This window comes from Punica granatum, chromosome 5 (genome assembly GCF_007655135.1).
Source record: "Punica granatum isolate Tunisia-2019 chromosome 5, ASM765513v2, whole genome shotgun sequence".
NCBI classification, from domain to species: domain Eukaryota; kingdom Viridiplantae; phylum Streptophyta; class Magnoliopsida; order Myrtales; family Lythraceae; genus Punica; species Punica granatum.
The window spans coordinates 22,196,443-22,321,788 of NC_045131.1; the positions used below are offsets into that span (position 1 = coordinate 22,196,443).

Here is a 125,346-nt window from a genome sequence, read left to right on the forward strand (position 1 = left end):
TCGTGCAGTAAAGTTACCTAAAATTAGCGCAGAGAGAAATTAATGTTCATTATGAACATAGACAAATACATTCAAGCACCCATCAATCATATAAATTATGGAACACAATCTTATCAGGACCATGAGTTGTCTTCTGAGAACTCTCTAGTTGTTGTGACTCCTTTGCAATTTAGGTATTATTGATCATCAAAAGACCAGAAAACTTCACCATAATTGTATGTTTTGTGTATGGGATATAAGCTTAGATATATATATATATCTAATCTGTAACTGTTACTGTGATTCGGGTATTTCAGAAGAATTAGGCATAAGAAGCAATTATGCACTTTACATCACCTGCATACCTCAATTCCCTTCCGAGACAGAGCAAATGCAATGGCATAAGAGACCTTTGTCAAGTTTCCTCTGAGGAGAATCTGCTTGGTATCTTTCGGGATGGTGTTTAGCACTACTGCGACTGCTAAACTGCTCCCGTCAACCACCTTCACTTTGAGGTTTGGATGCCTTTGCACGTTAAGTTCACCGTATCTGTTAAGCTCCTCCTCCTACAGTAATTCATATTGTGAGTTTTAGAAAGAAGATATGCTATATTAAGTTTTTGCTTTAGAGAAAGAGCACTGATTGGATCTATTGAATGGAAATGTTAAATGTTTGTCGAAGTAAAACCCATGCTTACTTACCTGATTCAGGAGACCGAGACATAGTACTTTGGTGCCCTTTCGCTCTGCTTCCAATACGGCTTCCTTGATAAGTTCATTGATGGACTCCTTTTGCCATTGAAGGCCATACTAAACGGGAAAAGGAATTATCCATAAGTAAATTAAGCGTATGCCGTACGGCATACTTACTCAAAAAACTTCAAGGATGAATTACTAGGCAAAGTGATTGTTTACGGCACAAATGAAACACTGATCTACTAAATTTGTTTAAGAAGCTGAATGCAGAGTCTTACTTGTATGCTGTATTTCGGAATGGCCCAAGTTTGAAGCTTAAATTTATTGAAGCAATTCCTCTCGACCACAAATGTTTGACCGAAAATCCAAGTGAGCACCATGGACCATAGAGTCACAGGCCACAGACACCATATGTACCATGTTGGCTGATATGGTTTAGAGGCAACAGATGCGAATCCAAGCTGAAGATGGTAGATCGACTCAGGGGTCGTGAGATGTGTCAGAAACACCACATCAGGCGACTCTTCCTCTCTTCTGAGTGAGGTTTCATACAGTTGATCTGAGGTCTTGTCCATCGTTCCATAGACGTAATCATATATCGGCATGAAGAGGGAGTAGTTGGTCCTGAATTGTGTATGATGCAAAGAGTGAAACCTGTACAAATATGTTCAGGCAAATGTGAGAAAAATTATGAATGCTTCATCAATATATAAGATATTCCACAAATATTTTATTGAAAATATCGAGTACATCGAGGGTGAGAGTACTTACGAGGGGGTGTACATGAGGTACTTGAGACCCGGAAAGCATGAGAAGAACCACTTAGGAACAAGTTCGAAATTGCAGTGACCCAAGTTGTTCATAAGGTCGATGTATGTAATGTAGCCGAAGGAGGATGTAATCGAAGCCATTCTGGTGAAAAGTGTCGTCAGCAAGGGGATCCCGAACAGCACGAAATATGCTATGTGCTCTGCAAATGGATGGACCACGGCTGCCACATCGTGTTTGCACCAACATTAAAACATATTTCATCTTTCTCTTTCTATAAAAAGTGGTTTGACGTTACACAAAAAATACGCGTAGAACATGGAATAACCATGTAATACCTCTTAATGCGTTCGACAAATATATATATATGGTTTGCCGAATTTGTGTTTCGTTTCACAAATAATGTGTTAAGCCAATTAAGCCTATTTGGAAAATGAAAGTTGTTCAACTCTGTTCAACTCTATTTACTATCCGACAACTGAAGGGGGGAATTTTCCCTTTCTGTGGGATCCAGCTGCAGCACATGGGCACGGTCAAATCTGGTTGAAGCTTATTTCAGCAGACACACCCATGCGAGACTAGTAACAACTAGTCAAACACACCCATGCGGGACCCACTGCTCTTTAAATGTTGCGGTCAATTTTGTCTTATAGCAAGTTGAACAGAGCAGAGTTGAACATTTTTCATTTTCCAAACACACCCTTAAGTCTTTATCATAACAGACATGTCAGCGCTTTCATCACTAGGAATCTAAGCGTATCTGGTCTAAAAGGCAGGGGAGGAAAGACAAAATTGAATTGATACTACGTCACATATACTATTTTCAAGTTCACCTCTTGATTGGACCGACCGACACTCTACAAACACGTGATTTTTGTATGTATTAATCTACGAATCAATCTTATATTTTGCACAATGAAAGGAAACTAGCTTGAAAGCAAGTCGTATTAAGTAGGCCTTACAGGTAATGGGCTCGGTGACGATGGAGGAATGGTGATGGGAGTGGTAACGGGAGTAGAGGAAGTGGTGGTGCAGCGCCCGGTGGAGCCAGTAGTAGAGGAACTCCACTGGTCCTGCATGCAGGAGTAACGTCATGATCACCCCGTCGGTCCTCCATAAAGGCAACTTCGTCGATCCGGGCAGGATCATAATCCCAAGATAGAACAACATCCCATTGAATATTATCTGATCGTCCCTGCAATACATTTTCGTAACAATTAAATGTTGTCATTCTCATCCACATTCATTGTAGTAGCTCTGGGCACTTGCCAACTACATATGTACGTGTGTTCAGTAAAACATGTACTAGTCCATATCTATCGAGAAGCAAGTTTTACCAGGTTCCTTCACGGTCGACTTGCTCGAATTCAATGCCCTTATCGAGAATCCGATTATTGCCCTTGGCAGTCCGATAGCGGGACAAACTTATCCATATCTGGTTGTGAAGCATCCTCCACAGCAGGAACGGTAATATCAGAAATGTAGAGAAGTCTCTGTCATTCCCTTCACTGAACATGAACTTGTAGGTGTTGTAGATGGCCCATGGAGCCAAGACAACGTACTGTAGCCACGCCATAACATTTCAAAGAAAAGTAGTTAAAATTTCACGAAAAATCGACAAGAGCATTTACGATGATCAGATGGAAAAGAACATTGGTGATGAGACCAGAGCCCATGTATTACACCGATAATTAGGAGAGGAAAAGAATTATAGTCCAATTTTCATCAAATTACAAATTTTAAGTTTCAAGTTGGATAGAAGACCATTGAAATGTGTGGAATATGGAGCATGGTTTCTAGATCGATCGTAAATGAAATCAGCCATTTGGTTTAAGTCCACCTGAAGGAATTCAAAACGTCCATATGAGAATTGAATGAAATATGGGCCATTGAAATATATGGGATCCATTACACTTCAGGTGCAGAATTTAACGAAAAAAGGGTTGAAAGGTGTCGGGTTCCCAACGTGGAGGTGGTTCAAGGTTGAATTTTCTTTCAGAGAATGGGGTCGTTCAGGTTATTGCCATAACCTGGTCATCATCAGATCGTGCACCCATACTACATGCGATATTTGAGTATGGATTCACACTTGTGCAATGCACAAATCAGCATATCATATTCATTATTCGTTTAATAATCATGTATCTAGAATTCTCCTACCGGTACATTAACGTGCAACACCAGGTGATTTTTTTTTCCTTTTTCAAATTCTCTAGAATTTGATTAATTAAGGGGAAATGGATATTGAAGAATCTGGAAGAGAGAAAAAAAAAAACACTTACAAAAAAAAAATAGAGAGGAAAAAAGGGGAAATCGAAAAGTTAGAGAACTATGGTCCCTTTCCCAGGGTGGCAGGTAAGAGCAGAGAGAGAGCACAACTTAAGGATGAAGGAAGAATAAAATATTTGGACAACTTTATCCTTGTGATTGCAGGCTTTTATTTAATTATTTAATTATTTTTCATGAAAAAATATTTTATTACTTGTAGAGTAAAATTAGGGATATTTTGGAAATTTTAAAGGTTTTGTCATTGTATTGAACAAGAAGTTGGTCCTTGATATATAATAGCATAAATTAATAAGAAATAATAAATTTAAAGAAAGGTTATTATCTCTTGCTTATATAATTTCTATGTCTTCATTAAGAAATATTTACATACTGTGGCGAGGCATGAGTTTTTTCTTTTTCTTTTTTGTTGGTGAAGGATGCATAAGTTTTTCGGTCGGGAAGGATGCATAAGTTATTCATAAGTCATACATATTAGAAATAAATATTTATTTATAAATAAATTAAAGAAAACGATTAGTTCATGTGGAAAACAATGGTTTCATTAGGAAATATTTTCCCAGCAAAAAAACGAAATATTTATCTACTGCTGTGATGGCGTGCAAGTTATGTGTGTGTGTATAAATATATATATATATATATATATATTTCTTTATTTTTGCCCACGTGAAAGCTATGTATTTACAAAAATAAATTAGGATATAATGTATTTTTTTCCCGTGGATAGAATATAACGTATGATGTATTTGATAGATACGAATATGAATGAATAAAATAAATATAAAGAAAGGGAGTAGTTGTTGTCTAAAATCAGTCTCTTCACGAAGAAAAACTTGCCTGCTATCAATTTCTTTGAAGCATTTTATTTTACTAAAACTTACATGATCATCAGTCTCTCTTAAGCTTGCCTTTCCATCTTTGAAATATGTAAAAGACGATTTTCTATTTTAAAATTGACACAATTTTGGATTTGAAATGATTAAATAATATTATATATCTTTAATTATTTACAAAATATATAAGGTGATCTCTTCTTATATAGAAGGAACTTAAGACATTCTACGCTCTCCTTAAGAATTATGACAATGAAAATATAGTATCCATATGTACAAATAAATTATATAAATATATATATAGTACAAATATTTATATCATGATATTTTACCTAAAACAATGTTTTCATAAAAAAGGAAAAACGTGCAAACTTGACCTATTCTATCTAATTTTCTTCAGGCTAGAGTGTCTATATGTATGGCAGTATTGATATATAGCATGGTATATTTATGTAAAATTACTCATTCGATTTATTCTTTTAGCAAATAAGAAGGTGAAGATGAGATGCCCATCACTAACACAAGAACAATTTCTTTTGGACTAAGCACACGAGAAACGGAAAAACATAAAAATACGGGAAACGATTAGTATTGAAGAGGAGGAGACCGTCTTTGGGCTTGAGGGAGCCAAAGAGGCTCTCAGCCACCTCCCTTGGGATGTGGTCGAGAGGCCTCCATGGCTTCCTCAAATAAATCCACTAATTGACTCTTAGGATCCAAATTGAAGGTCAATTTGACCTTGAGCAGGTTAGAATCATCTTTATAGATTTTTTGGGATTAATTGGTTAATTTGTGTTAATATGACATTGTTAATAAATCGAGAAAAATCGAAAAATCGTGAATAAAAATTTGTAGATATAGGAAATTAACTTAGAAATTTTCTAGATTAGGAGCCCTATGCCCATTTTTCCCTCTTCGGGTCTTAGGCCCACTTTTAGGTTTAGTTAGCCTACATGTGAATGATTGGCCTCAATGTATGGCCCATATCTGTATGATAATAACCTTAATGTATGGTCCATTTATCTTTTTGGCCCGAATGTGTGGTCCATTTATTTAGAGTCGGACTATATAGTCCTATACAAGTACGTGGATCGTGCGAAGTTAGTAATTTATTCTTTATTCTTTTTGTACATCCACGAATGAAGAACTCGGCCATATGATTAAATAACTCGACTTTAATAATAAAAGATGTTAGAACTATTAGAATCCCATGAGAGTATCGAAATGGCAAGTTATTGACTTGCGGATCTCTAATCTCGTAACAAAGCTACTGGACTCATTTCTCTAGTTAGAAGATCGAGTCAAACTTAAATTTTTAGGCAGTTAGTATCTTGACGCCGTATGTGACTTAGGTGGCTCACCGGCCAAATAAAACAGTGTAGTGGCGTCTTCAATCCTGATTAGGCCTTAAGCCACATGTACTAACTGAACCTGAAGTTGGCGGTGGAGGCCTAAAAATCACGTCGCGCGACAACCATGGCAATTGCGACAATTGTCAATGCAATTTTGCTGCATCCGCCTCTGTTCAAATTGCCATAACAATTTGAGTAGTTCACCGTGGCAATTTTTCCCGATTGCTCATTCGTTTTTTTTGGTCAATTTTTCGTTCTCGTTTTCGGGTCTTCGGGTCTTTGAGTCTTTCGGGCTTGATGCAAGACACCTCTAACAATTTTGTTATAATAGTTTTCTCTCTCTCAACATGGTACATAACTTTTCAATATTTACAAATTTGCTCTACTTTTCCAATTTATAATATTTGTGGGCCAAATTCAAATTATTGAAGTTTGAAAGTTCCCCAACACATTCAAAGCAAGATATTTTCCCCACATAGAGCTAAGAAGTTGCACCAGACTTTAAAATTGATACCAAAGTATAATACTCTTGCAAATTATATATATAATTTTATTCTTAGATGAGTTTAAAGATGAAAGTTTGCGCATAGGTATTTCCCTTAACACAACAACAACTCATTTATATTTTATAGGTTGTGGCTTTAAGTGGCTCCCACGTACACATCAATGGCCCAATATTCTACCAACTGGTCCGCTTTCATCAATCATATATTTAGGGGAAAGCTACTTGAGCGTTCGGAATCATAAGAGGACGGAACCCATGTTGAAGAGCCGCTTCCCACGCCTTCTCTACATCGAAGATGGTCCCCCCACATTCATGTCCTTCCCATCCTTCTAGCGCATGAACGATCCCCGCTATGCGCCAAGCGCTCATCACTCTTCTTGCTAACCAGTTCTGCAATTATAACAAAAAGGTGTATTTCCAGCATTGGATTGAAGAGATATTGAAATTATGATTGGTATAAAATAAAGTCTTCAAGCTTGTAAACACGAAACTACTAACCTCGCAAGAATGCATGTTTTTGAAGGTTGAAGGAATGGTCATTGCAGGAGTGCTATGGTAGAAGCAATCTTTGCGGATTTTTGTTGGTGGTAACTGTGAAAACGGTATGAATATTGTCCCTGGCAATGCCTTTGATTGTTCTTCTTCGGTCAATCCATCTCCGACTATCCAAAGCTGCATATTTTCACGATAACACATCAAACCCATATCTTCTTCTCTGTTGGGTATTTCTATACTTTTCATAAGAAATCAAAGACTGCGAGGTGCAAAGTAAAGCAGATCAGTACAACACTCCGTAGCCGTAAACGGCCAACTTTAAGTACCTTAGGAGAATAAGAGGTTGAGTGGACCAAGTTGCGTCCAAATTTACTATCAACACTCTCCTTAAGCTTCTCAAGGTCATTCTCGTTAGCTGCACATACCTGTAACTAATACCCCAATTTCATTAGACGCCGTGCATCATCATTGTTTCATGATAATTTTTTTCCAGTACCAGGCAGGTAATGTCAATCATCGGATATACCTGAACTCCACTTTGGCATAGAGCTTTGGCTAAGGCAGAGGCGACCTTGTTTAATTTTCCGCAGAGGAGCACTTGGCTCGTTCCTTTGGGGATGCTTTTAAGCACAATCGCTACGGCCAAACTACTCCCATCCACTAACTTAATCCTCAATTTTCTGTGCTTTTTGATGTACAACTCCCCATTTCCATTTAGCTCCTCCCCCTGGAAAAATTAGGATTTTGGATGAGATTGTACCTAACTGGTAAGTCATAAGAGGTAATTAAGAACAGGGTAGAAGAAGATAGAAATTCATCCTCGATGCCATTTCTATTTATAGCTAGTTTGCACAATCAAGAATCTTAACTAAAACATATTGCTCTCCCTGGTCCATGACAACCATCATATGACTTTTCGACAAGTAATGGCACTCCTAATAACGTGATCAGAATTTCTAACACCAAATAGACCATGAAGATGAAGGGAAGAACAGAACCTCCAACTGAAGAGGAACGAAATACTTGCCTGGTTAAGAAGCCCTAAGCTAAGAACCCGAACTCCTTTCTTGTCTGCGTCAAGTATGGCCTCTTCTATTAGCCCATTTATAGCTTCCTTTCTCCACTTTAATAGATACTGTCATAAATCAAACAGAGCATTTGAATTGACCAATCAAATCAACTGATACATGCAAAATATTATTACTTACACTACCAAGCACTGACCCATTACCTCAACAGTATACAGAAAATATAAGAAGCGCATGTGTTTGAAATCCTTACTTGTACATTGAATCTCGGCACTACCCAAGACTGCAAGTTGAGTTGCTTAAAGGAATTCCTCTCTAGGACAAAGGAGTGGCCGCAAACCCGAGTGAAGATGACAGATGCAACTGTGAAGGGCCACATCAACCACAGGTACCAGTTGGACTTCGAGGTCTGGGGCTGGGAAGCCAGGGAGGCGAACCCCAGTCGCGTATGGTATATAGACTCGGGGTTAGTGAGGTGGGTTAAATGCACAACATCTGGCGACTCTTCCATTTTCTGGACCGAGGTTTCGTACGTAGCATCAGTGGACTTGTCCATTGTACCGTAGACACAGTCATAGATTGGCATGAAGAGGCTGTAATTCGTCCTGAACTGAGTGTGGTGTAGCGAGTGAAACCTATCCATCAAGGAACAACAAAATGACCATGGGATTAATAATTTAATAATACACAAATGCTAGTGATATTACGATCAGAGAAACGCTGTCGGGAAGATCGAAGGACAAGGAGACATACGAGGGGGTGTACATTAAGTACTTGATTGGAGGGAATATGGTGAAGAGCCACTTCGGGATGATCTCGAAGTTGCAGTGCCCCATGTTGTTCATGAAATCAATGTAAGCTATGTATCCCGAAAAGGACACTATGGACGCCGTCCTCAGTACCAGCGTCGTGTATAGCGGTATCGCAAACAGTAGGAAGTAGGCTATATGCTCAGCAAACGGATGGATCACGGCTGCAGGTCAGGCCACCAACTATCTTAATTAGAATTAAACAAGCCAAAATACATCGAAATCGATGGATCAAATCAGAAAGAACGTACAAGTGATGGGCTCAGTGACAATGGAAGAGTGGTGATGAGAATGGTAGCGGGAGTAAAGGAAGTGGTGGTGCAATGCTCGGTGAAGCCAGTAGTAGAGGAACTCCACGGGACCAGCATGGAGTAGAGCTGTGATAATCACACCGTCTGCCCTCCAAAAGGGTAGGTGGGCTCCACCTGGGATCGTCTTCAATCCTACGTAAAATAGGATCCCATTCAACAAGATCTGGTCATCCCTGTTGATTTGAGGAAGCAAAACCAAACAAAGAATTACAATCACAATAGAATGAACAGACACAGTGACAGATTTTGCACGAGCCTGGTCCTGGATTTTTCTATGAATCAGGCCGCCTATGAGAAACGTCTGGTCCTTGCCAATTTGGAACCTAGAGATCTTCTCGCTGATGAGATTTCATGCCTCTCCTTATTTCATTTTGTTTAATCTTAAATTATGCTCATGGACCACTTTTATTAAAATAAATAAATAACACACTTCTTTATGAGGGGTATTATTACACTACTGATTTAGGATGGAATTACATTTAATCTCGTGCGTGAGGTGACATGGAAAGTAGATATAAGTATTGCATAATAACTCCCTAAGGAGGTTTTGAGTCTTAAAATAGACCCCTACTGTTTATTTACTTCTTCATTTTTCTCCTTCAGCTTCTATTTCCATTAAAAATACATTTCTTAGATTATTAAAAATGACAGAAAAACAAAATGAAATTTCAATAACTCTAATTCTTTATAAAAAGAGAAATAAAAAACAACAAGACAAGGGGGACGGACCATGGGGCTTCCGGCCACCCCAGACCATTGCTGACATTGGCGCGCCCCCAAACCACCACCACAAAAGAATGTGTGTGACTTCCAATTACTTAGCCTAGCAGAAGAAGTGGACGGGAGGAAGCCACCTATCATAATTCGGTCGACATATTACGCCAAAACAATCCGAAGATTAGGTCGATACATTACGCCCTTTTAGTGTTTTCAAATCCGATCTCAATAAGGTTTCATGTGATTTGGTCAATGAGTTATGCCAAATGATCTGATTGTTAGGTTGACGCATTACGTCTTTTTAGTGATTACATATCTGACAATGCATTGTGGGGGTGAGTAGGGTAGCTTTTCCTAACTTACTCCTCCTTTATCTTAATTTTGAAAAATTATGTTTTAAATTTTAAATTTTTATTTATTACCTATATAATATAGACTTTTCTCTTTTTTAAGTGTGCACACATGGTATCCGGAGTTCAACAAGTCCAATTAACCTAAGTTCGAGTAAGATTGGCGCACTAAGGGGTCCAACACTCTCAATTATGGATTTTCTCCATTCACAGGACTCGAACCTGACACCTACTTAAGAAAAATAAATGTTGAATCATCGAAATTAACCCACGTTAGTAAAATACCTATTTCAATGAATAACCAATTTAAGTTGTTTCTTTACATCGTTGATGTTGGAGATATCCAAATTGTTTTAGTTAAATGCAAAGTCATGCCAGTCTATTAGCCAAAAGTAATATTCACTTTAGAAATAATTTGGTTGTGATCGAGAGATATTTTTAATGAATTTTTCGAACCCCTATGTCGTAAATAAACTTCATCCACTTAAAATTAGCGGCAACTTAAGACTTATTATATTGCGATTATGGTTTTCAAAATTAGAAATATTAAAAATTTAAATTACGAGTAAGATTTAGCTTTTATATCATATAAAGTATTACTTAGTACAACTTTATATAGACAAACTAGATCATTTACTATCAATCAGTTCTTTATAATATTTACAGATAAGTAATTTTATAATTTTATAATTAGTTTAAATTATATTGTATATGGGTTATTATACAAACAACTGTGGTAAATCAAGAAATTGACAAGAATATTTTTCCCGACCAGCGGGATCGCACTGGTTGGATTCTACTGAATCATTATAGACCAAGTTCTATCACATAAAATGGATCTAATGATTGGAGAAGAATGTTACAAGAAACCAATATGTCGAAAAAATGAAGATAATTACAATGAAAGAAAGTTCAAAAATCTCTGTTTTCGGAGAGCAATTGTAAGATTAGATATTTCAATATATTCAGATTTTAATTACTTAGTTTTTTCTTTTTAATATTAATATGAAATTGTAAATGATCTAGATATTATTTTATAAAATCAAAATAAATCGTATTTCGCACCCACTAACCCTTGAGTCCTACATCCGCCGCCTAAATATTATGTAACGTCTTTGTCAGTTAATTAGTCTTTCAATCTAACTATCAGGAGTTCTATCATTACACGTTTACTTAGTGGATTCGCTATAACATTTCCATTTTTACATACATTATTAAAGACCCTACAAGTCAGAATCGAAAATACGCATACTAATGAGAGAGAGATTAGGGGGGACGAGAGAGTTACCAGTTGCTTTCACGATCGACCTGCTCGAATTCAATGCCCTTGTCGAGAATCAGCTTCCTCCCCTTGGCGGTTCGGTAACGTGAGAGGGAGATCCATATTTGATTGTGAAGCATCCTAAATAGAAGGTAGGGAAATATGAGGAAGTAGCCGACGTCTCTCTCCCCTGGCCCTTTCGTTAAAAACTGGTACGTGGCGTGGACCGCCCATGGCCCCAGTATGAGGTACTACAGTTTCCATTGCCATTTATGGAAAACAACAAATGAAACTGTCAGTACAAGCATATACGACAAATTATCTAGGTGATATTAATTAATTAATTAATTAATGACTACATTTTCGGGCCACACCAAAAAAAGAAAAAGAAATATATATATATATATATATATATATTAAGTTTCTACGACCATTAATATAGCGACGTCATCATGCTCCAACAACATATCCTCACTAATAGAAATATTAGGTAAGACGAACACAAATATTATATTATGCAATTTTTTAATAAGTATCAAATTCATTATGTTGTAAATTCTACACAATCTTTCTTTTACATTTTCCTTGAGACTTGATTAGAATTTATATATATCAATTTATGTGTTAGTCTCGTCTAAATTATTTTCCGATCGATACTATATAATATTAGAGATACATCCCTCATCATTATTAAAAAATATCGTACTCTTCGAGCAAAAAAAATATTGTGCTCAGTTAGTCCTGCATCGAATTGATGTCCAACCAACCAAACCGTTCATGATTTGATTTTTCAAAAATTACTTTTGCACTATATTGTAAAGTTTTATAGTAAAATCTATAATTGCTATACGAGATTAGATTTTGGAATTTATAGTTATTATCCTCAGCCTCGACCTTTTTTTATTCCATATATTTTGTCATTATGATTCCCATTTACGTACAGTCCTTGCATAAAATTTAATTTTTCACGTCAAAAACAGCTTAATTAAGCCTATAATACTTAACTTATTATGACATAACCAACCACTTAAATTTTCGTTATGACATAATTGTAAATTAATCTTCCATTCAGGATAATTTTTTGTTTTCAACTTTTTGCAATCGGATTACTATTAATCTTTTCCCTATAATTAGGAATTTTATCTTTACATTTTTCTAATCTTATCAATGTCCTCATTTAAATGGAATATCAATAAATGCCTCTTTTATAAGCATTTTTAAATGTACATTTCCTTTAGGGAGGACATTCTCGCAAACATAAGATTAGAGTTAGAAAGTTCATAAATAAACGAAGATTAATGGAAAAAAAATGACACGGGCATCAGATTATGTATATATATATTTATAGATACACGCTAAAATGCATACACACTATGTCTGGATCAAATTAACCGAAGTATTTTTGTGATAAACTAATTAACTGAAGTAATTTCACCATAGTAGATTAAAATAATGAACAAATGCAACATATAATCATTTTGCACATGCATAGTAATATTCAATTTGAACACTTTCATTTATCTAACACAAACTAAATATTCATGTACTGTCGTTAAATTCACAATGCAATTTTTCATTATGTGCTTGAGAGAGAAATAGAAAGAGAGACTCGAAAGGGAGAGAAATTTGGGGGATAGGCAGAAAACATGAAAAAACATAAAAAGAGGGAAATTAGCCAGGGTGCCTAACCATTCGAGAATCAGAGCTATTCATGGTAACTTATTAAAATTTAAAAAGGGTAGTAAAATAATTTATGAAATTTCAAGAAAATAAAAATACCCGTCTTTGTAATGCAAATAGATGTGTTACTCTTCAACTTGAATAACAATGACTTTTTTTCGGTTACAAGGGAGTCTCAAAGAACAAGTATATTGAAATAGAAACCCTAATAATTAATAAAGGAGTACGGTTAATCCAATTGAGTATTGAACCTGAAACTACTTGGTTACTTGGCGAGTACTACGCCACTGTGCTACACTCTCATTGATGATGAATAAAAATGACTTTATTGTGAGGATTGCAGCAAGTGGAAACTAAGGCACATGATAGAGAGAATACATATCTATACACTAATCTATATATATTTATATAACTTTTGTTTGCTTAATTAGTATATAACATGAACCTCATTGCTTCCATTGCATTATGTATTATTTTTATATCGGTTAAACTATTTATATACGTACATATAAACATAATGAACATTTCATATTTTTCATGCACTTGCAACATAGGGGGGTGGGGGAGTCAAAACCGCGCACGTTACTGTCTAAAGGTATAACTAAATTATAATAGATCCCCAAAAAATTTAAACGAGAGGATAATATATAAGATATTCCGACCGTCTCGTGATGCCAGATCAGTTTGGGATCTGATGCTTGTGCTCTATCGAAGGAATATAGAAATCTATATCTCGAGAACGAAAATGTGCGCAATGTAATGTACCTTGAAGCTCCCAAGAGGTGCCCATGGCCATTCAGTGAGGATTCCTGGCCGGGAAGCCATTGTTTGGCCCCTTCAGAGCAACCTTTTCTTGCTTTCTATATGGGCAATGTAACAGTGAAATTAAACCTTTGTTGTTTTCCGTATGCAACTGACAACATGATTCTTCGGAGTGGTCACATATATATACCCATAACAGCAATCCTTAGCCTCTGCACTGGCATTAATTGACTTAAGATGTTCTGCTCTCTCTTCCCCAACTTTTGCAACTGCAAAAGTTGGCTTGTCCCCCTGCTATTGGACGGTAATAAATGAGACCTTGAAAGTCGGTTGGCTCGGGCTGAAGTGTCAAAACGCTCTCGTATCGCTGCCCGACCTCCTCCCAAAGTATACCAGACGGCCGGCCTGAGAGAGGCTTCTGCTGGTTCCTCGCGCGGTTTGTAGTTTCAGTAAAAACCCAATCTCAATGTTATCTGTTACCAAATGGAAAAGCACCTTCAATCTTATCACATAGACCGTGTGACGATCCATGGTAGGTTCAACAACAAACACGGGGTTTGCGACTTTCTTTGAATTTATCTTTTGCAATTCGTGTTAAATTTCCACTATACTGGTCAGATACTGGGGCGTTAAATTCATACATGTCCATTCCAAAAGTTTTAGTTTGTTGGGGGTTTATACTGATCTGTTTTATACAATTATAAACTTACGATCCTCTTATATTTTAATGATGCGAGATCATTGGATCCTTAAAAACCGCTCTCACACGCGGTGTAGATGCAAAACTGGATAAGATGTGAAGTCAGCATGCTAGCATAGGCGTGGAGGAAGGCACGTAGAGAGATGCATAAGCATGAGCGCGCAAACATTGTTGGGGATTTATACCTTAGGGCAGATGGTTCGACGATGAAGACGGAACCAAATTCGGATTTGGAGAAGACGAACTCCGGAGACGGTCGAAGAAGACGATGTCGATCCCGAACTCGGAGTCCAAGAAGATGACAAACACGATCTTTAATGTTGAACAATTACTTCAAGGCACGTATAACGCTTTTCGAAAAGAGTTATTTGCCCTTGCACAAAGTTGTTAAAGGGTTTCAACGAGTCTTTTTGAGGATATAACGAAGCTTTCATATGCTCTATGATTAGCAAACTTGTAGACTACCCTAATTCTCTCGTCCAATATTCTGGAATTGTGTCGAATAATATCAATTATGATTTGGCACAAGAGCCAATCTTTTATATATATCAAATAAATGGGCACGAGAACAGTGCTTTTAATTTGAGACATATCTCACGAAGAAACTTTTTTGTTTTCTATGTACATTTTCTGCTAAATAACTATCTGCACAGACAACCAAGCGGGCATTGATTGCACAAACTTTTTTTTAAACTAAAATTTTATTTTCGTCCACTTAGTACGAAAATTACATTAAGTAATTTACTGAAAATACAAACCCATTGAATTTGCAATCTACTATATTCGTCAATCACCCGTTACATTGCATATTTCAGAAATTAGAAGATTATCACCATTTTATGGTATCGTTAGATTAAACCTTCTCTTAATCTAACTCTCAAGGCACCAACAAAGTAATTGGTGACTAGAAGATTAAACCATTGCTCTTAAAGTTGATGACAAAAAAGTCACACAAATAACAGTTTAATAATTTGAGTAAGAATTTCTTTACTTTAGTACCGTTATGGTCATGTGCTCATCCCATATTCATGAACATGTACGAGAGAAAAAATCTTGAGAGAAAACTCTCGTTTAAAGTGATATCACTTCATGTCCATATAGGTGGACTACTCGGTAACTAATACAGAGTACCGATCCATTAAAAGTTACAACTCATCCTCTTGAGTTCAGGCGCTAAATCCTTATTCTTAGTGCATGTTTATCATTCAATAACTTGTTATTACCCCTTAAACCTCGAAACAAGCTTTTGGCTAGAATAGAGTGGGATTCCCATTATCAATGACGCGATTAATGGTTTTATTCTACTTTAGCAATGGTACCTATACCAAATCCCTCAACTAGCCTTTCGTTGACGAGTTCGCTAAATTTTTTACAATGTCAATTTTTGCAAACTCTCGTATTAAGTTAATATGTCTAAACTCTCAAAGTACACTAGGTAATATTGAGACATGGTCAACATCCTTGTTACAATATACGTAAACGGCAACCTACGTTGTGGCCACAACTTTAATAAGAGATCTCAACGCCATTCCACTATCTTAACCTCATTATCACGAAGATGCTATTAGTTTGATCACTAAAAGATAATCTGTTTGAACTCTCACTGTCTCACCTTTAGAGTTTTCCTTGCATCCACAACCATTTATTCACAAAGACACCTTTTAATTTGATCACTTGTGATTAAGTTTTGGGACTCATGTTCCAAATCTATTAAATCATTATTAGTCTGATCACTACCAATCAATGTTCAGATTTATACTCTGAAGCGATTGATCATCAAAAACACTTATTTTCAATGAAACACATTTATTTTCAATTATCATTTTTGACACTAAGACAAAAAATTCAATAATCTTAAAATTTCAGACATATCTAACGAGTACACCCATGATAGCTCTCAATCCCAACTTGGGTCACCGTTGACCAAGAACACCATATGAGGCCAAACACCCTCACACTTTGAAATATCTCAAAATCAATTTTCCACCTTTCAATAACCCATACGAAAAGTATCTTGATAATCCTCAACTGTATCCAATTATTTGCACGTGGCATACAATCAACAATACCTAACTCTAGAGATCATATGAAACTTTGGCGTTCCTGGTTCATCAACATCGAATTAACTAATATCCACCAAGGTACACATTTTTTACAATTGAATACACATATCACCATTATCCAAAATATCATTGTCACTTAGAGATGACAATGTCGATCCCGAACTAGGAGTCGAAAAAGATGACAAACACGATCTTTAATGTTGAACAATTGCTTCAAGGCACATAGAATGCTTTCCAAAAAGAGTTATTTGCCCTTTCGTCAGAAGATTCCATCGAGTTTTTAACAGATAGAAGGGGCAATATGATGTACATTTAATAGGTCAAGGTCAAATTGATGTAAATTTTTTCTTGAAATCAGATTTGATGTAACATCGAACTCTTGAGGGACAAGTTGTTAGTTTACTCTAGGTTTGATACATTGAATGGATGCAATAAAGAGTTATTCAGATTAAAAAAAAAAGAGTGAATTGACAAATTAGCCCTCCAAAGATGCATGTTACATCAAATCTCATATAAAATATTTTTTTATATCAAATTGAATCTTGAGAGATTAAGTGTACATCAAATCCGATTTCAAGAAATTTTTTACATTAAATTGAACCTTGAGAGATTAAGGCCCCGTTTGAAATTTAGGTTTGATTTTAGAATGTGATTTTGATTTTAACTCTACCCATAACAAAACAAATTACACTCATCAAAGTCAAAATAATGGGCCCCACCCATAAATATTTACACCACTCCATTTTAATACAACTCCATAATTACAATATTCTCAACACCATCCATTTATTTACATGTTAAGATGTTTCCCCTCTTTCAGCATACCATATTTGACTTGCAATACAGTCCCGTACTGCATCCATCGCCCTACTCCTCATGTCCACATCATTTCGGATTCCATTTTGGTGAGGAGGGTTGCAGAATTCATCGTAATATTGCCATGCATCACCATACTCCGCAAATAATCTATCATGATAATTATTGATCCGAATAAAATTATGCAACATAAAGCAGACCTGCGCAATTAGAACTTGCCGAATCGGTCTGAAGTTCGACATTCTTCACAGTATTGCAAATATATTCTTCAGAACACCAAAGCACCGTTCTATTACATTACGAACGGATGCGTGTCGCTGATTAAACAGCTCTTCCTTCATCATTGGAGGATTGTCATTATTAAAGTCACTGCGGTGATACCGTTGGCCTTTGTAAGGGGCTAAATAACCGGGAATATTTGGGAAGCCTGCATCAACTACATAATATTGTTCTGCATGCACATATGTACAAACAATATATATGTAGTTGCAACCCTTTTTATCGAAATGCAACAGAGCTTGACAAAACAACGTGGTATCTGAGGTAGAACAACTTACCACCTCGTGGTGCGGGAAATTCAGGTAACGTTGCGGCATCTAAAAGTATTCTGGAGTCATGTGCTGAACCCTCCCATCCGGTCATGACATAGGTGAAGATCATTTGATGCGAATAGATAGCAAGAACATTTTGCGTAATTTCACCGTTTCGATCGCGATACGCGCCTCTCACCGAAGCTGGCATGATAGCAGGAACATGTGTTCCATCCATTGCCCCGATGCAGTGCTACAGTAATAATAAAAGTCAATATGAATTGTAGTACACGTAATAACATAATAGACATGACTTTCGTATGATGTATGATAATTACCCTAAAGAATGGGTACCACTGTCGGCACCTCCGAATTTCGGGTTGCTCCTCAACGTTCTTACGTACGTTGCCACCAAGGAATGCATTCCTTCAAGAAAATAGTAATAGAAAATCCCCGCCTACCGTTCTGAAACCTTGCCAAGAATGTCTGGCTATTCTAGAGGTAGCTAACACGTAATGGACCCCCTCTCTATTGACGACCGAATGCAACGCAGAAGTAAACATTGCAGACATGTACGAAGATTTCGGCACAATTCATACTTTCGGAACCCTAATTCAGGTAACGTTTCCAGCCCAATCGCAATTCCAAATCCTAACAAAGACCAGAGAATTAGAGAAATTACCTTGTTGTGTTGCTATGCGGTATTTCGGAGCGCAATGGCCGCTTAAGAAGACGATCGATAGGTAGGGGCCCGAAGCTGTCGTTGAGGTTGCTGTGCTCGCTTTGACAGGGGAGGAGATGCAGGAGTCGAGGGGAAGAAAGGGCCGGCTTCACTCTCCAACTGACGGGTGGGCTTTCTCGATTGACGGTGGAATCATGAGGAGCAGCTGTCGTTGACGAAGAAGGAAGAACAACGAGAGGCCAGGGCGACGAGATCTGCGGCGCTCAGGAAGAATAAGGAGGGGGTGGGGGCCATTTGCAGTGCAGCGATGAGGAGGGGATGGGGTTTCAGAAATATTCAACGGTCAAATGAATGTGGGCCCGCAAGTTTGACCAAATACTCCATAAAATCACAATCAAAGTCAAGTTAAAATCAAACCTAAATTTCAAACGCCATCTAAATGTACATCAAATTGAACCTTGAGAGATTAAGTGTACATCAAATCCGATCTCAAGAAATTATTTAAAATAAATTGAACATTGAGAGATTAAGTGTACATCAAATTCGACCTTCGGTCAGAATGCCATAAAAAAATGGATGGAAAAATCCGATCTGGCATTCAACAGCTGATGTGGTATTGTTTGATTGTTTTCTTCCATCATATTGCCCATTCCAATTGCTTTATGACATTATATATTTATTTTATTTCAATTTTAGTCATTCCCTCTCTTATTACACATCTTACCCTTTCGCAATCATATTTTCCAACAAAAGTAAATTAAAGGTTAAAAGCAGTGCGAACCAAAAGAACAGTTTGACTGAGCTTTCTAAACCCAGTTAGCAAATGTATTTACAAACCAACTAGTAAGCATAAAGATTTGCAAACGCCAAACTAAATAGGAAAATATTTGCTATTTTCTCTTTAAAATAAAAGCTGGACACCAAAGAAAAAAAATCATAGCAGCAATTGAGGCAAGACTCGATTAAAACATTTGCATTTAAAGGAATAGAAAAATCATCTCTCGCTTGCATCTCTCGGGAAAACAATAGTGCTGTTAATGAATTACCATGGAATTCCTTATCACTAGAACAATAGAAAAAGTTACTAGATAAACTGATATCATTGTTTCAAATTAAGACAAAGCCCCAAATATTGATACCTACCTACCAGAAAAGAATACCCAGACATCAAAAGAGAAGGAGAAAGGAAAAAAGAAAAAAAATAGTTGGCAGAGCACATGCATATTTTTGTACATAAAAGAAGTATGTCTTGATCGTCATGTTGACTGCAGGCAGAGCATCATGAAGATGCCTATGGAGCCACATATTCAATTTGATATAAAAAAAATTTCTTCAGGTCGAATTTAATGTACACTTAATCTTTTAAAATTCAATTTGATTTACATTTAATCTCTTAATGTTTAATTCGATGTAAAAAATTTGTTGAGGTCGGTTTTGATGTACACTTAATCTCTCAAGGTTTAATTTGATATAAAAAATTTCTTGAATTCAGATTTGATATAACATGCATTTCTGGAGAACCAATTTGTCTATTTACACTTCGAAAAATGCAAATAATTGAATGAAAAAAAAAATGCACTAAAGAGTTATCCACATTGCGTGGTCTGTATGGCCGCCGACGACTTAGAGAAAGACTTTAGCGAAACATAAAAAGAGGACGACTTTCATCAGATATTCACCGAGATTCTCATCAGATCAGGCTGCGAATCTTTGGACTTGAGATCTCACTCTACCGCAATGGATTCCCTTGCCGCACCCGCAGCCACTGGGCATGCTCTGCCTGTAACCATCTTCCTCGCAGTGGCCTCCATTTTCTTCTCTGTTGCAGTGCTTTCCTCGTTGCTGAAGAAACGACGCGTCCGATCCAGCAGCAGCAGCAGCAGCAGCAGCAGGAGGAGGATACCCTCACCGTCCCACGGTCGTGGTTACGAAGTCTTCCTGAGCTTCCGCGGACCTGATACCCGTACAGGGTTCACTGATTCCCTCCACCTCAGCCTGAAAGATGCTGGGGTCGATGTTTTCATGGACAGTGAAGAGCTCCACGTTGGAGAAGATATCGGTCCCGAGCTTCTCGACCGGATCGAGCGGTCCAAGATCTCTATCCCCATCTTCTCCGAGAATTATGCCTCCAGTAAATGGTGCCTCCGGGAGAGTGCTTGTATGATGGAATGCCGGAAGAGGGGAAAGCAAACGGTGCTTCCCATTTTCTACAAAGTCACACCGGATGAAGTTCAGCACCAGAAGGGGAGTTACGCCAAAGCCTTTTCTAAACATGTGAAGGATTCAAGGCGCAACCCGATGATTGATGTTCAAAAGTGGAAGAAAGCTCTTAAGGAGGTTGGAACAGTAAAGGGTTGGGATTTACAGAATGATACTAAGGGGTAAGGGTAACCCATTTGTGCACTCTAATGCTCTCTCAATTCCTATCTATTTTACCACATTATTTTGCTATTTTAATGAATCGTGTTGGGTTTAGTACTATCCAATATGACTTGAATGTTTCAACCAAATATATATATATATATATATATATATATGATGATGATGATGTTTTTTTTGCAGATATGAAGGACAATTGATAAAGCTAGTTGTCCAAAAGGTACTGAGTGATTTGAAGAAAGGGCATGTTATTGTGACCAAAAGCTTAGTCTCAATTGACGATAACAAAAGAGTGGTCTTGAGATTGCTTGAGGTTAGGAAAAGAGATGTAAGAATTATTGGGTTCTTTGGCATGGGTGGCATCGGTAAGACGACTCTTGCCAAGGTCATCTACAATGAAATTATGGATGACTTTGACAGTTGCAGCTTCCTCAAAGACATCCGTGAAACGTCATCGCATCTTGACGGCCTAAAGCGCCTGCAGAGTCAGCTAGCCAAGGATCTCTCAAGACGGGAATACCGAGAATTCGCTACGACTGATGAAGGAACCAATGAGCTCCAACACAGGTTTCGGGAGAAGAAGGTCCTTGTTGTTCTCGATGATGTTGATGACAATAACCAACTCGAGGCCTTGGTCTCAGTTGCTTGGTTTGGTCCAGGAAGCAGAGTCATCGTTACAACAAGATATAAGAATGTCTTAAGTTTGAATCCAGAAGTTCTGCAATATGAAGTTGAGGGATTGAGGTTATACCAGTCGATGGAACTCTTCTGCAGGCATGCTTTCAGGATGGACTCTCCAAAAGCTGAATTAAGTGATCTGTCTCTGGCTATTGTGGAGACAACGGGAGGGCTTCCTTTAGCGCTCGAGGTTATAGGCTCTTACCTTTGTGGAAAAAGGAAAGGCATATGGGAAGAGACGTTAAAGAAGTTAGAAGGAAAACCTCATACGAAAGTCCAAGAAAATTTGAGGATTAGCTATGACTCGTTAGATTCCGAACATAAGGAAATCTTTTTAGATATTGCATGCCTTTTTATTGGAGAGGATCCAGGGATGTTGATTTACATGTGGGACGATTGCAAGTTCTATCCCCGAACTGGGCTTGATGAGCTCATTCTACGGTCCCTTGTTAAGATTGGGGAGGACGGCAGATTGTGGATGCATGATCAACTGAGAGACCTCGGCAGGGAAATCGTTCGACAAAAGGATGTTAAAGAACCAGGGAATCGAAGTAGGTTGTGGAGCAACGAAGAAGCAATAACTGTACTGAAGGAATATAAGGTACGCATACAAGTACGCAGGTGTTAATTCCCCTTTTAACATAACACTAGCTTGCTTGCCCGTGCTATACATGTATTATTGGTTAGAGTGATTATTTTTAAATGGATTTTTAAAAATTTTGACATCACAATTAAAATGTTCATTTATGTATATTATTAAATTGAGACCATTCAAATATTAGTGCATACAATGACAAATTAAAATTGAAAATAAATTATAATACCAAATATAGATGAAGAAATTGATATTACTTTGAACAAATATTACATTTTTCTAAATATCAAATTTAAAAAAATTGCAATTGATGATTTCCGTGTATTTTGTAAACAAGGAAATGCATATCATCTATTGTCATAAATTCTTCTTGCAAAATCTTATTTTTAAAAATTTTTAAATAGATTTATCTTTCACTTTCACAAAAATGTTCAATATTCGAACATGTTTATTGCATATCTGTGGATTTTTCTTTTAACTACTACTTATGTCGGAAAGTCTTTTATAGATATGTTATTTTTTTATTTTTTCAAAATAAATTTTGAGATTACTTTTTCTTATTAAGAATATGCTTGTATAATAAAATTATTAAATATTTAGAGTGTGTTTGTTTTTTAAAATTTTTTTAACTCAACTCAACTCAATTCCACTTATCTTCAATTCAACATCACAATCATTACTTTTTTTCATTTTTTAAATTTTTTTAACCATTAAATTCAATTTTTAATATTAAATTCTCTCAATTATTCATTACGTTTTCACAATTCAACAACACAATCATTACTTAATCATTACTTTCTCTCAATTATTTATTACTTTTTCACACTTTTTCTCATAATTCAACAATACAATCATTACAAACCAATTAAAACAAAAACTCAACTCAACTCTACTCTAAATCCAAACGCACTCTTAATGATTTATATTCATTTATTAATGTAATCCTAATAGTATTTACATTTACAATTATTTATTTAAATATTTACCTTTACGACCTTATACTAAATATAAAAATACATTTTTAACGCTATTTATTATGGGGATACAACTTTATATATATATATATATATATATATTTGTTGCTTGTTTTAGAGATCTATTTTGAAAACAACGACAATTGTTGCCATTAATTTTTTCATAATTTTTTTCCTATTTGTACTTTAGTATTTCGAAGTTTAATGCACCCCATTACCGATTACAACGAAGTCAACCTGGAAGGAGATAAATAATAAGGTGAAAAATATAAGATCAGGGAGAATCCCATTGATGAAAATCAAATTAGAATCTCTTTATCCTAGGTTGAGGACGATGCCGACACGAATCCCTTTTCTCACATGGCAAGTTTTCATGCTAAAAGTACTATAATGTATCGAATTTTTAGACCTTATTATTTAACTTCCTTGGGTAGTAATTAATTTAAATGCCCTTGCATGTCTAGGTCTAGAGCCATCAAATTAATGCCATCAAGATGTCCTCTAGCTTTGCCTTTTTTTTTCAAAACATACAAAAGAGAAACATGAGGCTAATAGAAAAGGCGGAAAATAAAAATGAAATGGTATAGGAAATCCTATCCGTGAGAAACAATCAGGAAGGCTCTTAGATCATCTAATTTTGCTTTTTAATGACTGATGGGCAATTGGTTCTACACATGTCATTTTACCTTTTCTTTTTTCCCTTCAACTACAAAGAGGTACAAAAAAAAAATAGAAGTTAAGGGACATAGATAATTTCATTTGTGAAAATCGAATTTAAAACCTCTTAATTTTTAAGTAAAGTTGTATTACGCAATCCCTAGTCAGGGCTCGGGCCAGTGAGAGAAATAATTCTTTTTTCTAGCCTGAGCCCTAGGCTAAGGGCTCGGAGCCTCTGGGCAATCAACACAAGTCTCATCCTTGGTCGTTCTTGGTGGACCCATGGGTTGCTAGAGTTGTGTCAACTCCAGTGAGCCCTTCGTTGCAGTTGAAATTGTTTTTTTTTTATTTTATATAATTTCAAAAATTGATATTACTTTTGTTTAAATTTAGGGACATAAATATCATCATCAATCAGGCAAAGAAAATTTTAAGAAAAGTTTCCAAGTTTGATTTTGGTCGTTGGAACTCTTCGTATTTCTTTATTTACCTTTCCTTTTACTACGCCTCCCTTACAATGGGAAGAAGAAAGAACTTCAGTCTTAAACCCCTCCATGCTCAATCATATTCCCCTTTAATTCCCATCCAATGAACGAAATGCCTCGTTAGGATTTATTTATTTATTATAAGTGATCATCTTATTAAAGACAAAATATCTCAAAATATACTTATCCAAAGGATTTAACACTTTACATTTTCTGGTAACACTAATTTGGTCGATAACATCTGGTACTTTTTCAGTTTAAGTTCGCAATGTTTCTTTTATACTAAATAAGGTAAATACGTTGCAAAAAATGTTCAAGCAAGGCCTTCTATATTTTACTACAAAAAGAAGCCTGCATGATGCCGCAAAGTAATTTTACAAAAAATATTTATATTTTGAATTAACATTCTATTTATATAATTTTAAATTTTCTAAATTTTCAAGTATATGTCTTTTATTTATAGTATATAATATTCACTAATATTTCTCAATATCTTTCAACAACTATGAGAACTATCTCATATTTTGAAAGTAAAATCATGTTGAATTAATCATATATTTTTTCTTCTAAAAATAAGTAAATATTATAACAAAAGAGCAAAAGCAAGAAACTTTAGAAAATATAGGCTCATGGAACATTGCGACCGTGCTCGGATAAAATTGAGAATTTGTTTGACATATTTTATAGTCTTTTTGTCCTCTCAAATTTTAACATCTATTCAAACAACTTGAATTTACTTTATAAAAGAAAAATCATTTTCATATTAGAGAACTGGTTTAGAAAATTCACGATTTCATGAAACGGCAAGCATGGCACTTGTCATGTTATGATTTGTGGGAACTCTAAAGGTCATTTAACTACGGACTACCTACATCCTACGTGTCATCGGTCGATGAGTTGATTGGCTTTTATAATTTATATAGATTCCTACCTTCAAATATTTTTATTTTTTATTTTTTTCATTTTTTTTAAAAAAGAAGAGAAATATTTTTTTAAGCAGTACTTGTTTAAGGAAAACATGGCTAACGCTGAGTTTCCCTTTAAAATGCTCATTTAGATTACTATATAGTTTTAGAACATAGATCTACAACATATATTTTTGATATTTCTTAATTAAAAATCGTTTCAAAAATTAAATTTAAAAAAAAAATGAAAAAAAGAGAGAGAGAGAGAGAGAGAGAGAGAGAGAAAGTATCGTGAAATTGTGCCGGGGGTTGGGGTTGCAGCCAGTAGCGGGTTGATATCTCTCTCATCAGCAGAGGTCCCCATTTCTCCGCCTGGTTAATTACCGTGAAAATCAATTTCGATCTTTTTATTCTCTACCACATAAAAGTACAGACTTTCAGCGTATCACTCTCCACTAGAAGGGAACATGTTTGTATATATGTAGCTGACGTAATTGTGGAATTAGATTTGGGAAATGATTTTCAATTGGATGATAATTAAAAGATTGTAGGGGCGTTACTAGTTAGGGCTCAACTCTCAGGGATTAGAATGAGAGGGTTATGGGGACAAGGCTTGAATTTAGGATTGCCGCGGGGCGGGGGGGGGGGGGGGGGGGGGGGGGGGCGACTGTTAATTAATTTTGTTAGGTCTACATATATTTCAGAACTTTAACTAATATCACCATCTGTCCAAGCTATTCGTCTAGATGTCCATCCATTAGAGCTTGAATACGTCCATCAATTTACGTACCAAAACTTTAGAAACATGTCCGGTTTGAGGTTCCTTCAAATAGATTATGCTGATCTTGATGGGAATTTCCAGAACCTGCTTACAGAGTTGAGATACCTTAGATGGCAACCATCCAGGTTAGTGTGTAAGCCAGCCAACTTAGGTCTGACAAATCTGGTTGTTCTTGATCTATCAGACAGCGGGGTCACAGATGATTGGGAAGGCTGGAGGTCAATGCAGGTAATAAAAAATGAAAGCAAAATTTGAACATCCCATTGCATTTTCAATTAGAAGTACATGAAGGATAAGATATAGCTATAATTTTAAATTTGTTTTTGCAGATTGGGTCGAAGCTTAAAGTTCTTATTCTACGTCATTGTCTAGATTTAGCAAGAACTCCAGACTTTTCATCATTTCCAAACTTAGAGGTCTTGATCCTTGCAAAATCTTGGGGATTGCGAGTGATTGACCCATCAATAGGGTGTCTAACATCCCTACTTTACCTAAAGATGGATTTCTGTGACATTGAGGAGCTGCCACCTCAGTTATGTTTTCTAAAATCGTTGAAAGTATTTTTCGCAAGGAACTGCTGCCGCCTACAAAAACTTGAAGGAATCGAGAAACTAGAAGCACTAGAGGAGTTGAATCTTCAAGGGTGTTGGAAAATTGAAAAGCTGCCTAATTTATCGTACTTAAGAGTGCTGAGGGAATTGGATGTGTCTAGTTGTTGCAAGCTTGAAGGGCTTGAAGGGCTTGAACAGCTAGTAGCAGTGGAAGAGTTGTTTGCTCAAGGATGTTCGCATATTGAAAAGCTTCCTAATTTATCGAACTTAAAAGCGTTGAGGAAATTGAATGTGTCTTGTTGTTGGAAGCTTGAAGGGCTTGAAGGGCTTGAAGGGCTAGTAGCACTGGAAGAGTTGTTTGTTCAAGGATGTTCGCATATTGAAAAGCTGCCTAATTTATCGAACTTAAAAGCGTTGAGGAAATTGGATGTGTCTGGTTGTCGCAAGCTTGAAGGGCTTGAAGGGCTTGAAGGGTTAGTAGCACTGGAAGAGTTGTTTGTTCAAGGATGTTCGCATATTGAAAAGCTGCCTAATTTATCGAACTTAAAAGCGTTGAGGAAATTGGATGTGTCTAATTGTTGCATGCTTGAAGGGCTTGAAGGGCTTGAAGGGCTAGTAGCACTAGAAGAGTTGTTTGTCGAGGATGTTCGCATATTGAAAAGCTGCCTAATTTATCGAACTTAAAAGCGTTGAGGAAATTGGATTTGTCTAATTGTTGCATGCTTGAAGGGCTTGAAGGGCTTGAAGGGCTAGTAGCACTGGAAGAGTTGTTTGCTCAAGAATGTTCGCATATTGAAAAGCTGCCTAATTTATCGAACTTGAAAGCTTTAAGACAAATGCATGTGGAAGAATTTGGAAAGTTACGAGAACTTGAAGGACTTCATGGGTTGGTGGCACTGGAGAAATTGCATGTTCTGGGATGTGGAGAGCTACGAGAACTTGCAGGACTTGATGAGCTTGTAGCATTGACAATGTTGTCCCCTGAAGAATGTACAGAAATTGAAAAACTGCCTAATCTGTCAAAATTAAAAGCTTTGAGAGAGATGCATGTAGATGGCTGTAAAAAGCTACGAGAATTTGAAGGACTTGATGAGTTGGTAGCACTGCAAGTGTTGTCTATTAGAAGATGTACAGGAATCGAAAGGCTTCCTAATCTGTTAAAGTTAAAAGAATTGAGAAAGGTGCGTGTCAATTACTGCATAAACCTGCAAGGATTAGAAGGGCTCAATGGGTTAGTAGCATTGGATGTATTGTCTATTGATGGATGTAAGGAAATTGGAAAACTGGATCTATCAAACTTGAAATTGTTGAGAGAGTTCTCCGCCAGGGGCTGCAAGAAACTACGAGAGCTCAGAGGACTCGAAGAATTGAAAGCACTTACGCGGCTAGTGATTACGGAAAGCGTAGGAATCGAAGAACTCCCTAATCTGTCAAGACTAAAGCACTTAAGATTTCTGATAGTCACCTTTTGTCCTAATCTAGTGGAAATTCATGCACTTAATGGGTTGGAAAGCTTGAACGAGTTGGAGTTCTCAGGATGTGAAGCTATCCAGAAGTTACCAAATCTACAGAGCTTAAAAAGCTTGGAGTGCTTGGTGCTTGGTGGCTGCAATAAGTTACAAGAACTTGAAGGAGTTGATGAGCTAAAAAATTTGGTGGTACTAAGCCTGGAAGAATGCAGAGAAATTAAAAAGCTGCCGACTCTATCAAGACTAGACAAATTGAAGGAGCTATATTGTAAGGGTTGTGAAAATTTGCCAAAGGCTTGGAGGGTGGAGGCAGTGGAACGTATGAAAAGAGTACGTATTGCTGGATTATTTGTCGTCTCTTTTAAGTCGGTATGAGGTAAACTTACTTCTAGTTGTTTGTTGCTTCAGAATGGCCGCAAATCATTCTCGGAGGAAGTTCTTCTGAACAGCTTTCGACGATTCCTTCCTAGGTCCAAAGGGAGAATGTTTTAAAATAGAAATTATTAAAAGGTAATGATTTGGTACTTTAATCTTGTTGAGATCCTTCTTTATTTTCTAAAAAGTTTCCATATTGAAATTATTTTGTTCCCTCACTCTTCGTGGGCAGATTGAAAGTCTCACTTGTAGGAAGTCTAATTCGTGTGCCGGTGAATAAGGTCCTCTATATTACTTTTGTCATCCTGTAAGTTTGTATATTTTGACATTTTACTTGCAAGTACAGTAGCTTTTAAGGCTGTTCACTAGTAACCTGATTTAATAATTTTTGTTCCTAATGATCTTCTGAAGTAAACTGGAAGAGCAAAGTCAAGTTTTATAGTTCTAACCTCGAACAGCCACAAATCAGTAAAAAATGAGAGTATTTGCAATTAGTGATGATGGTATGCACGTTCTTTTGACTATCGGTGAAATATCAAAGCATCTTTTTAGGCTGAGATTTGAGATGTTAGCGTATTCGTCGCTGGATGTGCTGTTCGATTAGTTATGGCATATATGCATTCCTGTTCCCATGGTCAAGTTCTTAATTTGTTGTGTTTATGCTTCCTGGTACAAAACTCACTTGGTGTTGCTGCTTATTTCATTTGGAGAATTGCACGAAGCAATGTCAGAATGCATCAAAACCCTTCTATTTAAATGTGAGACCCAGCATGTTTTTTCAAACATGCATACATACACATATACTTACATATGCTTATATATGATGCACTTTTATGTTGATGAAATTAAAAGAAAAAAAAGAAAAAAAAGAAGAAAGAGAAGGTGGCATGGGCTCCACGTGGTCTTGAGATCACCATTTCAACCGCCACAGATTTCATTAATTTGTTTCTTTCCTTTTTGTTTTTTCCCCTCCTTTGCTCTGTTTCTGGGCTGGGGAAGACGAAGAACAGAGGGGGAGAGAGAGAGAGAGCTAGAGGGAGTGAGCAAGGCTAAGAGCTCGGGGAAGCTCACGGTAGAGGAAGCAGACTAAATTTGGAGTTCTTGATTAGTAAGTTGATTGTCCATCGTATAAAGATTCGTATTCCCTAAGTTAGACATGCTAGGGCTCCCTTCTCAGTTATCTTAGCTCAGGTTAAGTTTCGAAGAGTTAGGTTTGCTGCAATTCAGTTCTCACTGTGGCTGATGCATATAAAGGATTGATTTGGGCAATGCTGAGTTTTCTTATTATGATACATGTGTTATTGGAAATGAAATTATTATGATAGAACTTTGGATGGTCTTTGTTTGAACTCGACTTGCTGTAATTGAATTGGACGTTCCATAAGTGAAGCTGATTTGGGTGATTTTTATGTGTTATGGTGATATTACAGGGTTGTTAGAGGATTGAGGGGCTGAGTTCCCTAGGATCGTATATGGATTCATTCTAGGAGGAATTGATTGGTAATGATGGGGCTTATGCTTCTCTTATAGTTGATGAAGGCGTCATGGTTTATTTGTTTGTCATGGTAGCTGGTGAGAATTTGCTCATGTGAAAGAAGTATGTTTGATCTGACTATATGGTTGAATTGGATTTGCTTATGCATATCATACTTCATTTTAATTGCTGGTTAGTTGGAATATCACTTCTCTGTTAGTGGTTCATTTGATAAGAGGATTGGCTTGGTAATTGATAAGTACATGTTATATAAGCATTACGCAAGTTATTATGATTTCAGTTATCCACGTGCATATCATTCGCATTTGTGCCCCATTTGGAGAGCTAGTTGGAACCGTAAAAGCACTTGTTAATTGTGAAAGTCTAATATTATATCTATATAATGAAGGAACAAGGGAGCTGAACTGATGTATATTTATGCTCTTCTTTAGTATATAATCTAACATTTATGCTTGAATTTAGTAAGGGCCAAGGAGACCGAGATTATACACTCGGAAGGCTTCACTTGTTGAGTTATCGGGTCTTTGTAAGTACCTCATATCATTGTGAAATGATATATGTATATATGTTATATGAATACAAAATTATACGGAGTATTATTAAAAGAAATATTGTCATAATTTTGGGAATAAGAATTTGGTATGGATATATGAGGTGAGATTGCATGGTTACAATTGATTATGCCTGTGTTGTTATTTGATTATAGCCATGGGATCGCTGGACTCGGTGGATCACAAAAGGGGCCTGGTCCGCCGCTGGACCTGGCGAAATAGAAAAGGGGGCTTTATCGGCCATTGGACCTGACAGAATAGAAAAAGGGGCCCGATCGGTTCTAAACTCGACGAAATATAAATTAAGGTAAACTTTTACCTCTAGAGGTTAATAGGTAGTCCCTGCTTATTAGATATGTTTATGAGGATATGTGGATTAATTATTTGAGATGTGTGGAGTCACGGTACCGTCACAACTTTGTTGCGAGGAACGCGATCCTATAATTATATTGTTGTTACTTGGGATTGTTTGTCGAATTAGTTGTGTGAAAGGAATATGTTGGGTATTAGACTTGATATATATATATAGTATATTAGTTCATTTAACTTTGGAAAATAGTATTTGCTAATGCAGCTCACCGCCCCTGCATTTATTTTTTTCAAATGAGCAAGGAGTTAGATTAGCGGCACAGGATAATTTTTTGGACAATCGGGGATCAACGTGAATGACTTCTAGCTAGACTAGTGTATATTGTAGGTATTAAGTTATATGTTTATGGATATGTTGCGACTTGAAACTTTTGATTTAGTCATTTTATAGATTACTATGGGAATTATGCAAAATGTTAGGTTATGAGTCTATGACCTTGAGACCTCTTTTTCTCTCTATATATATATATCAGTATGTTGGTGGGATTATTTTTATATATATATTTATATTTATGCGCTGATGGGAAAATATATGGTAGGTTTGTGAAATAAATAGATATGTCGAATTTTTAGAGGAATTTCTGTCGAATTTTGAGGTTGGGATCAAAACTAAGGTCCTCAGGATCTGCACTGGTGGAGCGACATTGCAGGTTCTGAAGGCGGTTTAGGATATTAAGACTCTGTTTGATGCTAAAATTTAGGACATGTTTGGTTCATAGGAAATGATAGGGAATAGAATGCCTATTCCGTACGGAATATTCATTCTGACATTTGATTCATGGGAATATGGAATAGATATTCTACATCGGAATCCGGATTGCATCAGGAATACGGGTGCCTCCCTCGAACGTCCGGAATGGCTAATGTCTATCCGGAAAGGACATGAAAAATCAAAAAAGTCCTAAACTTCCTTGAGTTATTACAATCTGATGCCATCGAGCTTCATCTCCGAGAGGGACAGAGGCTTCGACGAACCCTAGTAGATCAATCGCGATCGACAGAGGCTTCTTCGATTCCTCCCTCATCCGATTTCGCTTCCTCCCTCGACAGAAATTAGCAACCGGAAAGCCTAAGCCTCCCTCGACAGAAATCAGCTCCACTGCCGGAGCAATCAGGGACCGGAAAGAGATAGCTCGCAGACCAAAACAGAATCGGTGCAGGTAGGGTTGAGCACTCCTTCGATTCCAACCATTCTTGGTCCATTGATTGATTGATTGATTGATCGTTGTAATTCCACCCATTCCGAGTGACTGGCGAGGTTTCTTTTTGCAGAAGAAGTAAATCGTCCACAGGAACGCCGAAAAATTCAAATTTAGGGCTTTGTTGATTGCTTCCTCTATTCGAATCGAGGTGGTCTTCCGGTGAGTGCCTCTCATCCCTTTCATTTGATTAATTCCTTTGCCTGCTTTGCCATGGAGTTTTGGGGTGAGAACTCTACCCCCTCTGAGCACGTCTTTTTCGCCTCCGTGAAAGCTATGCTAGATTATGCTTGGATGATAGGTGTCAGGCTATCAAGTGTCCGATGTTGTTTCATTTGTTGCTCTTTGAGCTGGAGAGATGGAACAGCAGGAATTAGGTTGTCCTGAAGGCATATTCTCTGGTTTTGACCATCCACTAGTTTTTCTTGTTGTTTTCTTATCAATCTGTTTTAGGGCTTCCATTACTCTAAAGCAGGATCAATCAGAAAGAATTCTAAGGACATATATCCAGACAAGAATACACATCAATATTACTTGCAAAGGTATAAAATTAATCAAAGATAGTGCAAATAAAGCACACAGAATCAAAATCATGATAAATAATATCCTTCAGTTCCTGTCCAAACAAATTCAGGCTTGCATATTTCACAGATATGCCCATGGGCGAATCCTTTTTCTTTTCTATCTTTAACATATCTATGAATAAAGATTTTTTCTTTATCACTAAAATTCTTCAAATGAATTACTGGACTCAAAATTACATCTAATAGTTCTACTCTTCTACTTGGCTCTATAGATCTGACTATTTTGGCATATGCTTTCCATTGAATATCTTCAAACTTTTTATCCATTTTTGTTTCTATTCTGGCTCTTTTTCTACTAGAAGATCCTTCAGAATTCATTGAACTTTAGTCCCTTTACTCAATCTCGCACTCCTGTATTCAAAGATTCCTTTGGTACAAGGAATACAAATCAGGCTACACGTTTAGTATGAGTAAAGCACTTGAATGTTACTTCAAGCTAGTCCTTAGGCTGAATTCCTTCAGAGTCTCCTTGATAGATCTTTAGTCAGAATATTTAATTCTTTTACTTGTTCCTTAATTTCTTGAAGTTCTTCCTTATGGGGCAGAATGATAACACTAGGTGCTTTTTCTAGTTCTTCCATACTAGTGGATGGTCTTCCTAGATTACTAGCGATTCTTTCTACAGTGATTGGTGGTGTTATTCTTTCTGAGGCTTTAATCAAGCTGGGATGAGATGACTCCTCTAGCCTTGGTAAAGGTAGTCTTTCTATTTTCTCCATTCTGGTACTGGTTCTAGCGAATAATTCTTCTATCACAATTTTATCTTTGTTAATAAACTCTATGCTATGGTGAGAATTGCTTAATGCATACGAAGTTGCATAAGTAATACTAAAGGGAATATCTGCATCTTCCATAATATCCTTCCTTTCTAGTTCAAACAATAATCCTAAGGAATTATCAAACTTACTGGATGCTAGAGGGATTGCAAAGTTACAGGTTACATTAAACTTTACTACTGAGTATCCTAGGTCTCCAGTGATGATTCCTAAAACCTTTTCAGAATTCTTGGTCATTCTATTATCTATTACGACTATTCTAATTGGGCAGTGGATTCCTCTTTTAAAGGTTGATTTAATCAATATCTGAATAGTACTGATATGAATCCATCCTATCTTAGCTCTATCTGATTCCTTCATCTTCTTTATCCTTTCGTTAACCTGATCAGAATTGACTAATGTAAGGCATCTATCTCCTTTAGCTTCTCTTAGCTTAATCGGAAATTCTTCAACAGTTTTTCCTAAGTATAAAATATTCTTCCTAGATCTGGGAATGAAGTTGAATAAACCTCCCCCTGCTTTTTGTTTGATACCGAATCCTTCTTTCAAAGTAATTACTCCATGTCTTTCTACTTCAGATATCTTGGCATCTTCAATCAAAACATCAGTAGAATATCGCCTCTATCGTCTCTAAGGGATATAACAGAATATAAATCATCCATGATTACTAACCTTGATGTTGTTCTTTGAGAAAGAACTTGTTCTTCAGTCTTTGCTTGAATGCTTGAATTCAACACAGAAAGAGAATGATAAGTTTCCTGAAATACCTCAAATATTATTGATGATTAATAAACAAAATATACATAAGCTGAGAATGAATCTCAGAGATAGAATAAAAACTAGAATACTAGTGGAGAAGATCTCCTCAACATACTACGCCTCCAGGGGATACCGGTCCCTGCCTACGCCTTACCTCGGCTGGCGGCTTTGGACGATCAACCCAAGCGATAGATATGTGATTTGATACTTACTCCCCTAAGACCGACGGGGATATGACCCTTATATAGGCGGGCCTGACGCATCTCAACCCTTCGTAAGGAACGGCTGAGATTCAGATCTAAAACAAAAAGTTAATGGCCGACAAAAGCATCGTCCACTAACGAAAATAATGGATGACAGCCCACATGGTGTCAGAGCCATAAAGCAAAAGGACACGACGCGTCTGGCCAAGTGGCCGACACAAACAGCTGTACCACAGCTGTAGATTCCTTCAGGACGTCATTGCTGACGTCTTCTTCCTTGGAGGCTTGCTTAGTGACGTCATTTGGTGCGTCACTCTTCAATAATTCCAACTGAGCCTGCTTCGGACTGGGCTTCAGATTGGGCCTCCTTCTCACTTCCTTCGCTGACTGCATCGGGAATAATACACAGGTCACACCTGTGGTTTCCAATCCAGTCGCCTGTTGATCCATTGAGTGCTTGACATAGGGCCTCCTTCATCCTGGGCTTGCGTTTGACCAAGTCTAAAATTGGCCTCTCAAAATCAATTAATGCTTTCTCATGCTCTGGACTCATCTTATGGTTGCTTGGAGTAGAAATGATCAAAGTATACTCGGACTTGTAGTTGATCCGAGTTTCCTGCTTTAATGACTGCAACTTCTTGCATATACCCAAATAATTGTTCAAATAGAACATGTCTCTATGGGCATCTTCCAAGGCATATTCCGGAGCGGGATCAATCGGTGGAAAGTTCTCGTTACTTCTTCCAATAGTGACTAATGAAAATGAATTCATCACCTCCCCCCGGTCTAAAAATGAGGGGTATGTACTAAAGGTTTTGAAGTAAAGAGGACTATTTTTCAGGACTCTAGAGGAAAAATATCTAATGGTCTCAAGAATCCTTGGAGGAAACAACGAAAATTGTTCCTGAATGCTTTCTGGCTTGCAGTAGATTGTGTCAACTAATCCACTTGCAAAAAATTCATAGGTAGTTTGTCCAGATGCTTCAGGGACTATTATTACCTTTGGTCCATAGTTATTCCTCCATACAGGGTAGAATCCCTGCAGCTTGTATTCCTCCTTGTAGATGACTAAAGAGGAGAATCTATCTCTGAATTTCTCCAGAGTAATCTTCCTTGCGGTTTCCACAGCAGCTTTCGTAGGAATGCTTGAAATGGTCGAGCTGGATGAGGATCCAGGGATTCGACCGAGACTTCTTAGCCTGTTGATTGACTCCTTTGGGGCTGGAATCAAAAGTTTCGAAGCGAATGATGGCTCCGAATTCTTCAAGGCTTCCTTAGCTTCTTCCAAAGTACTGAAGCTCTGGTGATTTATTCCAGGGACTCCAGTGACATGGGCTGCTACTTTACTCCACTCGTCATATACTCCTCTCATTGGTCCATTTAGAATGGCATAAAACTTCTTGCGCTTCTGGACAGCGCCTCTAACCATCTTGTTAATAGCTGAAATCTCGGATTCAGCTGTAGACTGCTTCTTGGCTTCTTCAGCCAATTTCTTGGCTTCTTCCTCTTCTTCTTCTACGGCTTTAGCCCAATTGAGCTTAGGCTTTTCTTCCATTGGTTTCTTCCTTTCTGCTTCTAGAGCACGGAGTGTCTCCTTGTCGGTTTCCTTGTCGAGAACATCTTCGATCTTGACTAGACCGAAGGTCTTCATCAATGTTTCCTTTGCCTCTTTTAGTCCTTCAATCTTTTTCATGATGGCTTCAATGTCCTTCATGGAGGCTTCTATGGCGTTATCAATCTGTTTCACGGCTTCCATTCTCTTGTCAGAGTATCTGGCAAGAAATTGTTGCTTCCTTTGATGTGTTCTTCCTTGAAGCTGTAAGGTTCTAATTCCAACTGCCAACGGACGAGTCTTCCTTGGCTGTATCCTTGCTTGAAGTTCTTTAGGTGCCTGAATCGAGTGACATAACTGGAGTCAGTTCTTAAAACAAACCTTCTTGGGAGTAGTTCCACACGCCATTTCTTCAATGTTTTAATGACTGCTAAAAGCTCGCGTTCATGAGTAGTGTAATTTTGTTCTGCTTTAGTAAACGATCCACAAACATATTTGCATAAACGTTCCTGCAAAGAAAAAGCTTGTAAAGAATAATCAGGGGCCGAAGCCGCAGGAATGCTTTGATTTATCCCAAAGGAAAGGCTTCTTTTGGGGCCTAGGTTCTTCCCGAAGGAAAGGCCGGAGCCCTCTACCGAAGTAGGAATAGATTGCTTTAACCCGAAGGTAGAATGCTTTGAGTGCGCAAGGCGACACCCTAGAATACAATCGTCGCGTTTGACACGCGGAGCTTCTTTCTCCAGAAGCGATTTCTCCTCAAAAGAGGGCGATTGACTGAAACAGTCGGAATCTATAATAGAGTGCTTTTCATCCCTCGAAAGGGGACCTGATCTCATAAGAGATAGGAATTCTTTTCCATCAATTTCGCTTGCTTTACCTATGACCGCAGTCATAGTACCGCTCCAAGTGTCTCCACTGGCATCGGTAGAAATGATAATCAAATAGGAGGAATATTCGTCAGGAAACTCGGATCAACTACAAGTCCGAGTATACTTTGATCACTTCTACTCCAAGCAACCATAAGATGAGTCCAGAGCATGAGAACGCATTAATTGATTTTGAGAGGCCAATTTTAGACTTGGTCAAATGCAAGCCCAGGATGAAGGAGGCCCTATGTCAAGCACTCAATGGATCAACAGGCGACTGGATTGGAAACCACAGGTGTGACCTGTGTATTATTCCCGATGCAGTCAGCGAAAGAAGCGAGAAGGAGGCCCAATCTGAAGCCCAGTCCGAAGCAGGCTCAGTTGGAATTATTGAGGAGTGACGCACCAAATGACGTCACTAAGCAAGCCTCCAAGGAAGAAGACGTCAGCAATGACGTCCTGAAGGAATCTACAGCTGTTTGTGTCGGCCACTTGGCCAGACGCGTCGTGTCCTTTTGCTTTATGGCTCTGACACCATGTGGGCTGTCATCCATTATTTTCGTTAGTGGACGATGCTTTTGTCGGCCATTAACTTTTTGTTTTAGATCTGAATCTCAGCCGTTCCTTACGAAGGGTTGAGATGCGTCAGGCCCGCCTATATAAGGGTCATATCCCCGTCGGTCTTAGGGGAGTAAGTATCAAATCACATATCTATCGCTTGGGTTGATCGTCCAAAGCCGCCAGCCGAGGTAAGGCGTAGGCAGGGACCGGTATCCCCTGGAGGCGTAGTATGTTGAGGAGATCTTCTCCACTAGTATTCTAGTTTTTATTCTATCTCTGAGATTCATTCTCAGCTTATGTATATTTTGTTTATTAATCATCAATAATATTTGAGGTATTTCAGGAAACTTATCATTCTCTTTCTGTGTTGAATTCAAGCATTCAAGCAAAGACTGAAGAACAAGTTCTTTCTCAAAGAACAACATCAAGGTTAGTAATCATGGATGATTTATATTCTGTTATATCCCTTAGAGACGATAGAGGCGAGTATTCTACTGATGTTTTGATTGAAGATGCTAAGATATCTGAAGTAGAAAGACATGGAGTAATTACTTTGAAAGAAGGATTCGGTATCAAACAAAAAGCAGGGGGAGGTTTATTCAACTTCATTCCCAGATCTAGGAAGAATATTTTATACTTAGGAAAAACTGTTGAAGAATTTCCGATTAAGCTAAGAGAAGCTAAAGGAGATAGATGCCTTACATTAGTCAATTCTGATCAGGTTAACGAAAGGATAAAGAAGATGAAGGAATCAGATAGAGCTAAGATAGGATGGATTCATATCAGTACTATTCAGATATTGATTAAATCAACCTTTAAAAGAGGAATCCACTGCCCAATTAGAATAGTCGTAATAGATAATAGAATGACCAAGAATTCTGAAAAGGTTTTAGGAATCATCACTGCAGACCTAGGATACTCAGTAGTAAAGTTTAATGTAACCTGTAACTTTGCAATCCCTCTAGCATCCAGTAAGTTTGATAATTCCTTAGGATTATTGTTTGAACTAGAAAGGAAGGATATTATGGAAGATGCAGATATTCCCTTTAGTATTACTTATGCAACTTCGTATGCATTAAGCAATTCTCACCATAGCATAGAGTTTATTAACAAAGATAAAATTGTGATAGAAGAATTATTCGCTAGAACCAGTACCAGAATGGAGAAAATAGAAAGACTACCTTTACCAAGCCTAGAGGAGTCATCTCATCCCAGATTGATTAAAGCCTCAGAAAGAATAACACCACCAATCACTGTAGAAAGAATCGCTAGTAATCTAGGAAGACCATCCACTAGTATGGAAGAACCAGAAAAAGCACCTAGTGTTATCATTCTGCCCCATAAGGAAGAACTTCAAGAAATTAAGGAACAAGTAAAAGAATTAAATATTCTGACTAAAGATCTATCAAGGAGACTCTGAAGGAATTCAGCCTAAGGACTAGCTTGAAGTAACATTCAAGTGCTTTACTCATACTAAACGTGTAGCCTGATTTGTATTCCTTGTACCAAAGGAATCTTTGAATACAGGAGTGCGAGATTGAGTAAAGGGACTAAGGTTCAATGAATTCTGAAGGATCTTCTAGTAGAAAAAGAGCCAGAATAGAAACAAAAATGGATAAAAATTTTGAAGATATTCAATGGAAAGCCTATACCAAAATAGTCAGATCTATAGAGCCAAGTAGAAGAGTAGAACTATTAGATATAATTTTGAGTCCAGTAATTCATTTGAAGAATTTTAGTGATAAAGAAAAAATCTTTATTCATAGATCTGTTAAAGATAGAAAGGAAAAAGGATTCGCCCATGGGCATATCTGTGAAATATGCAAGCCTGAATTTGTTTGGACAGGAACTGAAGGATATTATTTATCATGATTTTGATTCTGTGTGCTTTATTTGCACTATCTTTGATTAATTTTATACCTTTGCAAGTAATATTGATGTGTATTCTTGTCTGGATATATGTCCTTAGAATTCTTTCTGATTGATCCTGCTTTAGAGTAATCCGCGTGTAAAAATTGGTATCAGAGACTTGTTTAAGAAAGAATTAGTATAATCATGTTAGGAGCAGGTAACATGGAGAAAATACTAAGAGAAGTAAGCTATCAAAAGAGTCTAAGTGATGTGTTTAGATCAAACTCCTTTTATGATGAAAATAGCATATTCGGGTTAGCCATACCCACAGAAACCTATTCTGATGGAATAGATATTAATGATTGTCATCATGGAAGTAGATACCCTCATATACCTCATACTATGCACCCTCAATTGAATGTCATAGTAGATCTTTTGATAAGCCTTTATAAGAAAATTAGTAATGAAAAAAATAGAGAATTAAATGAGTTAAAAGAAGAACTCAAAGAAGTAATTAGTCGTGTTAAGGAATTAGGTAGGAATGAAGCTTTAGAAAAATCCATAGATGAAACTGCTAAAGTTCTGGATGAAGTCATTGGAATAAAGAATACAGTCTTAGAAAAAGGAAAAGAAACAGCCATCTCTAGTGAGTCTATTAATGAAGAAAGATTTAGATTAATTATTCAGGAAGAATTGATTAGATTACCTTTACCAAGCCTAGAGGAGTCATCTCATCCCAGATTGATTAAAGCCTCAGAAAGAATAACACCACCAATCACTGTAGAAAGAATCGCTAGTAATCCAGGAAGACCATCCACTAGTATGGAAGAACCAGAAAAAGCACCTAGTGTTATCATTCTGCCCCATAAGGAAGAACTTCAAGAAATTAAGGAACAAGTAAAAGAATTAAATATTCTGACTAAAGATCTATCAAGGAGACTCTGAAGGAATTCAGCCTAAGGACTATTATTCGCTATGAAGAAACCGTAAGGACTATTATTCGCTATGAAGAACCACCTTTTACTACCTTTACTAGAGTAGAAGTGATCAAATGTCTAATATTGTTTGAATCTTCTTCGTTCCAAATCCAAGGTTTCTTTTCAGAAAGTTTTTCCTGTAAACTTCTTCTTGCTTTTGAAAGGTCCTTCAACCATCCTTGATCAGAAATATAATTCAAACTTCCTAGAAAACGCTGCAACTGTTTTCTATCTTCCATTTTATCAGGGAATAAATTTAATTTTTCCAAAATATGAGGCTGAAGACTATAGTCTCCGTTTTGCTTGATATTTAAACCAAGAAAATCTATTTCTTTTTTGCAAAGGATTGCTTTCTTCTTTGAAATGATGATTCCTTTCTCAAAACATCTTTTTAAAACTATCTTCAAATGCTTCTTATGCGTTTCTAAAGATCCTTTTGAAAATATGATAATATCATCAATATATGCTAAACAAAAAGAATCCAAACCAGAAAGATTTTCATCCATAAATCGTTGATAAATCGAAGGTGCTTGCTTAAGGCCAAATGGCAAAACATTGAATTCATACTGCTTCTGCGGAGGACACGTAAAAGCAGTTAACTCCTTAGTAGACTCCTCTAATCTAATCTGCCAATATCCAGATTTAGCATCTAAAGTACTAAACCATTGACATCCTTTAAGCTTAGCTAAAATGTAATCCTTTCTGGGTAAATTATAAGCATCTCCAAAAGTTGCTTCATTCATTTTCTTATAATTAATAACCATTCTTCTTTTTCCTCGCTTCAACTCATTGTGGTTTTCTACATAAAATGCTGGGGCAGAGTGTCTGTTTTTACTGGCTCTAATAACGCCTAGCTCTAGAAGGGTCTTGCATTCTTCTTTGAATTCTTCTACATCCTTGAGGGTGTAAGGAATATTATTAGGGACTTTAACTTCTTTTAAAGGATCCTTAAGCTTGATTTCTACGAGCATCTTATTCCTATTTTTGGCTTGATCTAGAGGGTTATCACTAGTGATAAGATCTAAGTATTTTTCTATTTCAGCTGAATCTAGGTCATTTTCTAATTCCTGCATAGTTTTAGAAATGAATGCTAAGATCTTAAGCTGCTTAACTCTATTACTATGTTCTATAGGGATTTCTATGACGCGCTTTCTTTGCTTCTCTAATTCAGGGCAAGTGAGTTCTATAAAACGCTTTCTTTGGACAAAGGGTTCATAGAGTCTAAGGAAATTGTTTCCTATTATTAAATCCATTCCTGAATCATGCTTATAAATACTAGGTATAGGGAACCTAACTCCTTTTATGACTAAAGTCATGAATTCTGCTCTTTGGTTGATTCTAATAACAGTTTTATCAGCTATTGCTATTTCTAAAGGTTTCTCCATAGTTCTCCAAAACTTGCTAGGTAAAAGGCTAGGTTTTCCAAAACATACACTAGCACCTGTATCTATATAAGCCATTATTTCTTTATTAAAAATGGTGACTCTAATAAAAGTTGCATTAGGATTTTCTCTAGTCATCGCTTGAATATTCTGAATCCTCTGAAACTAATTCATAATAAGACTCATCACTAGAATAGTCAGAATCCTCTATTGGTTCGTAGCTTTTAGACATTAATCCTAAAAACATCTGAGCTCTATTATTGCTTTTATCCTTTCTCTTACTACATTCGTTTGCATAATGGCCTTCTTCCTGATAGATCCAACATCTACATGTTTTCTTTCCTTCTGGGCAATATTTCTTTTTATCTTTATTCCATTGGGGTTTCCTATTGTCTCTATATCTTCCCCCCCTGCGAAAAAATTTTCGCTGCTTCCAAGGTCTATATTTAGACTGATTTTTCCATGGTGATCTTTTTCCTTCATATCGCTTCAAACGATACTTCTTTTTACTAAAAGTTTTTCTTCTTGGTTGATTACAGCCATATTGGCGCGGAATATCTAGACCCATTTCTGGACCACAACATATTCTAGATTTCTTCATGAGTTTTTCTTGTTGTTTTCTTATACAGACTTCTTCCATATGTTTCTTAACAACTGAGGCTATTCCTCCTATTGTATTAAAAACTTGTCCACTTTGGACTCCTTTAGCGAATTCTTCCCTAATCACAGATGACACTGGATAAGGTAATTTATCAATAAACAGATTCTTATAAGTAACTAAATCATTCTCATCAATCAATTTATAATAATATTCTTTATAGTTGCAGTAAAAAGCAGAGAAATAACACATATCACAGATTTCTAATTTAGACAGTTTATGCTTTAACTCTTGCTGCTTTTCTAAGGCTCCTATTCCTGTTGGGACTGTACCAACAAATTCTCTTTCAATATTACTAGTAAAATGATTCCATAATTCTTCTCTAGTAAAGGTAGTAAAAGGTGGTTCTTCATAGCGAATTCTAGTTGAAAGTAAACTCATATACTCATGGACTTGTCCACGAGTTTTATGTAACAGCAAATTCCAAAGTTCCTTATTAGTCAATCTACTATATTCATCTCCTATTTGTATTTCTATTTTAGTTTTCATCATCCAATCTTTTAATACTTTTTCTTCATCTTCTACACAATCTATATCAAGAATAGTTCCAAAAGAATTCTCAGTATTCCTTATAAATCTATATTTCTGAGGAACTTCCTTTTTCCATTTATTATCAGCTTTAAAGAATCCTTGTGAATAATAGTCTTTTTCAAAGTTCTTTTGAAAATCTGCACTAGTTCCTTGAAAAATATCATCAAAATATTCCTCTTCCTTTTTACCAAGTCTATCTCTTCTTTTACTGGATTCTGGTTTCTTTCCTCTATCAGGTTTTCTTTCTTCACCCATATCAAATCTATTATCTAACTCTTCTTCTTCAGAATCAGAGAATGCAAACATAACATCATTATCGACTAAATTAAAAGCAAAGTCCTTTTCACTAGGTTGCTTAGGAGAAGCGAAGTCTTTTTCGCTTGACTTCTTACTAGAATGTTTAGGAGTGGACCTCCTACTTGAATGCTTAACCGATTCTTCTTCAAAATCTTTATAACTTGCTAAAGACTCTGTATCAATAACCTGTTCTTCCTCATAGACAGTTTCATCATCTGAACTAGACTCCTTCTTTTCTCTATACTGACTGAATTTCTTTTCTTCAAAAGATTTTAGTGCTTCTTCTTCAGCTTGGACTCTATAACTAGTTTCAAAATCTACTCCAAGGGGCTTACTAGGTGGCTTACTAGTTCCTCCTGGGATAGGTCTTTCTAAAATCTTTCTATATCTTTCCTCTCTTGCTTTTCTTCCTTTCTCAGCTGTCTCAAAAGCTTCTCTTTCTTCTTCTCTATCTAGAAATTCGTCAGTATCTTTAGTCATCTGTTCAGAGGCTTTCTTACTAGTTTCTAACCTTACGGTTTCTTCTTCTAAAACCTTAAGTTGGGCAATTTGACTCCTCATTTCTGCTAACTTAGCTCTAATTTCTTCGAAATTCATTTTTTCTTAATTACTATCGTCCTTTACTAATTTATATCCTTTAGGGGCTCTAGGTTGTTCCATTGGAAACCACATTTCCTCTAATTTCATTTTCTCTAAAGGGTGAGTTCCAGGTGAAGTAATAGGATGGCGTCTAGGTGGTCTATGAAATCTAATCAGTTCTTCCTGAATTATTAATCTAAATCTTTCTTCATTAATAAACTCACTAGAGGTTGCTGCCTCTTTTCCTTTTTCTAAAACTGAGTTCTTTATTCCAATGACTTCATCTAAAACTTTGGCAGTTTCATCTATAGACTTTTCTAAGGCTTCATTCTTACCTAAATCCTTGACACGACTAATTACTTCTTTGAGTTCTTCTTTTAACTCATTTAATTCCTTATCTTTTTCATTACTAATTTTCTTATTGAGGCTTATCAAAAGGTCTACTATGACATTCAACTGAGGGTGCATAGTATGGGGTATATGAGGGTACCTGCTTCCATGATGACAATCATTAATATCTATTCCATCAGAATAGGTTTCTGTGGGTATGGCTAACCCGAATATGCTATTTTCATCATAAAAGGGGTTTGATCTAAACACATCACTTAGACTCTTTTGATAGCTTACTTCTCTTAGTATTTTCTCCATGTTACCTGCTCCTAACATGATTATACTAATTCTTTCTTAAACAAGGCTCTGATACCAATTTTTACACGCGGATTACTCTAAAGCAGGATCAATCAGAAAGAATTCTAAGGACATATATCCAGACAAGAATACACATCAATATTACTTGCAAAGGTATAAAATTAATCAAAGATAGTGCAAATAAAGCACACAGAATCAAAATCATGATAAATAATATCCTTCAGTTCCTGTCCAAACAAATTCAGGCTTGCATATTTCACAGATATGCCCATGGGCGAATCCTTTTTCTTTTCTATCTTTAACAGATCTATGAATAAAGATTTTTTCTTTATCACTAAAATTCTTCAAATGAATTACTGGACTCAAAATTACATCTAATAGTTCTACTCTTCTACTTGGCTCTATAGATCTGACTATTTTGGCATATGCTTTCCATTGAATATCTTCAAAATTTTTGGCCATTTTTGTTTCTATTCTGGCTCTTTTTCTACTAGAAGATCCTTCAGAATTCATTGAACCTTAGTCCCTTTACTCAATCTCGCACTCCTGTATTCAAAGATTCCTTTGGTACAAGGAATACAAATCAGGCTACACGTTTAGTATGAGTAAAGCACTTGAATGTTACTTCAAGCTAGTCCTTAGGCTGAATTCCTTCAGAGTCTCCTTGATAGATCTTTAGTCAGAATATTTAATTCTTTTACTTGTTCCTTAATTTCTTGAAGTTCTTCCTTATGGGGCAGAATGATAACACTAGGTGCTTTTTCTGGTTCTTCCATACTAGTGGATGGTCTTCCTAGATTACTAGCGATTCTTTCTACAGTGATTGGTGGTGTTATTCTTTCTGAGGCTTTAATCAATCTGGGATGAGATGACTCCTCTAGGCTTGGTAAAGGTAGTCTTTCTATTTTCTCCATTCTGGTACTGGTTCTAGCGAATAATTCTTCTATCACAATTTTATCTTTGTTAATAAACTCTATGCTATGGTGAGAATTGCTTAATGCATACGAAGTTGCATAAGTAATACTAAAGGGAATATCTGCATCTTCCATAATATCCTTCCTTTCTAGTTCAAACAATAATCCTAAGGAATTATCAAACTTACTGGATGCTAGAGGGATTGCAAAGTTACAGGTTACATTAAACTTTACTACTGAGTATCCTAGGTCTCCAGTGATGATTCCTAAAACCTTTTCAGAATTCTTAGTCATTCTATTATCTATTACGACTATTCTAATTGGGCAGTGGATTCCTCTTTTAAAGGTTGATTTAATCAATATCTGAATAGTACTGATATGAATCCATCCTATCTTAGCTCTATCTGATTCCTTCATCTTCTTTATCCTTTCGTTAACCTGATCAGAATTGACTAATGTAAGGCATCTATCTCCTTTAGCTTCTCTTAGCTTAATCGGAAATTCTTCAACAGTTTTTCCTAAGTATAAAATATTCTTCCTAGATCTGGGAATGAAGTTGAATAAACCTCCCCCTGCTTTTTGTTTGATACCGAATCCTTCTTTCAAAGTAATTACTCCATGTCTTTCTTCTTCAGATATCTTAGCATCTTCAATCAAAACATCAGTAGAATACTCGCCTCTATCGTCTCTAAGGGATATAACAGAATATAAATCATCCATGATTACTAACCTTGATGTTGTTCTTCGAGAAAGAACTTGTTGTTCAGTCTTTGCTTGAATGCTTGAATTCAACACAGAATGAAAGAGAATGATAAGTTTCCTGAAATACCTCAAATATTATTGATGATTAATAAACAAAATATACATAAGCTGAGAATGAATCTCAGAGATAGAATAAAAACTAGAATACTAGTGGAGAAGATCTCCTCAACATACTACGCCTCCAGGGGATACCGGTCCCTGCCTACGCCTTACCTCGGCTGGCGGCTTTGGACGATCAACCCAAGCGATAGATATGTGATTTGATACTTACTCCCCTAAGACCGACGGGGATATGACCCTTATATAGGCGGGCCTGACGCATCTCAACCCTTCGTAAGGAACGGCTGAGATTCAGATCTAAAACAAAAAGTTAATGGCCGACAAAAGCATCGTCCACTAACGAAAATAATGGATGACAGCCCACATGGTGTCAGAGCCATAAAGCAAAAGGACACGACGCGTCTGGCCAAGTGGCCTTGAAGGTGTAGTGATATGTGTTGGCTAATTGATATGTGTGTTTGTTCCTACTGCCTCAGTGTTGAAAGTGTTGTTTCTTACTACCTTAATGCTGAAAGTGTTGTTTCCTATTGCCTGAGTGCTAGAAATGGTGTTTGCTGATTGATATTTGTGTTTTCTGCTGTAAAAAGTGTTGTTTGTTCCTACTGTCTCTGCTGATGTGTGTTTTCTGCTGTACAAGTTAGTCTGGTTTCACCCACGAGTGCCAAGGCATTCCTTTATAGTTTGGCTTGCTATTCATAAAAAGCTCGCAACTAAGGACAAAATGGCTTAATGATTCCATTGCATTGATGAATCTTGTGTTTTCTGCAAGGTCGAGAAGGAGACAAGGGATCACATGTTTTTTACCCGTCCTTTCACTAAGAGATTGTGGGAGAGGGTGTTGAATGCAGCTGGACAACATGGAGAATTGCCTTGTAGGACTAGAGATTTGAAGTTGAATGGGTTATTGTTAAATTCAAGAGGAAGAGTACTCTTGTAGTTATCCTTAGAATTGCCTTGTAGGACTATGTGTATTGCATCTAGAATGTTAGGAATGATTTCATTCACTTGGAGGTTGTGCCTACAATAGAAGGAATTTGGAATGTTATTAGACTGACAGTACAAGGCAAATTGATGAGGGCTCTGCAAGTGATACTGCAGGTACAGACAGAACACCAGAAGAGGCAACTGGAAGCTTGAGAGTTTGATTTTTATCTTATTCTGGAACAAAGGTTGTATTGGTAGTTGGTTTAATTTGGGTTTAAGGTCTTCATGTTTTGATGAGCCTTGAACCCATGAGGTTTTTTCTTTGTTAAACTCTTTTAAAGCAGATGCTTCAAGTTCATTAAGATTAATAAAGTGCAAAGCTAATTATGAGCTAAAAAAAGTAATTTTTAATATTGTTTATAATAATTATTTAAAAGGCCTAATAATACGTGATTTGACCGTACAGGATATTTTTCTTATTGATCATTTTGGTGTAACATATGTGTTTGTGGAGGTTGTTCTAAGCGGTGTTAATTTTCATTTTGGTGTAACATTTTTTTTTTTCTTGGAGGTTGTGGATAAGATGGTTATTTTTCATTATGGTATAAAGTATGTTTTATGTGGAGGTTTTTTAAGTAGAGTTATTTATCATTATGGCATAAAATAAATTTTATGTAAGGTTATTTTAAGTAGGGTTAATTTTAGTTTCGTTGCAGGTTTTTTCGTAAGATTTTAAAAAATAATTTTCATAATTTTATTTAATAATTGAAATATTGTTATTAAATGGCTATTCTTTGTTAATTATTTAATTAGTAATTAAATTGTAATGTACGGTAATTCTTTATTGTGAGAGAATATGTTTTTATTAAGAAATTTTTTTATTAATTCTTTAGATAATTATGCTTATTAAATTATTAAAATAATTAATTTTATTAATAAGTACAATTTTCATTAATATAATTAAAATAATTAATTTTTAAAAATTATTCACTTTTAAATTATTTAAAATGTTTATTTTTATTAATTATAAAAATTATCATTAAAGTTATCTATTTATCCTATAAAATTCTATTAGATTTAGCATAAATGGCATTTTTGTCTTTTTATTCTATTTCTATTCTTTTCATTCCTTATTCAAGCCAATCAAACATCAGAATTATAATTTTCAGTTTGTTATTCCTTCAAACCAAATCAAAAAAATCATCAGAATTTCTATTTTATTCTTTATCTATTCAATTTCAGCGAATCAAACGTAGCCTTAAAGATATCTCTAATCTATTGGGAAACAAAAACAGCCGGGAAATAAAATAAGCTCGACAATGTATTTCACTATTCATACTAGAGTTCGGGAATCTATTATCTGCAACAATCAGATTCTTGTCTTCTTCAGCCATCTAATCCTTTTTTCACGTGCTCTTAGAAAATATGATAACCCAACCGCTATCTGTTATTTCTAATTTCAGCAGAGCAAAGTTTCTTTGTTGTTTTTTTTTTTTTTGGGTAAGATAATTGGCTGGGCATTGGTACCGTCATTGAATTCTGCGAGGAGTAGTTGTCTCCCATCCATTTATCCCGAGGAGAGGTGTAAGCTGTGCAATCGGATATGGTACATGGTGTCCGTTGGGAACTTCAAATCTGCTGGCCATTTGGTCTTACTGTGAAAGCTTCCTAAGGCCGTTCTCGGAATTGGAATAGGTTTGTTACCTCAAATTGTGACATAAAATGATTTGGTTGGCGTATTCTTCGGTGATCTTAAGTTGATTATCTTCTATGGTCAGGGCTCAACTGTTTAAATGGTGGATTTTAAATAATTTTTACTTACGAGAGTATTTTCTGTCAAAGTGAAGAGAATCAAGCTCCTGTTTTTCATGTTTTATTACTAAATCGATATGGAAAGCTGGTAAAGCTAATTCTTTGAGTCGATCAGTATCGGAACTCATTCATTAATCACAAAAAACGGAACATAGATGGACATTAATTTACATCCCCAAGTACATGAATGAGTAACGTGCTACAGCTTCCCCTTGCGAACATTATCAATTCTGCGCCTTTTGCATTCATACTGATGGGCTCTGAGCCCAGTGACCCAAATCAAGGCCCAGAAGCTGAGCCCGCAAGCCCTAAGCCCGCGATTTCTCCAGGTACTCTTCACGGGCAAGTTTGCTCAAATTATGGATGTTATTTACTTCCCTATTTAGTCGAGGGAAATCTGATGAATATCTCTAAAATATATTAAATTCTTAATATCTCTTAATATCCTCGGAAAATACCTCTTAATATCCTCCCCTCCCTAGACTGAATCTGACTTAAGTATCGGAAGGGACGCTCTACGTCCGTCCCTTCCTACAGGCTTGGCGTGGAGCATTGTTCGTGTTATTGAGATCTTGAAGACCAACAAGACATGGAGCTCAAATCCAGACTCCATCACATACATTTGTGTCAAATCTGTAGCAAAAAATCCTAGTTAGTTAATGATGACTGTTACACTCCCCGAACCCATCCCAGAACCACGTTTAAGAGGATAACGACTGAGACCAATAATGATGACCGAAGTTTTTCCTCCAATTGAGCTGTAGTTTTCGGTGTTGGCAGTTTCACGCTGCGAGAAGGCCAGGAATATTTCGTCTACTAGAGACTTGAATTTCTCGATGAATTCCATAATCCTTTCCTTCACAATGTCCAGAGTCCACCACAAATTGTCTGAACCTAAGTCTGGTTCTGCTGATACGTCCTTGGAGATCCTGGGCCTTGCGTTTTCTGTTGTACAAGCTAAAGGAGGCAATGACAGCTAATGAAAAGGAATACAAACTTAATAATTGCGTTTGTTAGCATTCTTTCTCGGTTTAGATCTAACTTCATAATAGTCCCAGTGTTGAGAATATTTTTAATCAAACTGTTCGCAGACAATGGCAACGCTTCTTCCCTGATCTGCAACTATTCTTCGCTCATCATGTACTTTGTAAGCAGGTTTTGAATTCACGGAGCTGCAGAGAGCGACTCCTGGAACTTTTGGACCAACTCATTATTCCAAATAGCTTTCCAAGGAGCTCCACTTAAAGAGATTACCAATCTCTACACCGGGAGTAAAAGAGGCTTTGTAAGGAATGCCTATAAGGAGTGGTAAATGCGAATCCTACGAGCGACTTCTGGAGCTTTCAGAACCGACCCATTGTTCGGAATGCCTGTAAGGAATGGTAAATGCCAAATCTATTCACAATTATGGCAGAGGCCAGACATTCGAAAAGAGGCCCGAGTATATATAGAAACAGAAGCCTAGCCTCCAATTGCAAGTTTGGGTACCACTTCTTACCTTAATGGATGGGTCTGTTTGCAGCAAATGAAATGCATGAGTCACCCTCCCGAGTCCTGTGGAAAGGAGTATTTTCTGGTCACAAAATCCAAGCAATTGCACCCAATTCATCCGTGACCCGCATCAATAAATCCCCTGTAGAAAATTGCGCGTTCATAAAGGAACTATAGTCAGCGAAATCGTGTCTAAACTCAAGCTTCATCCTCTTTTGTATTAGTTGATAGCATATGATTTCAATTACTTCTACGTACTCTTTTGGTGTCTTTGGCAAGACAATAGTGCTCCTCCCCCCATATCTCTTCTCTTTGGTTCCTCTCAGTGTCTTCTGAGAACTGATGACATTACAGAGATGAAATTGTCCAGTCTTCTTGTATAGCTTTTCAACTCCGCATCCTTCCATATGTAGATATCCCATCCCTTAACAAGTCGAGCATAACTGCAGTGCACATACTACCTTCAGCCACTCAAAAGCGTTGGTTTAATTCCTCTCAACGCCAGCTCCCCGCACATATATCTCTCCCGAGAGATCCCCTCAATGCAGGCTCACCCTTCTCCACAGCCTTTAAGAACCACGACAATGCCTAGGCATGATCACGTCTCAATCCTAACTTGACAGTTACAGAATAACCCAACCTCGTAGAATTTTAAGGCATTTCCTTTCTGCACCCGGTACTCTAATACGTACCTGAACTACCTCGTCCTTCTTGCCCTAGTTACTGGTATTTCCTCAAGGCCTCCTCCTTGTGCTTAGGTCTGTTCTGATACGTAACCAGTGCGATCATGGGCCAGTCCTTCAAGATGAAGAAGCAATTTACCAATGTTGCAGCTAACTCTGCATAGAGCTCTGATTCATCAGCTTCATTGCTTATCAGTAGCCTTTCAAATTGAAGTAAACTGCATAAAAGTTGATAGCCAATCTCTAATATAGCATTACTAAACTCTACTTTGTTTTATAGTTCGGCGAGCAATTTCCTTTAATACCGATCGCATTGACCTTCACGTAAATGTTCTCAACAATAATAAAGATCAATGAGTGCTCAGAAACATAGATCACATTGACCAACACAGGTGGTCGATCTATGGGGAGTACAGTGCACTGCTTAACTGTGAGTAATTTTGGCTGTGGAGCTTGCTTCGAGCTATGAAGGATCGATCCCATTGCTAGTTTCCTTCTTGGGAGCCCAACAATCGTTCTCACTGCCAATAATTTCTAGTGCACCCTTGAGGCGACCCTCCAACTCCAATCAATAGCAAAAAAAAGGGGGCCGAGTACAACAACCAGTGCCCAACTTCCTCATTTGCACTGAGGTGATAGTACTTCTACTGTTGGCCCCGTCAGAGCTTGCCCATGGCTCCCTGACATGCAAAGCCCCTAACGGATAGCAAAGTCCATCACTCTTCGCTATTCGTTAGCCAGTTCTTGAGGCTTCACTGAGCTGTTCGTCTCGATTTCTCTAAACCCCCTTTCCCAGCCTCAGCTCCTCCACTCATTCAACCACCAGCCCTGTCGTTCAGAAATCCTTGAGGCGGTCCTACCTGACTCAATAAGTCGATGAGGCACCGTTTGTTTCGGGAAAGTATTTACAGGAAAGTGCTCATGAATTCCTCATTTTCCTATGTCTGGTAACACAAAATTCTTTGGTCAACAAGAAAATGTTTTTGGTCAACTTACAAAGGCCTCATAGAAAAAAGTGGTTATGCGTAATTTACAAACTTGGTACTTTCTTTTTCCCCCATCTGAAATACAATGAGATTATAAATTCATTCTTGGCACAATCATAAAAAAGAAATGCTGAGGTTAGACTTCAGACTGTGGTCTAACACACTCAACCATTTAACTTTCATGCTCCAAAAGATATCCACGATTCATCCCAAACAGGCATCACTAGTCGCTAGGCAGGGTTAGAGTTTTATCTTGCAGTGAAAACAGGCTCTGCATCAGGGCTCGGCTGAACTCTTCTGGTGTATTTGAGCAGCAAACCTTCCAAAGATAGACCCGGAATGCTCAGATCCCTGAAAAATGAAAATTTTAAAATTATATCTAGCAGTAAAACTTCAAAACAAACCATAAAGATCAAAAATTTCCAAATGACTCCTGTCAACTGTTTGAGTGGTTGAAGGACACAGGCTTGGTGACATGTTCTGGACTCAACACCTATGCCCTTGTTCAATGCAATATTGCTCCCCATATGGGCTTGGTGTAGGATCTCCTATTCTAAGCTCGCCAATTTCTAAGGAGTCGCCATCCATTTCTGCTTAATTCTGCTCCCAGTGAATCAACAGTTTCTTTTTCAGAGGACGAATTGTCACATTTACACTGTGTCATGCACAGCGGCATGTACATCCATATTAAAATCTTGGTTCAAAACCTTAGTTGCTGTATGAAGGAGGGCATGTGGAAATTTCTCTTTTGAGCTATGCCATTATGACTAGAGCCCCTCATTAACCACGCATACAATATATCCAGCCAAAGCGGAATTTAACCGACACCTGATGTAGGGCTGTAAATCTTTCCAATCCCATCTAGGCCGCTCTCTGAAGAGAATGGAGAATCGCTCAGATGGAGTAGATGGGAGAGAAGAAACGCTGAATCCTCGAACCCATGTATCAATGCCAAGTTTCTCTGTCAGAACTTCCCCGTCCAACATTTGGAGACTGGCCTCCATCCCAGGAGGAATCCTCCGACTCCACTCCTCTATGAATTTCTCCATCTTCATCTTCCCCTCCCTCAGGATATTCCTTGCGAAATGCACACAAACCCGTTTCTCATCCAGTTTCCAGATACACTTGCTCCCATCTTCCTCTGACTTGTCACCATACATGGACAAACAATGGTGAGCAACCTTGCGAGGAAAACCATCTGATTCAAGAACACCCAATACTTCATCTTGGTCAAGAGCATTAAGTGGCCAGTCCATCAATACGGAGTTGTGCAAAAGCATCCTCAGGATCATATCCATGTAAGAATCGTCTATTATCCTCCAATACCCATCAATCTCAACTGCTGAAAGAGCCTGCAGTCCAGATCTCAGTTCTCCATCACTTGCTTGAACCTCATTGACAAGATCATCCCACTTATACAAACCTGTTTTGTCTCTTTCCATCCCTTCCACCTCCATCTCCGATGCCTCCTCAATCCCATAAGGAGCCTGTGAAAGAAGGGACTTGAGCTTGTCAAGCCTCGGGGCAACTTCAACAATTTCCATACTACCAGATGCGAGTTTGATGACTGTTGCCGCTTCATGGTCACAACCATTTCCCGCACGATCTTGCAACTCTTTGCCCATCTCTGATTGATTGGATGGAGGCACAAGGCACACAGAATTAGAAGTACCAACAAACTTGATTGCATAAGTCTTGGATTGAGTACAAAGAACTGCATCTTCATCAGGCTGCCCTCTTAAGAAAACTCTATGAGAGACAGAGAGACAGATCAAAAGAGAAGATCATGAGAATTGATACCGGAATGCACACTGGGAAGCTGATGCCAGCATAGAGGGATTGTTACCTTACCTTTGGTTTGTGACATCAGGGAGGAGCTTCTCATCAAGCTCAAGAAGAAGTATATCATCATGTGGACCATACTTTGTGTGATATGCAATAGATAGTGCAGAGCCTGGATTAAGGTTGAGTACAGATCCTGCTCCTCCTTTAGGGCACATGAGCTGCTGTTCCATTTCCTTTAGTTCCTCTCTGTCCAGCCAGTCTAACAACCAAGTCAAGTTCTATCTCGTTATAATCTGCTTACAGTCATGACAGCAAGACAACATGGGTTTAGGCCACCGCACAATGTTGAGGATTATAACTCCATTTTTCAAAGTTAAGAAAATGTTAAAAAAGAAAAACTGACAGACAAAATTACATTAGAGATATAATAACACATATTAGAAGTACGAAAATAGTATGTCTTATTAACGGAAACCACAAAAAATAGTAAACAAGAAATCAGAAAACAACGGAGCTCAACTGCAATGTATTATAATCTCAATCATAGAGTTGGTAGCATAAGCGACGCTCAGATTAAGAAATGCATAAGCAGTATATCTTTCTTGGTTTAGGTGACATGACTATGGAAGCCTTGAACCGATGTTCTCGACAAGCTTTTGAACACCTGTCTCAAAAAAAACTCACGGATTCAACTGATTGCAGTAATCAAAAGGGTACTCCCACAGAAAATTCCTCATGGCCAACATCTACTGTGGGAAATGACAACTCCACAGCATAATCGACTGCTCACACTTGAGTTTCCACACAAAGTTTGTGGAGGCCCGATAGACTAAACATGTAACTCCGACTCATAATGCGACACTGAACACGGGAATTATCGACAGAACATACTCGAGTCAATAATAGATTCTTAAAAGCAAGCTTGTCCACAGATCTTAAGGAGCTATGATATCGCTCTCTCTCTATTAGAATCCACAACTGTAGCAAGCTCTTGTCAAATTAGACAAGAGATATGACCAAAGGCATTATCGCTAACCTTGCATTTCAACAAGCCAGAAGCATTGGGGGGCTCTAATGATTGATGAGCATAAACCAGTAAAATCATAGACAGTTTAAGCAACCATAGAAAGTGATGTATCAGAGCAATCAATTGAAAAGACAGGACTACCCAACGGCAGCAGAGACGCAACAAATGTCGTGGTTCTTACCCACGAGTCTGACGAGAGAGGGGAGGGCTATCTCGGCTCCTCCGGCGAGGTGGGTCTACGCCCAGGGAGGCGACCGAAGCGGAAAGAACTCGGAGAAGGCGAGGTGGTGGAGATGGTGAGGAGGAGAAGAGAAGCAGCTAGTACCCCCGTGCCCTGCGTTGGAGCAGAAGTGGAGCAGAGACAGAGACAGAGGGGTTTCTTCTCTTTTCCAACAAGATTAGTCTTATGGGCGCGCGCGCACCCTAAAATTTTTTGGCGCCCAAAATGATTTTGCAATTTACCAATTGCCCCACACACACAAAATAAAATTTGACCCTTGTATTCAACTTTTGATCTCAGTTGGGGGGACCTCGTGCCCCCACACGGTGGAAACAACATCCGCAAAATCGAAATGTAAAATTAAATCACATCATAAACTCTCTATAGAGTTAAAACTAAGGCTCCGTAAATTAAAACATAATCTCATTTTTGAAAATGTTTAGTTATTGAATATTCTTTCAGATTCAAGCTCTCTTGTCTTAATATAATAGCAAGATTCAGTTGTTTTTACTTCGATTGGATTACAAATGACAATATATTACTTCAATTTTTTACTTAAAAAAAGCGAAATTCTTATATCGTCACTAAGTAGAATCACATTTCTATGCGAATTTATCAATATTAAAGTCTTTATAACAAGTTGACTCCATAGAGAGAGTAAAAATATTATTGTGTTTGGTAACGAAGTAGAGTTTGATTTAGTTTGATTTCACGGGATAAAAATAAAAGTAAATGAAAAAATTTATTATTAAAATTGAAGAAAAAAATTTAAAAAAAAGTAATGATTGTGTTGTTGAATGGAAGGAAGAGTAATAAATAGTTTGGAGAATTTAATATTAAAAAATTAATTGTAATAATATATAAGAAAATTATATAAGAGAATTTTTTATTAAATTGAAAAAAAGATAAAAAAAAGTAATGATTATATTATTGAATTGAGAGGAAAATAAATTGAAGTTAAATTAAATTTAATTCTATTCCAAACGGAGCAACCGTAACATTCTAAGTGTTAGAATAGAGATTTTGATAACAATGATCAGGTAACCTCACAGAGGCGGTGTTGCCTGAGACGAGGCCAAACGCTTAATTAAAAATAAAGGCCATAGTTTTGCTAAAATTAAGGTTGAATTTGACGAATCGGTGCTGAAATTAAATTTTTCGCATTTAATTGAGTTTAGCTTTTTGGTAAACACAAAAAATTGTTTTGACTTGATAGACTAAAGTTAAAAAAAAAGCACTTAATGATTAAGTAAGTTGGGATCTACTTAATCACTAGTATTCTATCCCGTGCATACCATGAGTCCATTATCATATACCTATAATATTTCCTTCTCTCAATAATACATATTGTAAAAAGTTAGTTCTATTTCCACCCCTTGTATTACTAATTCACTCCATTTGTTATTCATCTTATAAAAATGCCCCCAATACCATATTAATTACTCTTAAATCACTCACTCTTCTATCTTTATTTATTGATCCATGCTCACAATTTATTCCATGTGAATATTTTTCTTCTCTTTAATCTAAATATCCACTACTAAAAAAATATTTTAATAACAGTATTTACTCCTTTAATCCTTTAAAAATCTTGAAGTCAAAAGAAAAAGAACCAAAACTCCGTATTCAAATAAAATTATTTTCATGAGAAATAAAATTAATATCACCTAAATTAATAAAAAATATATTAAAGACTTTCAAAGTTTATATGAATTGTGAATTTTTTATTTTATTGACGATTATGTTTCTTTTTTAAGTGCATACAAGTAACTGGCTTCTATTTTTTCAAATAAAAGATCTACGCAGTTGTATACATATAATCATAACTTTCAATTTTTTTCATTTATTTAGATCATAATCTTTTAAGTTATAATATATAAATCTAATAATATTCATGAAGTTTGTAATTATAAAAATCAGTGCACTTTAAATTAGATATACTATAGGTAAAATTAATATTGCATATGCCACCCCCTTTGGAAAGCAAGTAATATAATGGACAAAATGACGCAACGAGTTCGGATCGATTTGCCCGCCTAAAACACGTTTAGGCTTGAAAGGAATTAAACGAGCTAAATCGCTCGAGAAAGAAGTCTGAAATGACTTGAGATTATCTCTTCTTCATTGCTTGAATTCGGATCCTCAACCATTATATAGAAGAGCTTACAACTTACAAAATAAGACAATTTTCAACTCAAAATCCCCTATAAATGCTACCAACTAGCCCCAACTAACATTATGATTGCAAAAATACTATACATGATAACTACTAAATATTATTGACTAAACCACTTTTTCCTTCTTCTCCCAATACAGCTAGTTATCCACCCACCATCTTTTATTCTTTCAGACCAAACGAGCCTCAGGTCGGGGGGGCTTCACGGGCTTGGGCTTCCATTCAGATAGAACTCGGGCCATGTTCTTTGATTTAATTTGCATGGGTTTGGGCCTTGATCAACCTTCACCAATAAATTAATTGAGATAAGCTTCGCGTCATTCTCCTTCACTTGAGAGAAAGCTCGACCTCGAGCTTGTAATCTCTAGATAGAACAACTCCTTCTATGAAGCTTTCCACATTCGAACTGGTCATCGTGTCCAGGATGTTGTGGTCTTGCAAGAAGAGTTAATTTAGGGACAATCGACATGGAGCATTGACTATCTTCGCATATTCCCAAATATCTACGTTCGACGATCAATAAAATAGACTTAACCCCTTGAAGATTGGGCACGGTACCCCAGATGACAATCTTTACTCGAAAATCCATTTCATTCCTGGCATAATCCCATTGCGCAGAACCTTTGGCCATGTCATACCCGCAACCATCTATTTTGTTGATGGAGTTTAATAATTCCTCCAGTGAATTCTGAATAGCAATTTCTTCATGTTTCAACTAGGGTAAGGTAAAATCTTGTTCCTTCGATGCATTCTCTTCAAACGATACATCATTCGTAATCAACGCATGATTATCTCGTGAATCCTGTGTCGTTTCTGTCATGGACTTAATTTCCTCTTCCTCTTGATTTCATCTTCCTTCATGGAAATTCCTTCTTCGAACTGCACATTTTCTTCTTCTAACACAACATCAATCAAGATGTCCCCAAGATCTGTCTTTCCATTTTCAAGGTGGCTAGATTCCGCAAAACGATTTGGAGATTCAAATAGAGGCTCTTCCTCATATTCCAAAGGAAGGAATTTGACCTGTAGCAATCTCTCTGCACTATTTCCCGCCAAATAGAAGCTTTGCTCCTTAAGCGATAAACGACTCTATCAACTCGGATTCCATCATCGGGGATGTCGTAGTAGTTGAAGAAATTGTCCACAACAGCAATCCACTCCAATAAATCCTCAACATTCATGCTTCCGTTGAAAATCGGAATCTTTTTTGGGCAGTACTCTTTTGGCTCCCATAGATGTACTCTGCTTCCACAAAAGCAACTTTCGCCTCGCTCCGGTTTCCACGCAAGTTGAGGGCCTCGAGTCGAAGTACAATCTCATCAAGAAACTGTTCCATTTGCTTAACTCTTTGGTCCATAACTTGCCCTGTGATTTCCTCCCGCTTTTCGGCGTTTGGAAGATGGTGACCCACCTTGTCCACCATTGGTCAGTCTCGGGAGAGTCCATCGCTTTGATACCACCTGAAGCAACACGTTAGGATCGATTTGCCCGCCTAAAACACGTTTAGACTTGAAAGGAATTAAATGAGCTAAATCACTCGAGAAAGAAGTTTGAACACCCCGTTTGATTTCGCAATCTAATTTTAAGATTTTAACTCTAACTTTAACTTTACTCATTACACAACAAAAATCAATTATCAAAAGTCAAAAGAGTGGGCCCCATATATAAATCTACATGCAATTTCATTATAATTAACTCTTTACACCATTCTTTCAACTCTCAAAAATCCAAAGAGTGGGTCCCATATTTATTTTGTCGGTTTTCAAAATTAAAATTCAAGTTAAAACATGACTGTGAAAACAAACGAGTCAGAAATGACTTGAGATTATTTCTTCTTCATTGCTTGAATTCAGATCATTCTCAGCCCTTATATAGAAGAGCTTATAACTTGCAAAACAAGACAATTTCCAACTCAAGATCCCCCATAAATGCTACCAACTAGCCCCAGCTACTTACCAACTAGCCCCAAATACTAAACATGACAATTAGTAAATATTATTGACTCAACCAATTATTCATTCTTCTCCCATTGCAGCTAGCTGTCCACCCACCATCTTTAATGCTTCTGGATAAAACGCACCTCGGGTTAAGTGGCTTCACGGGCTCAGGCTTCCATTCATATAGAACTTGGGCCATGTTCTTTGATTTAATTTGCTTAGGCTTTGGCCGATATAGCTTGGGCTTCTCTTGACCAACCTTCACCAATAAATTAATCAAGATAAGCTACGCGTCACAAAAAAGATAGTATCAAATCCATCGTCTTTCGCCAACTATCCATTTGAAAAATTGTCTTCATTGGAATAATTAGTTAAGGAGCTAGAACATTGCCTCATAAAGGGCATCCATGTTATAAATACTTATTTTTTGTGTTTTACAAATTATGAAATTAATTATTGTATACATATATATATGGTTGTGTTTTATTTTTTTCTGCATCAAGATTTTTCACAAAGTAATAAAGATACTATAAAAAAATATTTTTAGGACTTTATGGATTAAATTGTTTTCTTCTCATCCATCGCACCAAGTTGTGAAATTTCTTTTGATAAATATTAGAGGTTTTTACCTAAAATGACCCACGGTTTACCTGTTTTGTCAAATCTATCATATGCTTTTTTTTGTCAAATCTATCACATGGTTTACTTTTTGCATCAAATCTATTCCGACGTTATCTTTTCCGTCAACATCTAACGGTCGTGCTGACATGGCACGTGGAGGGATAGTGGGCCATACTTGCCACGTGGGCGCCACATTAGTACGACCGTTAAATGTCGATGGAAAAGATAACGTCGGGATAGATTTGATGTAAAAAGTAAACCATGAGATAGATTTGACAAAAAAAAACATAGGATAGATTTGACAAAACGAGTAAACCATGGGCCATTTTAGGTAAATTCCCTTAATTATTATGTAGTAAGTAGATATGTAGAGTATTGTTGTGGAAGATGTTGAATTCGAGGAATTTATACATCGAGATATACGTGGTAAAACCCTTAAGGCAAGGAAAATATCCACGGACAAAGCGCGGAGATTCCATTAGATCAATAAATTGGAGATTACACACTCAAAGTCACACCCGTGTTTCCCAGCCCCCGTTACAAGACCCAACCCGAGAATAGTCTCGCAATTCTCTCAATTCTCACCACTCTCTCACTCTATGAACTCTAGAGACTTCAAGAGAGATAAGTCGAGAATTCTCAAGAAAATTACCCGTGATTCTCAAACAACGTGTTGTCTTGATACAAGACCCTCTCCCCTTTAAACATATACAATACATTCCCAATATATCAATAATATCCTAATATAATTCTGGGATATTTCTCTCTTTGAACTATTCTAAAGATATTCTAGAATTATCTCTAACATTCCCAAGAGATAATTTTCTTATTTAAAAATCTAAAAAATACAATGAAATCCCTATAATATAGAAAACACAATCTCAGGAGAATCTAAAATCTCGCCCCTTCATTTTTCGTCTGATCTTGTTACCGCTTTCGATCTTCGGGTTCTCTGCTAAATACGAGACACATTTAAACAAATCTCCACCTTAACTTGTATTCCGCCAAGTTCATGTTGATTTAGACTCAATCTGTTTTATCACAGCCCTCCAGGGGCTCCATTTCATCCTATGAGATCGCTCAAGTTCAAGTCACCCTTGGACTCTTCCAAGGTGCCTAGCTTCCTTAGCTTCCCTATGACGCACCTTCTGAAGCTAACTTTTCGACAAGTCGTATTCCCCGACTTCAGCATTACATGAGACCACCAACTCCGCAAGCCCATTGCATTCTCGTGGTCTCAACTACTCACTCTACTTGTCTCTCGCTTGCAAGCTAGCTATTATGTCATAGAGATTTTGGCCTCCATTCAAATCTACCCGGAATAATCTCCATGCCAGGCTGAGCGAGCGGAGCTTTCGGCCCAAAATTCCACCTTCCTCCCAAGCCTCTCCACCTGTCCTCGACATGTGCCATCGATCTGCTTGACCAAAATAGGAACATCAAAAGTGACATTATTGATAAGGAATTTCGAGGCCTCGCCACACGTGTGCAAACTGTGCTTTTCCACCTTATCATTCTCGACCAAGTCACCGCCATCTCTGAATGACTCCAAGTAGTTTACTTTAAGAGTTGGACACTCAAATGCTATCGTTGAAGCCATTCCTTGCAGAACATACAGGCGCTTCTGCAATAGTTCCTTCATCACCACGAGAGCGCCCTTCGAGATTCTTACGACTCCACCTTAGCACTTGTAATTATAGCCATGCTTGTCAAGTGTACCTAACGAGATCATATATTTCTTTAATCCTGGGACATGCTTAGCATCACCCAATAACATCTCACTACTAGTATGTAGCTTGATTTGCACTTCTCCCACCTCGACAACATCGCATGTGTCACTGTTGGCCATAAAGATTTTCCAACCTTCTATGGACCGATAAGTAGAAAATAATCATCTATCATAGCAAACATGGAAAGTGCATCCCGAATCAAGAATTCACAATATACCTGACGTGCCTGATGTAGTAAGAATCTTAGCACATGCATTCCCATCACTTGCTGTTGTAAGAATATTTCCTCATTCGTAACTTTCATCGGCTACTACCTCATCCCCCAAGAGCTCGACTCACTTACCTCTTCGCCTTGGACAGTCCCTCTTGAGATGGCCTTCCTTGTTGCAATTCTAACAAATCGGCTTTCTGCGCTTTGACATGCTCCCACCATGAGTCCTTTTCTCGCTTGATTTGCCCCTACCTACTAGGCCTTCACTGTTGCCTCCATGGTGCTCCATCACCTTCTTTTGCAACTTTTTCGAGTTCAACGATGCATTACCTTCCAAGGTGATGCTTGTCCTACCATATAGCACGGTATCCACGAAACTCTCGTATGCCTCCAGGACAAAACACAACAACAATAAAGCCTGATCCTCGTCTACAATCTTGACCTCCACGATTGCGAGATCCATCATAATCTGATTAAAGAGGTCCACGTGATCACTTATGGAGGTCCCCGAACTCATCTTCAACTGGTATAACCGCTGCTTCAAGTACAACCTGCTCGTTAGGGACTTCTACTGATATAGCGGTTCTAGCTTCGCCCACAATTTCTGTGATGAGTCCTAATCACATACCTCCCATAGTACTTTATTCGATAGGCTCATCTAGATAGCGTTTAAAGCCTTCGACATCACTGCCTTCCTTTCCTCCGATGATAGGGTCACAAAAAGCTTCTTCTCTCATTCTAGTGCTCTATCAAGATCGTGTTGCACCAGCAAAACCTTCATCTTGATCTTTCATACCCCAAAGTCATTCGATCCGTCGAACTTCTCTAACTCGAACTTTGCTCTCGACATCTTCGCCCACTCCAAGACATCGCTCTGATAACAGTTTATTGTGGAAAATGCCAAATTCGTAGAAGAAATAACACTTAGAGATACGCAGTAAAACCCTCAAAACGAGAAAAACATCTTCTGACAAAGCACGAAGATTCCACTAGATCATTAAACCTAAGATTACGCACTCGAAATCATACTATTGTTTCCCATTCCCCATTACAAGACTCAACCCGAGAAAAACCCTTACAAACCTCTCAATTCTCACATCTCTCTCACTTTATAAACCCTAGAGACTTCAAGAAAGTAAACAACAGAATTCCAAGAAAATTACTCGAAATTCTCACACAACGTGGTTTTTTAATACAAGACACTCTCTCTCTTTTAAATAGATACAAGATCTTCCAAATATCTCAAAGATATCATAATATAATTTTAGGATATTCCCCCTTTGAAATATTATAAAGATATTCTAAAACTCTCTCTAACTTCCCTAAGAGATAATTTTCCTATTTAAAAATCTGAAAGATATAACAAAATCCTTACAAAATAGGAAATATAATCCTAGGAGAATCTGAGATCTCGCCCATTTCTTTTTCGTCCAATCTCGTTACTGTTTCCTGATTTTAGGTTTTCAGGTTCTCTGCTAAATATGAGACACATTTCAACAGGTATAGTGAAAATTTCCAAATGAGAAAGTTATACATTGACTAAGAAAAGAAGGAATAAGAAATTAGATAGGGATTTAACAGCTTTATTCACATTTAGTTAGAGCAATTAATGTGTTATTGAGGGCATTTTAGTACTATGTGCAATAAATGGAATGGATTAGTTAAAACTAGGCCAGAGCGAGTGCAAGTATCCTGCATTTTTTACGGTACTCGGACTCTATCATGTAGAACACCGGTTCTGAAATTTAAGAATCGGAACCTACCCTTTTAAAATGTGGAACCGAATCCTACTTGGAATCTGTGATATATCACATGTTCCGAGTACCCTGTAATCTACATAGGGCTGGACAAGAGCTTCGACCTCTGCCGTGCCATGCCATGCTATGCCTGCATTCAACCTTCACCTTGGCAGTTGGCACCTGTGGGACAGGCAAACAACCCAAAGCAATCATTTAGGAGTTCTACCACCATTGCATGGTAACAACAAATCAAAAACCAAATCGAATCATATATCTGTAATTCTTGATTACGACATTTTCATTAGCAAATCGAATCCGCCAATGAAAATTTCGACCTAAACAAAACCATTCACTACCACAAGCAACAACAAGGGAGGTCTAACAAATCCTAAGATCTAGCGACCGGATCGACACCTATTTTGAAGCAGGTCTACAGTTTGCAAGTCCACCGGGAAGTGAACAATCACCACTCTCACTACTTCGCGAGAGAAATTGAGCAGGAAATGGAAGATTTGGTCAAATAGAGAAAAAGAGAGCGCATGTTGTACCTGCAATGTAAGTACAAACTGCATATTCTTCACACTATCATGCATACGTATTATAAATTCATATTGGCTTTTGTCGCATACCACTGGGAATGCCAATATATAGTTTGATCTATTCTTTTTTCTTTTTTTTAGGTTGAAGCAAGATCTTTTATCTTAGGAGTGGGGATACCAACAATCTAGTGACCAAATTGGAGACCTCCAGCACCTTTTGCTCCAACTCCGAACACCAACTCATTTAAAGTCCCGACAACTCTGATGTGTAGGGGCAATTGGAGCAATCATGCTTATAGGCCTCCCCCAGTAAAGCCACGAGCCCCTACAACAACTCTAAAAGCTTCAGTATCTAGCTAATGGTTTATTCTCTTGATGATGGATGATAGTTAGGATGTCATTTTGTTGGTCATTTTGTTTTTAGTTCTAATTCTTGGGATATTAGCTTCTGATGAAAGTGAATGGACAGTTATTTTGGCTGTTGATATGGGATATTAATTGGGACATTACATTTTGTTGATGGCATATTAGCCTGATTTTATTGGATGTTGGTGGCATATGGCTCTAATGGAACATGCATATATGGTCAGATTTTGTAACCATTTTTTGTATCCATTTGAATTGACTATGTGAATTGATCTTGGTGGTAATGGAATATACTACTTTTTTTATTAGATTTGTTTGTTTTATAATTGCATATATTGTTTCTATTTCATTCTTAGGAAGCAAATGTCATAGAAAAGCAACAAATTTCTCTAAATCCAAGGTAAGGCCAAATCACCATAGCTTACAATATCTAAATTCATGGGTTTTGGTTTTGGATGGCCAGCGTGACTTTTTGACAAGCCAGCTCAGCAAATAACCAGCCATGTCAGAGTTTAGTGGCAGGGACCTCTTCAAACATGAACAGAAGGACCAAATTGTGCTAATATTGCAAACGACCGGACCAACTTGTATGGGCAAAATCTTTCAGGGACCATTTAATAGCGAGGTGCATTTTCTAAGGACCGAATTATGAATTTAGTCAATAAAGAAGCAAGAGTAGTCACATCATGAAAATTTAGCTTGAAATCTCTTAATTACTAGATGAGGGCGTGTGCCACTGTATTATACTATATTTCTCTTTCTAGTCTCTGATTTTTATTTTATATAGATTAAAAGGACAACTTGGTATATTTTACTGTAATATGAGTTTATTTTACCGGATACGAATAATATTATTATCTCTAGGGTGCACCCCACGTGATGTTGCAGATCGGGAAAAGTTTTCGTCAATTTTTTTTTTATCATGTTAGTTTACCGATAACCAATAGAATATAAATGAAACTAATGATAGAACTACTTTATGTATAAAAATTATGAATCCTTGATTATTAGTAAATTATCTAAATTTTCGAAAAGATTATGCTAATTAACATGTCCTACAATGTTAAGCTACAATTTTACCTATCTATAAATAATATATAAAAGTTTAAGAGCGGGATGTAAGAGCTTCATTTGAGAACTTTCAGATCTTAGTAAAACATTGTTGTTTGCTCGAATCAATCCATTTGATAACCCTCAGCCTCATGGTTAATTGAGCTTCTAATTCCAATTCAATGAATTTTACTATAATATATTTGTGTCCATATTCAATGTATTTTGATTATCTGTCCATATTATTTGTACTTATAATTGTCTTAGAAAATCAAATGGTTTCTCGATATTTTGAAATGACCTCCTCAATTTAAGTGATATTTTTCAAGTTCGATATACTAACTGTTCTGTAAATCCGAAGCAAAAATTTATCATTTTGCATCATGTTTTTTATTCATGATAATTTTTCGACACTCTAAATCTCCCATTTTTCATTGTACCAATGCATATTCCAATAATATATTCTTCTATAACGAGGGTTATTTGGATTCGTCCTGGCTTATCATCGTGACCCACAATGAATTTCTTGCAAACCCATGGGATAAGTCCTCTAGCCCTGTAAGCCAATCCTTGGATTCATATTACAGAATGATTGAATCTCTATACATACAATATCAGAATGATATGGCTAGATTACATATTAGTTTGATAATATTTAGCTCTTTTCACATTTTTGTTGTATTGATTAAGTCTGTTTGACAAATATAGGGGTTTTAATACCATATATCCCAATGTCTGATGTTTTTCGCAAATGGTTTAAAATGTACATGCATAAAAAGGTCTATGGTTTGCATGTTATTCCAAATCTATCTCGACGTGATCTTTTTCGTCAATCTTTGAAGGAGGTGCTGACATGGCTACATTCTATGTGGAATAACGCTTACATGGAAATATTATGGGTCATCCTTGCCACTGTAGTCATGGGATAGATTTGATAAAGAATTAAAACTATGAGATAGGTTTGATAAATATTGTAGCCTAATAGTTGGGCCTACATAGTGTTTGTTTTCTTGGTGTAAGTTGATATGTTATGCTTTCAAGTCCCGGAAGATAAGCATCATGATGATGCAACTCAAATCTTTCAATGAGTAGGCGCTACTTAGGAAGAAAAAACGCACAAATACAGAGTATTGAAGTTGCAAGCGGCCCACAATATTTCCCAAACCTATCCCATGTTTTAAGTGTTTTTTCAAATCTATTCTATGACCACAATAGCAAGGATGGCCCACAATATTTCCACGGAGGCACCGTTACACATAGATTGTCGCCATGTTAGTAGCTTCATTGAAGATTGACGGAAAAGGTCACGCCGAAATAGATTTCGAACAACTTGCACACCATTGGTGTTTTTATGTACTTTTCAAATCATGAGATATATTTGCTAAAAAGGTCAAACCATGAGATATATGGTGTTAAAACCCCATAAACACATAATTTTTAACAAATAATTTCTTTATCTATATCCATTTATACATCATGTATATTAATTATTTAATTTTTGTCAAATGAAAATTAATAAAAGTTTACCATGCAACACGCGGTTGCCAGCTAGTTAATCTTAATTTGATTTATCATCTATTGTAATATATAAAAGCTGACAAGTAAAAAGAGAATGCACCATGGAATCAAAATATGAAACCCTCAGTTTGACATTGAATTGACTTTTCGATTCTAGTTCAATGAATATTTACAACATTTTATTTGTGTCATATTCAACGTACTTTGACTATTTATTCATCTTATATGTACATAACAATATTTAATTAATTCTTTTGAAAAAACATAATTTTTTTATAATTGAAAAGATCTTCTCAAAATACGAGACATTTTTTCAAGTTTAAAGTGCTAAAATGCCCTATAAATACAAGACTGAAAAATTTACTCTTTTAATTATAGTTTTCCAACACTACAACTCCTACATAATGGCTCACTTATAATTCATTGTGCTTATTATGTTTACTTGGTCAAATATATGATTTTAAATATGTCTTTTCTTTTTGTGTAAATTTATTTATGTCATATGTGTAAGTATTTATTTTTGGTCATGCGAATATTGATAAAAGTTTTCCGTGCAACGCGCAAGTGTCTACTAGTTATTTTAACATAGAAAAGCATGATCGCAACATAATAAGTTTTGAGTTACCCCGTTAATTTGAAGTAACGAACTTTACTTGCAGTGTGAGGTTTGAAATTTGTTACAATTAATTATGTTACAGTCACGGCCAAATCACAGTCAAGTGAGAATTGGTGTCATTCATCGACTAATATTGTACCCTTACATTTTGTCGAGAAAAATGACATTTTTAAGAGTATAAATAAAAGAAGTCTTCTTTAATTGGTGATCAATTCAAATAAGTATTTCATGATTAAAGGAAGAAATAAAAAGAAAACATATCGATAAAAAGAAAAAAAGAGAGAGGAAGGTGGCTGCGGGTGGGACAAATTCACCCAATCGCCACCTCCTTCTTATGAGAAAACGTTTAGTTTAGGTGTGAAAACTGTGACCTCTAAATCAACAGACAAGAGTATGAACCATTACGCTACACCTCTTTTGATAAGAAAGGATAAGGATTAAGGATAACTTATTAAAAAATCAAGGAAATAAGAAGTCTTTTTTCCAACTTGTAACGCGTGAAGGTCAAATGATGGGGAAACTACCTAAGTGATATGATTATTATAAATATAGGGGCCCGACATGTGCAATGTAATTTCAATTTTTCATTAATAAAGCGCTGACAAAAAACTGCAAATTGTTTGATTAATTTATCGGACATTATTATATGTCAATTTGATGCTAGATTTATCTCCTCTTGATGTTATTTATAACGTGTAGATCGTCATTTCATTGAATAACACTCTACCTTAAGCCATGTCATTTTTATAAATATGTAATATAATACGTTTCATTGTCAGTTTCTGCCACTAGTTATTAACTAAAGTTTCTCGATTGACATTCTAGGGGCGTTTGGTTCGACTGATGTTAGATTAATGAGAATATTAAGGCTACCTTTGGTATCATAAAATTTAAATAATACAAGAATACTCCAATTACTTTTATGAAAAAATTACAAAGAGATCATGAACTGTCAACTTTGTCTCAGATTTATCGCAAATCACTTTTTTAACATAAAATAAGGAATTTCATTTATGTTTTCCATCTATCATATGGTCTTCTTCTTTGAAAATAATATATTAACGCTTTTACAGAGTTACGAACTGAAATTATATGTTTAAGAGCTATTACAGTTTAGGAACTGAAACTATGTTTAATATTGCACGTAATACGAGTCACCATCTGATATATTATGTATTAGTGTTCTAACGCACTGGTTTGTTTTTAATAGTAATCGTTAACACTTTTTAAAAAACTTCAACAATAACAAAACAATTGAATAATAATCCTAATATATTAGTTTGATTTTAAATACTTGAATGCCAGATTTCTTGTTTAAAGGGGTTAATCGTTGACATTATGCAAATTTATTAATTGCATGTATACAAATTTGATCATTTATATTTCCTCTTTTTTTTGAAAATAATATTTTTTATGTCCTTTTCAATTATTAATTCCTTTTACTTTTTATGTGACCTAATTTTGAAAACTTAGAGTCTTGTATTAATCTTTTGGAAATCCTTTATAAAGACCACTAATTATTTTATCGATGTGCATTGTATATCTATTAATAATCTATACAGTTCAAAGATATATTAAAAAATATATCATTTGAATAAAAATTTTAGATATTTTTAAAAATAGTATCATTCAAAATTCTTATTTTCACATGTAAAATTTTATTTTTGAAATTCTTGTTAGTTTAAATAATTAGTTCAATTAATCGATATTCTTTTTCATACGTTTTTATTCTATCAATATGAATGGGTCATTTATAATCATAAGTTTTTGAGTTGATTTTATAATATTATTTTTAGAATTACATTTTTAAATATTTTTTTTCGGTGGAGATTTTTAAATGATGTTTATTATTGATGAGTTTAATTAATATTATTGTATAAATATAAATTGACTATTTTATTCATATTTAGTGAATCCCATTTAATTGTGAAGTGGAAGTTGGTTTTACTAAGAGATAGATAGATAGATTTGACAAGTAAACTAACAATTTGCCACTCGAGAGATTGATATTATATCAAATCAGATTTCAAGAAATTTTTCATCTCAAATTGGACCCTAACAGATTAAGTGTACATCAGGTGACCCCTTCCGTCTGCTTGCCCTCCAATAATGGACAGAAACATCTGATATGACATTATTTTTTATTTTTTTACATCAATTTTGATATTGACCTATTAAATGTATATCATATTGGCCCTTCTGTTAGAGGATTTCGTTGAGTTTTTAACGGCAGACAGACGGAATGAGCAATATGATGTACATTTAATAGGCCAATGTCAAAATTAATGTAAATTTTTCTTGAAATCAGATTTGATGTAATATCGATTTCTTGAGGGAGAAATTGTTAGTTTACTTTAGATTTGATATATCAATTGGATGCAATAAAGAGTTATTCAGATTAACAAATGCAAATCATTGAATAAAAAAGGAGTAAATAAGCAATTTCGTCCCCAACTTTCGCAAGTTGCATCAATTTCGTCCCTGACTTTGCACTTTTGTATCAATTTCATCCCTCGCTACATCAATTCAGTCTCTAGCTACGTCAATTCAGTCCATGTTACATCAATTTAGTCATTGCGTTACATCAATTTAGTCCCCTTTACATCAATTTAGTCCCTAAGTGGTGGAGCTATATCAATTTGGCCCTTGTGTGGTGTACCAGGTCCTAATGTGACATCAGTTTGGTCCCCTTCCGCATCAATTGGTCATATCGTTAAGTATAACTGTTGATAGTGTTAAATGATGAAAATTGATACATCAATGTGATCCTCGTGCTACTTCAAATTAGTCCTTGCGCTATTTTCAAACAAATTGAACACCCCTGCCTTCCATATGCTACATCAACTTAGTCCCTGCACCATTTTTTTACAAACTGAACTGAACTCCTGCCTTCTTTCCTCCTTCCCCAACTGAATAAAGCCATGTTGGCCTACTGGATGGTGAATGGATTGCAAAAGCATGAAGTTAAATGAAGGAAAAAACTTGCCAAAATAAAATGGAATTACAAAAATGACTATATTACTATTATAGACAAGTTTTTACAAGAGATTATAAATGTTACTTTGCCAGAGCAGCTACACAAAAGGTACAGACAGAGGCATTATATGAGGCAATATCTTAGGCAATCTAACATGTATCTAACCCAAAATGGAGCCAGTCAGTATCATTTTGAAACAAACATAACAAAACTAAGCTTTGTTTCCGCTGATTATTCTCAAAATGTGGTAGATGAGCTTCTGTAATCTGCAATTTAGTTAGGTGGAGGTCCCATTGGTTGGAAATATGCTGAAAACCTAGCAGCAGTTCCTGAACTTGCAACTTCCATGGTGTGTGCTGTGATGAAAGTGTGAGGAGGCCTGACTGGAGGTATCCTCACTGGAAGGGGTCTCACTGCAGGGGCTGTCATTGGTTGGAGAAAGGAGGCCTCAGCAAATGTGTCCATCTGAGGAACCTATACGTGATATTAAGGAGAGTCCATTAGTGACAGCATTTAGACAAATAGAAATGTACAAATGAAAGCAAAAGTACTTGTGATGGTTATGCTGCAGATAGACCATACTGAGATGGTTGTGATGGTTGGCATGGAGCAGATTCTTGTGATATATTCATTTCTTTTAGTGTACCTTCTATACTTTCATTCCTTTCTAGTTGAACATTCACATTCTCTGCTTCAGCTTGCCTAGAACCACTCGGAGCACCACCTGAAGTAGAAGCACCATACCTATCCTTTTTCCCCTTAGCAGCTGGCTGTCCAGTACATTTTCTCTTGCCGTGCCCCATTTCTCCACATCTGGTACACCTTGGATCATTGGACTTCCTCTTTAACTTGTGAGGGTTAGCCTTATCTTCTGGAACCTTCTTCCTCTGCTTCTTGGGTCTTCATGGTTGTTTCTTAATCTTAGGAGAAAGGATAGGATAATGAGAAGTTCTCTCCCAGTAATCTTGGCTACTGACAGGATGTATGAAGGGTTCATAAGCTTTTTGTGTGACTCTTTCCTTAAGAGAGGACCGACAAACTCCTATGGCCTCTGGCTGTTGTACAGCATGACAGCAATGGCATGTTTGCAAGGGATGCCAATCAAGTCCCACACTTAACAAGGACATGCATGCGCCTTCATATCAACAGCACACTTAGAGTAAGGTGGACATGTTACCTCATATTGTGACATATGAGGATCCCCCGACCACAATGGAATCCAGCCATTAGAGTTTTTCATGTGCTCCTCAAACCTTGCCTAAACTTTGGGGCAAAGAAATCCATTGTATCTGGCCAATAGAGTCTGTCATCTTATCTTTTTCCTTGTAATGTACTTTCTTACCTCTTCAAGCAACATCAGTATTGGTTTACTCCTCACTTTCAACAGCTCCTTTTTGAATTGCTCACACATATTACTAGTTAATGCATCACTCTTATAGTGAATATCAAAAGCTGACCTTGTCTATCTGCTTGGATCAATTTTCCGTAGATACTCTGCAGCTATTGGGTTGATTCTTTTTAAGAGCTTTCATGCATTGCTTGAACTTTTTGTGGGGTTGTTGTTTTCGCACAACTCCAGAATACTCTCCGCAATTCACCACCATTACACTTTGCATGCTTATTTATGTTTGCCCAAATATGCCTGCTGCAAAATCTGTGGGGTGCACCATTACATACTTCTTTCATGGCAGCATCTAACCCCTACAATGTTCAAAAACACACATTTCATGACTATTTTAAGGGATCTAAGTGATGCAACAATCTAATACACAATCATTGAGCTCATCTTTTGCATGTCAGAAATAAAAGTGTATTTCTTCTCTATTGGATCTCCCACATCTGATATGATGTTCTGAAGAAATCACTTCCAACTTTCTGTGCACTCGACTTCAACTACAGCATATGCAATCACAAAGAATCCATTGTTTACATCATGGCTTACTGCAGAAAGAAGTTGCCCACCAGAATAACCCTTTAGGAAGCATCCATCTAACTCAATGATGGGTCTACAGCCTTCTAGGAAGCCGCTCTTACATGCTTCTAAGCAAATGTATAACCTCTCAAACTCATGTGTCTATGGCTGAACTTGGAAGAATACAGTCGAACTAGGGTTGGATCTTAACAACTCGTGTCCATAATCTCTCAGCATTGCACACTGCTTTTTTTCTTCACCTTCACACTTTTGCTTGGCCAACTTGGTGGCCCTGTAAACTATTGCATCATGCAACTTCACTTGGTAAGTGTGAATGAAGAAGTCAAACACCTGCTATGCAGACATGTCTGGCTGGGTCCTTAATATGGGAATTAACTTCTCTGCATCCCGCTCCTTTGTTGCCAGCTTATTCTCGATCCTTCTTGCACAAGTGTGCAAAAGATCATATATCATCACTTGATAGGTGTTTGTCTTCTTATTCAAACCACAATATATTTTCCATTGGTAGACATCTTTGCCCTTCTTCTTTACACAGTATGCCCTCAATCTAGCCTTATCATTTTTCATAAAATCAACTTCTCTCCCCATTGCAATGTTCATAGTTCTAACAGCCATCTTGAAAACTTCAACATTTTTGAACTCCATTCCAATAGTAATTTCCAAATTTTTGGTTGGCATCAGCACTGTACATTGGAAACTTATCTTGTCCCTCATCTGAATCCCTAACCAATGATTCCAAATCTTCACTTTCATAACCATCAGATAGCTTGACATCCATTGGAATATCCTCAACATCATCACCTACAATTGCGGGTGGACTTGCAAGAGATGCATGTATTGCATCAGCATAATCATCTGCAACCATCTCTGCCCATTCATCTTGTGTTGTCATCTTAAACCTGTCCTTGCTTTAGTAACTTGGTCTCCGATTTTTTTAGACCTGCTGGACTTTCTCCTTACCCTTCTCTTTTTGCTTTCTCTTCTTCACAGCAACAGACTTCTTATTTGTTCTTACTTGACTTGCTTCTACATTGGCATTGCCAGATTTCATCTCCTGAAGACCCTAAGTGGACTACTTAAACTCCATATCATCATCTTCCTCATCCTAGTCCCTTACTTGGGGCCTCATCCTTTCCATCTCCTCTTCCTGTCTCCTCTTCTCTGCAACTTCTTGTCTCTTCTCCTCTGCAGCTTCTTGTTCCATCCTTTCAATCTCTTCCTGCTTTCTCTTCAGCTCAGCTTCCTGCTCCCTTCTCTCATCTTCAACCCTCTCCAACTCCCTAATCTTCTCTTCATTGAGTTTTAAAGGATCATCTACTTGGCCATACTCATAGTACAAGTGGAGTTTAGTCTGATCTTCCAAGACACTGATCAAGTATCTAGCATTAAGGTCAGACTCGAAATTGTTTATGGCCAAATCAAATGTCTGAAGTATAGGATCCCTATAATAGCAGGTAGTGGGTGAAGTTCTATACACATTAGGTATCAAATCACAGTGATGCGATTCTCGCCAAGAATGACAAGACCCGACAACTAAAGGAACCCAAGATCGTTCCACGATCAGATTTGATGGACAAACCTTCGACCCGTTGTTTACGACAAAAACAAGAACCTTGGTATAACTGACCTCAATCCATTGTTTAATGCGAAACAAGAACCTCGGTATATAGAAAGACGCCACAAACGGTGGTGGAAAGCCGTTTGATAAGTCGATGATGAACGCCACGGAAATTTCCAATAAGTTCGAATTAGTTCTTCAAGAACCAAAGAGAATACTTTAACGATTTTCTGAATGTTCCCCCTCTAAAAAATTCACTAAATGAATATATATATAGACATAAACTAATCATAATCTGGTCATATCTCTTCCTAAAGATAAGGAAAAATAAAACCTAAAATATCGATAGAGATATGGTTTAATCTATAAAAATATGAAATCTAAATATTCCGAGAATATCTCCATGAGATTTAAACTTTAAACAAATCTGATGATATCTCCTCTTGATCTTATAATATTCTAGAAGCTTCCTCAAAAACTTGCTGAATTTAGCCTTGTCCGGAATCTTCTATAACTTGAATCAAATTGATGGATTTTTGTTGATCACGTATTCATATCTAATGGGCCTCCACGAATTTGCTTGAGCCCGAACCTCTTGAATCAGGCCGTTGAGTTCGTTTTTAAACTTTTTTGCTCGTGCTCGTGTAATCGATCCAATTGGAACTTGAACTGGATCCCTTGAAGTCGTGCTACGATTTGCATCACACAGACCCTTACAGCTGTGATCGTATCTACATCTACATTTTTTATTATGCATACATCATCACCCTCATAATTCACCCTGGATTCCCCAATAAACTTCCCTCCATGATGCAGATACACATCCACTGTCTTCCACAAGTACAAACTGTAGAGAATAAATTCAATTTTGTAAACCCTTAAAAGCCATGATTTTCTTTAGTTTTTAGAAAGCCGTTGTGAAAAGAAATCATTTTTAACATGTAAAACCACCACATACACTAGGACATGAAATTTGAACCACATTACATCATGATCGACCCACCAAAAGATCATCTTTATCAACTGCACATACCCAGTAATGTCAAAATATGAATCTAAATCTTGACAGAGCAACACTTTAGGAAGCATGTGTGCTGATGATCAAAACTCCTCAAAAATCTAGTCATTTTAAAAGCCACATTTCACCGAAACCAATACAGAGACAGCGAAAGTTACCTGGGTATGCAGACAAACTTTTGATTTTCATCTTCCATAGTGCTCGTTTGAGCCTTCTCTTGATGATTACCTCACTGGAACTTCGACTCTACCCTTCGCACTTGAACAAAGAGAATGCACAGAGAGAGCAAGATAGAGAGAGAGAGAGAGAGAGAGAAGGCAGACGAAGAAGATGAAATGTCTACAAACGAGCGGGAAAAGGGAGGGAGAAATGATTATGATATCATCAACATTTATGATGTAACTGATATAACCAACATCATTTAATTTTGGGGTTACATCAATTTCTCTAAGCATTATATCAATTTAGTCCCTCAACAAACTAACAAAACAACAACGTCCTCTGCCCCTTTTGTTACAAGGATTAGATTGATGTAACTAGGGATCGATCTGATGTCACACCAAACTCAGTGACTTCTGTTGCACCAGTCAGGGACTACATTGATATAACGTATGAGACTAAATTGATGTAACACATGGACTAAATTGATGTAACATGAGCTGAATTGATGCAGCGAGGGGACTAAATTGATATAGCGAGAGACTGAATTGACGTAGCGAGAGACGAAATTGATACAAAAGTGCAAAGTTGAGGACGAAATTGATATAAAAAATTATTCATAGATCAAATTGATGCAACTTGCAAAAGTTATGACGAAATTACCTATTTACTCATAAAAAAAATGCAGTAAAGAGTCATCCACATTGTGTGGTCTGTAGCCGCTGACGACTCAGAGAAAGACTTTAGCAAAACATAAACAGAGGAAGACTTTCATCAGATACTCACCCAAAAGACTCTCATCAGATCAGACTGCGAATCTTTGGACTTGAGATCTCAGAATACCGCAATGGATTCCCTTGCCGCACCCACAGCCCCTGGACATTCCTTGCCCAAGGAACGACGCTTCCGATCCACCACCAGCAGTAGCAGCAGCAGCAGGAGGATACCCTCACCGTCCCATGGTCGTGGTTACGAAGTCTTCCTGAGCTTCCGTGGACCTGATACCCGTAAAGTGTTCGCTGATTTCCTCTACCTTAGCCTGAAAGATGCTGGGGTCGATGCTTTCAGGGACAGTGATGAGCTCCACGTTGGAGAAGATATCGGTCCCGAGCTTCTCGACCGGATCGAGCGGTCCAAGATCTCTATCCCCATCTTCTCCGAGAATTATGCCTCCAGTAAATGGTGCCTCCGGGAGATTGCTTGTACACGTCATTTTACCTTTTCTTTTTTTTCCTTCAACTACAAGGAGGGTTTGGTACTAAGAAATAGAAGTTAAGGGACATAGATAATTTCACTGTGAAAATCGAATTTAAAACCTCTTAATTTTTAAACAAAGTTGTATTGCGCAATCCCCAGTCAGGGCTCGGGCCAGTGAGAGAAATAATTCTTTTTCTAGCCTGAGCCCTAGGCTAAGGGCTCCGAGCCTCAGGGCAAGCAACACGAGTCTCATCCTTGGTCGTTCTTGGTGGACCCACGGGTTGCTAGAGTTGTGTCAACTCCGATGAGCCCTTCATCGCAGTTGAAATTGTTTTATTTTTTTATGTAATTTCAAAAATTGATATTACTTTTGTTTAAATTTAGGGACTTAAATATTACCATCAATCAAGCAAAGCAAATTTTATGAAAAGCTTCCAAGTTTGATTTTGGTCATTGGAACTCCTCGTATATCTTTATTTACCTTTCTCTTTAGTACGCCTCCCTTACAATGGGAAGAAGAAAGAACTTCAATCTTAAACCCCCTCCGTGCTCAATCATATTCCCCTTTAATTCCCATCCAACGAACAAAATGTCTCATCAGGATTTATTTATTTATTTATTTATCATAAGTGATCATCTTATTAAAGACAAAATATCTCAAAATATACTTATCCAAAGGATAAGTGATGGCCTCGTTAGAATTTAACACTTTACATTTTGGGGTAACACTGATTTGTTCTGGTACTTTTTCAGTTCAAGGCCGCAACGTTCCTTTTATACTAAATAAGTTAAATATGTTGTGAAAAATGTTCAAGGAAGGCCTTCTAATTTTACTACAAAAAGAAGCATGCGCGATGCCGCAGAGTAATTTTACAAAAAATATTTATATTTTGAATCATCATTCTATTTATATAATTTTCAACTTTCTAAATTTTCTAGTATATATGTCTTTTTATTTATGATATATAATATTCACTAAGATTTCTCAATATCTTTCAACTACTATGAGAACTATCTCATATTTTGAAAGTAAAATCATGTTGAATTAATCATATATTTTTTCTTCTAAAAATAAGTAAATATTATAACAAAAGAGCAAAATCGAGAAACTTTAGAAAATATAGACTCGTGGAGCATTGACGACCGTGCTCGGATAAAATTGAGAATTTGTTTGACATATTTTATAGTCTTCTTGTCCTCTCTAATTTTACCATCTATTCAAACAACTTGAATTTAATTTATTCAAGAAAGATCATTTTCATATTAGAGAACTATTATTATTATTATTATTGGTTTAGAAAATTCACGATTTCGTGAAGCGGCAAGATTGGCTAAAAAGTGAACAAAAACTTAATTCCTTGAATGTAAATTAATGCTTGAGTGCCAAGTTTAAAAGAACTAGTCGAAAGGCTATATTCATTGCGCATATTAACAAATCGGTGACCTCAAGTGATATAAAATTCCTCCCATGATTAAGATTGTTCCATAAGGATCAATTTTTTATTTTTCATTTGCAAGTACATATTTGACTCAATTTTATTTCTTAGTAACAATTTTTTTTTGTTCAAGTTCTTTCAATTTTCCCATGAAACCGATGTAGTTTATGAAAATTGAGTTTCTTGTAGGTCATAGAGTAGAGCATTTTTTTTTATAATAAGGTAAAATAGCTGCAAAAGATGAGTTTTTTTGTTAATAATACATTCATATATATGACTTTTCGACTCCTATAATTGAAAAATCTTTTGAGTTCTTGAGTGATTTGGCATGATAGTTGTATGGTACTTGTCATGTTATGATTTGTGGGAACTCTAAATGTCATTTAACTACAAACTACCTACATCCTATGTGTCATCATTCGATGAGTTGATCGGCTTTTATAATTTATATCGATTCCTACCTTCAAATATTTTTGTATTTTTATTTTTTTAAAAAAAGAAGAGAATTTTTTTTAAGAAGTACTTGTTTAAGGAAAACATGGTTAAAGCTGAGTTTCCTTTAAAACGCTCATTTAGATTACTATATAGTTATAGATCATAGATATACAACACATATTTTTTATATTTCTTAATTAAAAATCATTTCAATTTAAAAAAAAAAAAACAGAGAGAGAGAGTATCTTGAAATTGTGCCGGGGGGTGGGGGTGTAGCCAGCTGCAGGTTGATATCTCTCTCATCGGCAAAGGTCCCCCATTTCTCCGCCTAGTTAATTGCCGTGAAAATCAATTTCGATCTTTTTATTCTCGACCCCATAAAAGTACAGATTCTCACCGTATCACTCTCCACTAGAAGGGAACATGTTTGTATATATGTAGCTGACGTAATTGTGCAATTAGATATGGGAAATGATTTTCAATTGGATGATAATTAAAAGATTGTAGGGGCGTTACTAGTTAGGGCTCAACTGTCAGGGATTAGAATGAGAGGGTTATGGCGACAAGGCTTGAATTTAGGATTGACGGGGGGGACAGTTAATTAATTTTGTTAGGTCTACATATATTTCAGAACTTTAATTATTTGTAACATTGTCTTCCATGTTGCAGGGATCACCATCTGTCCAAGCTATTCGTCTAGACATCTCTCCATTAGAGCTTGAAGATAGACAATTTACGGACCAAAACTTTAGAAACATGTCCGGCTTGAGGTTCCTTCAAATAGATTATGCTGATCTTGATGGGAATTTCCGGAGCCTGCTTACAAAGTTGAGATACCTTCGTTGGCGACATTCCAAGTTAGTGTGTAAGCCAGCCAACTTTGGTCTGACAAGCCTGGTTGTTCTTGATCTATCAGACAGCAAGGTCACACATAATTGGGAAGGCTGGAGGTCAATGCAGGTAATGATAAATAAAAGCAAAATTTGAACATCCCATTGCATTTTCAATTAGAAGTACAAGAAGGATAAGATATAGTTATAACTTTAAATTTGTTTTTGCAGATTGGGTCGAAGCTTAAAGTTCTTATTCTACATCATTGTCAATGTTTAGCTAGAACTCCAGACTTCTCATCATTTCCAAACTTAGAGGTCTTGATCCTTAAAGAATCTTGGGGATTGCAAGTGATTAACCCATCAATAGGGTGTCTAACATCCCTACTTTCCCTAGATATGGATTTTTGTTACTCCATTGAGAAGCTGCCACCTCAGATATGTTTTCTGAAATCGTTGGAAGTATTTTCAGCAAGAAACTGCTACCGCCTGCGAAAACTTGAAGGAATCGAGAAATTAGAAGCACTAAAGGAGTTGAATCTTCGAGGATGTGAGGGCATTGAAAAGCTGCCTAATTTATCGTGCTTAAGGGTGTTGAGGAAACTGGATGTGTCTGGTTGTCACAAGCTTGAAAGGCTTGAAGGGCTTGAAGGGTTAGTAGCACTGGAAGAGTTGTTTGTTCAAGGATGTGAGCTTATTGAAAAGCTTCCTAATTTATCGAACTTAAGAGCGTTGAGGAAATTGGACGTGTCTCATTGTGATGAGCTTGAAGGGCTTGAAGGACTTGATGAGTTAGTAGCACTGGAAGAGTTGTCTATTGAAGGATGTAACGAAACTCTAAAGCTGCCTAATCTGTCAAACTTAAAAGCTTTGATACATATGACAATGGGAGAATGTGGAATATTAGAGGAACCTGAAGAAGTTTGTGGCCATCGCTTCAAAGTTGATTTGGCATATTTCTTCATGGAAAAGGAGACAGCGATGTCCGGGTTCAATGTAAGACGTGAAAAGCTACGAGAACTTGCAGGACTTGATGAGTTGCTAGCACTGCAAGTGTTGTCTATTAAACAATGTACCGAAATTGAAAAGCTGCCTAATCTATCAAACTTGAAAGCTTTAAGACAGATGCATGTGGAAAAATGTGGAAAGTTACGAGAACTTGAAGGACTTCATGGGTTGGTGGCACTGGAGAAATTATTTGTTCAAGGATGTGGAGAGCTACGAGAACTTGTAGGACTTGATGAGCTTGTAGCATTGAGAGTGTTGTCCACTCAAGGATGTACAGAAATTGAAAAACTGCCTAATCTGTCAAAATTAAAAGCTTTGAGAGAGATGCATGCAGATGGATGTAAAAAGTTACGAGAATTTGAAGGACTTGATGAGTTGGTAGCACTGCAAGTGTGGTCTATTAAAAGATGTACAGGAATCGAAAGGCTTCCTAATCTGTTAAAGTTCAAAGAATTGAGAAAGTTGCGCGTCAATGGCTGCAAAAACCTGCAAGGATTTGAAGGGCCCAATGGGTTGGTAGCATTGGATGTATTGTATATTGATGGATGTAAGGAAATTGAAAAATTGAATCTGTCGAACTTGAAATTGTTGAGAGAGTTCTCCGCCATTGGCTGCAAGAAACTACGAGAGCTCAGAGGACTCGAAGAATTGAAAGCACTTACTGTGCTAGTGATCACGGAAAGCGTAGGAATCGAACAACTCCCTAATCTGTCAAGACTAAAGCACTTAAGATATCTGAGAGTCTGTTCTTGTCCTAATCTAGTAGAAATTCATGCACTTGACGAGTTGGAAGGCTTGAAGTTGTTGGAGATCTCAGGATGTGAAGCTATCCAGAAGTTACCAAATCTACAGAGCTTAAAAAGCTTGGAGAACTTGGTGCTTGAAGGCTGCAATGAGCTACAAGAACTTGAAGGAGTTGATGAGTTAAATAATTTGGTGGAACTAAACATGGCAGGATGCAGAGAAATTAAAAAGCTGCCGACTCTATCAAGACTAGACAAATTGGAGGAGCTAGATTGTGAGGGTTGTGAAAATTTGCCAAAGGCTTGGAGGGTGGAGGCAGTGGAACGTATGAAAAGAGTATGTATTGCTGGATTATTTTTCGTCTCTCTTAAGTCGGTATGAGGTAAATTTACTTCTGGTTGTTTGTTGCTTCAGAACGGCTGGGAATCATTCTCGGAGGCAATTCTTCTGAACGGCTGGGAATCATTCTCGGAGGTAATTCTTCTGAACGGCAACGAATTATTATCGGACGAATCCCTCTCGGAGGAAGTTCTGGATGGCAACGAATCATTATCGGACGAATCACTCTCGGAGGAAGTTCTGGACGGCAACGAATCGGAGGAATCTATCATCTGTAACAATCAGATTCTTGTCTTCTTCGGCCATCTAATCCTTTTTTCACGTGATATTAGAAAATATGATAACCCAACCGCTATCTGTTTTGATTTAGTGCAAGGAATTTCTCACATCTTACATTTTGTGGCAGAAACTACATCACTCAAGCATCAGCGGAGCAAAGTTTCTTTTTGGTAAGATAATTGGCTTGGCATTGGTCCCCTCATTGAATTCTGCGAGGAGTAGTAGCTTCCCATCCATTTATCCCAAGGAGAGGTGTAAGTTGTGCAATCGGATATGGTACATTGTGTCCGCTGGGAACTTCAAATCTGCAGGCTATTTGGTATTATTGTTAAAGCTTCCTAAGGCTGTTCTCGGAAGTAGAACGGGTCTGTTACTTCAAATTGTGACATAAAATGATTTCGTTGGCATATTCTTCGGCGATCTTAAGTTGATTATCTTCTCAGATCAGGGCTCGGCTGTCCAAATGACGGATTTTAAATAACTCTTACTTGTGAGGGTATTTTCTGTCGGAGTGAAGAGGAGAATCAAGCTCCTGTTTTTCATGTCCTATTACTAAATCGATATGGTAAAGCTAATTCTTTGAGTTGATCAGTACCGGAACTCATTCATTAATCACGCAGAACGGAACATAGAACATTAGTTTACATCCCCAAGTTCATGAACAGCTTCCGCTCGTGAACATTATTAATACGCATGCACCTTTTGCATTCATACTGATGGGCTCCGAGCCCAGTGACCCAAATCCAGGCCCAGAAGCTGAGCCCGCAAGCTCTATTCCCGCGATTTCTCCAGGTGCTCTTCACGGGCAAGCTTGCTCAAATATATTCAATTCCTAGTATCTCGGGAAATATCCCTTGATATCCTCCTCCTCCTATATAAGCATGGACAAGTTTGTTATTTATTTAGATTGAATCATTATCATAAACCCTAGACTGAATAGAACGCCTTGAATATTTCGTCCACGAGAGACTTGAATTTCTCGATGAATTCCATAATCCTTTCCTTCTCAATGTCCAAAATCCACCACAAATTGTCTGAACCTTCCTTGGAGATCCTGGGCCTTGCGTTTGCTATTGTACAAGCTAAAAGGAGGCAATGACAGCTAATAGAAAGGAATGCAAACTTAATAATTGCGTTTGTTAGCAATCTTTCTCAGTTTAGATAGAACTTCATAATAGTCCCAGTGTTGAAAATATTTTTTATCAAACTGTTCTCAAACAATTCTTCGCTCATCATGTACTTTGTAAGCAGGTTTTGAATTCCTTAACATGCAGAGAGCGACTCCTAGAATTTTTGGACCAACTCATTATTCAGAATAACTTTCCAAGGAGCTCTACTTAGAGAGATTACCAATCTCTATCGACACAGAGAGTAAAAGAGACTTTGTAAGGAATGCCTATAAGGAGTGATAAATGTGAAATCTACAAGCGACTTCTGGAGCTTTCATAACTGACCCACTGTTCAGAATGCCTGTAAAGGAATGGTAAATGTGAAATCTATTCACAATTATGGCAAAGGCCAGATATTAGAAAAAGAGGCCCAAGTATATATATAAAAAGAGACCCAAGTATATATATAAACTGAGCCTAGCTTCCGATTGCAAGTTTGGGTACCACTTCTTACCTTAATGGATGGGTCTATTTGCAACAAATGAAATGCATGAGTCACCCTCCCGAGTCCTGCGGAAAGGAGTATTTTCGGGTCACAACATCCAAGCTGCTGCACCCAATTCATCGGCGACCACCCGGATGAATAGGTCCACTGTAGAAAATTGCTCGTTCATAAAGGAACTATAGTCAACGAAATTGTGTCTAAACTCAAGCTTCATCCTCTTTTGTATTAGCTGATAGCATACGATTTCAATTACTTCTACATACTCTTTTGGTGTCTTTGGCATGACAGTAGTGCTCTTCCCCCCATATCTCTTTTCATCGGTTCCTCTCAGTCTCTTCTGAGAACTGATGACATGACAGAGATGAATTGTCCAGTCTTCTTGGTATAGCTATTTTCAACTCCACATCCTTCGATATGTAGATATCCCATCCCTTAATAAGTCGTGCATAATTGCAGCACAGATACTACCTTCAGCCACTCAAAAGCGTTGGTTTAGATCGTGTCGACGCCAACTCCCCGCGCATATATCTCTCCCAAGAGTTACTTCAATGCAGGCTCACCCTTTTCGACAGCCTTTAGGAACCACGACAATGCCTAGGCATGATCACGTCTCAATCCTAACTTGACAGTTATAGAATAACCCAACCTTGTAGAATTTTAAGGCATTCCCTTTCTGCACTCGATACTCCTAATACGTACCCGAACTACCTCGTCCTTCTTGCCCTAATTACTAGTATTTCCTCAGGGCGTCCTTGTCCTGCTTAGGTCTGTTCTAATACGTAACCAGTGCGATCATGGGCCGATCCTTCAAGATGAAGAAGCAATTTACCAATGTTGCAGCTAACTCTGCATAGAGCTCTGATTCATCAGCTTCATTGCTTATCAGTAGCCTTTCAAGTTGAAGTAAACTGCATAAAAGTTGATAGGCAATCTCTAATATAGCATTACTAAACTCTACTTTGTTTTATAGTTCGACGAGCAATTTCCATTCATACTGATCACATTGACCTTCACGGAAATGTTCTCAACAATATTATAGATCAATGAGTGCTCAAAAACATAGATCACATTGACCAACACAGGTGATCGATCTATGGGGAGTAATAGTGCACTGCTTAACTGTGAGTAATTTGGCTGTGGAGCTCGCTTCGAGCTTTGAAGCATCAATCCCATTGCTAGTTTCCTTCTTGGGAGCCCAACAATCGTTCTCACTGCCAATGATTTCTAGTGCACCCTTGAGGCGACCCTCCAACTCCAATCAATAGCAAAAAAGAGGCCCGAGTACAACAACCAGTGCCCAACTTCCTCATTTGCACTGAGGTGATAGTACTTCTACTGTTGGCCCCATCAGAGCTTGCCCATGGCTCCCTGACATGCAAAGCCCCTAACGGATAGCAAAGTCCATCACTCTTCGCTATTCGTTAGCCGGTTCTTGAGGCTTCACTGAGCTGTTCGTCTCGATTTCTCTAAACCCCCTTTTCCAGCCTCAGCTCCTCCACTCATTCAACCACCAGCCCTGTCGTTCAGGAATCCTTGAGGCGGTCCTACCTGACCCAATAAGTCGATGAGGCACCGTTTGTTTCGGGAAAGTATTTACAGGAAAGTGCTCATGAATTCCTCATTTTCCTATGGCTGGTAACACAAAATTCTTTGGTCAACAAGAAAATGTTTTTGGTCAACTTACAAAGGCCTCAAAGAAAAAAGTGGTTATGCGTAATTTACAAACTTGATACTTTCTTTTTCCCCCATCTGAAATACAATGAGATTATAAATTCATTCTTGGCACAATCATAAAAAAGAAATGCTGAGATTAGACTTCAGACTGTGGTCTAACAAACTCAACCATTTAACTTTCATGCTTCAAAAGATATCCACGATTCATCCCAAACAGGCGTCACTAGTCGCTAGGCAGGGTTAGAGTTTTATCTTGCAGTGAAAACAGGCTCTGCATCAGGGTTCGGCTGAACTCTTCTGGTGTATTTGAGCAGCAAACCTTCCAAAGATAGACCCGGAATGCTCAGATCCCTGAAAAATGAAAATTTTAAAATTATATCTAACAGTAAAACTTCAAAACAAACCATAAAGATCAAAAATTTCCAAATGACTCCTGTCAACTGTTTGAGTGGTTGAAGGACACGGGCTTGGTGACATGTTCTGGACTCAACACCTATGCCCTTGTTCAATGCAATATTGCTCCCCATATGGGCTTCGTGTAGGGTCTCCTATTCTAAGCTCTCCAATTTCTAAGGAGTCGCCATCCATTTCTGCCTAATTCTGCTCCCAGTGAATCAACAGTTTCTTTTTCCGAGGACGAATTGTCACATTTACACTCTGTCATGCACCGGCATGTACATCCATATTAAAATCTTGGTTCGAAACCTTAGTTGCTGTATGAAGGAGAGCATGTGGAAATTTCTCTTTTGAGCTATGCCATTATGACTGGAGCCCCTCATCAACCACGCATACAATATATCTAGCCAAAGCAGAATTTAACTGATACCTGATGTAGGGTTGTAAATCTTTCCAATCCCATCTAGGCCGCTCTTTGAAGAGAATGGAGAATCGCTCAGATGGAGTAGATGGGAGAGAAGAAACGCTGAATCCTCGAACCCATGTATCAATGCCAAGTTTCTCTGTCAGAACTTCCCCGTCCAACATTTGAAGACTGGCCTCCATCCCAGGAGGAATCCTCCGACTCCACTCCTCTATGAATTTCTCCATCTTCATCTTCCCCTCCCTCAGGATATTCCTTGCGAAATGCACACAAACCCGTTTCTCATCCAGTTTCCAGATACACTTGCTCCCATCTTCCTCTGACTTGTCACCATACATGGACAAACAATGGTGAGCGACCTTGCGAGGAAAACCATCTGATGCAAGAACACCAAATACTTCATCTTGGTCAAGAGCATTAAGTGGCCAGTCCATCAATACGGAGTTGTGCAAAAGCATCCTCAGGATCATATCCATGTAAGAATTGTCTATTATCCTCCAATACCCATCAATCTCAACTGCCGAAAGAGCCTGCAGTCCAGATCTCAGTTCTTCATCACTTGCTTGAACCTCATTGACAAGATCATCCCACTTATACAAACCTGTTTTGTCTCTTTCCATCCCTTCCACCTCCATCTCCGATGCCTCCTCAATCCCATAAGGAGCCTGTGAAAGAAGGGACTTGAGCTTATCAAGCCTCGGGGCAACTTCAACAATTTCCATACTACCAGATGCGAGTTTGATCACTATTGCGGCTTCATGGTCACAACCATTTCCCGCACAATCTTGCAACTCTTTGCCTGTCTCTGATTGATTGGATGGAGGCACAAGGCACACAGAATTAGAAGTACCAACAAACTTGATTGCATAAGTCTTGGATTGAGTACAAAGAACTGCATCTTCATCAGGCTGCCCTCTTAAGAAAACCCTATGAGAGACAGAGACAGATCAAAAGAGAAGATCATGAGAATTGATACCGGAATGCACACTGGGAAGCTGATGCCAGCATAGAGGGATTGTTACCTTACCTCTGGTTTGTGACATCAGGGAGGAGCTTCTCATCAAGCTCAAGAAGAAGTATATCATCATGTGGACCATACTTTGTGTGATATGCAATAGATAGTGCAGAGCCTGGATTAAGGTTGAGTACAGATCCTGCTCCTCCTTTAGGGCACATGAGATGCTGTTCCATTTCCTTTAGTCCCTCTCCGTCCAGCCAGTCTAACAACCAAGTCAAGTTCTATCTCGTTATAATCTGCTTACAGTCATGACAGCAAGACAACATGGGTTTAAGCCACCGCACAATGTTCAGGATTCTAACTCCATTTTTCAAAGTTAAGAAAATGTTAAAAAAGAAAAACTGTCAGACAAAATTACATTAGAGATATATAACACATATTAGAAGTACGAAAATAGTATGTCTTATTAACGGAAACCACAAAAAATATTAAACAAGAAATCAGAAAACAATGGAGCTCAACTGCAACGTACTATAATCTCAATCATAGAGTTGGTAGCATAAGCGACACGCTCAGATTAAGAAATGCATAAGCAGTATATCTTTCTTGGTTTAGGTGACATGACTATGGAAGCCTTGAACCGATGTTCTCGACAAACTTTTGAATACCGGTCTCGCAAAAACTCACGGATTCAACTGATTGCAGTAATCAAAAGGGTACTCCCACAGAAAATTCCTCATGGCCAACATCTACTATGGGAAATGACAACTCCACAGCATAATCGACTGCTCAAACTTGAGTTTCCACACAAAGTTCATGGAGGCCCGATAGACTAAACATGTAACTCCGACTCATAATGCAACACTGAACATGGGAATTATCGACAGAACATACTCGAGCCGATAATAGATTCTTAATAGCCAGATTGTCCACAGATCTTAAGGAGATATGATATCGCTCTCTCTCTATTAGAATCCACAACTGTAGCAAGCTCTTGTCAAAATACCCAAGAGATATGACCAAAGGCATTATCGCTAACCTTGCATTTCAACAAGCCAGAAGCATTGGGGGGCTCTAATGATTGATGGGCATAAAACAGTAAAATCACAGACAGTTTAAGAAACCACAGAAAGTGATGTATCAGAGCAATCAATTGAAAAGACAGGACTACCCAACGGCAGCAGGAACGCAACAAATGTCGTGGTTCTTACCCACGAGTCTGACGAGAGAGGGGAGGGCTGTCTCGGCTCCTCCGGCGAGGTGGGTCTACGGCCAGGGAGGCGACCGAAGCGGAAAGAACTCGGAGAAGGCGAGGTGGTGGAGACGGTGAGGAGGAGAAGAGGAGCAGCTAGTACCCCCGTGCCCTGCGGTGGAGCAGAAGCCGAGAAGAGACAGAGACAGAGTGTGGTTTCTTCTCTTTTCCAACAAGATTAGCCTCGTGGGCGCGTGCACCCTAAAATTTTTTGGCGCCCAAAATGATTTTGCAATTTACCAATTGCCCACACACACAAAATACAATTTGACCCTTGTATTCAACTTTTGATCTCAATTGAGGGGACCTCGTGCCTCCACACGATGGAAACAAGATCCACAAAATCGAAATGTAAAATTAAATCACATCATAAACTCTCTATAGAGTTAAAACTAAGGCTTCGTAAATTAAAACATAATCTCATCTTTGAAAATGTTATAGGCCCCGTTTGGATTCACAGTGTATTGATTTTAACTTTAACTTTAACTTTAACTCAATACACTACACAATAAAAATACATATTTCCCAATTCAAAAATTTTAACTTTAACTTTAACTCAACACACTACACAACAAAAACACACGTTTCCCAAGTCAAATTTATAATCACATCTCATTTGTCCTTTTCCTAAATTAAAATTAAAATCAAAATCAAAGTAATTTTAATAGTAAGATTTTAAAATCTTACTTTAACTTAATTCTACCCACAACAAAACTTAGTTATTGAATATTTTTTCAGATTCACGCTCTCTTGTCTTAATATAGTAGCAAGATTCAGTTATTTTTACTTCGACTGGATTACAAATGACAATATATTACTTCAATTTTTTACTTGAAAAAAGCGAATTTCTTATATCTTGATTAAGCATAATCGCATTTCTATGCGAATTTATCAATATTAAAGTCTTTATAACAAGTTGACTCCATATAGATAGTAAAAATATTGTTGCGTTTGGTAGCAGAGTAGAGTTTGATTTAGTTTGATTTCACGGGGATGAAGACAAAAGTAAACGAAAAAATTTATTATTAAAATTGAAGAAGAAAATAAAAAAAAAGTAATAATTGTGTTGTTGAATGAAGGGAAAAGTAATAAATAGTTTAGAGAATTTAATATTAAAAAAATAATTATAATAATAGATAAGAAAAATTATATAAGAGAATTTTTTATTAAATTAAAGAAAAAGATTTTTAAAAAAATAATGATTGTATTTTTCAATTGATAGAAAAATTAAGTTAAATTTAATTATATTCCAAATGGAGGAATCGTAACATTCTAAGTGTTAGAACAGAGATTTTGATAACAGTGATAGCAGGTAACCTCCTGAGGCAGTGTCGCCTGAGATGAGGCCACTTGATTAAAAATAAAGGCCATGGTTTCCCTATAGTTGAATTTGACGACTCGTGCTGAAATTAAAATTTTTAACTTAATTGAGTTTAGCTTGTTTGGTGAACACAAAAAAATATTTTGACTTAATAGACTAAAGTAAAAAAAGCACTTAATGATTAAGTAAGTTGGGATCTATTTAATCACTAGTATTCTATTTCGTGCGTCCCACGAGTTCATTATCGTTTATCTATAAATACTTCCTTCTCCCAATAATAAATATTGTAAAAAGTTAGTGCTATTTCCACCCCTTGTATCACTAATTCACTCCATTTGTTATTCATCGTACAAAAAAGCTCCCAATACCATATTAATTACTCTTAAATCACTCTTCTATCTTTATTTATTGATCCATGCTCACAATTTATTCCATTTGAAAAAGTCGAAAGAAGAAGAACCAAAACTCCTTATTCAAATGAAATTATTTTCATGAGAAATAAAATTAATATCACCTAAATTAATAAAAAAAATATATTAAAGACTTTCAAAGTTTATATAAATTGTGAATTTTTTATTTTCATTGATGATTATGTATTTTTTTTAAGTGTATACAAGTAACTGGCTTCTATTTTTCAAATAAAAGATTTACGCAATTGTATACATATAATCATAAATTTCAATTTTTTTCATTTATTTAGATCATAATCTTTTAAGTTATAATATATCAATTTAATAAATATTCATGAAGTTTGTAATCATAAAAATCAGTGCACTTTAAGTTAGATATACTATAGGTAAAATTAATATTGCATATGCCACCCCTTTGGAAAGCAAGTAATATAATGAACAAAATGACACAGCAAGTTCGAATCGATTTGCCCGCCTAAACCATGTTTAGGCTTGAAAGAAATTAAACGAGCTAAATCGTTCGAGAAAGAAGTCTGAAATGACTTGAGATTATTTCTTCCTCATTGGTTGAATTCGGATCCTCCTTAACCATTATATAGAAGAGCTTACAAGTTGCAAAACAAGAAGATTTTCAACTCAAAATCCCCCTTAAGTGCTACCAACTAGCCCTAACTATTTACTATTCCCAGCTAATATTGATGACTGCAAAATACAATACATGACTAAACCACTTTTTCTTTCTCCCAGTGTAGCTAGTCATCCACCCACCATCTATATTTCTTTCAGACCAAACACGCCTCAGGTTTTGTTTTTTTGTTGGGGGGGGGGGTTTCACGGGCTTGGGCTTCGATTCGGATAGAACTCGGGCCATGTTCTTTGATTTAATTTGCATGGGTTTGGGCGATATAAGGCTTCTCTCGATCAACCTTCACCAATAAATTAAGGGTAAATTGCACTAATGGTCCAAAATATTTTACAAATGTTTCATTATGTTCCAAATTTTTTTTTCGCTACATGATGGTACAAAATGTTTCAAAGTTATTTCATGATGGTACAAACCGTCAACTGGAGCTTGACGCCGTCAAGCCGACGCTAACGTGGCTACCACATGTCACGTCCTTGCTGATGTGGATTAAAAATTTTAAATAATTCTAAAAATTTTAAAACTTTTAAAACTTTTAAAAATAATTTTAAATTTTAAAAACTTTTAAAAATAATTTTAAATTTTTAAAACTTTTAAAAATAATTTTAAACTTTTAATTTAAAATTAAAATTTAAAATTTAAAATTATTTTAATTATTTTAAATTAAAAATAATTTTAATATTAAATTTTAATATTTTATAAAATTATTTTAAAAAAAAAAAAAATTATTTTAAAATTTTAAATTTTTTAAAAATAATTTTAAAATTTTCAAAATTTTAAAATTTTTTTTCTAAATTTGTACTCTTTTTGTATTTTTTATTATTTTTTGTATTTTTAAAAAATTAAATTTTAAATTTTTTAAAAATAATTTTAAAATTTTCAAAATTTAAAATATTTTTTATTTTTTTTCAAAAGTTTTACTCTTTTTTTGTATTTTTAATTATTTTTTATTTTTTTTTGGACTTTTTAAAATTTTATTTTCTCTTAAATGACGTGGTGCACTATGATTGGTTCCACGTAACAAAAGTAACACATAGAACGCGCCACGTCAGCAAAATGTTAACGGCGTTAGGGCCAATTGACGGTTTGTACCATCATGAAACAACTTTGAAACATTTTGTACCATCATGTAGCGAAAAAAACTTTTTGAACCATAATGAAACATTTGTAAAACATTTTGGACCACCAGTGTAATTTACCCATAAATTAATTGAGATAAGCTTCGCGTCATTCTCCTCCACTTGAGAGAAAGCTCAACCTTGAGCTTGTAATCTCTAGATAAAACGACTCCTTCTATGAAGCTTTCAACGTTCAAACTGGTGACCGCGTTTAGGGACAATCGACATGGAGCATTGACTATCTTCGCATATTCCTAAATATCTACGCTCGACGATCCATAAAATAGACTTAACCCCTTGAAGATTGGGCACGGTACCCCATATGACAATCTCTAGTCGAAAATCCATTTCATTCCTCGCATAATCCCATTGCACAAAACCATTGGCCGTGTCATACCCGCAACCATCTATTTTGTTGATAGAGTTTAATAATTCCTCCAATGAATTCTGAATAGCAATTTCTTCAGGTTTCAACTGGGGTCGGGTAAAATCTTGTTCCTTCGATGCATTCACTTCAAATGATACATCATTTGTAATCAAAGCATGATTATCTCGTGACTCCTGTGTCGTTTCTGTCATGGACTCAATTTCCTCTTCCTCTTTGATATCGTCTTCCTTCATGGAAATTCCTTCTTCGAACTGCACATTTTCTTCTTCTAACACAACATCAATCAAAGATATGCCCAAGATCTGTCTTTCCATTTTCAAGGTGGGTAGATTCCGCAAAACCATTTGGAGATTCAAATAGGTGTTCTTCTTCATATTCCAAAGGAAGGAATTTGACCTGTAGCAATCTCTCTGCACTTTTTCCCACCAAATAGAAAACTCTACTCCTTAAGTGATAAACGACTCTATCAACTCGGATTCCATTGTCGGGGATGTCGTAGTAGTCGAAAAAATTGTCGACAACAATCCACTCCAATAAATCCTTAGCATTCATGCTTCCGTTGAAAATTGGAATTCTTTTTGGGCGGTACTCCTCTGGCTCCCATAGATGTACCCAACTTCCAGGAAAGCGACTGATTTGATATCCACCATCTTCATATAAATCATCATCGACTTGCAATGTCCTTGGAACGCTTTGAAGGACAGGTGGTTTTCTAGGAGCCATCCTTTATGGCCGTGCTGCCTTCACCTCACTCCGATTTCCATGCAAGTTGAGGGCCTCGAGTCGAAGTACGATCTCATCGAGACACTGTTCCATTCGCCTAACTATTTGGTCCATAGCTTGCCCTGTGGTTTCCTCCCGTTTTTCGGCATTTGGAAGATGGTGACCCAACTTGTCCGTCATTGGCTAGTCTTGGGCGCTTTGATACCACCTGAAGCAGCACGTTAGGATCGATTTGCCCGCCTAAAGCTCGTTTAGACTTGAAAGGTATTAAACGAGCTAAATCACTCGAGAGAGAAGTTTGAAATGACTTAGAGATTATTTCTTCTTCATTGCTTGAATTCGGATCATTCTCGGCCCTCATATAGAAGAGCTTACAACTTGGAAAGCAAGACAATTTCCAACTCAAGATCCCCCATAAATGCTACCAACTAGCCCCAACTACTAAACATGACAATTAGTAAATATTATTAACTCAACCAATTATTCCTTCTTCTCCCAATGCAACTAGTTGTCCACCCACCATCTTTAATGCTTCCGGATAAAACACACCTCCGGTTGAGTGGCTTCACGGGCTCAAGCTTCCATTCAAATAGAACTTGGGCCATGTTCTTTGATTTAATTTACTTAGGCTTCGACCAATATAGCTTGGGCTTCTCTTGATCAACCTTCACCAATAAATTAATCGAGATAAGCTCTGCGTCACAAAAGGGATAGTATCAAATTCATCGTCTTCCGCCAACTATCCATTTAAAAAATTATCTTCGTTGGAATAATTAGTTAAGGAGCTAAAACATTGCCTCATGAAGTGCGTCAAGATTTTTCACCAAGTAATAAAGATACTATATAAAAAATTTATTTTAGGGCTTTATGGATTAAATTGTTTTCTTCTCATCCATCGTACAAAGTTATGAAATTTCTTTTAATAAATATTATGTGGTAAGTAGATATGTAGAGTATTGTTGTGGAAGATGTCGAATTCGATGAATTTATACAAAGAAAAGAGAAGATATAACACTGAGATATATGTGGTAAAACCCTTAAGGCGCGAGAAACATCCACAGATAAAGCAGGAAGATTCCACTAAATCAGTAAATTAGAGATTACACACTCAAAGTCACGGCCGTGTTTTCCAGCCCCCGTTACAAGACCCAACCCGAGAATAGTCTCACAATCCTCTCAATTCTCACCACTCTCTCACTTTATGAACTCTAGTGATTCCAAGAGAGATAACTTGAGAATTCTCAAGAAGATTATCTATTATTCTCAAAGAACATATAGTCTTAATACAAGACCCTCTCCCCTTTAAATAGATATAATACATTCCCAATATATCAAAGATATTCTAATATAATTCTAGGATATTTTTCTCTTTGAACTATTCTAAAGATATTCTAGAACTATCTCTAACATTCCCTAGAGATAATTTTCCTATTTAAAATTCTAAAAGATATAACAAAATCCCTACAAAATAGAAAATATAATCTTAGGAGAATCTGAAATATCGTCCATTCCTTTTTCGTCCAATCTTGTTACCGCTTACCGATTTTGGATTTTCGAGTTCTCCGCTAAATACGAGACACATTTCAATAGGTATAGTGAATATTTACAAATGAGAAAGTTATACATTGACTAAGAAAAGAAGGAATGAGAAATTAGATGGGGATTTAAGAGCTTTATATATATATATTTAGTTAGAGCAATTAATGTGTTATTGAGGGCATTTTGGTACTATGTGCAATAAATGGAATGGATTAGTTAAAACGGGATGGAAATAACCATTATAAAATAATGGCTTAATCAAGAATAGTTGGATATGAAAGAATTTAAGATTAAATCAACAAATCCACAAACTATCTTTAAGGAGGCGTCTAGATTCCTCCGGCGGAACCAATCTCTCCATTTATTTATTTTTTGATAGGTATAAAGGGTAGGTCAGGTTATTAGCCCGTTGTGGCTGCCCCAACTAAGGGAATCTAACCGCCACAGAATATTTCTTTCGCCATAGCTCGCTGAGACTTTAGCCTAACTTGGTAACCACAGCCCCATCAACACACTAGTAAATTAACTTCAAGGCTCACTGGATCAAGTATTATGAGTCGGCCACCGCCATCCCATAATACACCCACATAGTGGCGAGCTCTACGTCTTCAATGAGCTTCGAACTCGTGATGTTCAAGTGGAGCGCTCGATACTTAACCATTAGATCACCGTGCTGGTAGTACCAATCTCTCCATTTAACTATCAAAATAAGTATTATGCATTATTCTTCTTCTCTCTCCTCTCTCCATTTTCTCTCTCCTTGCACGGCATCACTTCCTTATTATTTTTCATTTTTATTTCTTTGTTAATTTTATTTGCTTTTATTCTTTTTATTAGAGAGACTAGTTTTTTTTTTCTAAAAATAATTTCGCGCGAGTGTAATTTTTTTAAAAAAATCCTATTTAATTTCGTGTACAATGTTATTACATACATTAAAACAATCCAATTCTAATTTCCAGTTTTAGTCATTTTCTTGCTCATTGTTTGGATGCTATGAGAGTTTGGAGAGGGGATATAAACAGTCGAATCAGATGAAAATATGGCATGAAAAGTCTTATATGTAAAGAGTATAGCACGTGGCAATATCGCAAGCCAATAAATTTTCCCAATCCCTCTAGATTTTTAGTAATATGACCAAAACAAAAATACTGTTAACAAAAATACTTATGTGACAGGTGATACAGTGTTACGTGATATATCCATTACACTCAATACCTTTTGATATGGCACAACTAGGGTTTAGGATGCTAAATCCCTCCCATATCCATATTCATTAAAAAGTCAATCTCAAATTCTTTATGAATACGTTATTATTTTGAATGAAAAATTTCAAACCCTTGGTACTGATTTAATGAGTACGCACTTGAAACTTGTCTTTTGCTCGTTAGTAGAATTTGCGAAAAGAAAAGACTTTGATGGGCTTACCATAATATCTTATTTATACAAAATAGTTCAAGATAACAAATGAATTATTGACCGCATAAATATTCAAGACATGAAATATAATAAGCGAAGTAATAACTAATAAGCCACCTATAAATCTAAATGAGAAAAATCAGAAGCATCCCCAAGAAAACAAAAATATTGTAAAATAGTTTTCGTAATTATGATGAGTATGACGTATAATTTAGTAATTTCATTTATAAAGGTTTGGATGGATTTTGAGATAAATTATGAATAATAATCCGACAAGTTTTTGCCTCTAATTTCCAAACCTGCTCCATGACCTAACGGCCAAAACCTGTTTTCATTTTTTCGGTGTACACCCGGGGTGAAAACAAATTTTTCACAAACCCATTGTCACCCCGACATAAATTACGATATATATCGGTTTTGGGCCCCGTGGGCCCATCGGAGTGTTTATAGTCCAATCCAATGGGCAGCCCATTCATTTAGGCCCACCCTTTAGGGCAATAATCTTCTTTAGACGGTCCAGATTCGCCCTGTGCGAAACTCCAAATCCGTGCCGTTATCGTCTCCTTATATCCTTCGTCATCTTCCTCGCAGAACCCTAGAGCGCCTCCTAGTGTTCCGCTGCCTGCAAATAGGGTTTTTGTGGACGGCGCTTCCAACTTCTCATTCAGGTACCGTACGATGGCATCTCTTCGTTCTAGGATTCTCTGTTTGATTCACAGCTTCCAAATTTGAGCTTAAAGTGTAGTTCAATGTGATGCTGGATGAAGCTGCTAGCTCATTGACCTGCTCCGTTGAGTGCTTCTGTTGTGTCGTAATTGCAAATGGGGGATCCCATCCCAATTAAGCTCCATTGATACCATTTGCAGGATGTATACTTCAAGGAAGAAGATCCACAAGGACAAGGATGTCGAACCCTCCGAGTTCGAGGAGTCTGTCGCTCAGGTTTGCGTTATGTTTCGTTAACGTCAAGCTGAATATGTTCTTGTTGGGCAATGCCGTGGTGATAATTTTGGGTTAATTATTCTATGAATTATGTAGGCACTCTTCGATTTGGAGAACACGAACCAAGAGCTAAAAAGTGACTTGAAGGATCTGTATGTTAACGCAGCCACGTAGGTGCCCTGTTCGTTATCGATTCTTGTTACTGAGACGGAGCTCTGGGCGTTTTCAAATGCCGTTCTCGATGTCGTTGTTATGATTGAATGTTGTGATTGAATGTTGTGTCTTTGCCCTGCAGTCAAATTGACGTTTCTGGGAACCGCAAGGCTGTCGTGATCCATGTCCCGTACCGACTTAGGAAGGCGTACCGCAAGATTCATGTTAGGCTCGTTAGAGAGCTCGAAAAGAAGTTCAGCGGAAAGGTGACAAAATTGACTCAGTGTGGTCTTAGTGGAATAATTCTGCATTTCGAAATGAACATTGCTGCTATTGGAGTAGTTACAGCCTTTAATTTGATTGAAACTGCAATAGATTGTAGCTGATGTCTATTGTTTAGCGCACTTTAGGTGTTGCAACAGTTATGAGATTGTCTGCCAAGTGCTCATTAGATGATGCACTACCCCATTTTATTATCTTTTAGGTTTCCCTGCAATTGAAGTTGAATGCTCACCCTAAGTGAACTCATTTCAGGATGTGATTTTGATTGCCACACGGAGGATATTGAGACCTCCGAAGAAAGGTTCTGCCGCTCAGCGTCCCAGGAGCCGGACACTCACTTCTGTGCACGAGGCAATGCTCGAGGATATTGTTCTGCCAGCTGAGATTGTTGGCAAGCGTGTCAGATACAGACTCGATGGATCCAAGGTCATGAAGGTAGGCTAGTTTTTAATTTCATTTTAGACCAGTATTTTGTTTTCACGTTGAATTCCGTAAAGATTCTATCATTGTCCTATAATACCTGTTTTTATTCTTCCCATGTGAAGATTTTCTTGGACCCGAAGGAGCGGAACAACACTGAGTACAAGCTAGAGTCATTCTCTGCAGTCTACAGGAAGCTTGCTGGGAAGGACGTTGTGTTCGAGTACCCGATCACCGAGGCATAGATCATGTGATTTTGCAGACTATAGATGTTTCCGCCTGTCCAATCAAATCATATTTTCCAAATTTTGGCATTAACTACTAGAGTGATTTCGCAGACTTATGTTGTGGACGAACCATTTAAACGTTGTTTCTCATGCTATTATTACCCATCAATTATGTCCATTTTCAGTTGCAATGGTTTAGTTCAGCTGAGGCATGATCTCCACTTTCTCACGAGTTTTGCAGCCTTCATCGATAGCTAGCTCAAGTTTTGGGCATTGGAGAACGCTCATGTCAGGAGAAAAATCTTAATTTCTTTAACCAAGTTTTTATGGTTATACAAAATTTCGATAATGATTTAGGAGACCATGGTATTAGTCTGCTCTCGGTTGGGCACTATTCATGACCTGACCTTGCTAGAAGCCATGCAGCGGGAGCTTTGGGGAGTCGGTCCTTTAGGGAGTTCCTCACAAGATAGCACACCAAGGGCGCATTGATACATCCATTATTGTCCCATCTGAAGATGGTGAAATACGCATCTTCGCTTGAGACCTCAAGCCATGCTTTTACGAGAGCCTTCATGGCTAGAGTTACGAATCTTTTCGAGCTACAAAGAGTTGGAATCCCCTGCATTAGTGAATCTTAAGGCTGCGTTTGATTTCAGAGTTAAAATAACTTTGATTTTGGTTTTGATTTTGATTGTGGAAAAGGACAAATGAGATGGTATTATAAATTTGACTTGTGAAACGTGTATTTTTGTTGTGTAGTGAATAGAGTTAAAATCAATATCATGATTCTAAAATTTGATCATGAAACCAAATGGGCCCTAAGTGTCTTCTTTTAAGATATTCAAAATCAACTTATGTAGCCCAGTTTCCCCGATCCTGATCTAATTTTCGATCCAGCGTCACTTTACAAAAAGGTCTTGTCCTTAGTCGATATTCTCGATGAAGCCCATCCTTTACAAGCCGATTCAAACCGCGTCAAAATCATAATGATATCACATGAAGAAGACATCTTGCCTTGACTTGATGAAGCTTAAGATGATCCTTATTAGTTAATTGCACCATACCATGCGCCATTCTTCCTATTGATGATTTCCCGAGTCTCCACTTGATGCCCGATCGATTTCCAGTTAGCCTCACAAACAGCCATCCTCATGAGCCCAAGGTGAAGCCAACCCTCGGTTCCGCAGCCCCTAGGTGGCTGGGAGCCACGGGTCCACCGGAGCTCACCCAGTCTCCAGCTACCAAGGGAAGAAGATGAACGACGTTCGTCCTCATATTTATTTATTCTTTTAATTCTTCTAATATTTAATATTCACAAGATGGGGCAGTTTTATTTATTTATTTTACATTCCTCATTTTCTCCGATTAATCAAATACCATATTTTAATAGTAATAGTCAGTTTTTTATTCCATTATGACAAAAAAAAGAAAGAGAAAAATATGGAATTAACTCGCATAGGGCTTTCACCCAGAAAAAAAGTTAACTCACACAGGCCACCAACAACAAATATTAGAAATAACACACAACGTCAGTAGCATTGCCTCTCCCCTAAAACATCGATGCGCCAACCGTCGCCAGCACCAGCGGAACCCCGAGAATGATGTTGATTATGGTGCAGAAAACACCACTTGCTCCATTGCGGCCAGCAGCCAGTGGTGGTGGGGGAGCAGTAGGGGAAGTTCCAGTGATTCCTGAAGGGCTGGTGGGAGATGAGGTTGAAGGCGGGGTGCTGCCATCACTTAATCTTGTTAGGGACAGGTGCGCAGTGACCCGGGGTTAGGCATATGAAGTACATAGGGCCAGTGCTGCTCAAGACAACGCGATCGTCTCCCGAATTGTAGGTCTTGATAGGGCTGGCGGTGTTACAGTTGTCGTAATCAGCCTTTGATACTTCCTCCGGAGTGTAACGAAACGTATTTGAACTCTGAAAATTTTTTAGATCAAGAAAAGTTATATATATATATATATATATATATATATATATTGATAGTAAAGGATCAAGTAATTGGCCAAATAATCCCATTTGATTTCATAATTTGATTTTAAAATTTTAACTCTAACTTTAACTCTACTCACTACACAAAAAAAATCAATACAATTATTACTTTTTCATTTTTTTCAAATTTTTTAACCATTCAATTCAAATTTTAATAATAAATTCTCTCAATTGTTTATTATTTTTTTCACATTTTTTCTCATAATTCAACATCACAATCATTACAAATCAATTAAAATCAAAATTCAACTCAACTCAACTCTGAAACCAAATACACTAATTTTCCTTACAGATTATTATCTTTTTTAATTGGGTTAATTTTTTTAGGGTTGGCTTCTTTTTGTGGTAAAAAAAAGGGAAACAAAGAAAATAGGGAAAAAGAAAATAGTATAATTTAATCTGTTGACCTCCGTTATATATATATATATATATATATATATTCTAGGAAGTGACCCGCGGCCAAATTCATTTTCGTCAATCTTCTGATTTATTATATTAGTTTATATAATAATTGATATAAAATATAATTGAAACTAATGATAAAATTATTTATGTGTAAAAGTTATGAACTCTCGATTGCTAATATATGATTCGAATTTCCTAAAAAAATATCCTAATAATATGCATATGGTATAATAGTTAACATTTCTTCTACTAAACTTAATTTGAATTTTCAAAATTTTTAATTAGAAAAATGTGATCACAGTACAATAGACCTTAATTTTATGTCTAAAAAAAAACGACGGTGTTTTACGTATTCTTTTCCGTCTCTTTGATGATAGATCGAATTTTCCATCTCAATTTTGAAGATTTCCATCTCAAAATTGAGACAGACCCGTTCCAATTGAAAATTCCGTTTCTATAGGAGCGAATTTCTATGGTGTATTGGCCTTGATAATTTGAAGTAATGAATTTTACTTGCATTGCACCGTTGGATTAAGGGAAATTTGCCCCCTACAAAATAATCAAGGGAGGTCCTATCCAATGGTGATGAAGGACTCATATACCATGCCTATACATAAGGATAAGATATATATATATATATATATATATAAAAGTCCCTATGATAACCGAGATTGACAAGATAATAAGAAAAAAATTTTAATTGTTCAAAGCCGCCGACGCAGGTTGCATTGAACATATCGACCGAACCTGTAATGATCAATGACAACATGTGATGTTTTGTATTAGTAGGTGATCGCATCTTGGCATTTTCACTCTGGAAAAGAAAACATGTAGTAATAGATAGACAGATGATAGATATTAGAGTGATATATACTAACTTGCCTAAGGTGTCACCAACAGTAAAGGTCTGCCCGGCAGCCCAAGCGGCATAGTTAGCGCCTACCGTCCAGCCCTGCGACCCGCCATAGATTTGAAATGGGGGAGCCCCGTTGCGCCCTCCCTCAGGCCCCTACATTTGCAACTATTTTTATTCATTATTTTTATTTTTATTTTTAAATTTAAAGTAATAATATAAAGTGTCAAATCAGCATATTAAACACGCGGTTTGACACATCAACTAAAGCAAGAGTGATTTGTGTACTATTTTAAAAGGATAGATGGCAGTATCTTTTTATAAAACCATAAGAATATGCCCGAAATTTACCTTAACAGATATTGTAGCTTTCGGGTTTTCCTAACTTATGATCCACTCTAAATCCTTATCGATCCCGTTCAAGCATGTTACTATACCAGACCAAGCGAATCTATAGGAGTCACCTCCAATAGCACGAACTCTTCACAACATTGAAAACTCTCTTATTGGCTTACCAGATGATTTCTTAATTAATCATCAACACTTGAGCTCAGATATACGATTACTTATATTTTACCCTCGACCATAGAGTTGACATGGGGGAGCCTTGTGCTCTCCTCCAGCCCCTCTCTTTCGCACTTTTTTTTTTCTAAAACATTTTCTTTTGTTTATTTTTATTTTCTATTTTTAAATTAGAAGTAACAATATGAATTGAAAAATCAGCATATCAACAATGTGGTGCTTAATCAATTGACACATTAACAAAAGCAAGGGTGATTGGCGTACTATTTTAAAATGAGGGAGTGTCATGACGCATCTTTTTACAAAACTACTACGAATCTGCGCAAAATTTATCCTAACAGATATTGTTGCTTTTGGGTTTTCCTAGGTTAAGATCCAGCCTAATTCCTTCTTCATCGAGTTCAAACATATAATCTATGCCGGACTAAGCAAATCTACAGAAATCACCTCCAACGGCACGACCTCTCAGCAACAATGAACGCTCCTGCTATCTAAGATGAATCTCTTGTTGACTTAGTAAGTGATTTCTTAATTAATCGATCATCAACACTTGCCCTCAGATATACAATATATATATATATATATATTCCCTTGGTCCGTTTGCCTCCTACCGGCCCCTTTCTTTTTTCATTTTATGAGTTTTGAGTGTTTATCATCAAAATTCGAGTTTGACCAAATTATAACTTTAAAAATTTTTGAACTGCTCTTCTCAATGGAAGTGTCAAGGCTTTTAGAGTATGCTATCTTCATCATGAAGTAATTATATCCTAATTGCAAATTACTTTTCAACATAACAATTTAACGACCAAGCATTTTGATAGACAAAATCAAAATTGAGGAATGATATTGACGCTAAAGTTCTTTGAGAATCAAACTGATGACCGCTCCAAACTTAAGGGACAATTTTGACAGTGTGCTCTAAAAACCTTTTTATTCCCTCCAACCAGACAATTTTATTGTGATTCCTTACCTATTTAATTCATCACCAATTACATTCCAACAAAACGTGGTTATGATGATTTCAAAACGCTAACTCGAAGCATAATTTACGTATTTCTTCATGAAGGTCAAAGGTACGTAGAAAATGGAAAAAAATGTCCTGAATGTCCAAAATGAAATTCAAGTAACTTACAGGCCACCAACAACAAATAGAAATAACAATAACGACAACAATGTAAATAGCACTGCCTCTCCCCTAGAACATCGATGCACCAACTGTCGCCAGCACCAGCGTAAGCCCGAGAATGACGTTGATCTTGCTGCAGAAAACACCAGTTGCTCCGTTGCTGCCGGTAGTCGATGGTGGCGGGGGAGCAGTGGGAGTTTCAGGGCTTCCTGGAGGGCTGGTGGTTGACGACGGGGGAGATGAGGTTGAAGGTGGGGTGCTGCCTGAGGCTGCCACCACATTGATGGCCAGCTTCATGCCGCCGCTGCAGTGACCCAACGTTGGGCATATGAAGTACATAGGGCCAGTGCTGTTCAAGACAATGCGATCATCTCCCGAGTTGTAGGTCTTGGTAGGGCTGCCAGTGTTGCAGTTGTCATAATCATCCTTCGATACTTCATCCACAGTGTGTGTCGCACCGTATTTGAACTCTGAAATTATAGAAGAACAAGAAAGTCATATATTGATAGTAAGGGATCGAGTAATTGGCAGTGTGTAATTAATTTTCCTAACAGACTGTTAGCTTTTTTATTGGGTTAAATTATTACTCTGTTTTTGAAGGGTTGGCTTGTTTTTTGCACTTAAATTAAAAATTAAAAAAAAAGAAGAGAAACAAAGTAAATGCGGAAAAGAAAATAGCTAGTATGATGTAATTTGTTGACCTCTATTATGTACAGATTTTTTATTTTTTATTTCATTTTTTAATAGTGATGGTAGTAGAATTATAAGAGGTTGACTAACCAACAGTTACCACATGATATTGCACGTTCAACTACCCCACCGCCAGCTCAAAACTTAGATATTCTTCTTTTTTAAAATATTGCTAACATAATTTTTCTTTTTCTTCTTAAGATTATAAAGTGTAGTACAACTAAATAAAAAATTAAAAGAATATAGTAATTCCACTCGCGAGTATTGGAATTTGTCTAAGAAACTAACAAAAACAAATGACGTGAAAGTGAAAAAATATACTATCAATTCAACAATAATATATATATATATTTATGTATATATGTGTATATATATATAAAAGATATGATTTTTCTGTTTCCATTGGTAGTGTTTGTTACCTATATGTAAAATGGTGCAGTAAATCAGAATTATTTGCAATATGTGATTTTCTTTTTACTAATATTCATAATCGAGTAATAAATGAACTTTCGAAAATAAATTTGCGCATCTGCTTTTTCTTAGAATAAGAGTTTTTTTGGCTACAAATTTAAAGAAGACCCATGAATATTATCTAAGAAAATAAAAATTTAAATTAAGGGGCGCAACTAGTTTTGAAGGTGAAAATTGAATCTAAAATTTCTTAATTTCTAGCCGAAAGCATGTGCGCCCCATTTCTTTATAATATCAGTTTTGTTTGTATACGTGGTTATCATTTCCACTGAAATTCATAGATATTAATCTGACATATTTCTCAATCTCTTGCTTGTTCCTATGGTGTTGAAGCCGGGAAACTTAATATCTTGCAGGTAACGTACCTTTAATCTCTGCCACACTTGGTTAGGAAACCTGCTCCAACTAAATAATTAAGTTCCCATACAATGGTGACGAAGGGCTAATATACCGACCTATAGCTCTAAGGGTAAGATATATAGAAGTTCCCATAAAAACCAAGGATGAAAAGATTGTCACGAAAACGTTAACCATTTAAAGCCCCCTATGAAGGTTGTCTAAACACTGAACCCATGATCGATGACAATGATGTTTTGTGTTACTAGATGAGAGTGGATCTTAGCATTTTAGTCGAAGCAAAACATATATATATAGATATATATAGATAGACAGATAGATAGTAGGCTGATAATAACTTGCCTAAGGTGTCACCAACAGCAAAGGTCTCGCCAGAAGCCCAGGTGGAGTAGTCGAAGCCCTGCGTCCAGCCCTGCGACCCACCGACGGTGTGGGTTGTGGCTCCGAATGCCTCCGGGATGGCCACCAATGCGAGAACTAACAGAACTATTGCCTTCGCCATTGTTGCTATCTATCCCTGCTTTCCTGAGGTAAGAATGTCTTGAAAAATCACTTTTTTCTATCTGCAGGTGAGGGATATATATAGAGAAGGCAGACAGAGAGACAATGAAGCAGTAGCATTATTTTATGCACGTTTCCTCATTTATAGAATACTTTAGGAAATTCGCTATCCACAATGTATATATATATATTAGAGGAGTACTCACGCTATGCGCGGTATTAACTCAATTTAAATTCATTTATATATATATATATATATATTAGAGAATTACTCGCGTTATGCGCCGTATTAACTCAATTTAAATTCATTTAACCAAAATCTTAATTTCAGTTCACAAAACTGTAATGGCACTGATATAGTATTTTGAAATTACTTTTCGTCTCTTTAATATAATTTCTTATTTAATATTACATATATTAGTTTTGCGCAAATCATACACCGGAATTATGAGTGATGGGACCAACAAGATGAAAATCAGATGCTATAGAGGAAGATTCGCGTCTGAGTATGGAACATCGTCACGCTACGTCTCAATCATGTGTGAAATTTATCATTTTCTTATTTATAAAATTTATGAAATTTGATTAGGAATCGAAAAAAGCTAAATAATTATAATTATAATTAAAAACGAGAAAAGGGGGAGTTGGACTGTTGGAGTGGACATGGACAGAAGACAGAAAAGAGGAAGACAATTTATAGGAGAAAAAAGTGGAGCAAGAGAGATACATGAAAATAAAACTACCATATTAACTTAAATCTAATGATTATAATTTTAAAAAAAAGTTGAAAGGATGATAATTTTAAATAAGAAAAGTAAAACCAATTAACTTTTGTTTTTCTATTTGTAATAGAAATATCGTAGTTTTTAGGTTTTTCTAGGCATAATCCAACCTAAATCCCTCCTCGATTCGGTTCAAAAAGATCATTTATTTGGACCAAGTGACTCCATAGGAATCACCTCCAAATGGTACGACCTCTCAACAACAATGAATTCCCTGTAAAATTTCACTAAATTTATAAGTTATTGAGCTCATATCCAATCTAAAACTAGAGCCAGTAAGTTGTGGCACATAATTTCTTATAAACCCATTGATTTCTATTTAATTTTTCCGTGCAAGACAATCACTCTCAACACCCTTTTTCACGTGACAACGTGTGGTCCAGCACGTGCCACATGGACTTAAACACCCGCTCTCAACAACTGATCATGAGCTGGACATTCTCTTCCGTGCTCAGGAAGTGGGGACAAACCAAACTAATTACCATGAGTTCCACAATCGGGTCTGACTAACATGAGGCATACTTTGGACCCGGCCACACATGGGTCAAATACAAAGAGACATTAGACCTGATGTGGTGTGAACTCACACAGCATAACCTGCTTTAATACTATGTAAAATTTCACTGAGCCTTAAGCCATCGGGCCCATCTAGGTGTTTAAGTCCATATGGCACGTGCTGGACCACACGTTGCCACGTAAAGGAAGGTGTTGAAAGTAATTGTCCAACATGAAAAAATTAAAGAGAAATCTACGGATTTATAAGAAATTAAGTGTCACAACCTACTGCTCGAGTTTTTGTATTGGAAATGGACCTAATAGCTTATAAGCTTAGTGAAATTTTACATGGTATCAAAGCGGATTAAGATTCCGCGAGCCTGTGTGGGTACTCACACCAGAACAGGCCCAATTGTGGAACTCATGGTTGGTGAAGTCCGAGTGTGAAAGTGGAAGCTCAGCTCGTAATTGATTTGACCCCCTCTCGCCCGAGTGTGGAAGGGGAATCTCACCTCGAGGTAGTTAAGGTCCAAGTCCGAAAGAGATAAGATTTTAGCTCGAGATAAGTTGTTGAGGACAGGTGTTTAAGTGTTCACGTGACACATGTAGGTAAAAGGTAAGAAAGACCCCACGGTGCTATGTGAGTGGATGTTAAGAGTGATTTGTCCTACATAAAAAAAATTAAACAGAAATCCGTAAATTTATAAGAGATTATGTGTCACAACCTACTAGCTCGAACTTTTAAATTGGATATGAGCCCGATAAGTTATAAGCGCGATGAAATTTTACATTCTATTGCAATCTGAGTCAAATCTCTCGTTGGCTTAGCTAGTCATTTCTTATTTAATCATCAACAGTTGCCTTCAATGTACAATTATTTTTTCGTTGGTCTGTTTGTCTCCTACCGGCTTCTTTTCTTTTTCATTTTATTTTATGAGTATTTGTGTGTTTATCTTTATCATTGGACTTCGTATTGATAAATTGCAACTTAAAACTTTCTGAAAGAGCGTGACGTACAACAATTTGGTGTTTGAAGAATACAAATGTAGAAGTTGAAATGTCACTTTCACTCGATTATAATCCCTCAACACACATATACCTTTGTTTTAGTGTTTTTATTAAACTTATCCGATAGTAATAGTTCTGTCTACAAGCTTTATAATAATACACTTTTTTTTTCCAATTATAAGGGATGCTCATAACCTTGTATAAGGAAATATATATAAATTATAAATAAAGAGATGTAAATTAGTCCATTTAACGAGAATGAAACATAAAACTTCTTGATTTCTAAGTACCACGGTCCCTTGCACAACCTATAACATTCATTTTGTATGCATGCATATTTAGCCCTCGTGTAAATACATATACTAGCAGGCAACCACGCAATGCTGCAGATTGGAAAGATTTTTCGTCGATCTTTTAGTTTATTAGATTAAGTTATATGGAGAATCTCAAAGAAAACCCTAATAGTGCGTTTGGTTTAAGAGTTAAAGTAATTTTGATTTTGATTGTGAAAAATGACAAATGATTGTGTAGTGTGTTGAGTTAAAGTTAAAGTTAAAATTTTTTACTTGAAAAATGTGTATTTTTATTTTGTAGTGTAAAGTTAATATTTTTGTAATTTTAACTGTAAAATCAAACAAAGCATTAAAAGTTTAAACTTTTTTACGTCCAGTTTCATAAGTTTCTCTTTGACTTGTTCAATTATTTATTTTCTTTTTATTATTGAAATTAAATCCGTGTACACAAAAGTAGATGGGTCATGTCCACGTGCGCAAAGAGTTAATGAATAATAATGGTTAAGACCAAAAGTGTCTGACGGAGTAAACATTAGAGAATTGAAAAGATCAAAGTGAAACTTGTAAAACTCGATGTCTAAAAATGTGATGCTTGTTAATTATGTAATAACTAATATAGAATATAATTAAAACTATTGATAAAATTTCTTATCCATATAACTTATGGAATTCAATTGTTTTCTAAAAGATTATACTAATTAATATGTTATATGCTATAAAGATAAGGGACTGTTTATTTTTACAGAATTGATAATTCATTTCCATCTCCATTTTTCTACACCTTTTCTTATTTTATTTCTCTATGAAAAAAAATTATAAAAACATGTTTACTAATATTAAAAATTTTGAATGTAATTTATAAACAGAAAAAGCAAATAAAGAAAGAAAGTTATAAATTGGAAGATAGGAATGAAAACAATTAGGCAATGAAAAATTAGAGAACTAAAAAAATGCTTTTTCTAATTCATGTAAAATTTGAATTATAAACATTTTTACTGCTAATCTTAACTTGGATTTTCAAATTTTTCTAATTAGAAAACCATGTTCTTAATGTAATAGACCTTAAGTAACACATTAATTTTAAGGGGTGAACTTTACTTGTAGTGCATAGGCTCGGTATTCGTTAAAAGCATCTCATAGTCGCTGCCAGATCACTACCCAAGCGAGAATTCATCATTAGTCAATAGGCTCGTTCCATCGTTGACCCTATCTATGTTTCTACGATGGCCCAGGAACACTCTCATTCTTCAGCCGTAGAGAAACTTTTGAATTGCGAGGTACCATTACGACCTCAATATATACGAGTGTTATTCCGTGAAATAAGTCGAATTTCAAATCATTCACTTGCTTTAACTACTCATGCTATGGATGTGGGAGCATCAACTCTGTTCCTGCGGGCTTTTGAGGAGCGGGAGAAATTGTTGGAATTCTATGAAAGAGTCTTGGGAGCCAGGATGCATGCTGTAATCTTTTTTGTTCACCAAAGAAATTCAGGACATATTTAAGGTCGTCAATAAGAAGAAACTACTTTAATTGGTAAGCAACTACTATCATAAAAACTGAAATTCAAATTGTGTTTTTATACTTAAATAAAGAAATTAAAGTATTATTAATATTATCCACAAAAAATATTAATATTAAAAAAGGAATGGTGGGGTGGGTGTAAAACACACCATACTCACCCCACCTGTGATAGGTTTCTAAAAAAGGTATTAAGTTGAAGTTTTATGAAGGAAAAAGGCTCTTGATTATTTTGCTCATTAGTCAGTTAATCAGACTCGAACATGAATTAATAAGGGCCTTATTAGGCTTTTGGATAGAAAGATTGCATACCCAAAAATTACACAAACTTTTTTATTTTAAAAAGAAGAAGATGAAGGTGTGCTGGTTGGAAAATCCACCATATTTCCCCCTCTTTCGTACAAACTAGTAATAATATTGTCAAATAAAGGGGGAAAAAACACTTTTAATTCTGAATGTTTGGCCCTTCTGTCATTTTGGTCGTAGACCTTTCCTTTTTGTCATTCTTGTCTTTAACCTTTCACTTTTTTTTTTTCTCTAATTAGTCTGGCCATCAAATTTTCCATCATAAAAATTCATTTTCCATCCAAGAACACTTTTTGAAAATAATATAATTTTCAAAATATAAAACAATACATTTTTTTTTTGTTTTAAAAGAAACAGAGAGATAGCAAAGTGAAAGGGAATGGGGGAGGGGAGCAGTGGAAGCCTCGCGGCGGCCAACGGAACCCCCCCAAAATAAAAAGTCGTGCCCCTCCCAAATAGGGATCCTAGTATCCCCTAAACTGTTGGGATCCCGATTGGAGGGTAGGGCTGCCGGCTATGCTACTACTGCTTCCCTCCAGCTTAACCTCGATTTTTTTTTTTCAAAATTTGAAAAATTCGGGTGATGGGCCCTATGTCGATGACCGCCACTGGCCCATTGAGGTAGCCGACGACTAGGGAGGACGAGAATGACATAATAATATTATTGAAAGGGAAATGATTTTTTGACGGAAAATTTGACAAAACAACTAAATTGGCAAAAAAGTGAAATATTGAGGACGAGAATGACAAAAACAAGTTTAGGACGGAAAATAATAAAAGCACTAGAGGTTGAGGAACAAAATGCGTTTTTCCTAAAAATAAGTGTAAGACCAGGAGTAGGAACTGCAGACAAATGCAGTCAATAACTTGAATTAATATTTTGAAGCTAAGCACTTATACTGTATTTTTTATGGAGTAAATCATACTCCATTTAAGTTCAATTTACTTTTTCATCGATTCAACAATATAATAATTAAATTTTTACCTTTTTAGTTTTTATTCATCTCAATAAAAAATTATCTCACGTACTTTTTCTTAATCATTATTATAATTAATTTTTTAATATTAAATTTTCTCAATTATTTATTACTTTTTCCTCAATTTAACGACACAATCATTATTTTTTTATTTTCTTCTTCAATTTAATAAAAAATTCTCTCTCGTACTTTTTTTAACCATTATTACACCAATTTTTCAATAATAAATTCCCCCAATTATATATGTCTTTATCCCATTGAGTTAAGTAAAATCACGCTCTATTTTATTTTATTACCAAACGCCACATAACACTTTAATCACGGAATTCAAATAGTAAGGAAGTTTGCTCTTTTCTTAAAAATAATAATATAAAAAGATCTTGTTGGAAAATTGTAAGAATTGATTACCGAAGATTGCCCCTGGCCCGCCATAAATAACGTACTTGGACCATTTGAGAAGGGACTGCGCATAGTTAAATGTGTATAACCAGAAAACGTGATCGCATTACGACCAAAAAGATCGCTTGAATACATACAATGCATCTGAACACATACATAGGCAAAAGTACTTTGCAGATTAGACACAGCAGGGGAACAAAAGTTAGGGTATATTTAGATCGTAAAATTTGACACTCCCTTTCCATATAGAACCAAAAAATTCTTAGTTTGATTTCATCATTAAAATTTAAGGGTATTTACTTAAAATGGCCCATAGTTTGTTCGTTTTGTCAAATCTATCCTATGCTTTTTTTTTGTCAAATCTATCCCATGGTTTACTTTTTGCATCAAATCTATCCCGGCGTTATCTTTTCCGTCAACACCTAACGGCCGTGCTGACGTAGCGCCTACGTGGCAAGTGTGGCCCACTATCTCTCCATTTGCCACGTCAGCACGGCCGTTAGGTATTGACGGAAAAGATAACGTCGGGATAGATTTGATGCAAAAAGTAAATCATGGGATAGATTTGACAAAAAAAGTATAGAATAGATTTGACAAAACGGACAAACCATGAGTCATTTTAGGTAAAAATCTCTTAAAATTTATCCTATTATTATAACTTTTCCTTACATCATTCTCCTTTATAACTGAAAAAGAAAAAGGAGCTTAGTCCGTGTTCCACCAGAGGCCTTCGTCCCAAGTTAACAGCTTGCCTAGAATTATGTTGCAAACATTCACGTCATTTGTATATGTGGTTAGTTTGGAATATTACATAGGTCAAATTTTTTTCTTAGGAAATTATTAACGATTAGTTAGCACTCACGTATTTTGCGGTAATTTTTTTATCAATTTTCATATGATAAAAATTAAATAATTAATATGTATGATGTATAAAATGATAGAGATATAATTGTTTATTAAAAATCATATATTTATTAAATAGAGTTGAGGATTCTCAAATGAAGTTATCGTATCTTGCTCTTCCACTTTTATATATTATATATAGGTAAGAGAACTAACAAAAACAACAATATATCAACCAACGACAACATGGTTTAATTTCTATACTCCACCTGGTGCACGTTCAACTCACGACTCGTTCCTTAATTATTATATGTTCCGGCCACGTAGGCAATAAGTCTCCACATGCATGATCCAGGAAAAAAAAAAGTCTCCACATACATGCACTGCACTTACGTATGGATTTTTGTCTTTTACAATCAATAATAGGGACGATGCGGCGTAAAATGAGTTTTTTTTTTTTTCAGTATGAACTCTAATATTCGGAAATCTAATTGGACCCAAACTAATTCAGTGAGCCTAGTCAGTCCACTAAGAGATAAAACTCTCTCAGCGTTGATTTTTTGTATTCACAATAACTCGAACCCAAGATTTTGCTTAAGCGGAACAAGTGTCGAACCACTTGAATCAATTCACATTGGTACAATTGAGTAAATTTACAATAGAAAAGAAAGAATATATAATTGATTTTTTCTTGCCACATTTACTATTTAAGAATCTCTAAAAAAATCATGTAATTAAGCAATTATGAGATGGTCTTAAAAAGTATGACTATATTTGATCGTCGGGTTAAGGATTAAGATAAGATTGGGATGTAATGAGATTTTTAAATCCCGTTGCTTTATAACGTTCTAATCAAGTGTTTTGGAGTATATTTAGGTGAATATTAAAAAAAATCACCAACTTATCTCCTAAAACAAATATTTTAATTGAAAATTGAAAAAAAAAATCATGAAATCGAAGATGGGGGGTTGACGCTGGCACACTCAAGGATCCCGACAATCTCCTGTAGGCGATGGGGGCCGACACCGCCTCAACGAGGTCCCCAGCATGCCCGGAGGTCGTTGGCGACCTCATCTTGGTGATGGGGGCCTGTGTCGGGCTACCACTGCCGCAAATTGGCCTCCTTTCTCTCTTCAGTCAAAGAGAAAGAGGGACGATTTGGGGCAGTGGGGGGCCCCATGCCGACCACCACCGCCACAGGTGAGGTTACAGGCGACCTCAACGGGGACAGTGGTGGGTGGCGTCTAGTCCCACCGACACTCTTGCTTCTTCAACAATAGAACCAAAAACAAAATTTGTTCAATGGCATAATTCAAAATTTTGATAGAAAGCTAGGGGCGTTTTTGTCTTTTCGCAAATAATTATATCCGATCCACCCTTAATCCAACCCTACTTGGGATTAGCTTTTTAATACATTTACCCAGATATATCCCAATCCCAATCTTAATTTGGTCGGCACGAAACTTACAATTAGGATTTTAGAAATCCCATCCGAATTCATATCCGGCCTACCAAACTTAGCCTATAAGTTTGCTTAAGCTAACATATATCGGATTCACAGAAAAAGTTAAAAAGTCACATATGGGCACTACTGTGTAATCTTTCTTGGACGTCCACATTATTGTGTTTATATGCTATGAGGTGTTGGACTTGTACCTACTACCATGAATTTCCATTATCATCATGCTTGGAGTAAAACTCAAATTGCCAGATATGTAGTCAATTTTGACTATGATATCCTTTGAAAAACAACCGAATGAAAATCATTATACTTCAAATTAGTTAACCAGTTAAATTTTTTTAATTAAAATAAACATTATTAATTAAAATAAGTTATAATAGAGCATCCATGTCCATGTATCGAATTCATTTTTTGAATGAGGGACAAAAATTTCTTCAGACGGCACCGCAAATTCCCCCATTTTCCGAAGAGCCTACCTGTCTATATCATTTGCGACCTATTAATTTTATAGTCTGCTACCTAATTCATAGAGAGGAAATTGTATTCAAATCGAGATTAGGTTAGTCCATGATCCCACACTTTCATCTTCAGGAATTTAAAATGTGTTAGTTACATCTTTGGGACAAATTATTTCTTGTTGACCAGGGGACATACAGAATATCAAAAGGGGTGGTTGGGGTTCGATATTAAGTCAAAAGCTTCATATTATCATTTTTGTTTCGTTTGAAAGAAATATACATATACACATATTTATATTTGTATGCATATATACTGATTGAAGTTAAATATAATGGGCAATTCGGCACCAACTCCTTTGCACTGTATGATTTTCTTAGATGGATGCATGATTTGCTAGATTTGTAATATTACCCTCTTTTGCGTGAATAAATAAAGGCCATTATGTACAATGAATATAATATAGAAGCCGATGCGCAAGCAGAGCTATTAGAACTTTGCTACCACAAAACGGGAAAATTTATCTCCTAAAAGGTTTGGAAAAACCCTTTCGCATGGATCACTGTGAAATTTTAAGGAGATCATGAGTTTTTATTCTAGTATAGACGACTTATCTTTGTCAAATAATTCAAATATTATTAATCATTTTACATCTTTATAAATTCATATGCCTGCTCATACTTGAAAAACAATGTGAAGTTTTATTTATAGGGTTAATTAGTTGCATTGCGCACGATTTAAAATCTATTTCACCATTTAAACTTTCGCAAGAAAAACATGTGGTTCCGATCTTAGCTTATATGGATTCGGTTGGTTCCTTGCCAAAAATCCAATTGACTGGTGGTGAAGTCCCGACGACTATTTTTATCGGACATTAATTGTGGCAACATATGCATTTCGGTCTTCAGTTTGGACATGGTTCATTAAGGGGAGGGGAGGGGAGGGGAGGGAAAGGGAGGGTGAAAATTAACCTCATTTGGATATAGTCTAATAAGAGGAAAGGATGGGAAGGGAAGACCCGGAAGGGCAGGGAAAAAGTAGTCTAATTTGGAAAATCTGAAATGGAAAATTTTAAATTAATTTTTTTCACCTCATTTCAACCACAAATAGGGGTTGAAAGAAAATTGGGTCTGGGGGAAATCAAGGTAAATAATTCTTCTTTATTCTCTTACTCCATTAAAATCATAAAACCAAACAAGAGGAATTTTTCCTTTCCCTTCCCTTCTCCTCCAATCCAAAATTAAACAAATATTTGGTAGTTCGGGACTTTTTATGTTATATATGGCCTTGAGTCGAGGCAACGTCAATGGCTCATCAGTTAAATGTTTGTGTATTTCACGGCGATCTCGACAGTGGTCGGGGTGGTAGGCGGTGAGCCACCCCATCCCTTTAAAGATTTGGATTTAAAGAATATGGATCAAGGAAATAGGAAATAGAAGCGCTATCTGCCGAGAAGGTATGTGATATATAATCAAAGATTACAAATTCATGGGCCTTGGTGTTCAATAGTTTTTAAACGGCGGAATGGAATTTCTTTCAGTTGGTTGTAAACGTTGGGTATTTTACTCAATTAACCCGATTTATTTTCTGAATTAGATCTACTTAAATTCAATATTGGACCAAAAAAAGTATAAGATCATATCATTATATAACGATGCATATACAAACCTAATTAAAACGTCTGGTTTTGAATAGTCTGGTAATGAAAAACAGACCTAAGGGGAAGAGCGATTGACAATCACTTAAAATGTGGTTTTGATATTGTATTAGGAAATCAACACGCGCCTAGTCAACTATCAACTAACCCGTGGCCAAAAAAAAAAAAAAATCAATTATCAACTAACCCCTGATCTTATTAAAAACTTGTGGCATGTAAGAGAATCGAACCATATGAGAGATTATATTCAATTCCAGCTGTCTCTGTGTATTATGTTATTAATTCTTCTAATATGGAGAAAGTCTAATTTGATTCATAGTTCTATCCCTGCTCATTATAATTAGGGATGAATTGACCTTTGAAAAAAATATTAATAAAAAGGGAGGAGAATGAAGAAGATCATCATTTTTCGAGACTATCTCTTTGTGGACCCTTGGCGGATTAAGGAGGGTTATGAGTAAGGAGTTATAAAAAATTATTATACAAATTGTATTATAATCCTCCCTAACCCGAGATCGAAATTAAACAAGCTATTACGGACAACAACCAGATCTGTGATATGTGGAAACAAAATGCAAGAACAATCACCCTATGTTCATGTTGGAATACATATCCGATACGAGACTTCATTTGCAGACTGCCTAACTTTTTCTAGATAACTGCGATAAATTATTATAACGATTGCTTTCGTATTTCGTTATAAATTCAAGCATTGATTTAATATTTAAGCCTCCTCTGCTCTTTTGAAATATATTCAAGAAAGGTACGTGAATAACTGAATTTCTCACCTAGTTTGTGAGGGGAATATCATCGAAAACATAGATGTGTACAAGGATCTATCTAAGGTAATAAGTGTACATGACTAAAAATTACATTGAGCTATACACGGCAAGATATAACCTCGCATGATTACAGATACAATCTAGCACAATTACGGATCATCAATTACTCCATTATATATATATATATATATTCCTTTGGATGAGTGTTCTTTTGAAATATTGCGTGGTCCTCTGATTCTTATAGCATATCAAAGGAATTGGGCTATTTGATTTCCATGCAGGTAGTTACTAGAGGGCGGTTCTCTCCCTATTTTTTTTAAAGAAAAACCACAATGTGAGCAGTTTTTGGGCTTGAAAAGTGGAATTGTTTTTTCTAGGTTGCCCGAATTTTCATGAGGGAAAAATAAACTTTTTTATTTATAATATGATTGATCTTGGGGAATTCCTACTTACAACATAAGAAATTCTCTTAAATAATAATATAAAATGATGTAGCATGTTTCAAGAGGGCTATAGGTATGCCAAGGCTAGGGATAGAGATGGATCATGGAGCCATAAGTTTTTAGTAGGAACTAGACAGCGGGTCCGTCGAGTTTACTTACCTTTTCATGTTAGTATTTTTTTGATAAAATTTGTTTTCATCCGAGACCTTTGCATATATATTTTTATGTTTCAGTTTATTTCATTTTACTTTATTTTGTTCTATCCTACACTTTTTATTATATTTTTGTTTTCCTCCTTTTATCAAATTTTCTTAGGGAAGAGTTCATCTCACCTGTTTTTACGTTTCCATCCTAATTCACCTCTTTTTATGTTTTTTTTTGTTACAAAAGAGGCTCATAAGCCTAGTACTATAAAATAGAAATCATAATCCTAATAATTAATAAAGGTATATATGTAGTCTCACTGAGTATTAAACCTGAAATTTCGTAGTTATCAGGCGAGAGCATGCATCACTGCTCTACATCCCCTTTTATATTTCAATCATGTGTTCAGTATTACACATTCTCCCTTTTCGCATTATTACATAATTTTTATCAAAAAATGACTAACACGATATTTTTTGAGACAAAAAATTGAGTTAATAAAATTAAAATTGGAAAAACAAAAAGACAAACATTGCAAAGAGAGAAGGGGAAACGACAATCCCATGTTGGATATCGCACAAGCGAGGCCGCCAACAAACATTACGTTCTGTCCCCATCTCTTCACAGAAAGAGGGTGGCATAGAATGGTGATAGCGTAAAGCCGGCCATCGCCGTCCAAGCAAAGTTACTGGCAATCTCGCTCGGAGCAGGGGTAGTTAAGGTTCAATGCTGGTCACTATGACAGTTCAAGAATCCAAATTTGAAATGTATAAGACAGGAAAAGATGCTAAGAAATGCTTGTCGGCAGTACCATACTACAAAGATTAGAAACTAATAAGCACATTTCTCTATAATTCACGTGTTAGAATAGACTTAAAAATTGATTGAAGATGTTAGGACTTTTTATGCAAGGAATGCCATCCCCAAACCTTACGGTTTCGTTTGGGTTGGGGTGTTGGTACTACGGTCTTCACATGCCTCGAGTATGTCCTTGATGCCGGGGCTGCTCCGGATACCTATAACTATAAGGAAGGGAGGCCGGGAAGTGTTACCCGGATTCCCCCCTCCGATGGCTGAGTAAGTCGGTGACGTAATGGATAAACCATGAAAGTAATTAGGGTCTATGGGGGCAGTTTTACCTTGTATAGGCTTCCATATGGGAAACATGAAGTTGTCCTCCTCTTCAGCAGGTCTTCGTGAGTCACGGGCCTCGTTGGGCCTAAGTTGGGCTGCGCCAGGTTGGGCTTATCCCCCCAGCACCACTACCCCCTGACAGCTGATAATGTGGATGGTCATGATTATCATTATCGGTAATGTGACGTAATCACACGTGATAGTTTTGTGGGCCTATGACCTTTAAATCAACGTTATCGATAATGGAGATAAATTCCCACATTCCAAACGCGTCTAAAATCCATCCCTTTGTTTGAATAAAGCAAATAAAAGCTGAGATCCACCATCCACTTCTACCGAATTTGGTGAAATTAGAATACATGGGTAGGAATTGAAGGGGATTAGAATAAGTGGTGAATTAGGGTTATGGGGATTAGAATTGAAATAGAGGGTCCATTTTTGTTTGGTTAGATCTCGGAATAAAAGTGAAATAGGATTAGATCGATTCCAAAAAGACGAGTATATCCCCGTCATAGATCCTAAGATAATATTAATTATTGAAACTTTAAAAAAAAAAAAAAGTCTAAGGTGCAACTGCCTACCAAGGGCTCGTCGGAACAAGGTCGGCTCCTGCAAGCCCATGGCTCGCCCATCTAGGGCTGGCGACCTCAAGGTTGCGTTCGTCCAGCCTAGTGATCACAATCCCATGGCTAAGTTCGAAGCCGGACTAGAGAAGTCGAACGGGCCACCCTTGCTAATGCAGAGCTTGTGATATCAGAACTCAACCCGTGAGGCGATCTTTCTTCGATGGCTAATCTCCCGATTGATGAGGAATCTAGGCACGTTGGGCCCATAGTCGGCTTTGAAGCTTAAGGAAGGTGGGAAAAGTTCCTTCAATTCGTTGGAGATCGAGCTGCCAAGGTGGCAGATTGTTGCGATAAATATAATCGATTCACACGAGTGCACTTATCGAACAATAATAAAGAGTGAGTAGGGTATCGTTTCCACAAAGATTGATCTAAGCTATCACTAAGTATTAAGATTAAAACAGTCGGTTTTTATTCAGACAATCGACTTTCGGGAGATTTTAGCTGAGACTAATTTAAGCATAAAATCAATAAAAATGATAAATCAATGGTGATAAGATGCCTAGAGCATACGATCACTTACTTCTCTTGCTATTAACTGATTGATTCTATTGTTAACTTAGGATTTTGTATCTTCTCGCACGCCTCGTGATAGCTACGATAACGTATGTGCATGTATCAAATCGACTACGCTATTCCTAGGCACCTGACTAGTGATGACTCATTATGATTGAACCTAATTGACTACCTAAGGCAATTGATTATTTCTAACCCACTTGCAAATTATGTTTCCCAACTCGAATTAATCTCAGGTTATCATATCCCGCGCCTAAACTTAGAATATGTTTTCCAAGTTCATCTAAGTTGCTAGAACAATTTAATTGGTGACCAGGCAGTCGGAAGCATTAAGAATAAAATATGATAAACATGATCAATCAATTAGTAGACAAGGAATTGAAACCACGAATTAAGAATAAACTCTAGGTTCCATTGAAATACTAGGAAATGAAATTAATTCATGGTCATGGAGTTCAACAACTAGGAGATCAAAGTAGACATGATAAAACAAAGATAGAATAAAAGAGAAGTCGAAGAAACACGGTCGGTCTTGGGCTCGAGTCATCTCCATCTTCACGTTCATCTCCCGTTGCTTGTTCACGTTCGTCTCCCGTTGCTTGTTCACGTCCTCCTTCTTTCCCTAGTGTCGACTCACCCCTTTCGTTCAGCCATGTTCTAAATAATTAAGAGACAACTCCTAAAAATCCTCTAGAAGTCTTAGATTCTAATTATCTAAAAATAAGAGTTCAACTTCCTAATTTGAATCAAAAGAGATCGCAACAAAATATCTTCTTCAAACATTGATTCTCAAACTCTTCCCATCCTATCTTCCCTTCCAAGAAAGTCTCATGCTCGTTTAGTTGCCCGAAATAAGCCAAAGTAGCTCGAAATTCATTAAGAAGCTCGTCTGTAAAGAGTGCTGCAGCACAGTTGGAGTGTGCCTAAGTACAATTGTACAGAGTTGAGTTGGTCGAATCAGATCTTCTGTGTTAAGACATAGTTGAAAGCGTGCTTAGGCAACATCCAGCTGAGACTAAATCTCTACTTCCTTTATGATTTCAAAGCCTCCATCACGATCATTGGACTTTTCCATGCTTCCAAAGTTGTCCCTAAGACAAAATACTCGAAATCAATAGCAAGAAGTCCATGGGAAACTTGAAAAACTAACTAAAAATGATTCAAAAGTGAAAAAACTTATAAAAACCGAACTCAAACTAAAAATATATGAAAACTAACCTAAAATAAGACAAACTCTAAGTCTTAGTAAACAATTCTCGCCCAAAATGTGATTTTCTAACTCGATTATCACCAAGTTAACACAAATCTTGGAGGAGAATCGATGGCATAAAAGTTTGAAAATTTGAAAAGAAGTCGAGGGTGTTGGTAATCGGGTGAAAAAATTGATCAGAATAGCAAATCCTGGTCCCAGGGCCAGATTACTTATTCAGCATGATGTCAGGATTTGGGTCGGATTCGGAATTGCAAAACCGGGCCCTTAAAAACATCCAAATGAAAGAATGACAAATTTATCTATCGATCTATCTATCTATCTATTATCTATTATCTATTATCTATTATTTTATCTAAAGTAATTAAAACAGGTCTCTCAATAAGGGACCAAAAGGCGAGGGGGGGCAGCTTTCCCCACTCGTACCCTCTCTTTTTTTAATTTAATTTTTTAAAAATTTCCAATTTCTCCCTTTTTATTACCTTAATTTTTATAAATTAAATTTTCAATAATTCTCCGCCAAATTAATTTACAATTTCCTTTTTTTTTTGCAATTTCATATCTTCCTCGATTAATTTAGCAGACCCACACAAAATAATAGATTGACCAATTGACCTATAAACTTTCATTAGTGACACCACTTGATATTCGAAGGTTCTACGAACCTCATTAATTTAGGTTCAAGTGGGGTCAATCCACTAAGAAAAGCTCTCTCTTAAATCACAAGCACCAAATCACGTAAAACCAACTCACGTAAATTAAAAAAATTATTTCACACACGGGGATCTAACCATGCTTTTTAAAAATTTCATTTTTATTTATTACTTAATATAATAATACAAACGATTTTTTAAGCACTGCCACCTAATAATTTGAACGTTAAACAAATCCAATTAATATAAGTTCAAGTAGGGTCAATCACTAAGGTATGAATCTCTCTCCAATCATAACACCAAATCACCTAAAACCAACACATGTAGGCAAAAGGCCTATTTCAATATATTACCAATTTAAGTAATATAGCTTTATTTATAATTTTAGAATTGTCCTTTTATCAGTTAACACGAATTTAAGCTAATCTATTGACCGAGAATAACTATCGCTTGGTTGGCTTGGCTATGACGATGAGATGTTTTTATTGAATATCATATCCTTATTATGGATAAAGTTTTTCCACTAAAAAATAGGGGACTACTAAGGCCTATTATATTGTGGTCATGATTTTCTAATATTGAAAATTAAAATTAAAAATTGAAGAAACTTTTTTAGACCCGCGGCATCGTGCGAGTTTATAGCTTAGTAAAAATGAATGGTGAGACGTCAGATAAGTTAATTCAACCCATGTTGTATAGAAATTTAAAATAGTAGAATAAAGAGGAGCTACTTAGACAAAAAAAAAATTCCCTTGCATTTTAAAAAAATGAGGTAAAAAGGAGTGGATAAATTAATACTTTCAGTATCTAGTCCCTTCTAATTTCACCATTTCGGTGGAATCCACTTTTGTGGGATTTGAAAGAATATAACATACTAGTTCTTAAGTCTCGTTTGTAATAAAAAAAAATATAATTGATCCCTCCTGACCCTCCTCTCTTTTTCAAAACAAATACCCGAATACGACCTAAATAATTTCACCCCTCCCCCCTCCCCCTCCCAATTCCTCAATCCAAACATCGTAAAGGATTTTGACATTCTATAAATTAAGGTAAGAAAGGGGTGAAAAACCCAAATGATCTATTAAGTTATGGGACTGGTTAAAAGTTAAAACCAGGAAACCACTCGACAAAAGAGTTCAGAAGCTCGAACTGTCAAAAGTTAACGGTGTGTTCGGTTTTAGAGTAGAATTGGGATTTGACTCTACTGTATTTTTGAAATAAAAATGCATAAAGAAATAATTATTGCAAGTGTTGACAAATATATGAATGAGCGTGAATATCTATATATGTATGTATATATAAATGTAAAAGAAGATGAGAAATTTATTATCAAAAAATTAATTATAACGATTGTAAGGACAAAGTATGAGTGAGAGTAAGCACCTTATACCGGCCCGGGTTATGATCATTGTTCGGGGAGCACATCCAAACAGAGAACCGATCAAGCACCAAAGGATCGCCTGTAAGACGACGGACTATAAAAAACAAACAGATAAGTCCTTGAGCACTAAGTACTTATTTTAACTATCTATGACTATTTTCAAAATTGTACGAGTTAATTGACAATATTTCTTTCTCCGATGACGTGCGTATAAAACGAATTTTGATACATGACGCTTACTCCCTGAAGACTTTCTTTTAAACCCAATTGCTCGTATTTTTCATGTAAAAACATGCGGTAAAATTTTCTCTAATTAAAACCTTTTTATTCATATACTTTATCCAATAGGACAAAGGTTTCAGACGGAGAAATGGATATTCTCACGTAGCGAAAATATTCATGTCCGAGCAGTTTCTAGTTAAGAAATGTTTTCTAAACCCGATGATATTTTTTGATAATTTTTCTTCGCTCAAACGTGTTTTAAAATCCCGCAAAGGGTGAAAATGTAATGTTTTTGAAAGTTTGAGGGTAGGAACGTTACTTTTGCCTGACCAAATTGGTTCGAGTGAGCTCTCACCGAGGTAAAATTTTAGGATAAGCGCGCGATTTGCTCCCACATCCTTGTACGGAGGCACAAGTACTAATCGCGCTCGTGGTTTAGCTCCTACCGTTTGAACAGCAAGACGTCCGGAGTATGGGTACTCAAGTTCGGGTACCCTGTTTTTTTTCACGATACCCGGACCCTTCCCTGTAAGAGATAAATTCCAAGATTTTAGAATTGGGCCCTACCATGTTGAATTTTGGAACCGGAACTTGCTCATAACTTGTATTATATCACAGATTCCAAATATCCTGTTGGAACTTGTAAATTTTTTTTCTTGCTAAATAAAACCGAAAATGTCTCATTCATATTCAGTACTCACGCAAAACAGAATGTTGGCATAGATTTAGATTAAATACATGATACAACAAAGAATAATACGTCTCATCAATCTATCCACAAATTAAATATCGTAATATGATCTCACGCAACAAAGAGTAATATGTGCTTACAACACGTTCATGAACCAAACATTCAAAACAAATAGTCTCTTCCTATCTTTGTCCTTCCACCTCCGAAAGTTACCGACTTTAAGGTCACATTGACTTGAATTTGGAGAGCAGAGAATTTGCTCAAGGGACATAGTAGATGTTCGACCGCAACCCCATCAGACCAGTTCCCATCGAGGTACAATCTCTCTACTCTCTGATTCTTGAATAGCCTAGCTACAACATAAACAACCCCTTTATCCCTGAGGCATGTTTTCGAGAAGTTCACCTCTCAGAGGCCTTGGTTCTGTTCGGGAACCCATTAGAACTCCTTAGCCCACCGCGATTTGAGACGCACTCCCGTGAGGTCGAGAGACTTAACAGTAGAGTTTATCCCCAGGCAGGCGACCCCACAAGTCCCCGAGACATTGAGGCTGTATATCCCCAGAGTGCCATTCTAATCACTTTCCTTGTTGAAGATGGAGACGACGACACCAATTAGTGGGCAGCGTCTACTGGTTAGAGAGAAGATGGAGATGGCGACGCGTTAGGTTTGGAACTCGGATTAAAAATCGAGAAGGAGAAGGAGAAAGGGGGAATGGAAAAGAGACGGAGAGAAGAGAACGATAAGTTGGGTTCTAGTTTGGTTAGGTTTGGTTTCAGTTCAATAGTGTTTTTTTTATTAGTAAATTCGGGTCCGAGTATCGATTCTGGTTTCAGTTTTGGTTCTGTGTACCTTATATGCAATACCCGAAACCAGAATCGATTTTAACCGATTTTTTATTTTAATGCTCGGACGCTACCCCATTTTCAATACGAGCTACCCGGACCCTACCATAACGGGTAGGTTTTGACCGATTCTGAGTATATCCGGTATCCGTGTATTTTCATCCCTAAATTGTCAATATTTGTAAAACGACCTCGATTCCCTTTTCCCTATAAATAGAGGGTTATTTTCAGAATTGAGGACTTTTTGGCCAACTTCAAGTGCTGAGATTTTGCCAAAATAACCCTAGAAATCACTAAATACACCCAAATTCATACATATATAGTAGGATTTGGTGAGCTTGAGAGTGATTTTCATTGATTTCGAGCTCATGAGTTCAAACCATGCCGAACTAAGGTGAGATAAGTGACCTATCGCCTCTGTCTAAAACCAGGATAGAGCTCTTTAGCTCCCATCTTGGTCATTTTGTGCTTAATTAGGATAGTTGTATGTAGATTAGACTCACATGTTGCTAATTTGTGTGATTTAGAGCCTAGTTAGGATTAATCGTGCAGTATCATGCTTAATTAGGATCAAACTTGACTAATTAATCTTGATTGTACTCGGAAAAAGATTAATTGCATGTTAATTGGACTCTATTTGGTGTTAATTGAGTTGATTTGCGTGTAATTAGATATAATTAGTTGTAATTAGCTTGTGTCTGTGCTAATTAGGTTCTAATCGGATTAAATCATCCTTAATTACCCGTGGTAGCATTCTGGTCTTGTGGTGATTTGGTCTAACTTGGGGTCAATTGAGGTTAATTGGGCTTAAATCTGATGTAGTCGGGTAAACCATGAACTTGGCTATGAGTAGTTAGGCTCGAATTAGCTTAATTACGCGAAATTAGCATGAAATTGAACTTTGTAATACTCTGTATTTTTTTGTAAATTACGTTTAGATGAATCATTTCATTGATTTGTTCCTTGATTAAGTCTAATTAGGTGCGATTAACTTCCTCTTGTTTGGAATTTTGCTTAATTAGGTTTAATTAGCTTAAAATTGACCTCCTAAGCATGCTGGAAAATTTTCGCTGAATGGATCCGGGATTCAATTGATTGATTTAGGGGTCGATTAGGATTATTAAATGCTAATTATGTTGATTAGTTACCTTTCTTGTGTAATAAGGCCTAATTGTGGCCAATTCCTTCAATTTGTGCCACAATTGATATATGGAGCTCCTGAATATACGAATGATGGGTAGGGCCGAGTGGATTAGGGTTCAATTGAGTCTGATCTCACTTAATTAGAGTCTAATTAGGAGTAATTAGACCAATTGAGGTAAAATTGACTTAATTAGTGTTCTAGCCTTAGGAATGGAGTCCAATCGAGTGTCTTTAGGCTTGATTATTGTAGTTAATCATCCTTGTGAGTGTTGGTCGGATTTGTATGCGATAAATTGAGTCAAAATCGGTCAAACAGTAAAATTGACATGTTAATTTGTAATAATCATGAATATTTGACTTAATTACACAGGTCTAATGGTAACTAGATACAATTAGGGTGTCTTTAGACTCTTGGGAACCTCTTTGTGATCTTGAGGGCGAGTCATTAGGATTGAGGGTTTCCTAAATCGAATTAAGGTAAACCATTTGACTTAATTGGATTAATAATTCAATTTTTTAGTGTAAATCGGTTAAAAATGGATAATCTAGTATATTGACACATGTCACAGGGTTTGAGGGTAATTAACTCACTAATTGAGTTTTAAGATCCAAATTAAAGGTCAAATTAACCATGAGATATTAGGATCGTTTTTGTAGAATTTTGGGGATCAATCGGTTAATTCATATAATTATAGCATTGGTAAAAAAATTGGAAAAAAATCGAAAATCCGTGAATAAAAACAAATGGACGTAGGAAATTAACTCGGCCTGTTGAGTGAATAATTAGCCTGAATGTATGGTGATGTATATATTTTGGCCTGAATGTATGGCCCATTTATCTTTCTTGACCCAAATGTGTGGCGCATTGTTCAAGAGTCGACTGTATAATTGTATAAGCAAGTGTATCGTGCGGAATTTGTAATTCATTCTTTAATTTCCTTGTACTTTCGCGAATATAGACTCGACTATCGAATTAAATAACTCGACTTTAACAAATAAAAAGTGTTAGATCAATTACACTATGTTTGGTTTCAGAGTTAAAATCACAAAAATTTTAATTTTAACTTTAACTCAATACCTTACATAACAAAAATACACATTTCCCAAGTTAAAAATTTTAACTTTAACTTTAACTCAACATAC

General features: G+C 36.6%; 7 protein-coding genes and 1 pseudogene across 12 annotated transcripts in view; 3 read left to right on the plus strand and 5 right to left on the minus strand.

The window, feature by feature from the left end:
* Positions 1 to 3,033, minus strand: part of LOC116206994 (very-long-chain aldehyde decarbonylase CER1-like) — a 4,131-nt gene extending 1,098 nt beyond the window's left edge. The window contains exons 1-7 of the mRNA XM_031539841.1: positions 2,780 to 3,033; positions 2,405 to 2,637; positions 1,446 to 1,665; positions 953 to 1,328; positions 681 to 788; positions 345 to 545; positions 1 to 17 (exon numbers count right to left, since the gene is read on the minus strand). The exon at positions 1 to 17 is cut by the window's left edge and continues 82 nt beyond it. Of these exons, the coding sequence (XP_031395701.1) occupies positions 1 to 17; positions 345 to 545; positions 681 to 788; positions 953 to 1,328; positions 1,446 to 1,665; positions 2,405 to 2,637; positions 2,780 to 3,018 (1,394 nt within the window). The 5' untranslated portion in view covers positions 3,019 to 3,033. The remainder of the gene's footprint in view (positions 18 to 344; positions 546 to 680; positions 789 to 952; positions 1,329 to 1,445; positions 1,666 to 2,404; positions 2,638 to 2,779) is intronic.
* Positions 3,034 to 6,434: 3,401 nt separating this feature from the next.
* On the minus strand, positions 6,435 to 13,990 carry LOC116209645 (very-long-chain aldehyde decarbonylase CER1-like). Of its 2 annotated transcripts, none has more exons than XM_031543355.1 (10): positions 13,835 to 13,990; positions 11,417 to 11,640; positions 9,002 to 9,234; positions 8,695 to 8,914; positions 8,195 to 8,576; positions 7,941 to 8,048; positions 7,440 to 7,640; positions 7,240 to 7,344; positions 6,917 to 7,090; positions 6,435 to 6,808 (listed from the first exon to the last, which is right to left on the minus strand). In XM_031543355.1, exons 1-10 carry the CDS (start codon positions 13,892 to 13,894, stop codon positions 6,626 to 6,628), a joined length of 1,890 nt encoding a protein of 629 aa, XP_031399215.1. In that variant the 5' UTR covers positions 13,895 to 13,990; the 3' UTR covers positions 6,435 to 6,625. The 2 variants fall into 2 exon arrangements, with proteins under 2 accessions (XP_031399215.1, XP_031399216.1); XM_031543356.1 differs by having other exon boundaries at positions 7,240 to 7,338; positions 13,835 to 13,894.
* Positions 13,991 to 20,152: 6,162 nt separating this feature from the next.
* LOC116208127 lies at positions 20,153 to 47,369 on the plus strand (annotated as a pseudogene).
* Positions 47,370 to 49,758: 2,389 nt separating this feature from the next.
* Positions 49,759 to 55,151, minus strand: LOC116208125 (sister chromatid cohesion protein DCC1-like). 3 transcript variants are annotated; one of them, XM_031541381.1, is made up of 6 exons: positions 54,935 to 55,151; positions 53,793 to 53,972; positions 52,770 to 53,690; positions 50,531 to 52,292; positions 50,280 to 50,414; positions 49,759 to 50,151 (listed from the first exon to the last, which is right to left on the minus strand). In XM_031541381.1, exons 2-4 carry the CDS (start codon positions 53,954 to 53,956, stop codon positions 52,190 to 52,192), a joined length of 1,188 nt encoding a protein of 395 aa, XP_031397241.1. In that variant the 5' UTR covers positions 53,957 to 53,972; positions 54,935 to 55,151; the 3' UTR covers positions 49,759 to 50,151; positions 50,280 to 50,414; positions 50,531 to 52,189. The 3 variants fall into 3 exon arrangements, with proteins under 3 accessions (XP_031397241.1, XP_031397240.1, XP_031397239.1); XM_031541380.1 differs by having other exon boundaries at positions 53,793 to 53,985; XM_031541379.1 differs by having other exon boundaries at positions 53,793 to 54,019.
* Positions 55,152 to 75,910: 20,759 nt separating this feature from the next.
* Positions 75,911 to 81,954, plus strand: LOC116208124 (putative adenylate cyclase regulatory protein). 2 transcript variants are annotated; one of them, XM_031541378.1, is made up of 5 exons: positions 75,911 to 76,323; positions 78,859 to 79,149; positions 79,251 to 81,107; positions 81,186 to 81,384; positions 81,517 to 81,954. In XM_031541378.1, coding segments are annotated over exons 1-5 (2,505 nt in total). In that variant the 5' UTR covers positions 75,911 to 76,167; the 3' UTR covers positions 81,519 to 81,954. The 2 variants fall into 2 exon arrangements, with proteins under 2 accessions (XP_031397238.1, XP_031397237.1); XM_031541377.1 differs by having other exon boundaries at positions 81,186 to 81,954.
* A 2,641-nt stretch (positions 81,955 to 84,595) lies between these two features.
* On the minus strand, positions 84,596 to 87,892 carry LOC116209600 (sister chromatid cohesion protein DCC1-like). 2 transcript variants are annotated; one of them, XM_031543291.1, is made up of 4 exons: positions 87,667 to 87,892; positions 86,525 to 86,717; positions 85,504 to 86,424; positions 84,596 to 85,028 (listed from the first exon to the last, which is right to left on the minus strand). In XM_031543291.1, the coding sequence occupies exons 2-4, from the start codon at positions 86,686 to 86,688 to the stop codon at positions 84,926 to 84,928; spliced, it is 1,188 nt and encodes a 395-aa protein (XP_031399151.1). In that variant the 5' UTR covers positions 86,689 to 86,717; positions 87,667 to 87,892; the 3' UTR covers positions 84,596 to 84,925. The 2 variants fall into 2 exon arrangements, with proteins under 2 accessions (XP_031399151.1, XP_031399150.1); XM_031543290.1 differs by having other exon boundaries at positions 86,525 to 86,751.
* A 7,890-nt stretch (positions 87,893 to 95,782) lies between these two features.
* On the plus strand, positions 95,783 to 97,492 carry LOC116206749 (40S ribosomal protein S7-like). The gene is made up of 6 exons (XM_031539555.1): positions 95,783 to 95,933; positions 96,132 to 96,207; positions 96,304 to 96,377; positions 96,503 to 96,626; positions 96,895 to 97,077; positions 97,188 to 97,492. Exons 2-6 carry the CDS (start codon positions 96,133 to 96,135, stop codon positions 97,305 to 97,307), a joined length of 576 nt encoding a protein of 191 aa, XP_031395415.1. The 5' UTR covers positions 95,783 to 95,933; position 96,132; the 3' UTR covers positions 97,308 to 97,492.
* A 4,522-nt stretch (positions 97,493 to 102,014) lies between these two features.
* LOC116207007 (uclacyanin-3-like) lies at positions 102,015 to 104,307 on the minus strand. Its single transcript, XM_031539855.1, has 2 exons — positions 104,056 to 104,307; positions 102,015 to 102,665 (listed from the first exon to the last, which is right to left on the minus strand). Exons 1-2 carry the CDS (start codon positions 104,213 to 104,215, stop codon positions 102,265 to 102,267), a joined length of 561 nt encoding a protein of 186 aa, XP_031395715.1. The 5' UTR covers positions 104,216 to 104,307; the 3' UTR covers positions 102,015 to 102,264.
* Positions 104,308 to 125,346: the final 21,039 nt, after the last annotated feature.

Coding starts and splice junctions, on each gene's coding strand:
- LOC116208125 (XM_031541381.1), bottom strand. CDS start 53,956: ATGGAACAGCAGCTCATGTGCCCTAAAGGAGGAGCAGGATCTGTACTC. Junction 53,691..53,792: donor CCTGATGTCACAAACCAAAG/GTAAGGTAACAA, acceptor TGTCTCTCATAG/AGTTTTCTTAAGAGGGCAGC. Junction 52,293..52,769: donor GATTTACAGCCCTACATCAG/GTGTCGGTTAAA, acceptor TTCATTTTTCAG/GGATCTGAGCATTCCGGGTC.
- LOC116209600 (XM_031543291.1), bottom strand. CDS start 86,688: ATGGAACAGCATCTCATGTGCCCTAAAGGAGGAGCAGGATCTGTACTC. Junction 86,425..86,524: donor CCTGATGTCACAAACCAGAG/GTAAGGTAACAA, acceptor TGTCTCTCATAG/GGTTTTCTTAAGAGGGCAGC. Junction 85,029..85,503: donor GATTTACAACCCTACATCAG/GTATCAGTTAAA, acceptor TTCATTTTTCAG/GGATCTGAGCATTCCGGGTC.
- LOC116206749 (XM_031539555.1), top strand. CDS start 96,133: ATGTATACTTCAAGGAAGAAGATCCACAAGGACAAGGATGTCGAACCC. Junction 96,378..96,502: donor CTGTATGTTAACGCAGCCAC/GTAGGTGCCCTG, acceptor TTTGCCCTGCAG/TCAAATTGACGTTTCTGGGA. Junction 97,078..97,187: donor ATGGATCCAAGGTCATGAAG/GTAGGCTAGTTT, acceptor TCCCATGTGAAG/ATTTTCTTGGACCCGAAGGA.
- LOC116209645 (XM_031543355.1), bottom strand. CDS start 13,894: ATGGCTTCCCGGCCAGGAATCCTCACTGAATGGCCATGGGCACCTCTT. Junction 11,641..13,834: donor CACCTCTTGGGAGCTTCAAG/GTACATTACATT, acceptor TGGAAACTGTAG/TACCTCATACTGGGGCCATG. Junction 6,809..6,916: donor AAAACATGCATTCTTGCGAG/GTTAGTAGTTTC, acceptor TTATAATTGCAG/AACTGGTTAGCAAGAAGAGT.
- LOC116208124 (XM_031541377.1), top strand. CDS start 76,168: ATGCTGGGGTCGATGCTTTCAGGGACAGTGATGAGCTCCACGTTGGAG. Junction 76,324..78,858: donor GTGCCTCCGGGAGATTGCTT/GTACACGTCATT, acceptor TCCATGTTGCAG/GGATCACCATCTGTCCAAGC. Junction 81,108..81,185: donor CAGTGGAACGTATGAAAAGA/GTATGTATTGCT, acceptor TTGTTGCTTCAG/AACGGCTGGGAATCATTCTC.
- LOC116207007 (XM_031539855.1), bottom strand. CDS start 104,215: ATGGCGAAGGCAATAGTTCTGTTAGTTCTCGCATTGGTGGCCATCCCG. Junction 102,666..104,055: donor TGCTGTTGGTGACACCTTAG/GCAAGTTATTAT, acceptor CTATAATTTCAG/AGTTCAAATACGGTGCGACA.